Genomic DNA, 144,179 nt, shown 5'->3' with positions numbered 1-144,179 from the left:
ACATGGCAACCAGCAGAGCACAAAGTATTCCAGATTGGTATTATCAACTTCTTACACAGCTGCAACATGATGTCCAAATTCCTGAATGCAATGCTCTGCTCAATGAAAGCCATCTTCTTCACTACACTGTCTACCTATGTTTCCACTTTCAGGAAACTACGTTCTTGTACCCCAAGGATTTTCTGTTCTGCAACATTCCCTGGAGGCCTTTTTATTTCCTGTGTATCTTGCCCGGGTTCAATTTCCTAATAGCTTGCCCAAGTTAAATTCTCATAAGAATACCTCACTGGTTGTTAAACACCTTGCGACATTTAGAAAGGAACACAAGAGGTGCTACAGAAATTCAAGCCCTTTTTGTAATACGCCAGTACAACCAACTCCTCACCGACTCTCACCCAGGTCCAGCAGAATTGGTTGCAGTACTCAAAGTTGCTGTGCCAATCAATTTACCATAATCCAGGGTGTTGGGCTAAGTTTATTTGGTCCACACCACACCCTCTCCCCCCCCCCCCCCACCCCCACTCCCCAGTACATTTCAATTTGCAGAACAAGCTGAGGAAGGTGCACATTATTTTAAAGTAGATGAACAATGTAGGCTATATGATATACAGGCCTTCATTAGTTGAGGGATAGAGTTCAAGACCTGTGAGGTAATGTTGCAGTCCTGCAAAACTCTGGTTAGATCACACTGAGATTATTGTGTTCAGTTCTGGTCACCTCATTATAGGAAGGATGTAGAAGCTTTAGAGAGAGTTCAGAGGAGATTTACCAGGATGTTGCCTGGTTGGAGAGCTTGGCTTATAAGAAATGTTGAGTGACCTAGGGCTTTCTCTTTGGAGTGACTTAATAGAGCTGTATAAGATTTTGAGAGGTGGTAAACACCATAGCAGAGGACATCCATTCAAGGTGAGTGGAGGAAGGTAAAGAGAAGAATGGTGGGTGCCTGGAATGCATTGGTAGACGTGGAGGCTGCTACAAAAGAGACATTTAAAAGACTTTTAGATAGGCACATGGATGTAAGAAAAATGAAAGGTTCTGGGCTGTGAGTAGATTTATATAGATTGGTATCAGATCATGGGCTGAAGGCTCTATGCTGTACTGTGTAGTTCTGTGTACAGGTGGTTTAATAATGCATCAGCACATATGGGAACATTAACATGCAGCTGATCCTGATTCTCCGCAGGTTACAGGGTAAAGGTTTTAGCTAGATACCCAGACAACAGTGACATCAAGTGGATCATACAGGTAAGACTGGGAGAGGGAGGTTAAAGCTGCCTGCAGTAAGTAACCCTTCTTCAAGGCCCCCAGAGCCCTAGTCATTTTAATAAAAGACCACATAATCCAGATCAAATCACGAGCAGGTGAGTGAACCATTATACTTCTTCTGTGTGACAAGATCTATAAGGATGGTGGAAAGTTAGTTGTCTAGCTCAATTCTCTTGAGCAAAGAGAATGTGTCTCTGAATGGTCATCGTAAAAATATTATTATGCGGTACACAGTTTGAACAGCTTTGTTCCAAACATATTTCATGTAAGAACAAGAAACAGAATTGGGAACTTTGTGACTGCTCAAACATCCAATGATATCATTCTTGATTTGTTTTTAAACTTGGAGCCATTTTCCTCCACTAATCTCAATTCCTTAATTCCTATGTTTCACATCGAAGATCAAAACTTTATCATTCAAGTAGCATGCCATCAAAATAGAAACTTAGTGTGGCTGGTGATCTCATTCTACCTATTCCTTCAAGATACCATGTAGCTCTGTCTTATAACGGTTTGTGTGCATGTTAGCAAAGGTTTGAAGGAGACCAAAGGTTGATCTATGATGTTTATTAAAACTACATTTGGAGAGAGAGAGCAAATTTTTTTAAAAAGCTCAAATGCAGGAAATCTGTTATAAAAACAGAAAAAGTTGGCAAAACTCGTGAGGTTGGGCTGCATCTGTAAAGAGGGAAAGAGTGTAATAATTTCAAATCCAATAACATGAACAAGGAAGGACCTGAATAGTTCATTTGGTTTCTCTCTCTACAGATGCTGCCTGATGTGTTGAGTGCTTCCCTTAATCTTTTTAATGAATGGGGAGGTCCTCATTGACTTTCATTTAGAGAACTTCTGTTAAATTCTATTTGGCAAGTATTAGAAAGGACAATATTGACAAAGCCCCCATAACTTCTGAATCAGAATGAGGTTATGGGGCTTCTCAATAATGGAGAATTTAACTGCACACCCATGCTGTTAGTGCAAGCACCATCTGTACAATCAATGGCAGTCCAAAAGCACTCCCAAATCCATGATATCTGCTACCAAGAAATAAAAATCTGCAGTGACTGCAGATTCCCTTGTTCTTTAACCACCACTGGGTCTAATTCTCCCTAAGGATACCATGGGAGCTCCTTCACCTGAAGGACTGCATCAGTACAAAAAGGCAGCTCACTCTCGCCTTCTCAAAGGCAGATGGACAATAAACCTTGGCCTTTCTACCAGTGTCTGGATCCTGATAGAATGGTTCATTTCTCTGAGGCACTGAGAAGATCAATGATATGGCAAAGGGAAATATTTAAGGCAGTGCTAGACAAATATTTGAAAGATCGAGGAATTAAGTGTTATGGGAAAATGGCATAGAAGAGGAGTTAAGGATACCAATTATGATATTGAATGGTGGGATATTTTTGAGGGGCCATGTGACCTACTCCCATTCTCATTCAGACCAGAAAGCAAGTTTATTTCCATCTGACTACATGTACAACCAGATGAAACAACGTTTCTCCGAACCACCATGCACACACATTCATGCACAATGTACAGCATATAATAATCACATTTGATATGCGATTATTATGAATGATATAAAGATATAATTTAAAGTAAATACAAATAAATATTTTGGAATGATTTGCTCAGTTACAGGATACTGTTCATCAATCTCACAGCCTGCAGGAAGAAGCTATTTTCCCAGCCTGGCAGCCCTGATTTTGATGCTCCAGTACCTCATTGCTGGTAGTGGGTCATTTCTCATCATGCAGACACCATGACACTTCCACTTAGGATTAATAAGTTCTGCAACATTTTCACTGCAAATTCTGTACTCTTTTAGGCAACAAGGAGCAAAAGGTAACTCTGAGGAACAATTCACACAATTGGAAAATCAAAAGTACAGATTTGCTGCCATCTAGTGGATTAATTGAAACCTTCCATTGGGAGCTCAGATAGTGTTTTGGCTGAAAAGTCATAGAAGGTATAGCATTAAATTGAATTGTTCATTGCCATATTCACAGAGATACCCTAAAAAGCTTAATTCTGCACGTTTTCCATGCAGCTTGTTAAGTCACCACGTTCTAGTGCCACTTTGGATCCACAAAAAGTGTTCACAACAATAAGTGACATGATTATGTACAGTTTGAGAAGAACAGGATGATGCCAAAGAAGGCTCCATGTACCCCTGATGAACGGTCCCTTGCATAGCCACAACTGAGGTGAGGAGAACCCTATCCAAGGTAAACCCACATAAGGCGACGGAACCAGGTAATATACCTGGTCGGGTACTGAAGGACCATGCAGATCAATTAACTGAGGTCTTCACAGACATCTTCAACATCTCCCTGCAGTAGTCCATTGTTCCCACAGGGTTTAAAACAGCCACCATCATACCAGAACCCAAGAAGGTAACAATAACAGGCCTCAATGACTACTTCCCTGTAGCACTGACTTAACCATTATGAAATGATTTGAGTGTCTGGTGATGGAACGCATCAAAGCTCAATTCCAAGAAACAGGGATCCACTTTAATTTGCCTATAGAAGAAACCGTTCCAGAGACAATGCTATAACCTTGTCGCTTCACTTTGTCCTGGCCCACCAGGAGAGCGACGCCTCATATGCCAGGCTGCTGTTCATTGACAGCAGCTCAGTGTTTAATACAATTATTCCCCAGAGGCTGGTGGAGAAGCTGCCCTCGCTGGGACTCAACACCCCTCTCTGTAACTGGATCCTGGACTTCCTAACAAAAAGACCACAATCTCTCTGGATCAGTAGCAGAATATTAAGCACCATCTCACTGAGCACTGGCTCATCTCAGGGCTGTGTGCTCAGCCCACTCCTGTTCACATTACTGACCCACGACTGCATCACCAGATCCAGCTCCAACAGTGTCATTAAGTTTGCAGATGACACAACAGTAGTTGGCCTCGTCATCAACAACAATGAGTCGCACTACAAAGAAGAGGAGGAAAATCTCATGAAATGGTGCAAGAATAACAATCTGAGTCTCAGTGGGGACAAGACGAAGAAGATGATCATGTACTTCAGGAGAACCAGCATTGACCACCCTCCACTACTGCACATCAAAAACTCTATAATAGAGAGAGTGAAGAGCATCAAGTTCCTTGGAGTTCATTTAAATAGTGACTTATCATGGTCACTCAACATCTCCTCACTTGTTAGGGAGACGCAACTACACTTCATGAGAAGAGTGAAGTGGGTAAGGCTACCAACCACCATTATGTCAACCTTCCTATAGAAGCCCTATTGGGAGCATCCTGTCCAGCTGCATCACAGTGTTACTGCAGAGAAATAGATTGGAGGTCAATCCACAGGACCGTAAGAGTGGCAGAGAGGGTCACTGGAGTCTCCCTCCCGACAATCAATGTGATCTACTGGGATTGTTGCCTAAAGAGGGTGTGCAAAATCAATGAGGACCCCTCCACTTTGCACACAGCATCTTTCAGCTGCTCCTGTCGGGGAAGAGATACAAGAACATCAGAGCCAGCACCACCAGGATGAGGAACAGCTTCTTCCCATGGGCAGTGAGAATGATGGACAACCAAAGGAACTGCTCACACTAACCATCCGAGACTCTCAGTTGTATAAAACAATATTTATTGTTTTTATAGATAAAATACTTGTCCTGCATATGTATTATTTGTCTGTATGTATGTTATGTTTGGTTGTGTGTCTGCATCTCTTGCTCAGAGGACTGTTTCATTGGGTTGTACTTGTACAATCAGGTGACAATAAACTTGACTTGATTAATGATGACATTAGTAGCATTTAATTTAAAAAGGCAACTCAAACAAAATTTAACTCAAAATAGCAGCAGCTCCCCCATGGGAATCCAACATGACTGTTACTCCAGTCACAGTCCCAGATCGGTCCCGGCTCCATTCTGGTCTCCTCTCTGTCTGTCATCAGGGTCTCCCTGTTCTCAGAGGTCTCTGCTGTCAAAACCCCTCTTGTCACCTCCTCCCCTGCGGAACTCTCAGCGTGGTTCCCCAGGATAGACCTGTTTCCCCCACGCCACCCCCCCCCCCCCCACTCTTGTTGTGATCTCACTGAAAGATTCAACAGGAGGAAGAATACTGAGCGTTGACACAACCCTGATCCTGATACTGATCCAGCTACTGACCATGCCTTGCTCAGGACTCATCTCGACACCAATCCTAGAAACCGATCTGAACTTGTCCCATGCACTGGCTGAACAGGCTCCAGATCACTGCTTTTACTTCTTATGCCATTGACCTTCAAAACTGGCCAATTGTCCCAACTGGTCAGTGTGCTTTATCCAATCATCCTTCCTCTCATACCCTATTACTCCGCATATCTTGTTTCTCCTTGAACCCAAATGTACAATTTGCCTGTACTAAACTTTAAATTTTAATGAAACAGTAAGAGGCCCTTCCAGCCCATGAAACCCGTGCTGCCAATTAATAATCAAACCTACCACTTCCCATCGCAATGAATTCCACAATGGAATTTTTTTTAAATACCCTCTTTCCTTTCTTGGTGATTATTTACTTTTCACATCTTCTACTTTTGTTCTTGTAAGTGGAAACTGTGTGAATACTATCAAAACCTTCCCTAATATAGATATCTATTGGAATACAAATCCATCTCTGTCCAAGAGAAGAGGCCTAACTTTTCCATACTTTCCTGATGGATATGACCTCAAATTTCTGATATAATTCTTGGAAATTTAATTGGCACCATCTTCTCCAAGTTTTGTCTGTCCAAAGGTTAGTACATCGAACCATTGAACACTACAGCACAGGAAAGGCCCTTTGGCCCATTTAGTCCATGCCAAACTATTCCACCTAGTCCCATTGATCTGCACTTGGAGGATAGCCCTCCATAAACTTCCCATCAATGTACTGTTACAAGCCCGGAGGACTCCAAAACCCAGCAGCAACAGAAATTCACCAAGACAATGGTTACTTAAACAAAAGTTGCTTTTAATTTTCTTCAAACATCATTATAAGATTAATCTTTAACTTACTACTATTAACTTAACCCCTTCTAATTCTAACAGCACAAGTATGTAATGTGTATGTTTTTAGACAAGTTCTTTGTTTCATTGTCCAATAATTCACTTTTCACTTCTCCAAATTCACTGGTGTGAGGCAATTTTCCATACTATGCACAGAATTTAACATTTATGATCTTCACCAGGCTTTGGTGCTTTAATTTAAATTGTTACCTCAAAGGAAGGTCTTTGTTGGTTCCAGAGAGAGAGAGATTCATTGTTTGTTGGACACATACACCAACTGATCTTCAATCAGCCACTTTAGTGTCTTGCCGAAGAAACTTTCCCCCTCGTGGATTTTTCAAAAGATCATCTTTTTTTTTCCAGGTTACCACGGAGAGTTCTTCTTTTTCACCTATTCCAGGAGAAACACATTAACCAGCCACACCCTCTTGTAATTGACTACAAGGGTTGAGAATGGTTGAACTCAGAACTCAAAACCTGTCTTCAAATGGGGTCTTATAACAGGAGTGCAAAGCTTGCAGCCTCCAACACCTGACTGTAAACCTGACTGTTTCTAACCTCTTTTAAACTGCAGTACCTGCATAGCCCTCCTGGGATCCAGATGTGATTAATGGGGCAAAGGTGCTGGAAGCACCTTTCAAATTGCAGGACGATCTACCCATTAAATTGCCAACCCAATGATTTAAGGGGATCCCGCAATGATGCGTCACATACTCGCCGCAAGTACTGCCGGATTTTCAGATGCTGGCTGCCCAGTGACACACGCATGCAAGTGCTGAAGTCACCAGAATAAGTGGGTCAGCCATTTTCATTTTCAAATCACCTGTGAATGCAACCTAGTTAAGTTTAACTGGGTTCCCTGACTACCTCTGAGGTGGGTCAAGGACCCTGTTGGATTCTGATAGGATTGACCAGGTCAGACCCTTTCCAACTGCTGTGTAACCGGGGCACAGTTAACTCCATTATACACAGCAGTTTGAAAGTGCTCTCTGTCTCTCTCTCTCTTCCTCCCCCCCTCCCAAGTATCATATTTTTTTCTCTGTTTGCAAAACCACATGACCCCTCTTAGAATAGCAGCCTTCAACCAATAATTTTAACTTCCGGCACCAGTCTTAATAAACACAAGATTTTAAATTCTTGAGCCTAGACCCTAGGTAAACATGGTGATCCATTAACACCCACTTGTAAAACTGGCACAAGTATTGTCCATTGTCTCTGCAAAGTCACTGTAGACGTAGGCTCCACCTTAGGCATAGCTCTTGCATTTTAAATGAGATGTCTTTTGTGAAATGTTAATGTCTGTCTGTGAAATGTAACTAAACTAAACCCCCTACAATCTATACCTTTTTAAGTTATTTTTTATCATTATTTTATTAACCCAATCTGTAACAGTACCTATCCAATCTTCTCTTAAATGTCAAAATCGGATCCTCCACCTCCATTGGCAGCTCATTCCAACCCTCTGAGTGAAGAGGTTTCCCCCTAATGTTCCCCTTAAACAAATCACCTTTACACCCTTACCCTATGTCCTCACTCAAATACATAATTAACATAATTTTAACATAATTTATCATAATTATGATAAATTTAACTTAATTTAACATAATTCTTCTGGAGATAAGCCTCAGTGTTTGGGTTTTTAATGACTTTGTAAACCTGTGTCAAATCTTTCACCATTGGTTTGCACCATTTGTTCTCCACCTCCAGGCAGATTCTTGCACCAACATTTATCAACATTAAAATACATTTTTACCTTCATCTTAGAATTTGTTTCAGTTTTCCTCACCCCCAGGGGTGTGTCATCTAAGAACAGACTTTTGAATAAAGATAAATAATTTCTGAATTATTAGTCTAAACTGTAACCCTAGCATTGATTCTGTGTTGGATCTCAATTTCCATCTCTTGCACTTTGAAAAGCTCACTTCAAGTCGTCACCTTTATTTGTAGTTCATAACATAATTACTAATGCAATGCACAGAAAAGACAAGATACCATTTCTCCAGGACCATGGAGCAGATTTATATAAATAAGAGTTAAATATTAAGTCATAAAACAATTTTTTTTTAAAGTCCATGATATACTAGCACATGTGTTCTAGGAATTGTGGAGCTTGATGGCTTGGGGTGAAAAAAAAACTTGCGCAATCTGGATGTGTGAACCCAAATGCAATGACAAAAGGGAGAAAGGTTTACAACAAGGTGAGAAGTCCTTCACATCATTTGCCTTCTGTCTGCATCGTATGCTGTAGATGTCCTTCATGGAAGGAAGAGAGCCTCCAATAATCTTCTCTGCTTGTATCCCCACTCAACTTTTGCATTTTGATCTTCATTGTGAGATTTGTCTCCTGGTTCCACAAACATGCTCCATGACATTAGTCTGTTTTATGGAAACTTTCCTAGTTTCATGACATCTCCTACTAATTCCTGGGTTTGCTGCCTTTGTTTGTTCAATTATGTTGAACAAGTGAGATCTTTATTGTTGATTATTCATTATTTTTGATTTTTAGGCTAATTTATATTTTCTACTTTAACAGAGATTTTATCCAGCTGATAATTTTAGTTTGCTGGGGTAATAGTCCATCTTACCACTTAAAAACAGATGTAATGTCAGCTACTATGGGACCACATGCATTAAACCTTTACACATGGGCCCTCTGCTCTCTGGCCTCTATTATTTTATAATTAGTGGAGGAAATCCATCTGGACTGGGTCTCAGCCTTCTCTGTCTTGATAAGTTAATACTTATCCTCTTCTTATTTTAAATGTGAATATGTTATTTGTAATCTAGTCATGTTCACCTAATATGAATTTAAGCTCAGTGACATAACAACCTGTGATTAATCCTGTCGATCTTTAGCCCCTTTCACACTTGCATCCCTCTAAATTGGCCGCTCAGTGTCCTTGGATAGGAATGGGGGTTTGGCTTTTCACACTTAACAGGGATGCTTTCACACTTGCAAGGAACCATCCCTGGGGTTAGAACTGTTCAAGCAATGGTGGACCTGCCCTTAATTCTGATCAATGTATTATGATCTAGTATTTGAACAAAATTAATCATGCCTAATTATAACATAATTAAGCTTTATTTAAAGCACACTATGAGCCCTTCAGCCCCTGATGTTGTTGTTATGTAAACCTTCATAAGGGACTGTGGGAAAGTGCTAATAATAAATAACAATAACGGACAATTTTTAAACAGGGTAAGAAAGTTTGTAGCACTATAGCACTCAATTTATATAGCGTGGGAAAATTGGTAGCACTATCACGTACAATTTATAAATACCATGAGGGGAAAAGCAATGGTGGACCTGCCCTCCAGAATTCCATGTGACAGAGAAAGGGCTGTATGCCCAGCTGAATATATGGAGCATTTTCTACTTTAACAGAGATTTTATGCAGCTGATCATTTTAGTTTGCAGGGATATCTTACCACTTAAAAACAGATGTAATGTCAGCTACTATGGGACCACATGTATTAAACCTTTACACATGGGCCCTCTGCTCTCTGGCCTCAATATTATTTTATAATTAGTGGAGGAAATCCATCTGGACTGGGACTCAGCCTTCTCTGTCTTGATAAGTTAATACTTATCCTCTTCTTATTTTAAGTGTGAATATGTTATTTGTAATCTAGTCATGTTCACCTAATATGAATTTAAGCTCAGTGACATAACAACCTGTGATTAATCCTGTCGATCTTTAGCCCCTTTCACATAGTTTCTCTGTCACAAGGCATTCTGAGAAGTGAGGTCCACCATTGTTTTTTCCCTCATCTTTATAAATTGTGCACGACACCTCTACCAACTTTCCCATGCTTTTTAAAAAATTGTCCGCTATTGCTATTTATTTCCTCTCTCTCTCTCTCTCTCTCTCTCTCTCACTGTGACTTTCCCATGGCAAAGTTTATACCTTCACTTTAATCTCTTCTTCCTTCATGTTCCTGGACTCATGCAAAAGCTTGGGTTATTTCAATCCCACAATGCAATTACCCATTTCACACTTGTCTGATTGCAACGCTGGTGTCTGCAGGCTCCAGGGGTCGAGGCTGTCAATCCCCGGCATGAGATGATGTCATCTGATGCTGGTGTTGAGCAGATTTTGCTTTCACACTAGACACTTTAAAGGCCAATTGGTGTTTGATTTCTGGCAAGTGTGAAAGGGGCTTTAGTCAAGTCCTGTCCCTACCCTGACATTTTTTCCTCTAGGTGCCTGTACATTGTTTCACAATTTCATTTTCTGATCTTTAATAACTTGGTTTCATTTCTCCTCCATGCATTCTTCTTCCTTTTTTAACTTGTCTACTAATTTCTTTCCATTATTCTGTACACACTCCTGTATGCATAGGGTTTAAACAACAAAATATGCGGATGATGGGGTCAAGGGCAGTACCCAAATGGGTTGGAGAATTTGCTGAATATTCAAGAGAAGTTTATTGTCATCTCGACAACTCGTCGAAACAGAGTTCTCCAGTCCTCGGTGCAAAGCATGCAGACACACAAGTAGACATAATACACATACAGACAAATAATACCTATGTAGAGCAAGTATTTCAACTCTACAAACAAATAAATAAATTTTCTCTGTACAAAAGGGACGGACTCCACTTGAACTGGAGGGGGACCAATGTGCTAGCAAGCAGATTTGCTAGAGCTGTGGGGGAAGGTTTAAACTAGTTTGGTAGGGGGGTGGGGAACAGAGTGTGAGAGCAGTGTCAAGGGAGCATGGCCACCTAGATAAGAATAAAAACGATAACAAAGATAGCATGGAAATTAGGGTAGAAGGTAGAAAAGAGAATGTATGTGAGGGTCATTCTCTGAAATGCATATATTTTAATACAAGAAGCATAGTGAACAAGGAGCTTAGAGCATGGGGTCACGATATTGTGGCAATTAGTGAGATCTGGCTACAAGAGGGGCAGGACTGGCAACTTAACGTTCCAGGATACATTTGTTTTAGATGTGATAGATCAGGGGGTAAAAAAAAGGGGGAGGAGTTGCTCTGCTTGTTAAAGAGGACATACTGCTGTGAGGTGGCAAGATGGTCTGGAGGGATCATCCAGTGAGGCTGTTTGGGTGGAATTGAGGGGTGAAGGAGACATGAGGGTGCTAATAGGGGTGTATTACAGACCACCAAATGGGTCAAGAAAACTAGAGGAACAAATGTGTAGAGAGATAACGTATATGTGTGAGAATCATAAGGTAGTGATCATGGGAGATTTTAACTTCCCTCACATTGATTGGGATACCCATACAGTTAGAGGGCTGGATGGGCTAGAGTTCGATAAATGTGTTCAAGATTGTTTTCTGAATCAATTAGTAGATGAACCATCTCGGGACAGTGTAATACTAGATCTCCTGTTAGGGAACGAGCTAGGTCAGGTATCAGACATTAATGTTGGAGATCCAATTGGGTCTAGTGATCATAATTCTGTTAATTTTAAGGTAGTTTTAGGGAAGAGCAAGGAGGGGCCTAAAGTTGAGGTTCTGGATTGGAGAAGAGCAAATTTCAAAGGAATAAGAAGGGATTTGGGGAGTATTGAGTGGGACAGGATATTTTCAGGTGAGGGTGTAAATGAAAAATGGAGGATATTCAAAAAAGAAATTTTGAGGGTACAGAGTAGTTATGTCCCAGTGAGGATCAAAGGAAAGGCTGGAAGTCATAGGGAGGCTTGGTTTTTGAGGAATATTGAAAATTTGGTTAGGAGAAAAAGGGAGGTGTACAAGAGGTATAAAGAACAGGGAGCTGACAATTTGAAGGAGGACTACAAGGAGTGTAGAAGGAATCTTAAGAAAGAAATTAGAAAGGCCAAAAGAAGGCACAAAGAGGCTTTGGCAGACAGAGTAAAAATAAATCCAAAGGGTTTCTATAAGTACATTAAAAGTAAAAGATTAGTGAGGGATAAAATTGGACCCCTTGTAGATAGTGAAGGTAGGCTGAGTGAGAAGTCAGAGGAAATGGGGGAAATTTTGAATGATTTCTTTGCCTCGGTATTCACTAGGGAAAAAATATTGAACCAGTTGAGGTAAAGAAAAATAGTGGGGAGGTAATGATAACCGAGGAGGTAGTAATGGCTGTGTTGAAAAAGATAAAGGTGGATAAATCTCCGGGACCGGACAAAATATTCCCAAGGACACTCAGGGAGGCTAGTGGACAGATAGTAGGGCCATTAACAGAGATATTTAGGATGTCACTGGCCACGGGGGTAGTGCCAAAGGATTGGAGGGTAGCGCATGTGGTTCCGCTGCTTAAGAAAGGGTCTAAATGAAAACCTAGGAATTATAGGCCCATGAGTCTGACGTCTGTGGTGGGCAAGTTGATGGAAAGTGTACTGAGGGATGGTATTTACAAATATTTGTAGGTACAGGGATTGCTAGGGAGTAATCAGCATGGTTTTGTCAGGGGTAGATCATGCTTGACAAACCTGATTGAGTTTTTCGAGGGGGTTACAAAAAAGGTTGATGAAGGGAAAGCTGTGGGGTTGTCTATTTAGACTTTAGAAAAGCTTTTGACAAAGTTCCCCACAGGAGGTTAGGAAAAAAGGTGGAGGCATTAGGTATAAATGAGGAGGTAGTGAAATGGATTCAGCAATGGTTGGATGGGAGGTGTCAGAGTGTAGTGGTAGAAAATTGTTTGTCCAATTGGAGGCCGGTGACTAGTGGAGTTCCTCAGGGATCGGTCCTCGGTCCACTATTGTTTGTTATATATATTAACAATCTGGAAGTAGGGGTGGAGAATTGGATAAGCAAGTTTGCAGATGATACAAAGATTGGTGGTGTTGTGGACAGTGAGGAAGATTACTGTAGATTAAAAGGTGATTTAGGAAGGCTGGAGGTGTGGGCTGATAAATGGCTGATGGAATTTAATACAGATAAGTGTGAGGTGTTACATTTTGGAAAGGCAAATCTAAATAGGTCATATGCATTAAATGGTAGGCTATTGAGATGAGCAGAGCAACAAAGGGATTTAGGAGTTGTGGTAAATAGTACCCTCAAGGCTGATACTCAGGTAGATGGTGTGGTGAAGAAGGCATTTGGAATGTTGGCCTTCATAAATCGGAGTATTGAATTCAAGAGTAGGGAAGTTATGATGAAATTGTGCAAGGCATTGGTGAGGCCAAATTTGGAGTACTGTGTACAGTTTTGGTCACCAAATTATAGGAAAGGTATAAACAAAATAGAGAGAGTGCAGAGAAGGTTCACGAGGATGTTGACAGGATTTCAAGGTTTGAGTTACAGGGAAAGGTTGTGCAGACTGGGGCTTTTTTCTCTGGAGCGTAGAAGATTGAGAGGGGACTTGATAGAGGTGTTTAAGATTTTAAAAGGGACAGGCAGAGTAAACATGGATAGGCTTTTTCAATTAAGAGTGGGGGGGATTCAAACTAGAGGGCATGGTTTAAGATTGAAAGGGGAAAATTATAAGGGGAACATGAGGGGAAATTTCTTTACGCAAAGGATGGTAGGGATGTGAAATGAGCTTCCGACTCACGTGGTCGAGGCGAGGTCATTGGTTACATTTAAGGAAAGACTGGATAGTTACATGGAGAGGAGAGGACTGGAGGGGTATGGACCGGGTGCTGGTCAGTGGGACTAGGAGGGTGGGGATTTGTTACGGCATGGACTAATAGGGCCGAACTGGCCCGTTCTGTGCTATATGAGAGTCTCGGATGGTTAATGTGAGCAGTTCCTTTGGTTCAGCATTCTCACTGCCCATGGGAATACACAGGAGATGTGAGCAAGATTATGCCAGTTTCTTCCCACATTTATTCCTTCAAGTTTTGTTTACTGTTTATTAATTGGTATTTAATTTGTTCTTGGCTTAAAGAGCAATATTTTTCCTGCCTTGTGCTGAATGTTTCTCAATCACTTTATGTCAAAATTTCTTGAAATAGGTGTAGATTAATTTTGCCACTCACACAGCTTGAGTATATTGTCTTGAATGTTTTCATGCTTCTATTCTTCACAATTATTACTTCAGACTAGATTATGCTGTGGTCACTATTGTTTAGATCAGTGGTTTACAAACTTTTTCTTTCCACTCACATACCACCTTAAGTAATCCCTGTGATTAGTAAAGGATTACTTAAGGTGGCACGTGTGGAAAGAAAAAGTTTGAAAACCGCTGATCTAAACAATAGTGACCACAACATAATCCAGTTGTGAAGGATAGAAGCATGAAAATCACTGTTTTAATCATCCCTAATTGACTCGTTATGTGCACGGTTTCAAGCTCCAAAGGAAATGGACCAAGGACAATTTTTCTCAAGGAAAATATTTCAGTAACAATTGGGCCTAGAGCAGTAGTTCTCAACTTTTTTAATCCCACTCACGTACCACTTGAAGTAATCCCTTACTAATCACAGAAAACTTTCTAATGACTCTCCTTATTGGTTGCTGATATTAGCAAAGTAATTTTTCCTGTCATCTGTCCAAAATTAGTCTTTCACCACACTGTTCCTTTTCACCCATAACACCAGGAAACATTGTGCTAAGCTCATCTAAATTTAGGCATACAGCACTGAAACAGGCCATTCCGAGCCATGAGTCCATTCCACCCAATTTACACCACGTTAACCTCCACCCCAGTAGTTTTGAACAGTGGCAGGAAACGAGAGGCCCCAGAGAAAATCCACACAGGCACAGGGGGAAGGTACCAACTCCTTACAGAGAACGTGGGATTCAAACCCCAGTCCAGTCCCGATTACTGGCGCTGTAAAGGCATTGTGCTGGCTGCTATGCCAACCTTGCCATCTGATTTATGGGTTGCAGTTACCTTGGGAATTGCAAATCAAACAACTCTAAGTTCTACTATCTTGTACAACATTCATAGACACCTCTTCATTGCAGCCTAGTCCAAGAAGTGAACCTTCCAGTTTTATTCACACTCAGTAATATGGCCTAATATATTTAAATAGTTTATCTCATTTTTTCTGTTTACTTGTACAGGTGGAGGTTTTTTCTTCCTGCACTTTTTCAATTATCTTTTTAGACATCATATACTGAAATTAACATTAATTTTTTTTAATTGTTTTTTAAAAAGAATTCAAGGGTCTAATTTTTCTTCTTTAAAAAAATACAGTAAACTAATTATGAGAATAAATGTTTACATAAGTACAATCCGAGTGCATCAGATTCCCAATATAAAGCATTCTAAACTAAACAAGACAAAGCAAACAGCCCTCTCCCTGCTAATACTATAAAACAAATATTAAGACTTTCATAGTAATAATATTAAATCATCAGCTTTAATCATCCAGTTAAAGAAAAATGTCACACAGGGTGAGATGTAGAAGAGCCACATCGACTGAGCCCAACCATTTCTTTTGCCCGTTAGAAAGAGTAAAATGTAGACGAGCAGGATATAGCAGAGAAGGATAAAGCCCAAGGGTATATAACTCCCACATCACTTCTTTATACACAACACACTGACTCAATTTCTGGACAATAATCTTCAACGATCCTAATCTGCTGACCATGATAGTCAGGTTTTCCTCTCTGTTGAGCTTCATGAATTAAAAGCTCCTTTGTTTGATACCAATGCAACCAAATAACAATTGAACATGGTTTATGCCCAGGTGTAGGCTTTGGCACAACAGATGTTGTGCTCTGTCGATCACCGGAGGAAATGACAACCCTTCCTTTCCGAATACAGCAACAATCAGATCTGAGAAAAATTTTGTAAGTCGCCCTTTCTCTGTAGACTCAGCTAAGCCCAAAATGCACAAGTTCTGATGCCTACTCTTGCTTTCCCAAATCAACGACTTTCGTCGTTAGCTTCAAGTTATTTTTGTTAATGTTGAGCAAGTGTCTTCCAAATACTGAACTTGGCCACTTAGATCATTTACAGTAAGTTCTAAAGAAGATAGATGCTCACCTTATTATTTAACCTAGAGGCAATCTTAATCAGGTTTATTCTCAATTAGACAGCTGAGTATGTTGAAATTTTTATTTCCTCTGCTGACCAAGGCTATCTCCAAGGTTGCATTGGCCAACATTTCTTCCTTCCAGTCTTGCTGCTTTTTGTAGCCATTTCAGAATAATATTTATGCAAGAAGGCAGGAATATGAAATCTGACACACTTGGGCTGTGTAAAAAAAAAGAGAATGAAGGAGTGAAAGAATGCAAGGGCCAAGGCTCTAGGTTTGTAAGCATTGAAAGTTATCTTCAGCCAGTGACAGGACTGCTTGGGACGTGACTGCTTACGACGGCAACTGACTGCCCAGGACATTGACTGACCAGAATGGTGACTGGGGTAGGACGGGACCACTTGAAATGGTGAAGTGTAGGCGATATAGTGTGAAAACTGTGAAGACAATGTAGTTCCAGGTGAGATGTAAATTTGCCCTTTCATATTGCTAATTGGTTTACTATTTTATTTGTGAAATACATACATAAGCTTGTACATATAGATTAGTTGTTGCTTTAAATTTGCAGTAGACCTAATATCAAGAAAGAGGTGTCTCTGTGTGTCTGATGGCGGGGGGGGGGGGTTGTTATGAATGTAGCCTTGGTGCCAAGGAGGCAACATCCCGAAAAGTTTGGGAACCACTGGAATAAGCCATTCAGCCCTTCAACCCTGTTCCATCATTAGAACATTATAGCACAGTAGTCCCTTCAGCCCTCAGTGTTGAGCCCTCCTATATATTCCTACCAAAAAAAGTACTAAACCCTCCCTACCCCATAACCCTCTATTTTTCTTTCATCCATGTACCTGTTTAAGAGTCTCTTAAATGTGCCTAATGATTCAGCCTCCGTCACCATCCCCAGCAAGATATTTCAGACACCCACTACTCTTTGTGTGTATTTATTTTTAAAAATCCTACCCCTGATGTTTCCCCTAAACCTACCTCTGTTTCCTCCCTGGTGTTTGTTATTCCCAATCTGCAAAAAAGGTGCTGACTGTCCACCTAATCTATACCTCCCAGAATCCTGTAGACTTCTTTTTAAGTCTTCTCTCATATTCCTTTGCTCCAAATAAAAAAAGTCCCAGCACTAATCTTGCCTCACAAGACTTATTTTCCAATCCAGGCAACATCCTAGTAAATCTCTGTGCCCTCTCCATCGATTCCTCATCTTTCCGATAATGAGGTGACCAGAACTGAACACAATACTCTATTTGTGGTCTCAGAGATTTTTAGCATTGTATCATGATCTCTCTACTCTTGAACACAATCCGCCTATTAAAGAACCCCAGCATCCCATAGGCCTTCTTAATTATCCTATCAATCTGCATGGCAACATTAAGAAATGTATGGATTTGGACCCCAAGTTCCCTCTGTTCCTCCACACTGTTAAGTATCTGACCATTAACCCTGTACTCAGCCTTCTGGGTTGACCTTCAAAAATGCATCACCTCACACTTATCCAGATTGAATTCCATCTGCTACTTTTCTGCCCAACTCTGCATCCTGAATATATCCTCTTGTAACCTACGACAACCTTCTGCACTAACCACAACTCCTCCAACTTTCATATCATCCACAAGCTTACTGACCTTGCTTCCATTTCTTCATCCAGGTCCTTTATAAAAATCTCAAAGAGCAGGGGCCCCAGAACAGATCCCTGCTGAACTCCATTAATCACTGTCTTCTAGGCAAAATGCTTTCTGTCCACAACTACTCTCTGCTTTCTACATGCAAGCCAACAGCCAAAGTTCAGTGGATCTCACGACATTCTGAATGAGTTTCTCATGGGGGACCTTGTCAAATCCCTTACTAAAATCCATATGGACCACATCTATCGCCCAACCCTCATTACCTCCTCAAAAAACTCAATTAGGTTCATGATGCATGGCCTTCCCTTCACAAAGCTATGCTGACTATCCTTGGGTAGACTGTACTTCTCTAAATGCTCATAGATCCTATCCTCAAGAATCCTCTCTAGTATGATAGTTTGCACAGCACTGATGTAGGATTCGCATCCCAGGATTCTCCCTATTACTTTTTTTTTTAAACAAGGGGACCATGTTTGCCATTTTCCAATCATCTGGTACCTCCTCTATGGCCAAGGAGGTCTCAAAGATCATAGTCAATGCCCAAGCTATCTCTTCCCTCCCTTCTCACAGCAAACTGAGGTATATAGTGTCCAGCCCCAGGGACTTATCAATCAATGTTTTTAAGAAGATCCAACACTTCCTCTTCCTTAATCTCAACATTATTCAGTACACAAGTCTGTTCTATTCTGACCTCACCCTGATCAATGTACTTTTCTCTTGTGAACACTGATCCCCAACCTCCGCCTGCCTCTAGGCACATGTTGCCTCCTTTATCCTTAAACAGCCCACCTTAATTCACATCATCCTTCTGTTTTTCACATACTCTTAGAAAGCCTTGGGATTCTACTTAGTCCTACTTGCCAAGAATTCGCATCCTTCCCCCCCCCACCCTTCAAGCTCTCTTCTTTCCCAAGTTCCTTCCTGGCTACCATATACTTCTCATGAGCCCTTCCTGTTTTCTGCTTCCTAAATCTACCATATGCTTCCTTCTTCCTCTTGACTAGCTGCCTCAACTGTTTTTTCAACCACTGCTCCCTTTCCCTACCATCTTTTCCTGTCCCAGGACAAACCTATCCTGAACCTAGTGCAAGTGCTCCCTAAACTTCCTCCACATTACTTCTGTGCTTTCTCCTGTAAACATCTGTTTCCAATTTACTCTTGCTAGTTCCTGCCTTATCCTATTGTAATTATCCCTTCCCCATTTAAACACTTTCCCATTTTGTCTGCTTTTTTCCTTGTTCATAGCTCTGCTAAAACTCAGGGAGTTGTAGTCACTCTCACCGAAATGCTCCCCCACCGAGAGGTCTGTCACCTGACCAGGTTCATTACCCAGAACTAGATCTAGTATGGCCTCTCCTCTCGTCAGGCAGTCCACAGACTGTGTCAGGAATCCTTCCTGAACATACCTGACAAATTCAGCCCCATCTATCCCTCTTGCAGTCAGGAGGTGCCAGTCAATATTAGGGAAGTTGGATTCTCCCATAACAACAACCATGTATTTCCTGCACCATTCCAAAATCTGCCTGCTCATCTGCTCCACTGTGTCCTGAGGCTATCTGGGGGCCTATAGACTAATCCTATAGTGATTGCTCCCTTCCTATTTCTGACTTCCACCCACACTGACTTAATAGACACTCCGTCTGCAATGTCCTCCCTTTCTGTAGCTGTGATATTATATCTTACCGCCCTTCCTATTCTTTTTAAAACACCTAAACCCCAGTATCTGGATCAGCCAATCCTGCCCTTCCACCAGCCAAGTCTGTAACGGCCACAACGTCATACTGATCCGTGTTCATCTCCTTTATTCCTTATACTCATTGTGTTCAAATAGACACATTTCAACCCCTCTAACTAGCTACATTTATGTTTTCCCCTCTGCCTGTCCATCCTCACAAAATCAGAACACATAGCATCATGCCTTTGACCTTCTGGCCTAGACTCTGCACTCACACTCTGGATCCCATCCCTCTGCCAAACTAGTTTAAACTCTCCCCAACAGCTCAAGGAAACTTCAGTACGTTGATCCCTCTCCAGTTCAGGTACAGCTCATTTTTTTGTCTAGGTCAGATCTTCCCAAGAAGAGATACCAATGATCCACAAATCTGAATCCCTGAGCCCTGCTACAACTCTTCAGCCACACATTCATCTGCCACAACTTCCCATTTCAACCCTCACTGGCACGTGGCACAGGCAGCAATCCTGAGATTATCACCCTTGAAGTCCTGCTTTTCAACTTCTTTCTTAACTCCCTATATTCCCTTTTCAAGACCTCATTTCTACTCCTATCTATATTATTGGCCCCCTCATGGACGACGACATCTGGCTGCTCATCCTCCCACCTGAGAATGCTGTGCACTTGATCAGACCCTGGCATATAAGAGGCAACATACCATGTGGGAGCCTCGATCTTGTTCACAGAACCTTCTATCTGTTCACCTAACAAACGATTCCCCAATCACTATAGCTCTTCTCTTCTCCCCCATTCCCTTCTGAGCTGAAGGGCCAGATTCTGTGCCAGAGACATGACCACCACAACTTGTCCATGATAGATCATTCCCCCAGCACTATCCAAAATGGTATACTTATTGCTGAGGGGAACTATTGATCTAGATCATGACAAATCTACCTCAGCTTCATTTTCCTGCACTATCCCAATATTGTTATTAATGTCCAGAAAATTATTCATCTTTGTTTTGTATGAACTCAACAACTAAGGCTCTACAATTCTCAGGGATAGAATCCAAAGATTCATCTCACTCAGAATGAGACATTTCTTATCATCTCAATCATAAATGGAAATCCCTTTATTCTGAGGCTGTGACCCCTGGCTCTCGATTGATCAACTGAGGGATAATTTTTCTTGAATCCATCCTCTCAAACCATATCTGATTTTTGTTGGTTAAATTATGATCTCTATTCTTGTAAACTCTAGAGCACACATGTCAAACTCTGGCCCGTGGACCAAATTTGGCCCACGATATAATTATATTTGGCCCGCAAGATCATTTCAAAAATGTATTAGAGGTGGCCCGCTGGCCGCCGCGCCAGTATACCGCATGCACAGCTAATACTATAAATCCCAGAATGCATTGGCGTCAGCCCGCTAATCGACCCCACCTCCTCTGTTTACGTTGCAGGGTCTCACCGTGGACTCTGGTTTTGGGGCCTGGCCGGTGTCAGGGGAAGCCAAGGCCGCTTCCCAGCGCCCGGAACCGGCGGCCTTGGGCCTGACCTCACCAGAACCGTTGCCCACTCCCTCTCCCTGCCGCAGGCCGACCCGCGACTCACGGTGACGGGGCCGCTGATCCGCCGAGATGCCACCCTGCAGTGAGAGCCGATGCCCCCGCACTGTCGTTGTCCAACCCGATCGCCCGCAAACCCCCGCCCTCCCGCACACAGGCCTGAGTAAGGATTATGAACTTTAATCTCAGGATAAAACGATCTTCCAATAGTTTCATGTCACAGTGATAAATATATTCCTGGTTAAAAATGGTCCTGCACCTGGATACAAGCTCATTAGGCATAAAACTTGAAAAGTGTGTCAATTAAAGGATATCTGTACCAATGGAAAAAGGGCATGGCAAATAACCCTGCTAGAGTTCATGCCCACAATCAGTCACCCATTTGATTGTTTCAGGAATCATGTTATTCTCCCACATTCTCAATAGCCCTCAGATTTTACTATTTGACAGCACACTAGCAACATTTGACAAATCCTCTATAGAGAAATATTATTTATTGAATATTTTATTTCTCATTTGCTAATGCTTCTGGAAAGAGTTTATCCAAAACTATTATTAAACATTTATTTTAATAAGAAAAAGTTTAACATTACATATGTTGAAAGAAGAGAAAACATGCAGATGTTGTTGAAGATTTTCAATAAATATTTAGTTCGGCCCTCGACTTAGTCCAAGTTTTTAATTTTGGCCCTCCGTGAATTTGAGTTTGACACCCCTGCTCTAGAGTAAGCAAGCCTAGTTTTAAATCTAATTTAGGATTCCAGCTTTCAACAGTTCATTTTACTGAGGATTCTTCACGGTTGGTTGCAGACTATTACTGTTGCTTTACATGTAACAACTGTGTAGAGAAGAAATTCCTAAATCACTGAGGTGACGAAACTCAAGTGACTGCTGAAGCTGGAACAAACTGCTGGAGGAACTCAGCAGGTCAAGCAGCATCCATGAAGGAGGGAGGGCAGTGGGGGCAAATAATTGCTGGCATTTCAGGACAAAACACTATCAGTAACACCAAATGCCTATAGAGTCAGTGAACTACATTTGGCATAGTAAACAGCACATCTTTACCATTCACCACATTTGGACCATTTATTGTGTATAGTATAGGACATTAAAAATAACATTTTAAATACAAAATCATTTTTATATAGCAAATTTCCATTTTTGTCATTTAAATATGCTTCATTAGGCACTGAAGAGAGCCAGAAATTTTCTGTAAATGAAATTTCAAAGATATATTTAACAAGAGCATGTTAAAAATGAAGAAACTGTTTTACATGGAAGTTACTGAGAAAAATCACGCAAGTTGTAAAACCTAGCTGGACAAGGAAGAAATGAAGGTTATGCGGATGGGACTAAAAGTGATAGGAAATTTAGTGTGGTGCTGAGGGAAGGAATGGCCTCTACAGGGATGCAAGCCTCCAAAGAATCCTTCACATTTTGATCACATACAATACTTAACAAGAGCTATCTCTCAGGCGAAGTGGAGATACAGCACGAAAATGGAAACAACAAAGGATATCCGTCAGCTGTGGCAGGGCCTATATGACACAACTTGCTACAAAACCAAATCTGGTGCCGATGATACCGCCCATAGTGGGTCGTATAAAAATGGTCAATGAGTCAGCATACAGAAGGGAGATTGAAAACTTGGTTGAATGGTGCACCAACAGTAACCTCACACTCAATGTCACCAAAACCAAGGAGCTGATTGTGGACTTTAGGAGGGAAAAACTAGAGGTGTACGATCCAGTGATTATTGGGGGATAGCAGAGGTGAAGAGGGCAAGCAAATTTAAATTCCTGGGAATCACTATTTCAGAGGATCTTTCCTGGACTCGAGACACAAATGTCATCATAAATAAAACATGTCAGCACCTTTCCTTTCTCAGGAATTTGTGGAGGATTGATAGGACATTGAAAACCTCGTCAAACTGCTACGTATGTGTAGTAAAAAGTGTACTGGCAGTCTGCGTCATGGGCTAGTAGGGGGACACCAATACCTCTGCACAGATATGCAACAGGAGCACAGGATGCAGTAGATATTCCTTGCAGATTCACAAGTGAAATATTGCTTCACTTGGAAAGACTATTTGGGGCCCTGAATGGTAGTGAGGGAGGGGGTGTGGGCACAAGTGGAGCATCTCTTGCTGTTGCAGGAGCAAGTCCCAAGGGGAGAATTGGTGGGGAGGAAGGAATGGACAAAGGAGTCACAGAGGGAGTGGTTCCTGTGGAAGGCAGAGAGAGGGGATGAGAGAGAAATGTGAATAGTTTTTGGATCACTTAGGTGGCAGAAATGGCAGAGGAGGATCCATTGGATGCGGAGGCTGGTGGGATGGTAGGCGAGGATGAGAGGAATCCTGTCCTTGTTGCACAAGGGAGGCAGAAGGGGACCAGGGCAAATGTACAGGTAATGAAGGATATACAGGGTGGTAGAGGCAAAGTCACATTGTTTGAAGGAGGGCATCTCTGATGATCTGGTATGGAAGTCCTAGTCCTGGGTGGAGATTCAGCAGAAACAGAGGAATTGAGAAAATTGAATGGAATCCTTACAGGGGCAGGGGTGGAAAGAGTTGTAGTCAAGGTAGCTGTGGGAGTTGGTGGTCTGTAGAAGATATTTGCTGATAATTTGTATCTCAAGATGGAGACAGAGAGATTGAGGAAAGGAAGTGTATTGCTAGAGATGGACCAAGTGAATTTGAGGTCAGAGTGGAAGTTGGCCACAAAGTGGATGAAGTAAATGAACTCAATAGTACATGAGGCATCACCAACGTTGCCGTGGATGTAGTGGAGGAAGAGTTGAGGGGTCTTGCCTGTTTAGGCTTGTAACATGGATTGCTCCACATAGCCAACAAATAGGCATGCATAGCAAGAGATCCATGGGGGTACCCATGGCTACCACTTTGACCTGGAGAAAATGGGATGAGTCAAAGATGAGATTATTGAAGGCAATGTCAAGTTCTGACAGCTGAAGGAGGGTGATGGTGGAGGGGGAATGTTGGGTCTATTCTCTAGAAAGAAACATAGGGCTTTGAGGCCTTCAGTTTGGGACAGAGATGTATAGGCATTAGATGTCCATGGTAAACATGAGGCACTGAAGTTCCAGGAACTGTAAGTTGTTGAGTAATGGAGGGCATGTGAAGTGTCCTGGATGTAGGTCAGGAGGGACTGGACTAGAGGACACAAAAGAGTTGAGGAAAGCAAAAACAAATTTGGAGGGCAGGAGCACGCGGACATGAGGGGTTTGCCAGGACAATTGGATTTGCGCATCTCAGGTAGGAAGAAGAAACAGTTGACGTCACAGCAACAGTTGGAAATATAAAGGTCCAAAGCATGCAGAGGACCGGAACGAGGTGTCCAGGAGCAAGTAAGTTTAAAGTAGATGGGATCTGTAGAGGGGGGTGGAGAATCATAGTTGTGGAAGTATGCATGGAGCCAACAGTAAGTGTTCAGAATCATGGCGTGTATGGAACTCACTGAGGTGTAGGTGAAGAGGGTTGGAGGTGAGGCCTCTACTGAGGACAGTGTTAGGTCTCTGAGAGGGGAAGGTCAGAGGGGATGGAGCAGGCAGGGTTTAGGGGGAAGTTCAATGGGGTGAAGGGTGTCAGGCAGGGAGGAGGATAGTGTGGAGGGTAGGAAGGATCCAAGGGAAAGTTGAGGGGGGGGGGAAGAGAATGAGAATCCCTTTTGCTTCTGGAGCCAGGGTGGGAGTTCACAATAGAGACTTGGCTCTGTAGGTAGCAGGGACCAAGGTGGAAACCCACGTCTGAAGCTTGGTCCTATGGGCCAGCAGGTTCAAGGTGAAAGTTCATGTTGGAAGCTCAATCCAATACGTCAATAGGGCCAAGATGGAGACCCACATCAAGTGCTCAGATCTGTAAACACTAGGATCAAAGTGAAGATGCATGTGGGGGGGGGGGGGGGGGGTCACTGAGATGGCAGTCTCCAGGGATGTGAGCTTCCAATCCTTGATGGATGGCAAGTGTGCACAGCATCAGCGATTGAATGTGTGGATCCAGTAGAGGATGAAGTGTAGGAGAGGTCTATGGCAGATCATGGTGAGTGGGGTATAGAGATGATTGCTTGACAGCAATGTACCTGAACCTCAAGCTGAGGGTAGTCTATAGGATACAGTAGGAGAAGCAAAGAGTCAATGTAGCACAGGTACTCGAGATCCCAGTGGAGGCCAAACTGGAAGGCTTGGAGTCAGAGCTGGAATCCACGTGGTACCAGATGGTGGCAGAGGCAAGTAGCCAGGAAAGACACATGGCTGTGGAAGCGAGTCTGGGTGAGAACATGATTGCAGAGCTTGAGAGCAGCAGGGAATGCAATGTGGAGCAGAGAAAGATGCTCTCACAGAACTCCATTTGATAAGAGAACTTTTTCCCTTAAGGAGATTTCGCAGTGGATCAACTGAACTGATTGAAAGTCTGCAGGCGCTATGATTGAAGTAAAAACACATCGAAATGCTGGAGGAACTCAGCTGGTCTTTGAGCATTTTTTTAAAAAAGGAGACAATGATATATTGCCATCATTTCAGGCCTGAGCTCTTCTTCAAAGAAAAAGCAAATCCAGACCAATAAAGGATGTTAATATGAAAAGGGGAGAGGTGAAAATTTATCACATCTCTGCAAAAGGAAATTGGGAAAAAGGGAGAAACAGAGCTGGGGGAAGGTGACAGGGGTTGGAGGGTGCATAGTCACACAAGGTTTTTTTTCCTTCCATTTGTGGGTGGTTACAGTCTGGCAGTGCATGAAACCATGGACAGCCTTGTCAGCAAGGGAATGAGATAGAGAATTAAAATGGGTGGCCACTGGGATATCCACACAACTGCAGAGTGATTTCCCAGTCTGTTCCCAGTCCCTCTGATGTAGAGACCACAACAGGAGCACGGATGCATTTGCAGATTACCAGTGAAATGTAACTTCACTTGTAAGATCTATTTGGGGCTGCAAATGGTGGTGAGGGAAGAGGTGTGAGTGGAAGTGGAGCATCTCCTGCAGTTGCAGGGGTAGGTACCAAGAGGACGATTGATAGAGAAGGAATAGACAAGGGAGTCACAGAGGGAGTGGTCCCTGAGGAAGACAAAGAGGAGATTATGTGTTTAGTGGTGGAATCACTTAGTAGGTGGCAGAAATGGTAGAGGAGGATATGTTTCGATGCAGAGGCTGGTGGGGTGGTAGGTGAGGACAAGAGAAATCCTGCCCTTGTTGTGTGCGGGAGCCAGGACAGATGTATGGGATAATGAAGGGGCCGTTGAGTTGTTGATGGTAGAGGGAAAGATCAAAAGACATCAATCTATCTTTATCATAACAATCTCCCAGTTTTGAAATTCCTTTATTATTTCCATATATTTAAAAAGTCATCTTTTGAGAAAATTAATTAATGGTGTTTTTAAATGAAAGATTATTTCCATCAATTTCTAACTTAACTTTATTTCAAATATTAAGCGAATGTTTTAATATTGGAGCAAATTTATCTGTTATTATAAATTTTGGTTCCTATTTATAAATAAACTCCTCTAGTATAATTTCTCCTATTTTCTTTAATTCAATGTGCACCCAAGATGGTTTAGTTTTTACAAACATGGAGATGAGAAATCTTATTGTGCTGCCTTATGATAATTTTTAAAATTAGGAAATTGTAGTCCCCCTTGTTCATATTTCCATGTTAACTTTTCTAATTAATTTCTTACCATTTTTCCTTTAGAGAAATTTCCAAACTTGTTTATTTAAATCTTGAAAGTTTTTGGGGGTATAGGTAAAGATTTGAAACAGGCATTGAATTCTTGGAAAAAAATATTCATTTTAATACAATTAACGTAATATGCAAATTTACCCATTGTGGCAGCCTGCAATTGCAGAGATCAGGCCAGCACATCACGCGACAGCAGACACTGACAAAGATCACTAAAGCGACTGCCAGGACAACAAACTGGTAGGGGTAGAAGCTGGGGCAGCATCAGACCAACAGCCCTAAAATGGTGTTGGTCAAGCTGCCCAGCTAACTCAGCAGAAACAGGCTGGGGAAGAAGGGCATTCATATGCATGGATGTTCCTGCCCGCTATTATTATTCATATGGCTAACTCAGTCAATCAGCAAATAAAGTGAGTGAGCTGAACATGTCACACTGTGTGTTTCTTTGTAGCGGTCGGCTACACCATCTCTTTAAATCTTAATCTATCTTTTTAAATATCAGAAAATAATTTATAAATGTTTCAAATTGCTATCAATATGTATACCTAAATATTTAATCTTGTCTGTGCATTAAAATTGAACTTGTCGACACTGTGAATGATCTCCTTTTACCAATTCACTTTTAGCGCAATTTATTTTAAACCCTGAAATTTTCCCATATTCCATCAACTGTCTATAAAGTCTTGATAATCATTGTGGTTGAGTTAAGTAAACTAATATATGGTCAGCAAATAAACCAATTTTATGTTCAGTCTGATTTATTTCAAACCCTTTCAACTTGCGATCATCTCGAATTTTTTGTGCAAGTGGCTCTGTTGCTAAAGCAAATAAAGTTGGTGATAAAGGACATTCCTGCCTACTAAATCTAGTTAATTTAAAAGATTGAGATATCTGTCAATTTATTACCTTAGCTTTTGGATTTATATACAGGTACACAATCCTTTATCCAGAACCCTTGGGGGACAGTGTATCCCAAATTTTGGATTATTACGGATTTCAGAAAGCCAGATTTAAACCCATCCGAATTTTGCTGCCGTATCAACCCCCACCCCTTCCAGTCGTGCTGCCATCCCTCCCCCCCCCCCGCCAATCCAACTTGAGCTGCCGGTCTCCCCTCCCCCCACCTCACCCACCCGACTCACGCTGCCAGTCCCCCCACCCGCCCAACTTACGCTGCCAGTCTCCTGCCTGCCCGACTCGAGCTGCTGGTCTCTCCCCCTCACCCGCCTGGCTCGCGCTGCCGGTCTCTCTCCCCACTTGCCAGATTTTGGAGCTTTCCGGATTTTAGTTGTCCGGATAAAAGGTCGTGTACCACCCACACACCCACACCCACACAAAATTTACACCAAAGCCAAATTTACTTAAAACCTTTAAAAAATTCCCATTCTATCCTGTCAAAATCTTTTCCTGCATCTAAAACACTCAAATCTTTCTTCTGTGATAAATGGATTATATTTAATAATCTTATTTTCTGAAGTTTATCTATTTTTAAACAAAACATATCTGATCCATATTTATCAATTCAGGAAGATACTCATTAATGTTATTTGCTAATACTTTTGCCATAATTTTGTAATCAACATTCAATAAAGATATAGATTTATATGAAGCTGGTTTTAATGGATGTGCATTTTTTTTTAGAATTATCGCCATGGGAAAAGTTTCTGGAAGATAATGTTGTTCAAAAGCTTGTTCTATTATTTTCATAAATAATGGAATCAATAAATCTATAAATTCTTTATAAAATTCAACTGGGAGTTGATCTTTTCCTGGAGATTTATTGCTTTGTAAACTACTAAGTGCATCATAAACCTCTTGTTCAGTAAAAGGACTATCTAAATCATCTTTACCTTCTTGAGTTAAATTTGGTAATAACAATTGTGACAAATATTCATCTATAACCTCCTCATCATGTAGTGATTCAGATGTATACATCTTTTCATAAAATTTCTTAAATATATCATTGATTTTTTTTGTGGTTTATTTGTCATTTCATTATTATTCTGTAGTATTGCATTAATTGTTCTAGAAGATTGTTCTGGTTTTAATTGCTAAGACTTTGTGATCATTCCCCTAATTCATATTTCTGCTTAGACCATAATTATAATATTGTAATTTTTTATTTTCTAAACTTCTATATTTATCCTCAGAGAATGATTTTTTTTTATATTTCTTTTTCCAAATTATGTTATTTCCTTTTCCAATTTATATGTAAGCCCGCCCTCTGCTGGACATCATGACACCCTCATCTATCTATCTATCTATAAATAAAACCCCGTGTGTCAGTTGCCAGGTTAGTCTAATAGAAGTAAAGGATGAGAAAGCATCAGGTCTAACTACTAGAGTTAAATCTACTAGACTAAAAATAATCCCTATCTTTGGGATGCATCTTTCTCCATATATTAATTAAGTTGAAGTCTTTCATTAAAGATAACAATATTTTATTTGACTTAATTATAGTTCTTGATGATCTATCCAATATAGGTTTCAAACAAAAATTAAAAACACCACCTACTAAAACATTTTTATGTACATCTACTAAATTTAGAAAAGTATCTTGTATATATTTTTGATCATCTGTATTAGCCACATAAATATTTAATAAAGTTCATTCCTTAAAAAATCTAACAATTTACCATTACATACCTTCTGCTGCATCTGTAATTAATTTGAATTTTAACTGGTACATTTTTCTTAAATAAAATTGCCACTCCTCTAGCTTTAGAATTGAATGTAGAGAAAACTATCTGACCGACCAAATCTCTTTTCAATTTCAAATGTTCATTTTCAGTTAAATGAGTCTCTTGCAAAAAGAGATTGTTAATTTCTTAATACAAGATTAAAAACCTTTTTATGGACCCATTAATATTAAAACTCAAAATCTCAACTGCTTTACTCAGTGATTTTTTTTTTAACATGCATAGATTAAAAACAATCAATCACTCCTATCCAGAAAGAATTCCCACAAATTAATCTGGCCCAAAGTGTCAGCAATCCAAAAACATTGAATTTATTCAAAATAAAAACATAATTAAAAAAATATATTAAAAAATTAAACCTTCCCAAAATGCCAGAAATAGTAGCATTACCACCCTCCATTTTACAGGTCACGGTCAAGCCACATAAACACATGTAGTCATCAGAAATCAACAAACACAACTCCCACCCCCTCGGGGGGAAAAACTTTCGATTAAAACAACATTTCCCCACACAAAGTATTCTTCAAAGAAAAAAGGAGAATACACCCCCTTTTTATACATCAAAAATTCATTTTAGCAAGTCCTCTTGTACAGATGTTTGATCCTTGGGCAAATCCTTAACATATTCTTCGGCCTGGACATAATTGGTGAAAAAGATTGTTGATCTGTTAAGAATATTTTCAACATGGCTAGATATCGAAGAACAAATCTATAACCTTTACTGTATAAAGCATTCTTAACCGGGTTAAACCGGGATAAGTTTTTTTTTTTAAAATCCAGATTTGAGTCAAGCTCTTGAAGAAAATTTATCCCCCTTCATAATTGAAAAGTCCACATTCTTTGGCTCTTTTCATCACTAGACCAAGCATCATCTCTCTATCTTGATCATTTTAAAATCTGATCAAAATGGAACGAGGTCTCTGATTTGGACCCGGTTTTGGTCTAAGAGCCCTCTGAGCTCACTCAATCAAGATCTTATCATCAAAATTATTTTGTCCAAATATTTCCGGTATCCATTCTTGGGAGGGGGGGGTGGGGGAATAAAACAAATTACATCTCGTCCTTACCTTCAAACATCCCGACAATTTTTATATTATTCCTTCTGCTTTATTTTCCAAAATATCAACTTTCTCAAGCAATTTTTCATTCATAGAAACCAAAGCAGTAACTAAATCTTCATTAGCATTTGACCTTTCTGAAATACATTGTACTTCAGTCATCTTGAATTTTTTTCTTCCAATTTAATCAGCCCTTTGCAAAACATTATCAATTTAGTTATATCAATTCTAACTTGCTTTAATTCTAGAGTTAAAAATTTAAAGTTTTTTTCCAATGCAACTGAAAGTTTATCAAATTTGGACTCAATTTTATTTATTTTCTTTTAAAAGTATTTTCCTTGCCTTTAAATCTCTTCTGTACTTGTCTCATCTTTTTCACTTGCTCCACATTGAAAACATCTCCCTCTTGTTTAGTAACTGGGATGCTGGAGTGGCCCTTTAAAGATTGTAGAGATTTTTTCTTCTACAGTGCATGAGCACGATAGTTTTGCTTTTCCCGATGCGAAGAGCCACGGGGATGGCTCCGGAGGAGAGTCCCTCACCAGGGCCGTTTCCAGTGGGACCAGATTCTCTTTCCTTTCTGTCTTCATGTTTTCCTTTTGACATGGTTTTAAAAACTTTTTCTTTCTTCGAAGACATCTTTCTTTCTTACTAATAAGCACTTTAAAGTAACTATAAAAGTTTTTGTAATTTTAACTTTCCTTACGATGTACTTTTTTTTAGTAAATCCCTCGGGAGTCGGCAGGGTGCGTGGTAGTCCTCACGACATCACACGATGCCCTCCCCCCTACCCCCCAATAAGCACAGAGGGAAAACCACATTGAATCTGTTTCCAGGATGAAGGCTTCCAGGCCAGAAGATCAGAGGTCCTCCTTCTTCAATGTGGCTTTCGCTCTACCATCACATGACACTCACCCACATATCTTTCATTACCCATACATCTGCCCTGGACCCCTCCACCCCCAGTTACAAGGACAGGATTCCTCTTTTCTTCACCTCCCACCCCACCAGCCTCCACATCCAACACATCCTCTTCTGCCACTTCCACCACCTACTAAGTGATCCCACCACTAGACACATTCTCCTCTGCCTTCCGCAGGAACCATTCCCTCTGCAAATCTCTTGTCCACTCTTCCCTCCCCACCAATAGTCCTTGCGACAGCAGATGCTCCACATGCGCCCACACATCCTCCCTCACCACCATTCTGCTCCCAAACAGTCCCTCCAAGTAGAGGCTTCATCTACTGCATCTGATGCTCCATTTGCGGTCTCCTCTTTGTTTTTCAATGCTTTTATTAATATTATAGGTAAATAATCATCTTTCTTTTTCATGGCTTGGTTCAGCATCATGCTGAAGAAGATTGAAAAGAAGGTTGGTGCGAGAACACAGCCTTGCTTCACGCCATTGTTAATGGAGAAGGGTTCAGAGAGCTCATTGCTGTATCTGACCCAACCTTGTTGGTTTTCGTGCAGTTGGATAACCATGTTGAGGAACTTTGGGCGGCATCCGATGCGCTCTAGTATTTGCCAAAGCCCTTTCCTGCTCACGCTGCTTACATCCGGTACCGCACGGATGGCAGTCTCTTCAATCTGAGGCGCCTGCAAGCTCACACCAAGACACAAGAGAAACTTGTCCGTGAACTACTCTTTGCAGACGATGCCGCTTTAGTTGCCCATTCAGAGCCAGCTCTTCAGCGCTTGACGTCCTGTTTTGCGGAAACTGCCAAAATGTTTGGCCTGGAAGTCAGCCTGAAGAAAACTGAGGTCCTCCATCAGCCAGCTCCCCACCATGACTACCAGCCCCCCCACATCTCCATCGGGCACACAAAACTCAAAACGGTCAACCAGTTTACCTATCTCGGCTGCACCATTTCATCAGATGCAAGGATCGACAACGAGATAGACAACAGACTCGCCAAGGCAAATAGCGCCTTTGGAAGACTACACAAAAGAGTCTGGAAAAACAACCAACTGAAAAACCTCACAAAGATAAGCGTATACAGAGCCGTTGTCATACCCACTCCTGTTCGGCTCCGAATCATGGGTCCTCTACCGGCATCACCTACGGCTCCTAGAACGCTTCCACCAGCGTTGTCTCCGCTCCATCCTCAACAATCATTGGAGTGCCTTCATCCCTAACGTCGAAGTACTCGAGATGGCAGCGGCTGACAGCATCGAGTCCACACTGCTGAAGATCCAGCTGCGCTGGGTGGGTCACGTCTCCAGAATGGAGGACCATCGCCTTCCCAAGATCGTGTTATATGGCGAGCTCTCCACTGGCCACCGTGACAGAGGTGCACCAAAGAAAAGTTACAAGGACTGCCTAAAGAAATCTCTTGGTGCCTGCCACATTGACCACCGCCAGTGGGCTGATATCGCCTCAAACCGTGCATCTTGGCACCTCACAGTTTGGCGGGCAGCAACCTCCTTTGAAGAAGACCGCAGAGCCCACCTCACTGACAAAAGACAAAGGAGGAAAAACCCAACACCCAACCCCAACCAACCAATTTTCCCCTGCAACCGTGTCTGCCTGTCCCGCATCGGACTTGTCAGCCACAAACGAGCCTGCAGCTGACATGGACATTTACCCCCTCCATAAATCTTCGTCCGCGAAGTCAAGCCAAAGAAGAAAAGGTAAATAATACATGAGGAGAATAGTACATAATCAAAAAGGGGGGGAAAAATCACTATGACATCAAACAATACAACATATCATATTACACCACACTAACAAATAAGTTCTTATTGCCTCAAAATGAAATCTTCCAAAAAATTTATTATATAAAACTCCACCTAATCTTAAGAAAAAGACTGGGGAGCCAATCCTGAGAATTTATTAATAAAATTTAATCATCTGGTCTTCACCAACAAAGAGAAAAATATGGTCCAGAAGGGAAAATAATTATACTAAGTCACGTACAAGTAATTTACAAAAGGTCGCCAAGCCTCTTCAAATTTAACATAAGTATCAAATATACAACTCTTAACTTTCTTGAAACTTGATCATGACATAATTTGAGAGTCTAAGGTGTGGTCTCCTATACATTGCACAGACTGGGAGTTTGCTTTATTGAGCACTTTGACTATGTCCACAGCAATAGCATGGATCACCCATTGGCCAACCATTTCAATTCCCAATTCCATTCCCTTGCTGACATGTCTCCCCATGGTCTCACAGACTGCCAGACTGAGACCACCCACAAATTGGAGGACCAACATTTCATCTTCTTACTGGACACCCTCCAACCAGATGGCATTAATATCAACTTCTCTGGTTTTCATTAAAACCCACTCTCCCCTCACTTCTTCCCATCACCTTCCCCTATTCTGTATCTCCCTATTCCTGGTCTCCTTTCACAAACATGAAAAATTCTCACCTCTCCCATTGTATCCTTTTGTTGGTCTGGATTCCTCCTTCAGCCAGCATTATCTGTATTCTGAGATTTCCTGCTTTTGGCTCCTTCTGCATGTTCCTTGAAGTGGGGCTCAGGCCATCAAAGTCAGCAATATATCTTCATCTACTAAAAAAGGAGGCTGAAAGACCGGTTGAGTTCCTCTAACATTTCAGTATTTTTACTTTATTCTGTATCATCATTTCATTAACTCTGGCACAAGACTACAAGGTCTTATTGCTTTAGTTTCCTAATGTCAGCCTGACCACATGTTCCTTTTCCCTAATTGGAGTCTGACTAGTTCAGAAAAGATCAGCAAAACTTTGGTTTAAAGTTGCTTCATGTCAATAAATGTGCTTGTGAGAACAATTTCATAATATGTTAGCCTCTGCACACAGCAAAGAACAAAAGCATTTCATTTATCTGCTTCTGCTATCCTTGGCTCATTCCAGTTAGTTGTTTTGAATTCCTTTCTGGCTAACATGTTCCTAGCTGAAATGAAAATTTTCTGACCAACTCTGTACTTGCACATTGCACACCAATTTCCTCACCAAAAAAAAAAGTTGAACGAAGCATTTTCCCATCAAATGCTCAATGGCACTGTGGAGGTCTTATAATGGAGTATATTGAACCTATTGCTTGTAGAGGTGAAACTGCTTTGCATAAACAAATTGGAAAAGATTAGGCAAATAAACTTTTTCCAAAATAGGTATCAACAGTTCTGAACAAAATATTGATCAATTCATTATGGATTTATTACACAACTCAAAACAATCAATCCTGCAACATTACATCTTGGATAATCCAAATTATCCATTGTTTTGTTTATACAAAGGACTCAGAAAAAAAGCAAACTACAAACATAAATAAGATGACCATCAATAGAGGCCAAATGAAATTAGAGAAGTTTGCATTGATGCATTTATGGGGAGGTTACATAGACACACAAAAAAGAAAACATATTGCTGACGTTATATGAAGGAGGATTCCAGATTTGTGTGGAACAAACACTGACTTACTAATGAGGCAGAAGACTAATTTTTTTTGAAAACATTCAAGTGAATTGAAATTGGAGCTTACAAAAGTGAATTTAGAAATTCAAGCTTGAAACTGGAAGGGGAACAGTTTAACAGAGCACAGTACAAGATCATCTTGCATTCACCGATTGCTTTCACTTTTATTTCTGCTGCATTTAAACTAGTGGTCATACAGAGTTCACGTGGCAGGACACCAAGACCTTCACTGTGCCACATGATCAAATTTCAACAGTGGATGTCATGTCAAGGTGTCAATAATAAAAAGCCATTTTTTTTCTACAGAGGAATTATTTTTTTCAGATAATTATCCTACAGAATATAGTTTCTTTAAAAACTGAAACAACACATTAAAGAACCAAAAAAAAATCAAATGGGGTTTGCAGTACTTGACATTGAGACACTGGCATACAAACCTCTTACATTTCCAGCACTTTGTAACTTGTGTAACTGAACATTAGAGCAAAATAATTCTGTTGTATGCATAATATGTTAGCTATCTCACTTGCATAAATCTTTATTTTAAATATATTCCCATTGTTAGAAAATTTACAGTACAGAAAAGATCAGTACAATTGATTTTCACCGTACAAACCACAACTTAAGACAGGATAAACAGTTAGTTACAGATAATGCAACCATTTATTGGCCTCACTTCCCAAATAGTTTTACTTAAATATGATCTACAGTTCATCATGCTTAAATGGCTCAGCACTAGGCTTGATGAAGACCCCTTCCATTACTGTCCAGTAGTTGTCAATATTGAGGCTGAATGTGCCATGAACTTCAAGCTGACCTCTGATTGGATGACCATACTGCTCTCCCGTTATTGTTAGAAAAGCCTGGGTTCCTACATGCTTGAAGCGAACATCATCATCTCGCTCCCAACTTGTTCCACTGCACTGTACAGTCCAAACATCCAAGTCGTCTCCTTCTCCGTTCTCTCCAAAAGCACTCACTTCCTATATGGTAAAGTGATGGAAGGTTAGCAGTCGAATGATCACACCAACACTTAAAAGTAAGCTAACAAGTAGAAACCAGCACCATGAATGGTTTAGGTTAGGAACAACTAGTACCAAACACAGGGTCTTGTTTTTGGATGAAACATTAAACTTAGATCAGCAAGTTGCTCCCTCAACAATCCTTGATCCCTGCCACCAATTTTAGAGAATATTACTCACTCGACATCAAAACACACATTCACTTTTGTTTAACTATCCATGAGAGTTTACTATGTGCAATCCCTATTAGACTTAAGACATCAGTGAATGGTTTAAAAAGACATTTCCAATAGTTCCCTTTTTATTAAGAACACCCCCAGGACATCCCAATATTATGAAGTAGCTGAATATAAATACATGGCTTCATTTCTATTTTTATTCAGTCCAATTTCCAGATGGTCAAGATTTGGGTAATTGAAGTCCTCAATTTTCACTCTTTTGGATTTTGCAGATCTCCCCGATTTCCATGTTTTTCCAGAACATACCCTTAGTTACTTTTGTACCTGCCAGAACCATAGACACTACAGTACAGAAACATGTTGTTTGGACAATGCCAAACTATTATTCTGCCAAAGTCCTATTGAACAAAGAAAGAATGAAGAAACAAAAAAAAACCATCAGTGCATGCAGTAACACACATGGAGACAATAGTATTGTAGTGTTCGAATCTTTAGAGACTGGCTAGCAAGTAGCGATCGTAATAGTAATGGCTTTCTTTAACTAATCAAAATGCTTGATAATTCTATCCCTGATTATTGTTTCTACAATAATCAGGGAGGTTCAATCAACAAAAAGTTAGAGCTTGTTGCTTCTCACTTTTTGAATAAGGGTGTAACACATACTTTTTCTGAACACTGTGTGCTGACTGAATTTGCAAAACTGGCCAGTAAACTGAGATACATGCAAGGAGCAAAGTAGAGTGGCCCTGGCCCTTTTTGCAATCAACTTTTCTTGTACCTCTCCTTTATCAATTTTTACCTATTGTCAAAATGGATAAATTTGGAATATTGTGTGCAGTTTTGGTCACCTACCTACAGGAAAGATAATAAAGTTGAAGGATCTTGCCAGGACTTGAGCTAAGTTATAGGGAAAGGTGGAATAGGTTAGGACTTTATTCCCTGGAGCGTCAGATAAGGAGGGGAGATATGATAGAGGTACATAAAATTACAAGGGTTCTAGCTATGCAGGCTTTTTCCACTGAGGGGAGAGGACATGGATAAAAGGTGAAAGTTGAAAGGTGAATAGGGGAAACTTCTTCTCTCAGAGGGTGGAAAGTGTGTAGAACGAGCTGCCAGTGGAAGTGGTGGACGCAGGTTAAATTTGACATTTAAAAGAAGTACATAGATGGGAGGGATATTGTCCAGGGCAGGTAGATATGAATAGGCAGGATAATAGTTTGGCATGAACCAAAGAACCTATTTCTGTACTGTCGTGTTTATGGTTCTAGCAGGTACAAAAACAGCAGAATTCTCTGAAGTAATGGAGAAAGAATATTTATTTTCATTGTGTGATGACATCGTTTAATGGGTTTATTGTAATGTATATGTTGAACGTTTAGTGGGTAGGGAGCGGGGTGGGAAGGAGGGAGGGAAAGGAGAGGGGAAAGGGGAGAAAATGACACTGTATATTCAAGAGGGAAATGTTTGTGTGTATTTTGGTTGATATGGTTCCTAGTGTGAAAAATTTTAAAAAATTTTTTAAAGTAATGGAGAAAGTAAATGGAGGAATGGAATAAACTCCCTATGTTACAAATGACCTGACTTACAAAGATCTGATACGAGACAAATTGGCACATTTTTAAATATTGTTCAAGCTAGTAATGATGTTTCAGGATATTGATTAATGGTTGGATACAGTATATATTCCATTAGTTTAATTGTGGGTAGTATGAAGTGGATTATTAAATGAAAGGAAATTATAGCAAATGTACATAGACCAGTACATGATGAAACAATGAGAAGTTGAAAGAACTCTCATCGGGTCAGGCAGCATACATGGAGAGAAGTGTACAGTCAACATTTCAGATCAGAACACTTTTCTGAATTTGTTAGGACCCTTTGACTCTATTAAGGGTCCCGATCTGCAACAGTGACTGTCCATTTATCTGCAATGGATACCACCTGACTTGCATGCCATTCTGCTCTCCTTGGCTCATTCCAGCTTCGAATTGTTTATTCAAGATGCTTGTGACTGCAATTTTGGTCTCTCTGGAACACAACATAGGTAGCTTTTGATAACTGAAGTTCTGACAGAGAAATAGACTTATTAACTGTTTTCAGGAACAGAATACTTGCATAACCCAAGGAACACTTACCTCAGTCATTTCAGAAGCAGAATGAATCAAGGTTGCAGACATGTAATAAAGAGGGTTAGTTGGATGGACAGCAAACAATTAACCAACAGTAACCAGTAGTAGTGGTATTATTCATGATGTAGCCCCCTGCTCAACTCACTTTACACCTATGACTGTGTGGCTCAATATGACAATTACACCATCTACAAATTGGTCGATGATACTACTGTAGTGGGGTTGTATAAAGAAAGGTGATGAGTCAGCATACAGGAGGGAGAATGCAAACTTACCTGAATGGTGCACCAACAACTTTGTACTCAATGTCACTAAAGAGGATTGTTGACCTCAGGAAAACCAGAGGTATACAATCCAGTGATCACTGGGTGTAAAGAAATCAGAGGTCGAGAGGGTGAGCAAAGTTCTTGGGAGTCACCATCTCGGAGGATCTTTCCTGGACCCAACACACTAAAGGCATCATAAAGAGCGCACATCGGCACCCCTACATCCTCAAGAGTTTGCGGAGGTTTGGTATGATACCAGAAACCCTGCCAAATTTCAACAGATAGTGGTGGAAAGTGTGCTAACCAGTGCATCATGGTCTGGTAGGGCGACACCAATACCCATGTTATGTTGATATTCGTTTAGGGTTCAGAAGGAAACTAGTCCAGACACAGGGAATGGATAACTAAAGGATTTATTAACAGAAACAAACAGGCTGGCTACCCCAGCAACACACTAGCAGATCAGGACCAATTAACAGAACAAAGCAAAGTAATTAGCAATTTACAAGCAGTTGGAACCTAAACCTAGCAGCAGCATACAATCAGAAGCAGTTCCAGGAGAGGAGTGGGAAAACATGACCAGCTTCCAACCCCATAATAAGCCCGTAGGGATAGGGGCTTCTGACTACGGAGGTTACCCTACATGTGGGCTACCTACAGGGGTGTACATGTTCCCATACCCCTGATAATTGGGCTGTGTTTACAGCAATACCCTTGGTTAGCTTATGGGGTTGCTAATACCTTACCTGCAACCACATGGCAAAGAGGAAGTGAAACTCATCTGCTGTTTATAACCTCCCTTGCTCAGCAGGGGCTGTGAGGTATGAGGCTGGACAATGGAAGTGTGAGCTCTGGCTGGTGGGTTCACACCCGGTTGGCAGGCTGGAGAGACTGGGCAGTGCCTTGATGTTGATGGACAGCTGGATGTAGCTTCAGACATAACAAGAAATGGTTACTCTGTAACAACCCATGAATGTAAAGCCCTGCAAAAGGTAATGGACATCACAGGCAAAAACCCTCCCCACTATGGAGAACATCTACAGGGAATGCTGCCATCTGGAAAGATGAATAGGAGCCACAAGACTCGCACCATTAGACTCAACAACAAACAAACTCAATCAGAATTTTGTTTTTAACCTCTGAATTGCACATTTGTTTAAATTTGTTAACTATTTACAGTTCTTTGTTTACAAGTATACACTGTAGTTTTTTTTGCACTACATGATTCAAATTGGCAGCAGACTTGTGGGCCGAAATGGGCCATTACCGTGCTGTTTGTTTGAACTTCTTCACACAGAGAGGGGAGGGTGTGGTGAAGTGGTAATTTTGCCTCACCAACAGAGAGAAGAATCTCAGGGTTGAATGTAATGTCATGTGTGTACTCTGACAATAAATCTAAAAGTGACTATCAAGACTCTGCAAGAGCGACTGATGAAACAGTCATGGTGCTGAAGTGACCGATTTCTAATACTGACAATAATCTTTTGTGCTAGGTATGACTCCAGCTACTCTAGTTTTCTATGAAATACCCTTTGACTTCAGCTTCGCCAGAACTCAAATCACTCACACCAGTTGAGCTCTTCCCAAATGCTTTATGTCAATCATATTGCCCTTTCTGCCCACGCTGACCAATCTATTCCTCCTACACTTTACAGCTATCTCCTAATCAATCATTACCAATTTATGTATCATTTGATATTTCCTTTATCATGACCCCTGCATTTAAGCTAAAATCAGTACATAGTTGAAACAAAAGGTTATACCTGGTTTCCAGAGAGTGGTGACACAAAATGATGACTGTGCAAGTTTCTTCCAGTGTTGACATGCGTTAGTCGTATTGATTGTCCACATTTAATTGGTATTCCTCGCTGACAAACCTGACCTGGCTTTCCTCTCACTGTCCAGTAGCTGTTGCTGTCATCCGAAACACTCACACCAGTCACAGATTGTTGGCCACTTCCTTTTGAGAATTAAGAGCAAATGTCCCAGAAAATAACTCAGCAATTTTTTTTAAATCAAAAATACAAGGAAACAATTAGCATTCAGTTAAATCACAAATGTTTTAGATAGCTTTTCAAGAAATGGTAGTTCTACATTCTTTGCATTCACAACTTCAACTTCATGGCCATTGTGCTTGAGGTTCACTGATACAGGAGGTGGGGACAGGAAACCATTCAGTATTCATACCGCACTAATCCTGGAGGGGGAACAAAATCAGGAAACTAAAGCCTTTCTTTTGGAAAACGCAGCTGATCAAACAATGCTTATTAAGGGAAAGTTTGCAGAGGACATTTGCAAGAATGTTGCTTGGGGTGGAATGCTTCAGCTGTAAGACTACAAGGTGGCTTGAAGGAGGGACTCCAGAATCAGAATTTATTTTCGTGAACATGTCACGAATTTCGTTATTTTGCGGCAGGATCACAGTGCAAATATTTATATAAATTCACCTTACAAAATAAAAATAGTGCAAGAAAAAGACAAAAAGTATGAAAGCGTTCATTGTTCAATCAAGAATCTGATGGCAGAGGGGAAGAAGCTGTCCTTGTGCCGCTGAGTGCTCATCTTCAGACTTCTGTACCTTCTCCCCACACCGATGGAAGTAGAGTGAAAAGGGCAGGGCCTGGGTGATAAAGGTCCTTGATGATAAGAGGCTGTTTTCTTAAGACACTGGCTCTTGTTAATAACCACAATGGAATGAAGACTGGTGCCCATGAGTTAACAATCTTCTGGAGTTTTTCTTCTTGTTGAGCATTGGCACCTCTGTACCAAACAGTGATGCAACCAGCCAAAATGCTCTCCATGGTACATCTGGAGAAGTTTCTGAGAGTCTTCGGTGGCATTCCGAAACTCCCAAAACTCCTTGCAAAGTATAGCATTTGGCCAGCTTTCTTTGTGATTGCATCAACATGGAGGCTCCAGGACAGATCCACAGAGATGTTAGCTACAGGAATTTGAAGTTCTTGACCCTCTTCACTGCTGACCCCTCGATGAGGACTGGTTCATGTTCTGATTTCCTCCCAAAGTTCATAATCATCTCTCCTTAGTTTTGCTGACGTTGAGTGCAAAGTTGTTGTTGTGAAACCACTCAACGAGCTGATCTATCTCCCTCCTGTACACTTCCTCATTGCCGTCTGTGATTCTGCCAACAACTGTGGTGTCACTGGCAAATTTGCAGACAGCATTTGAATTAAGCCTAGCCTCAGTCGTAGAGCGGTAAGCTAAGCACGCTTCCTTGAGGTGTACCTGCAGTGATCGTCAGCAAGGAGACATTGTTTTCAAATAATACAGCTTGTGGTCTTCTAATGAGGAAGTCAAGGATCCAGTTGCAGAGGCCTCAAGTTTGAAGCTTGTTGTTGACCAGCCCTGAGGGAATAGTTGTGTTGAAGGGTAAGTTGTATTCAATGAGGAGTACCTAGATGTAGGAGTTGTTGTCAAGATGTTCCAGAGCTGAGTGGAGAGCCAGTGATAGATAATGCATCTGCTGTGGAGTGATTGTGCCAGTAGGCAAATTGCAGTGGGTCCAGAGTGAGAGAACAGATTTAATGGGTCTCAAAAGCAAGGATTCTGAACATAGTCTGACAGTACTCTATTTACAGAAAACAAACAAGGGAAGATCGCATCAGGGATAAGACACACAAAAAAATAAACTAGCCTACACAGTGCTGTTACATACAATCAAGGAAAAGAAACAATACGATACCCACCACCCATTGACTCAGTGCAGGCACGGCTCTTTGCAACTCTGGACACCATCTAAGACACTCCTAGTGCACGCCTTACCAAGTGATTTCTCCAGTGCCATTCCACAGTACTCAGCCTGGAGTGAAGCAAGGTGGTCCAACAGAGAGTTGCCCCCCCCCACCCCAGGTAATCTACAGGGAGCCAATGGCTCAGTACCAGCAAAGTCCAATTAATTACAAAGGCCAATGGCCCAAGGACAAGTACAAAGTTACTTAAAGCAGCTAATAGTCACAGATGCGTGGGGCCAAACCTTGATTGGCAGGTGGTGCATCTTCCAATCAGGTAATTGATGTGCAGTCACGTGACAACTACAACCCTCCACAATACACTGTCTTTTTCTTGCATTATTTTTATTTATTTTGAAGTGTATATAGACATGTTTGCATTGTGATGCTGTTGCAAAACAATGAATTTTATGATACTGATTCTGATTGAATCAGTAGAGTCCTGAGCAAATCCAATGACACCACTGAAGGACTTGCCTGCAGTATATAAAAAAACAGGTTAATGGGAACCAAATCTTCTTTTACTTGCAACATCAGGTCATATTATCCACACCATTCCAGCTTTGGCACAAATTTAAAATGAAATTCCCAAACTTTGTCAGGAGATAAGGACTCATGCCTGCCTCAAAAGTTATCCCCAATCAATAACACAAGAGACTAGAATGTTAGGAGCATAATCAGCAGATCAAGGATGGTAGCATACGCTCATTTGACTCTCTACCTCCCTTGACTGAAACCATCACAGTCCATCCACAGGAACTAAAACTGGCACCAGCACATCTAGGAAAAGAAACTAGGCAATGACCACAGTGGTCCCAGAAAGTTGAACGTTCCAAGAGCGAATTTCATTAGCTATGGGCTTGTAGGGTGGAAGTGTGATAAGACTGATGTTAATCAACAGTGGCAAAGCCTTTGAGAGGGATGATGATACAGACCAGCATTGACCTCAGAGGATCAGGAGAGCGTTTCTTTTTTATTGTGACCCGGGATTTGAGGGAGGGCTTGCCGTTGACCTCAGTGCCCCAGGAATTGAGAGGGACAATTCTGTCACTGACCTCAGTGCCCCTGGATTTGGAGGAAGGAGGTTTAAAATAGAACCATAGAAAGTACTGAGTACAAAAGTTGGAATATTATGGTAAAGTTGTACATGACATTGGTGAGGCCGAATTTGGAGTTTTGTGTGCAGCTTTGGTCACCTAACTGGGTATAAAGATATCAATAAGATAGAAAGATTTACTAGGATGTTCAGAATCAGAAATAATTGTCATGAACAATTCCGTCACAAAATTCGGTGTTTTTCAGCAGCATTTGCAATACCAACATTCATATTATGAACAATCTTGCAACCATATTTAAAAAATTTAAATCATATTGCACAAAAAGTAAGGCAGTGTGTTTGGTTCGTTGATTATTCAGGAATCTGATGGCAGCGGGGAAGAAGCTGTCCTCGTGCTGCATAGTGCTCAGCTTTAGGCTCTTGTACCTCCTTCCCAATGGTAGCAGAGTGATGAGGTCATTGCCTGGGTGGTGGGGATCTTTTGAGGATAGAGGCTGCTTTTTTTTAAAGACACCGCCTCGAATGGAGTGGTGCCTGTCATATTGGAGGCTGAGTTAACAACCCTCTGGAGTTTTTTCTTGTCCTGAGATTTGACATCTTCCCCCCCCCCCCACCATACCAGCCAGAATCCTCTCCACGGTACACCTGTAGAAATTTTTGAGAGTTTTTGGTGATAGACCCACATCTTCTCAAGCACCTCACAAAGTATAGCCACTGGCGGGCCTTCATCATGATTGCATCAAGATGGAGGCTCCAGGACAGATCCTTAGCGACATTGACCTCCAGGAAGTTCTTGATCCTCTCCATAACTGAGCCCTCAATGAGGATTGGGTCGTGTTCCCCTGACTCCCTCCTGAAGTCCACAATCATCTCCTTGCTTTTCCTAATGTTGAGCGCAAGGTTGTTGATGGGACAGCACTCAAAAAGCTGATCTATCTCCTCCTGTACCTACATTGCCATTTTTGATTCTGCCGACAACTCTGGTGTCATCAGCAAACTTGTAGATTGCACTGGAATTGTGTCTGTCCACACAATTGTGAGTATAATGAATAGAGCAGTGGATGAAGCACATATCCTTGGGGTGCGCGCACCTGTGTTGATAATCAGTGAGGAGTTGCCCGTACTTCAGGAACTGACTTACAAGGAAATATAGATAGGTTTTTTCCACTGATAGATGAGATAGAAACTAGAGGACATGGGTAGAGTGAAAGGGGAAAAGTTTAGGGGGAACAGCACAGTTGGTGTAGTGATTAGTGCAACACCTTTACAGCACCAGTGATCAGGACTAGGGTTAGAATTCCACGCTGCTTGTAAAGAGTTTGCTCGTTCTCCGTGTCTACGCGGGTTTTTCCCCGGAGGCTTCAGTTCCTCTCACCGTTCAAAGTGTGCCGGAGGTGTAGGCGAATTGGGCAGCACAGACTTGTGGGCCGAAATGGGCCATTACCGTGCTGCATGTTTGAACTTCTTCACACAGAGAGGGGAGGGTGTGGTGAATGCAGGCACAATTTTAACATTTAAGAATTTGTACAGGCACATTGGATGGGAGAGGTATGGAGGGCTATGGACTGGGTGCAGGTCAGTGGGACTAGGCAAAATGGTTCTGCACAGTCTAGATGGGCCGGAAGGACCTGTGTTACAGCAAGTACAGTAGGGTTCGGCGAGGGGGGGGTTGGGCAGTGGCAACTGTCTGCCTTATGTAGAGGAAGTTAAAGGATTTCATGCATGTTACATTCCAAATGTAGTATTAGGTGACCATAATGGAGGCTTTACCTTTTCTGTGGTTTTAATATGGGTGGGGGGGAGAGGGAGAGGGGGGGGGGAGAGGGGGGAGGAGGTTGCTGCCATTCACTTCAGTGGCCCAAGATTTGAGGCGAGAGTCCGGCGTTCACCTCAGGACCCCAGGATTTGAGGGGAGGCTGTCCCATTAACCTCAGGGGCCCAGCAGCCCCGGGTGTGACCCGGTACCGGCCCCAGTGTGGGGAAGCAGTGTTCCAGCACCGGCCACTATAACCCAGCCAAGTCTCGGAGGCGGCAAGGACCCGGCCACTTACCAGAGCCATACTTCACGTCGTGCGAGTGCAGGCGGACTTGGTGCCGGTCATTGAGCAGCTTCACCACCGAGCCGCAGGTGACGTACTCCTGCTCGGTGGCGGCAGCGAGGAGCGCGCACAGTGCCAGCCCCAGGGCGGCTCGCCAAACTCGGCCGCTCGCCATCGCATCGGCGGCCGGCTGGTGCTCCGACTCACTCCTCGCGCGCCACAGCCAATTAACGGCTGCCACCACTTACCTGGGAGGTGGAATCTCCTCGCTCCGGCCAGAGAGCACATGCTCCTTACTGATTGGCCGATGCTCCTGGAGTGTTGGCCCTTGCGTGACGATTGGCTGAGCGGTAAATCAATAGGAGCCGGCGCATTCGAGGAGAACGGAAGGCTCCTCGCTGATTGGGCTGTTACTAAAAAAGGCGGGACCTTTGGAGATGTCATTCAAATGACGATGAGACCATGCGTTGGGTCCACGTCGTTCTTCACCATTGGGCGAAGGGATGTTGTAAGCGTCTGATTGGCCAGGGAGGGAACCCTGAGGAAAGCTGCGTCAACCACCTCGGTCATTGGTTGGGAAGCGAAACGAGGCAGGTGCAGAAGCTTCGAGAAATATTATGCAGGTTAGGATGCGCAAAAAATATATATTGCTTTTGCTGGGTGGGCGGGCATGGGAATGGAGGAGGACTTGCAGCCAAGTGGGCTGTGGGTCCTGCGGCCCAATGTGTGGACCAGCCTCTTCCGCAGGTGCGTCTGTGAGGGAGGGTGTGCCTGCTGCCTCAGGCTTGGGTGGGCAGCCAGTTCCTCATTCAATCGAGATGATTGGATCTCCCCCGCAGGCCATGTTAAGCACAGAGGATGCTGGAAAGTGAGAAGCTGGAGGTACTTGGATAGATCAGTCTAGATAGAGGGTCCTGACCTGAAATATTAACTGACTGTTTCTATCCATGACCTGCTAAATCCATCTCGCTTCCATTTGTATATCCTGTACTGTTATTTACTGCACGCTTTGTGGGGTGGGGGGCGAGAGTTTGCTGATGAGCATAAGTCCCTTCTGAGACTTCTTTTGGGATTGTTTTAATGGGGGGAAAATTTTGAAGATTTTCATCTTCTATTTCCTTAATAACCGGTTCCAGCATTTTCCCCAATCAGCTACTGAGTTTCTCCAGCCATTTTATGCACTGCTGTGAGGGATATTGGAATGTTAGGAGTCCAGAGATACTGGAAGCAAGTGTCAATTAAGAATAAAGTATTATGGGTTAACTTAAGGTGAAGGGATACTGGAATGTGAGGAGTCAAGCAAATGCTCATTAGAGATGAAGTATTATGGGTGAAATCAGGGTGAAGGGATGCTGGAACAAGAGGAAGGGTTGTAAAAGTGTAATAAACTAAGGATCTTCAAAACAAGATAACAAGTAGATAGCTTTAGCAAGTCTTGGGGATTGATTAATGAGTGAAGAACAAAGACATGATACTTCCTGGCTAACAAGTTTGCAGGAAGGCACATAAACTGATAAGAAGTTAGAATCCACGTGGGCAGAATTACCTAATGCTAAACCAATCCAGGAGGCAGAAGAATGTTGGGGGGAAGGTATCTCTGTACTGAAATGAAATGTATAAAAGTTGGGTCAGCCCCAGTATCTGTGTGTATTCCCAGGGTAAGGGGAAGCACCCAACTTTGCATTGTTGTACAATAAATGTTCTTTGTTCTCAATTTTTGTCTCGAGCAAATTCTGTGAAGGTACTTCTGTTTCTCACACTGCTTTTCCCAAATTACAGATATTTGACTAACTGGCTTGGACTTCCTACATTCGATTTCCCTCCTTTCTTAAATAGTGATGTGACATTTGCACTTTTCTAATCACTTGGGATCTTTCCAGAACCCAGAAATGTTGGTAGATTACGACAAGCATATAACTAATTCCGTAACACTGGGTTAATAAAATATGTCTTTAAAAAGGTATAAATTATGGGGGTTTAGTTTAGGTACACTTCACAAACAGACATTAACATTTCACAAAAGACACATTTAAAAAGCCAGACCTTTGCCTAAGGTGGACCCTACAAGTCTACAGTGATTTTGCAGAGACAATAGAAGAGTACTTGTGCCAGTTATACCAGTGGGTGTTCATGGATCACCATGTTTACACAGGGCGGAGGCTCAAGAACTTAAAATCTTGTGTTTATTAAGACTGGTGCCAGAAGTTTAAATTGCTGATTGAAGGTTACTGTTCTAAGAGGGGTCATGTAGTTTTGCAAAGGGAGAGGGAAAAAAATGTGAATCTTTGGAGTGAGAGTTTACGGCAGCAGTTGTAGCAAGACCCCATTTGAAGATGAGTTTTGAGTTCAGCCTGTTCTCAACCCTTGTAGTCAATTACAAGAGGATGTGGCTGGTTAATGTGTTTCTCCTGGAATAGGGGAAAAAGAACTCTCTGGGGTAACCTGGAAAAAAGAGGTTATCTTTTGGAAAACATGAGAGACGAGTTTCTTCAGCAAGACACTGAAGTGGCTGTTTGAGGGAGATCAGTTTGTGTGTGTCCAACAGATATCTCTCTCAGAAACCAACAGAGACCTTCCTTTGCAATAACAATTTAAGTTAAAGCACCAAAGCCTGGTGAAAATCATACATTTTAAATTCTGTGCACAGTGTGGAAAATTACCTCATACCAGTGATCTTAGAGAAGTGAAAAGTGAATGATTGGGCAGTGAAACAAAGAACTTACCTGAAAACACATTACATACACATGCGTTGGAATGAGAAGGGGGTTAAGTTAGGTTGTTAATAGTAATAAGTTAAATGTTGATCTTATTATGTATGAAGAAAATTAAAAATATTTTTGATTAAGTAACCATTGTCTTGGTGAATTTCTGTTGCTGCTGGGTTTTTGGAGTTCTCTGTGCAATCATAAGTTTACCATGAGTCACTCCATCCCTTAAGACATTAGTTTTAGGCTCTAATTAATCAGGCTCATATTTGAATTCAACCATTTTGGCATAGAGAGTGGCACTGTGATGTAGATAGTTGAGCTGCTGCCTTTCAGCACCAGAGTCCTGAGTTCAATCCTGATCTCCAGTGCTGTCTGTGCCCCTTCTCTCGGAGATCACTTGGGTTTCCACCTGGCCCTCTAGTTTCCTCCCACATCCCAAAAATGTGCAAGGTAGTTGGTTAATTGCCATTATTAATTGATCCTTGTGCATAAGAGTTGAGAATATGGGGAGAATAACAAAAATGGCATTAATCTCAGATCTATCTAAATGGGTGGTGGCAGATCAGCACAGAGTCAATGAGCCAGAGGGCCTGTTTCTGTGCTGCATCATTTCGCAACTTCATTTGCTTTCCATGTTTGAATTTTCTTTACATCTTGCTGTTTAAAACTTATTTACAAAGGCTGAGTGTACTGCGTCACCTTGACTCATTTACAATCCTCTCACTTCAGAGGCAAGAGTCTATTCCATTGTAGTCTCAAGAACATAATCAAAGCAACTGCTTGAGTGCAGTACTAAGGTAGGTGTAAATATTTTTGTATTTTCACATTTTCTTACAACATAGAAGGAAGATTTTCTTACCCATTGAGTCTATTCCCACTCACAGAGCACTCTCATTACCCCACTATCCTATCACCTCGGGGGCCTCCCCACAACTTGATTCTACCATGTACCTACACATTGGGTATAATTCACAGTGCCCAATTAACCTACCAAACTGCACAATTTTGAGATGTAGTAGGAAACCCACACAGTCATGGCGAGAATGTACAAACTACACTGACAGCACGAGAGGACAGGGTTGATCCCAAATTGTTAGAGGTGTTAATACGTATCAACTCTGCTAACTGCGTGTCATCCAGAGCAGTGAAATCAAAATCCTCTCTCCGACCTGAAGTCTTGTGTGATGTAAAGATATAAAGTGCAATATAAAATTAGGAACATTCTTGCAATTTCAGTCATTTTATTGATTTTCCCAGTTCTGAAGCAATAATGGTCAAAGATAAACAAGATCCTGTGGGATATAAGCATGTTCTGTGAAAATAAAGTTATCTCGAGCATTTACAGAAAGCTTACTAGGTATCCAGTGTAGGCAAGATAATTGTGAAATGTGGAGGTCTAAAAATTAACATGTAAAACAGAGGGTTGCAGAGATGACTGATGTTGCAGTCTTGTCACACCATGTGTAAATGATACTCAAACATAAATGTGTTATGCCTCATGCATATTAGAATCATGAATCCTGCTCCTTGTGCTTGAAATCATGGGGATTGGTGGCCACGTGGTTGCCTGGAACATACATCATTGGAGCTGTGCTGGGGTCATCTCCACAACACTTCAGGAAAACAAAGAACTAAAAGGGAGAGGATCTCAGGACCACCTTTCCTTCAGGGCAGACAGAGAAGTTGCTGCTTCCGTTAAGACTTGAGGAGGGGGTTTGTGCATTTACATCAATGAGAACTGGTATGCAAATGTCTAATGTAAAGTTCTGCTTAGCAGAGATAGAATACCTAATGCAGACCTTTCTACCTGCCCAGCAAATTCACAGCCATGCTGATTACTGCATTTTACCTTTAGCTAATTAGGGTGTTGCAAGGAGCTTTACAGTGCCATCTGCGAAGCCCAGACATCCCATCCTGATGGTCCCATTATTGTAGCTGGTGACTTCAACCACACCAACCTGAAAGCAGTTCAATCACAGTTTCAACACCACGTCAACTTTGCCACCAAAGCAGAGAACATACTAGATCAGGTGTACACCAACAACCCTGATGCATACAAGGCTACCCCTTGCCCCCACCCTGGATACTCAGATTGCACATCAGTCCTGCTAACCCCAGTATACAGACCACTGACAAAATGAATGGAAAACAGGATGGGAAGGGGGGCAGAGAGGCACTACAGCACTGCTTTGAAACCACAAACTGGAGCAGTTTCAGAGAGGCAGCCACCTACAACAGCCATGTAAACATCAAAGAGTACACGAGCTAGCACCGTCTGGTCACCACCTCTGCCATGAGCTTTGAGTGGCCCTGGCAGTACAACTTCCCACCTTTCTACACACTACAACCAAATGTTAACACCCAGCGCAAGCAGCTGGCAGCATAGTGTTCACTGGTGCTATCCTACCTACTTTATCACAAGCTTTACACTATCGATGCGCTGGAGGCACAAGAAAGCCCACTGTTCAACAATAAGAAGATCCAAAGGAAGTTTCCCTTAGAAGCTATCCAGGTTGTATTAGAAGAACTCTGGGGGGAAAAAAGGAAATTTAGAGTGGATTGATAAAAATAAAACTCGCTGTCTCATAATGTGGAGGAGACCTGAAGAGTGGGGTAAACTTGTGTCTCAGTGGGTTTCAAAGAATGGCGTGACTAACTCTGTATTTACATTTTATGAACTCTCCAGTGGAGATGACACTGAGGGTGAAGAGTTCCATGGTTTGGAGGAATGGCTTCTGCTACGGGCACTGCAAGCTCTACAGTCTGAGCGAAAGGCTCACCATTGCTGACAGTAAAGGGGTTAAGTTCTTCTGATGCCACCCATGTTGGTCTGAGCAGCTACTGGCGACTCTGACAATAATTAAAGCATTATAATTAATGAAAATGTACTCAAGACCCTGAAGAAAAGTACTTTGAACTTCAGTTATCCAGACATCACTGTTGCACCACTGACTTGATTGTAATGTACAATCTGGCTGCCTGCAACTGCAGTCTCCTTTTTATTCTTCTAATTTTAAACCCATTATAGCTTCAAGTACTGAATATAACGTTACTGATTGTGGTGTTTTCAGAAGTTTAAAATAAGGCTTAAAAGACAGAATGTTTGCACATAGCCTGCCAGTACACGATCAGAGTTAAGTGAGTGGAAAAGTGTCTACAGTATGTTACAAAGCCACAATGATGTTATTTAGTCCCTTTCTTTCATTATAGTAGGTTGTCTTATAATTCAAATTACTGGTAAACTGATAACATGATGTGCAGAAGACTCTCAAGCTCTTCTTGGTGTAAGTTCAAAAAGCCTGTCAGCATGTTGGAAATAATTTTATCAATATTTCCTTCGGTCCTTGGATCTTTTCTTTTATTTCTATAGGTGTCGTAAGGAATTAGACGGTGGAGAACCCCCTCTGTCAATATTGGAAATTGTATGTGTTTTTGTGAGGTTACTACCCAGCATTGGGATAGAAATCAACATTTTAAGAAAGTGAAATGTCAACAGCTCTGGCAGAAGAACACAACCCTCATGAAAATGCTGCATTTAATCTGAAAATTTTATAAAGCTAGGTATTCTATTTTCCATTCTGGATCCAGTTCCTTCTCAAATTAAATATAGCTAGAATTTTTCTGTTGGTTGGAATAGTAGAAGTACAAAAGCAGAATATGACTACAGGGGTATTGCCTTTAGAAATTAATTTGAATTCTCAGTTATGTTATAACTAATGTATGCAGCACGGTTGCTGTACTGTCTTTTTGACGTAGTAGACTTTTATCTGTGATCCTTTAAGATCAGTACAAAGACAATTAAAGAAATGTATATTTATTTAAAAATGTAGTCAAGATAAATATTGTTCTTTTATTGCAAATAGTTATACCCTGATTAACAAGAACTGCTGTAAATTATCATTAACTGCAAGAATTTCTGTATATTTTGCCTTTATTAACGTTGTTGCATACTTGGAGTCCTGTGGGTCAAATAAAAAATGTTAAAATTAGGATTAAGTTTAAAATTGCTGAATTCAGAGAAAATTTATTCTGTCCCACAGCACAAATTACAAGTTAACTTCATAATTCCTGTTGTGTTCTTGGAGCTTTACTGCAGGTGTCAAATAACCAGAGCTTCCCAGACCAGCACATGGGTTTCCAGGTCAAATGTGGATTGTAGATTAAGCTTCATTCACCTTTAGGGTATTGCATTTGGCTCCAGTCATGTTGGGACCAAAACTTTCCTTGGATGAAGAATTGAGCAAGTGGCAACATCCTAAAGTTTGAGGAGGAAAAGTTAGGAAGCAAATTGGAAAGTACCTGATAGTGATGGTCAGGAACAAGGAATGAACATTGAAAAGTGGATCAAGCATGATCAGATTGAAAGAACACAACTAGTTAAAGGAAGTGATCAGCCTGCACCAGTTGGTCATTTCCTGATCCTGCTGTCAATTCAACTTGGTATGTTGTGCATTTGTTTGTACTCTACAGTTTAATCTCTTGTAGTTGGAGAGACTTTTGTTTATTCATTCATGGAATATAGATATTGCTTAAAAAGGCCAGTATTTATTGCCCATCTCTCATTTCTGTTACATTTATGAAGTTAGTGGTGAGTTCCCTTTTTGAATTGCTGCAGTCCTTGTGAGTACAGCGACTACCACATTGCCTTTAACTAGTACGTTCCAGATTTTGAGACAATGATGAGGAGGAATGGAGATAGATTTTGAAATCAGGTGGTGTGTGACTTCGGGAGAGCTTGGAGGTGGTGATGCACTGTTGCCCTTCTTGGTAGTGGAAGACCCAGGTTTGAGAATTGTTTTCAAATAAACTTTAGCTTTTATTTCATTGATAACTTTGCTATGGTGACAAAGACATGGTGTAATAATTAAAGTTAGATAAAAAATTTATATCAATGTATTACTGTTTACAGAAAAGAAACATCAGTCCTGAATAATGCAAAATTGCATATCTATTGGAATTTTGTTTCAAATTTTGTTTATATTGCATTTCTGGTTTCATTACTTTAAAGTTATTTGAAAATAAAGTATTTGTTCCTTTATATTCAAAAAAAGGAGTACACGGGCTCAGTGACTGGCAACATCTGAAAGTGCATTGAGGGTGTCACCTAGATCAAATGCTTCACAACCAGAGCTAACCTTAAACCATGGTTGATGCAGAGGTCTGGGCACTTCTCAGAGCTTGTGATGCTGCCTTCAGGACAGGAGACAAGATGGCACTAAGATCAGCCAGGGCATAACCCCCCCCCCCTGTGTAATCCAGAAGGCAAAGCATGGATAAGCACAGAAAATCCATAGATAGCTGTGTGACACCAGTGACACAAGGCACATGTGACAAAGGATCAAAACTATAACAGATCACAAAACAACCTTGTGAGTCAAAGACAATGATATCTCCCTTCTGGACAGGCGAACATCTATGCACGGTTCGATGAGAAGGACAGGCTGACACCAAAGAAAGCTCCCTGTTCCTCTGACGGCACGGTTGGCATAGCAGTTAGCGCAACACCTTTATAGCACCAGCCATTAGGACCAGGGTTCAGATCCTGTACTGTCTGTAAGGAGTTTACATATCCTCCCTGTGTCTGTTTGAGTTTTCCCCAGGATCTCCAGTTTCCTCCTACCATTCAAAATATACCGGGGTTGTAGGGTAATTGGGTGTAAATTGGGCGGCACAGACCCATGGGCATCAATGGCCTGTTACTGTGTTTTATGGCTAAATTTATTTTTAAATTGTAAAAATAAAATTGATAAATGGGCCCCCTGCATAGCCATAGCTGCTTAATAGCTGCTTAATTAAATGGGACCAGTCAAAATACTGGTTGGGAATTGAAGGAGCATGCAAACTAACTGACTGAGATCCTTACAGACATTTTCAACACATCACTGCAGCAGTCCATTGTTCCCATGAGTTTCAAGATGGGCACCATCATCCTGGTACCAGAGGGTGACAATAGCAGGCCTCAATGACTACTGTGGCACTGACCACAACGAATATGAAATGCTTTGACCATCTGGTGATGAAACTCATCAAAGCAAAACTGCCAGAGATGTGGGAGCCATTTCAATTCCCCTACAGATGGATGATGCTTTAACCTTGTCCTTCCACATCATCGACCCACTAAATGTACAACCTTCATACATTAAGTTGCAGTCAATTGACTTCAGCTTGGCATTTAATATGATCATTCCCACAGGTTGGTGGAGAAGCTGTCCTCAGTGGGACGCAACACCCCTCTCTGTAATTGGATTTTTGTCTTGCTAACAAAGACCACAGTCTGTCTGGGTCGGTAGCAGAGCATTGAGTGTCTGTTATCTTGAGCACTGGCACACCTCAGGGCTGTCTGATCAGCCCGGTCCTGTTCATGCTACTGTCCCATGACTGTATTGCCAAAGCCAGCTCCAACAGCATCATCAAGTTTGCAGATGTCTTGATAGTAGTCGGCCTCATCAGCAACAACGATGAGTTGCACTACAGAGGAAAGGTGGAAAATCATGTGTTATGGTGTGAGAATAACCTGAGTCTCAATGTGGACAAGACAAAGAAGATGATTGTGGACTTCAGGAGAATTAGGGATGACACCCTCCACTACACATTAATAATGGAAAGAATAAAGAGCACCAAGTTCCTCAAGAGTCCAGTTAAGTAGTGACCTATCATGGACACGCAACATCTCCTCACTTGTCAGGAAGGCTCAACAGTAACTGTACTTCCTGAGAAGATTGTAGCAGGCAATGCATCCGAACAACTTTCTGCAGGAGCTCCATCGAGAGTGTCCTGGCTAGCTGCATCACAGTGTGGTACAAATCAGAGATCAATCCACAAGACCATAAGGGTGGTAGAGAGGATAACTAGGGTCTCCCCACCCCCCTCCCCTCAATTAATGTGATCTACCAGGATCATTGACTGAAGAGGGCTCACAAAATCGTTAAGGATACCTAACAAACTGCAGGCAGCATCTTCCAGCTACTGTTGGGAAAAACATGCAGAAATATCAGAGCCGGTTCCACCAGGCTAAGAAACTGCTTCTTTCCATAGGCAGTGAAACTGCTAAAAGACTGATGAACAGCTCATTCAATCCCTCCAAGATTATGCACATAAATTGCTTGTAAAATATGTGTTGTTATGTCTCGATATGCCAACACTAAGGACTAAAGAACATTGTTTCAACCAGTTCTACTTTCAGATTTATTGTTAGAGTACAAACATGATATCACATACAACCCTGAGATACTTTTTCCTGAGGGCCAGGCAGAATTACCACTTATTGGTAGTGCAAAAAATAACTACACAATGTACACATGTAAACAAATAAATAAATGTAAACAATTGTGCAATACAGATAGAAGAAAATGTGCAAAATAAGTATTTAAATGAGTCCATGATTGAGTTTGTTGTTGAGGAGTCTGATGGTGGAGGAGTAGCAGCTGTTCCTGAACCTGGTGATGTGAGTCTTGTGGCACCTGTACCTCTTTCCTGATGATAGCAGTGAGAACAGAGTATGTGCTGGGTGGTGTGGATCCTTGATGATTGCTGCTGCTCTCTGATGGCAGCGTTCCCCATAGATGTTCTTGACGGTGGGAAGGGGTTTGCCTGTGATGTCCTGGGAAGTGTTCACTACCTTTTGCGGGGCTTTATGCTTGAGGGAATGGTGCCCCCATGCCAGACTATTACGCAGCCAGTCAGCACATATTTGTAGAAATTTGTCAGGGTTTCTGATGGCATACCAAACCTCTGCAAGCTCCTTAGGAAGTATAAGCATTGACGTACTTCCTTCACGATGCCATTAATATGTTGCCTCCAGGAAAGATCCTCCAAGATAGTGACTCCCAAGAACTCACCCTCTCCACCTCTGATCCTCCAATAATCACTGGATCATACACATCTGGTTTTCTCTTCCTGAAGTCAACAATCAGCACCTTGGTTTGGTACTTACACAATTGAATGATAACAATTTTGAACTTGAATTCTTGAGAAGAACGATGCTGCACCTTTGTTCCTGATCCCCTTTGGTTGAAGGCCAAGTAGGAACAGTAGCCTTAATTAATAAAATGGAGTCCTTCCACCTCACATCAGACTTGTTCCATCAATGTCTGCACCATTTAAAATAAATACATGCAGAGTTAAAAAAAAAAACTCTCAGCATTGTCACAAACTGTTCCTTATACATATGAAAGTCTATCCCATAATTTCCTGAAGCATCCATCCTGGGGAAATCAATTGCTCTAGATTTAGATATAGTTCTGTCATGATTCATGTGGAAACATTGCACTAACTACCCAAATTTGTTTTCTTATCCACATAGTGGACTTGCATGGTAGAATTTCAAATGAACAACATATCACTTATTTCAGACAAGTCAATGTCTATCTCAGTGGTGAAACAATAAGTTTCTTTATTAATGTTAGCTCTGAAAAGGAGGAGGAAGTCGAAGAGGTGAAAGAGCTGGGAATTACATCATCACTAGAGGAATAATATAAAGAAGAATTACCAGTACATTATTTTTGTGAGACCGTTTTTTGACAGGATAAAGAGAGATAAGAATGAAATAGCTTATGACTTGTAAGTAAAGTTTGCAATTAAAAATTCTAAAAACAGATTTACATAAGCTATTGGCAGAGGTATATAATAGTGAATCAACAGAAGGAAGTCAACATTCTGAAAGAGGTTACTAACTAAAAGAATCTGTCTTTCAACAGTTTTTGTGCAGCAAATGAAGTATTAATGCAGCATCCCAAGAGTGCAATTTTTGAAGACTTATTTGCAAGGTTCGTCTTTTGATGTCGCATCTTGTGATGTGTGCAACCAGCCCAATAAAATGCAGGAAAAGTAATATGCTGATCATTTTTCTCCCACAAAGTTGTTCTCCTTAAAGTGTACTTTACAGTGCCTGTCCTGTGTCAGCACTATTTTGGTCATAAAGTTAAACAACAACTATCAAAATAAAAAAGAAGATTGTGATATTAACCAAAATCTTTCTTCCCCTCTCCTTGTGTCACCCTCTCCTGCTCCTGTGAACTAAACAAAAGAAAAAGAAAAAAAATCACATTGCACTTAAACTGTCCATTCCCTGTGAAAGGAGTTCAATAATAGATAGTTATCTCTTTAACCAAAATCATAATTTTGGCAGAACAGTGGGTGTAACTGGAGCAGTTAGTGTGGCTTCTCTACAGTGCTTGGTACAGGTGGAAGATTCTTGGCTGATGAGCCCACTGCTCTTGTTTGGGCTCTGGCTAGTCTTGAGTTTGGGCAGAACAGGTTTAGTGGTACTCCTTGTCTGGGCCTCCAGCGCTTCAAACTGCTTTTGGGTACTGCACTCATCAAAACACTGCCGTGGACTGCAAAGTGCAATCCCTATTTTGTCAGCAAGCAAGTCTTGGCTTTTGATTTTCTTCATAAGGAGGCACAAGGTTGCAGAGAATAGTGAATTAGCAATTCTCAAATTCTTCTCCCTCAGGTCCTCTGGACTGAGACGCATGTATCTTTTGCAGGTGGTCTTACAGGTGTTGTCTCTAAAGAATGGTTCTCTTTCTCGTCTTGGAGTCTGTGTACAGAAAGAAGCTTGGTCAGCAGCGGTAATAATTGGAATTAAATTTTAATTTGAAAAATTAATAAATTCCTATAACTCATCCCATTCCCCCTGCCCTGAAATTACTGCATTACATGGCTCAAAATTGCTGGAGCTCTATGATTACTGACTGGGTTTTGCCAACAGTAGTAGCAATATTGTTGGATATAGCCTAGTTTGGAAGGTATGAGTTATGGGAGGAGGTTGGACAAACTGAAAGAGACATGTGCTTCTTGGAAACAGAGCATTAAGGATGAGGAGGTTCTTAGGCTCCACAATAAGTGCATATTGAGGGAAAGTTTTCAGTTGACAAGATGGTCATGGGAGGTCTGGTGGGCACATGCATATAATCAATGGCTTCCTCATTCATGGAAAGTCGACATTGCTCTCAGTGGTAAAGAAATTCAGAATTATCAAAACATGGACCATGGAGAAACCAGTCTCATGTGGAAGGTTTTCCTGCAGAATATCACATCTCTTGCTGCAAATATTTTGTTCTGCATGAAGATCCAGGTAGGAATATGATGCTTCTGAATATTCTCCTACCCTAACATCTTCAGCCCACCTTGAGTGGGCAGCTATAGCCATATTGATATCACTACTTAGACATACATAGAATGATTATCTCATGAATGAAGGAAGCCCTCTGCCGGTTGCAGTGCTCGTTGAGCAATCTGAAGTAACTTCAAAAGCTGTCCAGACAAGTGTGATCTGAGCAGAAAATCTTTTTGAATAGTTAAAAAAAAAGCAACAAAGGTTTTGTGCTCTTTGTTTTAGAGACTATTCAATGACAGCCATAGCTTAGAGCCTCAATTTATGATGATATACACAAAGAAAAATCGGTTTAATAATATATAAATTATGACATCACTGGGTAGATGCCCAACACCAGAATAGATATAGTATCATTGTGAATGAGATGTATGATCTACCACACATTAATACAGAATAGGTTACTCATTTAACAGAAGTTATGATCATCCTTGATCATAATTAAGCCACCTTTGTAATAGGGTGTTCTTGCTCCCTATTTGATATGATCATAGAGGAAAATTACTCAACTGAGAGATGCTAAAATTGTAAATCTGGATATACAATTCTGCTCTGATTGGCTCGCCTTTCAAGATGACCTCTACCAGAGAGGAGTCAATGTCAGGAAAAGATATGAAGAAGTCAACCTCAACATGCTAGGAATTTTAAATGACTTTATTGCATTAAATTAGCAAGAAATTATTAATGTGAAATGCATTTCCTTTACAACTGTCAGCTAGCTACTCAGTGTGGCTGGGACTGTATGGGGACTTGTGATTCAACCTAGTTCCAACATCAGATGAGTCACAGCTGTCAAGGCAAACAGATCCAAAATAAAATCCAAGTATATCTGATAAATAGAATGAGGCACTGATCCTATTCATGCTATAGTGCCAAAATCTTCATGATTCCATTAAACTGTATTCACTGCACATTTCTCTAAGAAGGAACAATCCTGGTCGATTGAATCTGTGAGCACTGGGTTTACACATATTTCAAAATATTAACAAGTTTTAGTACTGACTGAACATTGCTCTTTAAATTCTTAAACGGAGCAGAACAGATTCTACCAAATATACACTTGGTTGCATAGACTCTATTACAGATGAGACTATTCAATGAGTAGGAGGAATAGAAGTTTGATATGCTTTCATTCATCCACATATGTGGTCTCCAGCCAACCAGCACTGCAAATTAATAACAATGTCACAACTAAGCCTAGCAATGTAAGTGAGTTCAATTAATCATTTTGAATCTGAGATTGATAGATTTTAATGAGCAAGTAGATGAAGCCAAGGCAGATAAATGGAGGTAGATGGAAGTCAACAATTATCCAACTGAATTATAGAAAAGACTTGATAAGATGAATGGCCTGCTCCAATTCCCATATTCTTATCTTCTGTCCACACTTATACAAACTTTTTGGCATAATCCATTAAGTAGGATAAGGAATAAGGTTGCTGGATGTTTGTTACTTATCTATGGACCAAAATTGACTCATTGTTAAATTAAAATCTAAATATACTGGAAATCTCTGATCTCTACAACTGGATTCTGGACTTTTTTTTTAAGATAGAATGCTTTATTTTGGTTCGGCTGAGATGGGCAGCTGATTCTTTAGTCAAACAGACCAAAACCCATCATCAGATTCCTCAGGCTCTTCCTTCTTCACCTCTTTTACTTCCTCCTTGGCAGCAACTGGAGCGGCTTCAACAACAGGAGTGGCAAAGGCTGATGGGTCAGCCAGGAAAGCTTTGACCTTATCAGCCAATGGGAAGGAGTAGTCAGTCTCCACAGCGATGGCCAGCACCCTCTTGTAACCATTAATGATGGAATGTGGTATGGAGGCAATGGTTGGATAACCAATTTACAGACACACACTGGCAACATTACGAACTCCCTCTAGGAAACACTTCTGCAAAGTTTCTTCAGTGATGTCCAGGACCTCAGGTTCATATACACTGCCATTATCATAAACCTGTTTGATCACCAAGCCATAGGAAAAGGGAGAGATGCTCAACATGTTCAGCAGAGTGGCTTCACTAGCTCCCACCTTGTCACCCGTCTTGATGAGATGCACGTCGCTTAGAATTTCAATGGTACCTCTGGAGATCTCTGTGGTGATTCCAAATGCCTGGAAGAAAGAGGGCTTCTTAGACCCCAAGCCAGTGTTTTGACATGGCACTGTGACCGCACAAGGAGCGATTGCACCAGCAAGAGTAGCACCCGGGACCTTGTTGGACAGCAGGAGATCACGGACTTCACACAAATCCTCCTTGGTGAACACAAACCCAACATTACTGTTCCTTGCAAAAGCTTCTGCCACATTTTCCAAGGCAGGGTTGTTCTCCAGGTGGCCACGGATAGCCTTGCTCATCATGGTATTCTTGCCCATCAGCACGACAGCCTTGCCATGCAGTGATATATCGGATCTGCTGCATCTGCTTGGATCCAACGTTGTCTGCCCCAACAATGAAACATTTCGCATAGTCATCCAATAGTTGAATAATTTTGATAAAATAATTGGACTTATAATAAAGACGAGATCTTATGCCCTGAGCTCCGGAAAGAAAAGATTCTGGACTTCTTGATGGAACCTCAGTGTGTCCAGGTTGGCAGCAAAACATCAAGCGCCATCATACCAAGCACTGGCACACCTCAGGTCTGTGTGCTCAGGCCGCTACTGTTCACGCTACTGACTCACAACTGCACTGCCAGATTCAGCTTCAACAGAATAATCAAATTTGTGAATGTTACAACAGTAGTTGGCCTCATGAGCAACAATGATGAGTCGCATTACAGAGAGGAGGTTGAAAGTCTCATAAAATAGTGCAAGACTAACAACCTGAGTCTCAACATGGACATTACAAAGGAGATGATTGTGGACTTCAGGAGAACAAAGGTCATCCATTCTCCACTACTTATCAATGGCTCTATTGTGGAAAGAGTGGAGAGCACAAAGTTCCTTGGCATGCATATGATGGATGACCTATCCTGGACTTAATAACGCCTCATTAGTCAGGAAAGCACTGTAGTGCATACACTTCCTAAGGAGACTGAGGAGGGAAAAGCTACTGACCCCTATCTTGAAAACTTTTTACAGGAGCACATTTGAGAGAGTCCTGTCTGGTTGCATCATTGTGTGATATGGTAGCTGCAAAGCATCAGACCAGATGTTTATACAGAGGATCATTAAAACAGCTGATAGGATCACTTGGGTCTCCCATTCATCTACAGATGATATTTACTGGGACCACTGTCCAAAGGGAGCTCAAGGAATTATAGAAGACCTTTCCATCCAATGAACAGCATCTTCAACCCATTTTTCGATCAAAAAGAAGAAAAAGGAGGATCAAAGTCAAATCTGCCAGTCTGGGGAAATAGCTTCTTCTCACAAGCTGTGAGAGTGAGTTTGTAGCTGAGACAATTTTTTTATTATATTTGTAATTCCCACCATTTCCAGTTAACAAATAAATAAAAACAACAAATATAAAAACCAGAGACAGTTGTAAACATAGCAGTTCCTGTTATGGCTGTAGCATATAAAAACACATCTAGTTGCTTCACAGGAGCACGACCAAACAAGTCACAGTGGAAGAAGTTAGGACAATGGTGGAGATTTCAGGAGAGAGGGAATTCAAGAGCTTCGTAGCTTAAGGCATGGCCTCCAAGACAGAGTGATTGCAGATATCCAGATTGTAGCCAGGAATGTTAACTTGCCTGGAGAAGTATAGTAAAATGTTGAAGACTATGATGTTGATCAGAAGCTTTATATGAGAAAACTTGCAGAAGACGAACATTTGGATGAGGCCACTTGGGCTGCAGATTTGAATGTAGAGAGGTAACCAATAGGGCAAGGTGTGGTCTAGGGAAGAGAAAGGATCACTGGGGTGGGAAAAAAAACAGGGAAGAGAGAATAATAGGGCAAGGAGCAGATCAGGGAAATAACTGAGGATGGTTGTTGTGACTGTCAGAGTAGAAAGATATGTTTTTTGGAGATAAATTGGGAAAGGTTTGTTAGATTAGATCACACACAAACACTTTAAAACAGATCTTATTTAAAATACTGGAACTCTGCAAATGCTAGACATATCGGCTCCATGGCTTTTGCAAGAGTGCCCAAGAGACTTTACTAATGGATTGTTGTTTACAAAAAGGCAACAGATGAAAGAGCTTGTTGGAGCCGCTTCTGTCTGGGGCTGTTCTAGGAGGGTCATGCGGTTTTGCAAGCAGAGAGTGTCAAACAGGATTTCTGTCTAAGAGAAAGAGAAAGAGACAGAAATCACTTCTACAGTATTACAGTCAGTAACAGCTGCTGGGACTGGAACAGGACAAGCTGGCAAGCTTGTGGAAAGTCCCATTTAGAAGACTGGTTTCTAAGTGCTTTGTTTAGCTTGGTCAAAGCCCTTGTGGTTCATGCAAGAGGAGGGGATTGGCTGTCTAATGTTTCACTTGGAATAAGAGAAACAAAAAGGCACTCTGTAGTGACCTGAAAGAAAGAGGTTATCATCTGGAGAACCCTGAAGGGGGCAAGTTTCGTCAGCAAGACACTGGAATGGCTGATTAAAAAGGAACCAGTTGTGGATGTCCTGGAACAACAAATCTCTCTCTAAACTGACAAGAACCTTCCTGAGTGGTAACTATTTACCTTTCAAGCACCAAAGCCTGGTGAACTTTATAAATGTTAAATTCTGTGCACAGTATAAGAATTGCCTGCAACCAGTGAACTTGGAGGAATGAGAAGTGAGATTGGACTGTGAACCAAATAACTTTTTTGAACTTACACACACATTACATACACGTGTGTTTAGAATTAGAAGGGGGTTAAGTTAGTTTAAGTAAGTCAATAGTGATAAGTTAAAGTGTGATTCTATTTTCATGTTCAAAGATCATTAAAAGCAACTTTTGATTAAGTAACCATTTGTCTTAGTGAATGCTAGGTTTTGGGGTCCTCTGGGCTTGTAACATGACGTATCAGTAGTTGATGTTGGCAGCATGTGAGCTGTTGGGGACCATTAGAAATGATGGTGGAGTCAGATTATTCACAATCAAGGAAAAGAAAGAAGACATCATCTGGAAGAAAGTGGATCCCCTGGACTTCCCAGCAGCAAGGCAAGGAAAAATCATCTTTTATAAAAATACTCAAGCAGACCTCAACACTCTGGATACTACTTGCTTCAGTTCTGATAGTGACATGAGCAAAGAGGATTACACAACCTTTAATGTTACTAAACATACTCAACGGGCTCTGGGCATTAATCTAATAGGCATTACTGTAAAATATTTGTGGTTAATTAAGCGTTATTTTGTGACATTGTAAAGAATTCTGGAAACTTTTACATTGTATGTGGCCAACTCTTATTGCTAACTATTATGAGATTGTAACTTTCTAATTAAGAGTGAACTTTCTGACACTCAAGCTTTACATTTCCCAGAAGGACTATCAAAATAAATCAGTTGTAATGGTTTTCGTATCAAGAAAGAGCAACATTCTACATCTGTAGGAAACATTAGCTATGACAGTGTTGAATGAGTAATTGAGGCTGAGGTAATTAAAGGTTTTTGGAGACATCCTTGACTAAACAAAGAAATTCTAAGTCCATGAGCAAACATGATAGCTGTTTCCAATTAGAACATGTGAAGTAAATTGATCGAATTTACTATATAAATTTAACCATTTCTGTATTAACTTTGAGAAGGGAATCAAGGCTATCTCCCACTGTTGTTACAATTGAAGTATTAAAACAGTTTGTATTTTAAAACTGGTTCTGTGGTTCTCTGCTGTGTTCTTTACTCACAGATAAATTTTCAGCACGGGTAGACTTAACATTACCAACACACAAGGATTTTTGAAAACTTTTGTCTCAAAGCATACGTAAACTGTTCTGCTACGTGATAGAAGTCCTAGAACAGAGAGTAGGGAGTATAGAGTGATTTGAAAATAATGGCATAAACTTTAAAATCAAATTCCAGAAATTTTCACGTGTTCAATTATGTGCCCGGAGTGTTCATTAATTGTAAATGTATGAACTTTAAAGTGCAGTCGTCTCCCCAAAGAATGATTCAAGATTCCTTCATTGTCATATTGTAGAAAATGTAACATTACTTGAAATTTCCTTCTGCCTGCCGCAAGGTGGATAAAGAGTCATCATTAGTATTATTAGCATTACCCAGCACCCCTTACAGTTAGAAAGAATAGCAAAAGAGAATCCCTTCAGAGACATTGAATGTTCATGGATTTGCCTCCCCAAGCCTCTGCAGCTATATGGTTTCTTGTTCGATTCATTGGCAATGTGAGCTCCAGTTCATGATTAGGAAACCCTTAGGGAGCCCTTCTTGCCCTCAGCACCCTCTCGAATCCCAGTTCCATAAGTCTGTCAACCGCAAGTCTCTGGCTGCCTACAACCTGTGTGAATCGTTCAGCCACTGAGCCCCTCGCTGGTCTGCTGCCATGGTCACCTTCCCTGTAGGGTAATCTCTCAGACGTCTCCTCATTGGGGGAGTGTTCTCCCTATTTCTGGGGCCCTGCGCTGGTCCACACCTCCCCTGGAGTCTGCAACCCCCCATGGCCGCTGCCCAGCACAGGTGTGCTGCCATGCAGGATTCTAATTAAAAACACCATTAGCTCCCTTAACAGTCATACAAAACAACTGGCATTAGAACTGGGTGGTTGGACCCTGTGTCTCCATTACCTGGTCTTCTAGGTCTGCACCAATGGTAGTGCTGCCAACTTCTTGTAGAATGACCGCTTTGAGTGGAAACCCTTTGAAGTGGCAGATCACGCTGCACTTATAACCTTGTGACTTAATATTTTGACCAAGGTCTGGCCTAACAAGGAACCACTAGGATGATGGAAGACAGGGACCGGAATCAAGAGAGAAATTGGAAGCAGAGTTTTGGATGACCTCATGTTTACTGAGAACCGATGACAGAGGCCAGCCAGGAGCGCAGTGCTTTAGTCACGACTAAAGGTAACAAAAAGGCAGCACAATTAATGTGGCAGTTAGCGTATTGCTATTACAGTGCCAGCGATTGGGACCGGGGTTCAAATCCCGTGCTGTCTGTAAGGACTTTGTACATTCTGTGTCTGTTTGGGTTTTCCCCAAGGGCTCCCGTTTCATACCACCATTCAAAACATAACAGGGGTTGTAGGTCAATCGGATGTAATTGGGCGCACAGGCTCGTGGGCCAAAATGACCTGTTACCCTGCTGTGTCTAAATTTTTAAAAATGTATTAAAAGGTATTGTCAAGGTGTAAGAATACATATAAACTTAGAAGTCTGAACAATCAAACAAAGCTTAGCCAGAATTTTAGAATAATTGTGCAATGTCATTTTGGCTTAAAGAACTAATGTCTGTCCATGAACTCACTTTTTTTGCTTTGGAAGACTTGCTTTTGAAGAAGCATACTTCGTCAACCATCTCTTTGTGGTCCTGTGTAGGAATGGATTTGGCGACCCCTTTGTCAGTAATTTCTGAAGTTCCTTTGGCAGTGGGAGCACTACCCCTGTGTCTTGTTGAAATACTTTTAGCACTGGAAGCACTGCTCCTGCTTGATTTAGTCTTTGACTGGGTTGATTTCCCTTGAGTTGACTCAGAAGCCGCCTTTGAATTTCTCTGTTGGCTTGGCTGTGTGATTGAGCTTTCACTCTCCAAATTAATCTGTTCACTTTGTTCACTTTCTGATATTTCTGAGCCTGATTCTTGGGTTTCCAAGCCACTCCTTTGTGCATCAGCCACCTCTTTAATTTTTGTATCAAAGCTTTTTCTGACGTTCACTTTTTTATTTCCCAGCTTGATATGTGAAATTTGATTTTTGGAGTTAGCTGATCCCTTATTTGACAATTTTTCAGTCACTAGTTTTTCAACCAATTCCTTCACCACATCTTCCAGAACTTTCAAGAACTTGCGTTCTTCCAGCACAATCACAAGGTCTTCACATGAGACTTCAGATGATTTAGGGCAAAATTTGGAATCAGTGTGTGGTTTTTCGGATGTTTTATTTTGGGAGCCCTGCACTTTTGAGTCATTCACTGAGGTACTGTCAAAAGATACATAATCTTCATTGAGGTTTTGTGAATCTGTAAGTGCTGAGTTGTCATTGGATTTGTCTTTTGCTTCTGATGTCCTTATTTGGTCAGTTCCAGTGATATTTACAACCTCTAAACTCGAAACCTGAAACATATTCCCAAAAGGATCAACTTCAGCATCCAATTGATCAGAATTAACTATAAGCAAAACCACATATAGGATGAGTGGGACAACACTTGAAAATAATTATGCACCAGATCCTTAGCCAAGAAAGGATATACTTGTGATTGCTCAAAAGAGGAAAAACCCAAGCTCTGCTAACCTTGCCTCATCAAGATATGTTCCTCAATCGAGGAAACATCTTGGTAAATCTCCTCTGCACTCTCCCCATACCTTCCACATCCTACCTGTAATGAGATTGACCAGAACTGAACACAATATTGCAAGTGTGGTCTAACCAGAATTTTATAGAGCTGCAACATTACCTCTCAACCCCTGACTAATGAAGGCCAGCTTATCATAAGCCTTCTTAACTACCCTATCAACCTGCATGGCAACCTTAAGAAATCTACAGATTAGGACCCAAAGGTCCCTCTGTTCTTCCACACTGTTAAGAATCCTGCCTTTAATCCTGTACTCTGCCTTCAAGTTTGACCTTCCAAAATGCATCACTTCACAATTATCCGGATTGAACTTCATTTGCCACTTTTCCACCGAACTCTGCATCCTGTTGTAACCTACGACAACCTTCTACACTATCCACAACACCTCCAAACTTTGTGTCACCTACAAACGTACTGCCCCATCCCCCTACTTCTTCATCTAGGTCATTTATAAAAATCGCAAAGAGCATAGGTCCAGAACAGATCCCTGCAAAACTCCACTACTCACTGACCTTGACCTCCAGGCAAAATACATTACATTTTGTCCTGCATTTTACCTGCTCAAAAAACTTAATTAGGCTTATAAGGCATGGCTTACCCCTCACAAAGCCATGCTGACTATCCATGAGAAGACTGTACTTCTCTAAATGCTTGTAAATCCTGTCCATAAGAATTCTATCCATTGGTTTTTCCATATTTGATGTATGGCTTACTGGTCTATAATTCCCAGGATTCTCCCGATTACCTTTTTTAAAAAAGGAGATCACATTTTACATTCTGTAATCCTCTGGTACCTCCCCTGTAGCCAGAGAGGGCACAAAGATCATTGCCAATGCTTAAGCAATCTCTTCCCTCGCTTTTTGTAGTAGTCTGGGGTATATCTAAACCGGCCCCAGGGACTTACTGATTCAAATGTTTTTACGAAAATCCAGCACTTCCTCTTTAACCTCAACATACGCTTGTTCTATTCTGACCTTGCCTTGACCAAGGGCTCTGTCTCTGGTGAACAATTTAGGACCTTCCCTACCTCATCCATCTCCAGGCACTTTGCCTCCTTTATCCTTGAGCAGCCCGACCTTCATTCTCATCATCCTTCTGTTCTTCATGTATGCAAAGAATGCCTTGGGGTTTTTTCTTGATCCTACTTGTCAAGGCATTCTCATGCCCCCTCCGAGCTCTCCTAAGACCTTTCTTAAGTTCCTTCCCAGCTACCAAATAATTCTCATGAGCCCTTCCTGTCTTTAGCTTCCTAAATCTTATGTATGGTCCTACTTCCTCCTAACTAGCTGCCTACTTGTTTTGTCAACCATGGTTTCCTTATCCTACCATATTTTCAGTGGGACAAACCTTTCCAGAATCCCACACAAGTGTTCCCTAAACACCCTCCATATTTCTTCTGTGCTTTTCCTTGAGAACATCTATTCCCATTTTACTTACCCTAGTTCCTGCCTAATCCCATCATAATTATCCCTTCCTTAATGAAACAATTTACCATTTTGTATGCTTTTATCCTTGTTCATCGCTTTGCTAAAGGTCAGGGAGTTGTGCTCATTTTCACCAAAATGTTCTCCCACTAAGAGATCTGTCACTTGACCAGGTTCATTACCAATACTAGATCCAGTATGGCCTCTCCTCTAGTCAGATGGTCAGCATACTGTTTCAGGAATCCTTCTTGGGCACACTTGGCAAATTTTGCCCCATGTATCTATCTTGCAGTTAAGAGGTACCAGTCAATATTTGGGAAGTTGAAATCATCCTGGTATTTCTACATCGTTCCACAATCTTCCTACTTATGTGCTCCTCGGTGTCCTGAGGGCTATTTGGGAGCCTATGGATGACTAACAATATAGTGATTGCTCTCTTCCTGTTTCTGACTTCTGCCCACACTGACTCAGTAGGCAATCTGTCCACAACATCCTCCCTTTCTGCAGCTGTGGTACTATGCCTGAATAGTAATGTTTCCCCCCCCCCCCCCAACTTTTACCCCATCTTCTCCCTTTTAAAACATCTAGATTCCGGTATCTGTATCAACCAAACCTGTCCTTGCATCAGCCAAGTCTCTGTAACGGCCACCACATCATAATTCCACATACTCATCCATGCTCTTAAGTTCATCTCTCTCATTCCTAATAATTCTTGCATTGAAATAAACACATTTCAAACCCTCCAACCTCTTAACTGTTCCCCTATCGAATCCCCAATCACCATAGCTCTCCTCTTCTTCCCCCTTCCCTTCTGAGCCAAAGGGGCAGACTGTGCCAGAAACCTGACCATTACTACTTGACCATGGTAGATTGTCACTTCCCCCACCCCCACCCCCACCAATAGAATCCAAAATGTTATACTTCTTGTTGAGGGGCACAACCACACTGACTGCATATTCCCCTTCCCTCTCCTAACAGGGTGTGATTTTCTCCTTGTAGCTTCTGTCTTTCACCCCCTTGGCCTCCTAAATGATCAGGACTTCATCTAGCTCCAGCTCTTGTTAAGTTGGAAGAATTCCTTCATCCAAAGAGTAAAGAACCTGTACAGTTCTGTATCCAAGAAAATTCAGAAGTGTCTGTTGCTTAGTATATTCAAGACATGGAAAGATTCTTATGGAATTCAAAGGATATTGGGTTAAATGATGTTGTGGTAAAGATCAGACATAATCCTATTGAACAGTAGGACAGGGTAAATGGTCTACTCCTGGTATTTTTATGGTTTCATATCCTTAGATCACCAGATGAAAGACTATAGTTATTTTTATGGAAAAATAAAATCAATTAGGTTTCGTTTTGTTCATTTACAGGATGTGGGTAAGGCACCACATACTGAGCGTGGGCCTCCTCTCCTTGCCAGGGCAGGCCGACTCCTGCCTGAGAATCTCAGCTTGGCGAAGGAGGAGTTCAAAATGATGGAGGAGTTGTGATTGTGCGGTGCTCTGACCATCTCTGGACCTCTCCCTTCCACCTGGTGCCAAAATCAGCAGGGGGCTAGAGACCAGGCAGAGACTGCCACAGCCTCACCGAGGCCACCATGCTCGACATACCCCATACCCCACATCCAAGACTTTGCTGCCAACTTGCATGGGGCACAGGTATTTTCCAAGGTGGACCTCATCCGGGGGTACCACTAAATCCCATTTATCCGCGGGACGTCCCCAAGACTGCAATCATAACTGCCTTTGGTTTGTTCTAATTCCTCTGCATGCCCTTCGGTCTAAAGAATGCAGCACAAACTTTCCAGCGGCTGATGGACATAGTGGGTGGCGACCTCCCATTTGTGTGCAACATGTGGAGTCAACTTCAGAATTTGGCTCAACATCATTATGTGGTTAGAACCATGAACCCAAAGAACATTACAGCATAGAAACAGGCTTTTTTGGCCCTTCTAGTCTGTACCAAATCATTTTTTTTTTGCCCTGCCCCTCTGAACTGCACCCAATCCACAGCCCTCTATACCTCTCCCATCCATGTACCTGTCAAAATACCTCTTAAATGTTAAAATTGAGCCCGCATTCACCACTTCAGCTGGATGCTTGTTTCACACTCTCACCACTCTCTGTGTGAAGAAGTTCCCCCTCATGTTCCTCCTAAACTTTTCCCCTTTCTCTCTTAACCCATGTCTTCTGGTTTGTATCTCACCCACCCTCAGTGGAAAAGCTTATGTCTATCCCCCTCATAATTTTAAACACCTCAATCAAATCTTCTCTCATTCTTCTACACTTCGGAGAATAAAGTCCTAACCTGTTTCACCTTTCCTGTAACTCATTTCCTGAAATCCAGGCTGTGATGATAGTGATCGTGTTTGCATGGCCACTAGCAAGGCCTTGATTATAGTTACTATTTGATTAGACTTGGCTGCCAGCAGGGGGCTGACACACAGAGCAAGAGACATTATGTTATCTGTAATGGAGGCTTGCAGCCTCATGGCATGCCTCATGTGCTGTTCATATCAACTTTAAAGAACCTTTTCCTTCATCCATGTGTTGCCTAAGAACTCACATATACAAGATAAAACATGATGTCAGAAGTGGGATGAAAGAAATACTTGATAAGGTAAAATCTAAAGTCAGCAACTGATCAGAGAAGAGAAGCTAACACAGAGAAAAATGGAAAGATTACATCCACTGGTGAAACTTCAACTGACAGGTAATGTGGCTGAAAATTGGAACAGATTTAAACAGCATTTTGGATTGTATTTAGTGACAAGAAAAGTGATAAAGTGAAAGTGTCAGTTTTCTTGCATGTTGTGGGTGATGAAGCCCTGGAGGTGTATAATAACTTCACATTTATTGCTGAATGAGACAAAAAGAAATTGGAAAAAATAATGGAACAGTTTGAGGCATACTGCATACCTAAACGTAACGTGACATTTGAGAGGCACAGATTTTTCACGTGTACAGAAAACGGAAGGAAGTATTGATCAGTAAGTGACTAAATTGAGAAACAGAAGCAAAACGTGTGAATTTGGTGGACTGACTGACTCGCTGATAAAAGGCAGACTTGTGTGTGGTATTCCATATAATAGTCTAGGCCTAGGGAAAGACTGCTGAGAGAGCAAATCTAGACCTGGAAAAAGCTGAAGGGCTACAGAAACTGTAAAATTGCAGGCCAAAGAGCTGTTCAGTGAAACTAGCTGCAACATGGATGCAATGAGAAAAAATAGACATAAACTGTTTAATAAAAAGTGTGCCAAAGTGGAAAGAGAGGTGTGGCCAGTGAACAAAAATGAAAGGGACAATCACAACACCTACCAAAAAAGTGTCCAGTATATGGTAAAACATGTTATACATGCAACAAAAACAACCATTATGCCTGTTGCTGTAGGAACCAAGTGCAACAAGGCAAGATTCATGCAGTAGATGAAAGGGAGATAAAGGAATTCTATGTAGATGTTGTGACAGAAAACAAAGACTGGATGTTGAGATTAAAAATGAATGCCATATACATTTCAGTTAAATTGGATACTGGAACACAAATTAATGGAATATCAGAGACTGATTTTAAGAAGATTAGACCCAGACCAAAGATGTATGGAACAAAAATGAAGGTGACAGGATATTCAGGTACCGATATACCAGTGCAAGGAGAATACCTGGTCAAAGTGAAACACAAGGACAAAGAGCACATGCTAGCATTCATCGTGGTACCAAAGGATGTACAAGCCTACTAGGTTTAACAGCCTGTGAAAAACTGAACATGGTATAAAGAGTCTTTGTTGTGGAAAGCAAAGTAGCGACAGTCTATGATGAACTCATGAAGGAGTACAATGACCTATTTCAGGTCTAGGCTGGTTTCCAGGAGAACACACGATCAGAGTGGATAAATGTGTGCCACCGATAATACATCCATTCAGAAAAGTTCCATTTGCACTCCAAAAACAACTAAAAGCAGAGTTGGACAGGATGGAAAGTCTAAATGTGATACAGAAGATAGATGAGCCAACGGAGTGGGCGAGTTCACTCGTCGTTGTGGACAAAATGAATGGAAAGCGTAGAATTTGCCTGGATCCAAGAGATCAAAACAGAGCAGTAAAGAGAGAACACTTTAAGCTTCCATTGCGTGAAAAAATCATGTCACAGTTTGCAAATGCAAAGTTTCTCAGCAAGTTAGATGCATCAGCAGGATTTTGGCAGTTAAAATTGGATGAAGCAAGTTCAAGACTGCACATTCAATATTCCATTTAGCAGATACAAATTCCTAAGGTTACTATTCAGAATTACCTCAGTTGCTGAAATGTATCATAAAACTATCCATATGGTCTATGAGCCCCTGGACGGAGTTGATACCTCAATGGATGACATCATAGTCTGGGGAACCATGAGAATAGAGCATGATGAGAGTCTAAGGAAAGTGCTGGAAGCAACAAGGAAAGCAAATCTGAACCTGAATAGAGAGAAATGACAGCTTGGGATAACAGAACTAACATTTGTAGGAGATATTATTGGCAGTGAGGGCATCAGACCAGATCCCAGAAAGGTGTCTGCCATTGGGAACATGCCATGGCCACAATACAAAAAGGATGTACAGAGGTTTAATGGAATGGTCAACTAGATGGGTAAATTCATATCCATCCTTTCAGAAAAGACGGCTCCATTGAGAAGACTAACAGAAAAGAACATTGAATGGGAGTGGAGTCATGACCATGAAAAGTTGTGGAGGGAACTAAAGAAACTGCTCACAGAGGAACCAGTTCTGAGGTTTTATGACCCAACGAGACCCATCAAGATATCATCAGACACATCACATAGTGGACTCGGTGCAGTTCTTCTGCAAAAATATGAACTGGTAACCCACTGCATATGCATCACGCTCAATTACAGACACGGAGAAGCAATACACTCAAATTGAAAAGAAGCTGCTCAGCATCACATACGCCTGTGAAAGATTTCATCAGTTTGTGTCTGGACAAGCAATCAGTGTAGAGATTGACCATAAGCTCTTGATTGCATTGTTCCAAAAGCCATTAATGTCCACTTAGAATACAAAGAATGATGATTAGACCACAATACTATACACCGAATGTGGCGTACACTTTGGGTAAGCTAATGTACACAGCAGACAAATTGTTTAGAGCGTTGACATGAGAGAGCCCACAAACACCAAAATGGATGAAGACATGAACCCCTTCGTGGACATGATCACAAGTGCACTGCCCATAACAGATGCAAAAATGGAGTTCGTGAAGTCAGAGACAAACAGGATGAAACACTGAGAAAAAAAACCATCTTGGATGGATGGCCCAACATGAAGCAGGACTGCTCAACTGATGTTTCAAACTACTGGAACTGCAGGGCGGAACTATCAGTGGTCAAAGACATAATCTACAAAGGAAATAAAATCCTTATCCCAAAGAGTCTGAGAAAGGGGATGCTAAAAAGGATCAATGGAGGACATCTTGGAATTGAAAAGTTTAAGAAAAGAGCATGAGGGGTGATGTACTGGCCAGGAATCAACAATGATATAAAAAATGAAGTGTCAAACTATACAATATGCTGGAAATATCAACCAAGCAATCCTGCAGAACCACTAAAGCCACACCCAGCACCATACAGACCTTACTAGAAGATAGGCGCTGACCTATTCGAATGTCAAGGGAAGGATTATCTTGTAGTCGCAGACTATTATTCCCTATAAACTGAACACCACCCCTGCAGATGCTGTAATAACAGGTATGAAAGCCATATTCTTCAGACATGAAGTGGCAAGCAAGGTCTTCACAGTCAATGGATCCCAGTTTTGCAATTTAAAATTCCGACAGTTTGCCAAAGAGTGGGACTTTGTGCACACCACGACAAGTCTGCATTTTATGCTAGTATACCGCACATGCCACTCAAGTGTGGTATGTCACCAGCACAACTCCTTATGGGACATAGGCTAAGATCAAACCTACCCATTCAGGAGAACCTCCTAAAAACAAAAAATGGGGAGAAAGTTCAAAGAACAACAGAAAAGCAAAAGTATTAATTTGACAGAGGAACAAAAAACCTCCTGGAACTCTACACTGGTGACCAAGTAAGGCTAAAAGACAAAACGAACTTGTGGATTCAGAAGGGAATTGTCCTTAGTGAAGTCCAGCCAAGATCATACACCATTCAGACAGATGAAGATGCTGTTCTGTGAAGAAATTGTCAAGATCTTCAAATGGGACCAGCCACAGTAGATGCAAAGACAGATACTGTTGAACAAACTGAATGCACATCTGAGAAGACATCTTCTGAGGCAACAACTCAGATTCAAGGACAATCAATCAGGAGATCATCAAAACATGTGAATCCTCCTAAGAGACTCATTGAACAAATTTAAAGACTCCTGTTATGGAATCTTATTCGCGCTTCAAGTTTTAGTGTAAATGTGAACACACAAAACAAGTTTAAAAAATGTTAACAATGTTGATAATAATTAAAATGTAAGTTCCTGGTGTTAAAGTTAAAATTACAGAGTTATATAAAGAAAACATGTTAGTTAAAAGTGAGCTATTTTTGTTTTAAGAAAGGGAGATGTAATGATAGTGATCATGTTTGCATGGCCACAAGCAAGGGCTTGATTATAGTTCCTGTTTAATTAGATTTGGCTGCCAGCAGGGGGCTGACACACTGAGCAAGAGACAGTATGTTATCTGTAATGGAGGCTTGCAGCCTCATGTGCTGTTCATATCAACTTTAAAGAAAACAACCTTTTCCTTCATCCATGTATTGCCTAAGAGTTCACACATACGAATACAAGATGAAACACAATCAACATCCCAGTAAATCTTCTCTGCATTGATATCTTTCCTGTAATTAGGTGACCAAAACTGCACACAATACTCCAAATTTGACCTCATTAATGTCTTATACACTGGACGAGACTAGAATTAGATAAAATAGGGGAAAAGATACCTGAACACATATTATATAAATGGGACGAAAAATTGGTACAACATAGAACTTCTCCAGTATTACACCATCTCCTCAATATATGGAAGAAGATTCATGTAGAAAGAAATAAAACAAATTATCAAATACCAAAACTAATATTGACGCAAAATAAGCTACTCCCTTTTACAATAGACAACCTTTCCTTTAGAAAATGGGAAAAAAAAGGGATTAAAAGAATAGAAAATTGTTTTTCAGGAAGTAGATTCTTATCCTTTGAACAAATGAGAGATAAGTACAATATAACTGGAGATACAGCGCTGGCATATTACCAACTGAGATCCTACTTGAAAGATAAATTAGGAAGCAATTTGAGTTTACCAGAGGGAAGTAACCTTGAATATGTGATTACAGATACAATGTTAATCAAAAGATTTATAACAAATATGTATATTAAACTGCAAGAAAAGGAGAATGAGGAAACAAATGGTAAAACTAAACAAAAATGGGAACAAGATTTAAATATAAAGATAAAAAAGGAAACATGGGAGAAATTATGTTCTGGAACGATGAGAAATACAATAAATACGAGGCTGCGTATGATACAATATAATTGGTTACACAGACTATACATTACACCGCAAAAGTTAAATAAATGAGACCCAACAGTATCTGATAGAAGTTTTCGATGTAAAAAAGAAAGGGGAACAACAATTCATGCAATCTGGACATGTGAGAGAGTAGAAAAATTTTGGGATGATCTCAATCAGATATTAAATAAAATAACAGAAAACAATATACCAAAGAATCCAGAGATCTTTCTCCTAAGTAACATAAAAAATAAAGAAGTTGGAATTGACTTGGAAGATGCACAAAAAAGATTTGTTAAGATAGCCCTAGCCGTAGCAAAAAAATGTATTATGTCAACCTGGAAATTGGAAGATAATTTGAAAATACAACAATGGTATATAGAAATGAATAAATGTATTCCATTAGAAAAAATAACATATAGTTTAAGAAATAATATTGAAATATTCGAACAAGTATGGGAGCCTTACATTAAATACAATAGCGAAAACCTACCGGGAACAAACATTACCTAAGTTGATGGAAGGAGAAGAAAAGAAAAGAATGGACTCAGTAGAATTTCTGGTGTATTTTTGTTGAATGACAACATTGTCTGACTGAATTAATGCAACCTAGATTGTATACCTAAAATGGATGAGGGGGGTGGGTGGGGGGGTGGCTTGGGAGGAGGTGGGGGGGAGAAAAAGTCACTGTAAATGTGTGAAAAAGAAAAAGTGTATATCATGGCTATTGTGATTTATGGTGTGAAAAATAAAAAATTTTTAAAAAAAAATTAATGTCTTATACAACTTTATCATAACATCCCAGCTCCAATACCCAATACTTTGATTTATGAAGGCCAATATGCCACAAGCTTTCTTTATAACCCTATCCATATGTGATGCCACTTTAAGGGAACTATGTATCTGTATTCCCAGATCCCTCTTTTCTATCGCACTCCTTGGTGCTCTACTATTTACCATACATGTCCTTTATGGGTTTGACCTTCCAAAACCTCACACTTGTCTACATTAAATTTCATCTGCCATTTTTCAGCTCATTTTTCCTCCTGGTCAAGCTTTGAAAGTCTTCTTCAATGTCCACAACAGCTCCAATCTTAGTGTCATCTGCAAACTTGCTGATCCAATTTACCACATCATCATCCAGATCATTGATAGAGATGACAAGCAACAATGGTCCCAGCACTGATCCCTGAGACACATCACTAGTCACAGGCCTCCAATTGGAGAAGCATTCTCTGGCTTCTCCCATCCAGCCATTGTCAAATCCAATTGACTACTTCAGCAAGAATAAAGGTAAAGGTTCAATTATGGTCACATGATACTACATTTAGAATATAACACACATGAAGTTCTTTAACTTTTGTCTACCGTAAGGTAGACAGAGGGTCACCACTTTGTCCAGCACCCTCACAGAAACCTACAGCACCTGGTGTTCCTAGGTGGTCTCCCCTCAAGTACTGATTAATCCTGTGCCCGCTTAGCTGCCGAGTTCAGACAATCTCAAGTTTATTCAGGCTATTAGGTGCTGAACCTCCCATGTGGGACCTTGTCAAAGCCCTTATTAAAGTCCTTGTAGACAACATCCACAGTCTTCATCAACTTTTCTGGTAACGGTAGGGTGGTGATCTCGGGATTACTACCTGTTCCAAATGCAAGTGATGAAAAGAATGTAAGGTTAAGGAAAATGAACGTGTGGCTGAGGGGCTCGTGTACAGGACAAGGATTTGGCTTCTTGGATCATTGGGATCTCTTTTGGGGAAGGCATGATCTTTTCGGGTTGCACCTAAATCAAAAAGGTGTCGACATTTTGGCAAGTATGTTTGGTACAGCAGTGGGGCAAGGTTTAAACTAATTTGGCAGGGGTATGGGAACCTGAGTGATAGGGAAAAGGGTAGGGAAGATAAAGAAATGGCCAGGAAAAGTAAAATAGGAAAAGTAATGTTGGGAGGAGAAAGTAAAAAATCAGATGGTGCAGTGAGTTTTCAGATCAATGATAGTGTTAAGAAAATTACAAAGAAAAATAGTGGGCAGAAAAATCAAAAGAAAAGGTTATAGAAGTCACTAGATATTAAAAGGACAAAGAGCATAAGGGCATTTTATCTGAATGCCCGCAGTATTAGAAATAAGGTTAGTGAACTTGAGGCGCAAATCGGTACCCATGCCTATGATTTGGTAGCCATCACGGAAACATGGCTACAAGGTGACCCTAAATGAGAATTAAACTTTCAAGAGTGTCAGGTGGTGCAAAGAGATAGACAGGATGGTAAGGGAGGTGGAGTTGCACTCTTAATCAAAGATGAGCTCCAGGCAGTAGTGAGGGATGATATAAGATCTAAAGAGCATAATGTTGAGTCCATTTGGGTAGAGATAAAGAATAACAAAGGGAAAAAATTATTGGTGGGTGTTATCTATCGCCCACCAAATAACAATAGTTTAGTGGCACAAGAAATAAATAGAAAGATAAGTGAGGCATGTAATAATGATACGGCAGTAGTCATGGGGGACTTTAACTTCCACATAGATTGGGAAAATCAAGTTGGTCATGGGAGTCTGGAAGAGGACTTCATAGAATGCATCCGCGATAGCTTTCTTGAGCAGCATGTTAAGGAACCCACAAGAGAAAATGCTCTCCTGGATCTAGTCTTGTGCAATGAGATAGGTAGAGTAAATGATGTAATGGTGTAAATACGGGTGACTACCATAGGATGAGGGAGGAATTGGGCAGAGTGGACTGGAAGCGCAGGCTAATTGATGAAACAGTTGAGGAACAGTAGAAGATTTTCAAAGAAATATTTTGTAATGCTCAACAAAAATATATTCCGGTCAGGAAAAAGGGCAGCAAGAAAAGGAAAAATCAACCGTGGTTAACAAAGGAAATAAAGGAGAGTATAAAATTGAAGGCGCAGGTGTACAAAGCTGCAAAGAGCAGTGGGAAACTGGAAGATTGGGATAACTTTAAGAGACAACAAGGGGTTACAAAGCGGTTAATAAGAAATGGGAAAAAGGATTATGAAAGTAAATTGGCACAAAATATAAAAACAAAACGCAAAAAATTTTATAAATATATAAAAAGGAAGAGGGTGTCCAGAGTTAACATAGGACCCTTGGAGGATGAGAAAGGAAAACTGGTAGCAAAAAATGAGGAAATGGCCGAGACATTCAACAAATATTTTGTGTCAGTCTTCTCAGTGGAAGATACGTCCAGCATGCCCAAGTGCGGAGTTAAGGATGCGAATGTTGGGGAGGGCCTTGATAAAATAGTTGTTACAAAGGAAGTGGTGATGGAGAAACTAATGGGACTAAAGCCAGACAAATCACCTGGTCCTGATGATATGCATCCAAGGGTTCTGAAGGAAATGGCAGAAGTTATAGTTGATGCATTGGTGGTCATATACCAAAATTCCTTGGATTCTGGGCAGGTCCCGGCAGACTGGAAGACAGCAAATGTCACACCACTTTTTAAGAAGGGATGTAGGCAGAAGACTGGAAATTATCAGCCAATTAGCTTGACGTCTGTAGTTGGAAAAATGCTTGAAGCCGTCATTAAAGATGAAATAGTGAAACTTTTGGAACGTAAGGGTTCAATCAGGCAGACGCAGCATGGTTTTAGAAAGGGAAGATCTTGTTTGACAAACTTGTTAGGATTCTTTGAGGATATAATGGGTGTGGTGGATAGAGGGGAACAGGTTGATGTATATTTGGATTTCCAGAAAGCGTTTGATAAGGTGCCGCACAAGAGACTTATCAGTAAATTACAGGAAAGTGGAGTCCGGGGAAGTCTATTGGCATGGATCGAAAATTGGTTGTCTGACAGGAGGCAGAGAGTCGGGATAAGTGGGAGTTTTTCAGGTTGGCAGAGAGTGGTAAGTGGGGTGCCACAGGGGTTGGTGCTAGGCCCACAACTGTTCATCATTTACATTGATGACTTGGAGGAGGGGACAAAGTGTGGTGTAGCTAAGTTTGCGGATGACACCAAATTGAGTGGAAGAGCAAATTGTAATGAGGATGTGGAGAGTTTGCAGAGGGATTATAGTTAAGCTGGATGAGTGGGCAAAGGTCTGGCAGATGGAGTACAATGTTAGTAAGTGTTAGGTTATCCACTTTGGCAAGAAAAATAAAAGAGCTGAATATTATTTAAATGGTGAAAAACTACAGCATGCTGTTGTGCAGTGGGACTTGGGGGTGCTTGTGCATGAATCGAAAAAAGTTAGGTTGCAGCAGGTTATTAAGAAGGCAAATGGAATGTTGGCCCTCATCGCTAGAGGAATTGAATTCAGGAGTAGGGAGGTAATGTTGCAACTGTATAAGGTACTGGTGAGACCGCACCTGGAGTACTGTGTCCAGTTCTGGTCTCCATATTTGAGAAAGGATATACTGGCTTTGGAGACAGTCCAGAGGAGGTTTACTAGGTTGATCCCTGGGATGAAGGGGTTGACTTATGATGAAAGATTAAATCGTCTAGGATTGTATTCGCTCGAGTTCAGAAGAATGAGAGGAGATCTTATAGAAACATATAGGATTATGAAGGGTATGGATAGGATAGATGTAGGAAGGTTTTTTAACATAGAAACATAGAAGATAGGAGCAGGAGTAGGTCATTCGACCCTTCGAGCCTGCTCCGCCATTCAACGAGATCATGGCTGATCTTAAAGTTCAGTACCTCGTCCCCGCCTTCTCTCCGTAACCTTTAATACCCTTAGACTTAAGAAATAGATCTAATTCCATCTTAAATATATTTAATGAACCTGCCTCTACTGCCCTCTGTGGCAATGAATTCCACAGATTCACCACCCTCTGGGTAAAGAAATTCCTCCTCATCTCGGTCCTAAATGGTTTGCCTATTATCCTCAAACCATGGCCCCGGGTTCTGGATTTTCCCATCATTGGAAACATCCTATCTGCATCCATTCTGTCCAGTCCTGCCAGAATGTTATATGTCTCTATGAGATCCCCTCTCAATCTTCTAAACTCCAGCGAGTACAATCCCAATTTGCGCAATCTTTCCTCATAAGTCATTCCTGCCATTCCAGGTATCAGCCTGGTGAATCGCCTCTGCACTCCCTCCATTGCAAGAACATCCTTCCTTAGATAAGGTGACCAAAACTGCACACAATACTCCAGGTGTGGTCTCACCAAGGCCCTGTACAGCTGCAGTAAGGTATCCTTGTTCCTATACTCAAACCCTCTTGATATGAAGGCCAACATACCATTTGCCTTTTTAACCGCCTGCTGTACTTGCATGCTTGCCTTCAGAGACTGATGTACAAGTACCCCTAGGTCTCTCTGCACTTCCCCATCTCTTAATCTATTGCCATTCAAATAGTAATCTGCCCTCCGGTTTGTATTACCAAAGTGGATAACCTCACATTTATCCACATTGTAGTGCATTTGCCATGTATCTGCCCAGTCCCTCAATTTATCCAAATCACACTGGAGCTTCCTGACCCCCTCTTCCATGCACACAACCCCTCCTTAGCTTAGTGTCATCTGCAAATTTGGAGATATTACATCCAATCCCCTCATCCAGATTAATGTAAATTGTGAACAGCTGGGGTCCCAGTACAGATCCCTGTGGCACCCCACTGGTCACCGCCTGCCACTCAGAAAATGAGCCATTTATCCCAACTCTCTGTCTTCTACCTGCCAGCCAGTTCTCAATCCACATCAATACTTTGCCCCCAATCCCATGAGCCTTGATTTTGGAAGCCAGTCATTTATGCGGGACCTTATCGAAGGCCTTTTGGAAGTCCAGGTACACCACTTCCAATGGCTCTCCCCCATCTATTTTACCTGTCACCATCTCAAAGAATTCCAATAGATTTGTCAAGCACGATATACATTTTGTAAATCCATGTTGACTCTGTCCGATCCCTTCTCTGCTAGTCATATGCTCCGCTATTACATCCTTAATAATGGATTCCATCATTTTGCCCACTACTGATGTAAGGCTCACCGGCCTGTAATTCCCCACTTTTTCTCTACCCCCCCCTTTTTAAATAGTGGGGTAACATTAGCTACCCTCCAATCCATGGGTACTGATCCTGAGTCTATCGAGTTCTGGAAAATAATTCTTAAAGCATCTGCTATCTGAATGGCCACTTCCTTAAGTACCCTAGGATGTAGATTATCAGGCCCTTGGGATTTATCTGCCTTCAATCCCATCAATTTCCCCAAGACCATGTCCTTAGAGATACTGATTTCTTTCAGTTCCTTGCATTAGTCTCTATGTTTCCCAACATCCTTGGGAGGTTATTTGTATCCTCTCTTGTAAAAACAGAACTAAAGTAAGAATTTAATTGGTCTGCCATTTCCTTATTCCCCATTATATATTCCCCTGATTCCGACTGCAAAGGACCTACTCTGGATTTCACAGATCTTTTTGAGCTGGCCAGGGAAACTAAAACCAGAGGACACAGTCTCAAGATTCGGGGGAGTAGATTTAGGACAGAGATGAGGAAACATCGTTTTTCCCAGAGAGTAGTGAATGTTTGGAATTCTCTATCCAGGGAAGTGGTTGAGGCTGCTTCATTAAACATATTTAAAATTCGGTTCGATAAATTTTTACATGATAGAGGAATTAGGGGATATGGGGAGAAGGCAGGTAGGTGGAGTTAGGTCATAAATTAGATCAGCCATGATCTTATTGAATAGCGGAGCAGGCTCGATGGGCCATTTTTGGCCTACTGTTCCTACTTCCTATGTTCCTAACCACCTCGAAAAACTCTTAAGATTGGTTAAACATGACTTACCATGCACAAAGCAATGTTGACTATCCCTAATCAGTCTTAGAACATTTTTCAATAATTTACCCACTAGTGATGTCAAGCTCACCTGTATATAATTTCCAGGGTTACTTTTGGAGCCTTTCTTAAACAACAGAACAATGTGAGCTACCCTCCAATCCTCTGTCACACCTATGGCTAAGGACATTTTAAATATTTCTGCCAGTGCCCCTGCAAATTCTACACTAGCTTACCTTAAGGTCTGAGGGAGGCCCTGGGGATTTATCCACCATATTTGCTTTAAGACAGCAAGCCAGCACCAGTGCCAGAACAAATGTTAGAGGAGGTCATTAGCATGTTAGGGCACAGTGCAAAGTTCATAAACTCGTTCAGCAGTTGGGGAGGAGGGGTGCTGTTACCATCATCTGCCCGTCTGATCCAGGTGCCGAGAGCACTGCTTTTATGGGGTCAAGATTCATTCGCCACTAGTGGCTGTTGATGCAAGCTAGTGACACAGCCTGGGGTAGGTGGAGAGTCGCTAGACGCTATTGACGACAGTGGTAGCAGGGGACAGGTCTGGCGAGCGATGGTCGTGACCATATGGGGGGGCTCAGAAACTCGCTTGCGAGGGAAATCCCCACAGATTCCCCCCCCCCCCCGGCGTCAACTCTGCAGCAAGCTCTTCCTCCTCTTTATAAACCCTGCTGCTTGTTTTCCTTACCTCTCATAATTCTGTATCCTTTTCCTGAGTGAATACTGATGAAAAAAAAATTTAAGACCTCTCCCATCTCTTTTGATTCCATACAAAGTCTACCACTCTGATCTTCAAAGGGAAATTTTGTCCCTTACTATCCTTTTGCTCTTAATATACCTGTAGAAACCCTTGATTTTCCTTCACATTGTCTGCCAAACCAACTTCGTCTTCTTTTAGCCTTCCTGATTTCTTTCTTGACGTTCTTCTTGCATTTTTTATACTCCTCAAGTACCTCATTTTTTCCACGTTGCCTATACCTGTTATACACCTCTCTCTTCTTCTGAACCAGATCCCCAAAATCTTTTGAAAACCAAGGTTCCCTATGCCTTCTAGCCTTGCCTTTGATCCTGACAGGGACATACAAATTCTGTACTCTCAAAATGTCACATTTGAAGGTCCTCCACTTACCTCTCACATCCTTGCCCAAAAACAACTTATTCCAGTCCACACATTCTAGTTCCTTTCTCTTTTCCTCAAAATTGGCCTTTCTCCAATTTAGAATCTCAGTTTAAAGCCCAGACGTGTCCTTCTCTGTAATTAATTTGAAACTAATGGCATTAGAATCACGGGACCCAAAATGTTCCCCTACGCACAATTCTGTCACCTGTCCTGTTTAATTCCCTAATAGGAGATCCAGTATTGCATTCTCTCTAATTGGTGCCTCTATATATTGATTTAGAAAACTTTCCTGTACACATTTGACAAACCCCAAGCCCTCCAGCCCTTTTACAGTTTGAGAATCTCAGTCAATATGTGGAAAGTTAAAATCTCCTACTATCACAACCTTATGTTTCCTGCAGCTGTCTGCTATCTCTCTACTGATTTGCTCCTCCAATTCTCCCTGACTGTTGGGTGGTCTATAATACAACCCCATGAATGTGGTCATACCTTTCCTGGTCCTCAGCTCCACCAATACAGCCTCAGGTGACAAGGCCTCTGGCCTGTCCTGCCTGAGCACTTGCTGTGATATATTCCCTGATGAGCAATGCCACATCTCCCCCTTTATCCCCCATTCTATCGCATCTAAAGCAACAGAAGCCTGGAACATTGAACAGCTAGTCCTGCCCCTCCTGCAACCAAGTTTCACTAATGGTCACAATGTCATAATTCCACTTGCCAATCAATGCTCTAAGCTCACCTGCCTTTCCTACAATAGTCCTTCCGTTGAAATAGATGCACCTGAGAACATTTCCATTACATACAACCTATTGACTTCCAACCGTGGAAGCAATATTCACATTGCCTTTTTCATCCTCCACTCCTCTATCTGCTCTGGCACTCTAGTCCCCACCCCCCTACAAATTTAGCTTAAACCCACCGGATACAACTGTCCCGTCAGAACAGGTCCCACCTTCCCGGAAGAGAGCCCAATGATCCAGAAACCTGAAGCCCTCCCTCCTGCACTATGTCTTTATAGCAATTCTGAGTTCACTACCCTGTCCTCCAACCTAGCGCACCTAACTCCCTCCCTCCTTACCTTTCTACCCACATCATTGGTCCCTACATGGACTATAATATCTGGCAGCTCACCCTAAGAATGCTATGAATTCGATTTGAAATTTATTGGACCCTGGCACCAGGGAGACAGTATACTGTCTGGGATACACTACTTCTTCCACTGATCCTCTTATCGGACCCCTTAACTATTGAATCCCCTATTACTACAGCTCACCTCTTCTCTTCACTTCTTAGCCACAGGACCAGACTCCATGCCAGAGACCTGATTTCTGTGGCTTGTTCATGGTAGGTCATTTCCCCCCCCACAACAGTATCTAAAAAGGTATACTTGTCAGTGCCCTGCACTGCTTGCCTGTTCTCTTTCCCTATCCTGACTGTCACCCATCTACCCTCCTCCTGCCTCCTAGGTGTGATAGTGTCCCTGTAACTCCTGTCTCTCATCCCCTCTGCCACCCAAATGATCCGGAGTTCATCCAACTCAGTTCCAATTCCTTAATTTGGCTTGTCAGGAGCTGCAGCTGGATGTACTTCTTCCAAATGAAGTCGTCGGGGATACTGCTGGCTTCCCTGACGGCCCACATTTTGACTAGAGGAACAAAATATGTTATATAAAATCCTGCCCTTACCTGTGCCTACCTGCTGAATCCTTTTTTATTCCTTGAATAGGGTGGCCCTTTGTGACTTCAACTCCTACTATTCCTCACCTCTTACCTGTTCTCGCCGAAGCCTGTTGAGCCAAAGCCTGTTGAGCCAAAGCCTGTTGAGCCAAAGCCTGTTGAGCCAAAGCCTGTTGAGCCAAAGCCTATGTGATGCAGCAAATCTGAAATTATCTTTGTGTTCAGCTTGAAGTTGTTTATCATAATCTCTAATTTTTTTTTTCAGGAAGCAAACCTTTTGAAAAAAATGGTTGTCCACTGTAATGGAATTTTAAATACAGATTATTCAGCTGCAATGTTGGGATTTATGCTTAAGTTTATATCATTTCTGAATTGCTGGTCCAATAATATAAGACAACTTCCAGTTACTATATACATAATTTATCAAATTCCTATTTGATGACGTCCTCTCGGCATGACTACATTCCGGAGTGAGAGCACATAATACTCAAACTTTTTGGGGTGGATTTTAATTGTTAAGATATTAAACACGAAGCCTGCTGACTGGCTATGGCACAGTGGTAATCAGAGAAATGTTCCTGTGAGATGGGTTTTGCTGCCTTTATTACTCAGGGACCTGTAAGCTTCAAGCTGTTTGCTGACACAGAGAGTGACAAATATCTATTGATTATTTGTTGCTAATCAAGTGAGTTACTCCATCCAGGATAACACCAAGCTCTATTGCACTCAGAAGAGTGTCGCGCATCAGTGGAAAAGAAATACTTCAGGCTGGCTGAAGACTCCTCTTCCTTCTGTATTCTGAAAAGCAATTAAGGCTTAATATTCTATTCCTGTAACTTCTAAGTTATCTTGGAACCATTTATACAAAGTGTGTAGTCAGGGTATTGGGCAGATAAATAACAAATGGGAAGAGAGTGGGGCAGTAAGATTACTGATTTCTTGGGGTTAGCTGGCCACCTCACTTGGGGTAATCCACCCCCATCAGTGAACCGGTGCGGACTCGAAAGGCCAACATGGCCTGTTTCTGCTCCATAAATGGTTATATGGTTATCTGTCCATATCCTTACTTTATCTTCTGACGAGTCCTCATCATCTGCAAAGTAGGGGACAAATCCTGACATCTTTTTCCCTGATGAACTGTTAGCAGTTTACCTGGAGCATGAAAAAGAACAGTATCAGACTTTTAATCAGAGTTCTCTGAAGCCCCCTCATTGGGACCATCATTTGTTTGTTTGTCACTGGCACATGGATGTCACTGGCAAGGGTCAGTTTTTGCTGCAGACCTCCTGATGTTGGTATTATCTTTGTGTTCAGCTTGAAGTTGTTTATCATAATCTCTATTTTTTTCCAGGAAGCAAACCTTTAGAAAAAAATGGACGTTTGCTCAAACTAAAATTACTCAACTGGATCAATGACAGATTTGCACAGGAGTCAAGGGCAAAATCTTTATAGAAACACAAGAACTGCAATTGCTGAAAAGGACTCAGCAGGTCAGGCAGTATCCCTGGAGAGAAATGGAGAGTCAACGTTTTAGATTTGAGAAATCTTTTTTTTCTAATATTCTGTAGTTTCTTTGAAAGCTGCATTTTGAAATGTCTGGCAACAAGAAATGCAGAGAGAAATACAGGAGGTGTGGCTGGAAATTGTTGAACATGTTGCATGAGAATGTAACAGGTGCAGCTGATGGGATTTTATGACCTTCAAAAGACATTTGGACAGGCGCATGGCTAGGAAAGGTTTAGAGACGGATATGGGCCAAAAACAAGCAAATGGAATTAGCTCAGATAGGGAGTTTGGATGAATTTGGCCAAAGGGCCTGGTTCAACACAATATAGTTCCATTCCAAACAAACTGGTTGCTCCCTCCTCCAGAATATTTCTGCCACACTGTTCCCTCGAAGTTGTCCGCGTGTGCACACACACATTTGGCAGCCAGCACACAAAGGAAATTAATGTGAGCACAAAAGGTTAGTTACCTAAAATAATGTAGGAATTCATTATTACACTTTTAATGAAAATAATCTCTTAGCTGTTTCTGTTAACTAGTTAGTCGGTTTTTCAAATACCACATTTGCACCTCACTAATTCACATCACCTCACGGCTGCAGCTCTATTTGGCAGACAGTGTTCATATCGTAAAGTTAGAGAGAGGCTGTGCCAAAATAATGTTGAAACAATTTCAAGTTTACATTTGTACAAGCAGTCAGTGTGCACATACTTTTGTCACAGGGAAAAAAAATTAGAGGGAACAATGATTTTAAATTAACAAAAATGTAGAGGGAGGAGAATAGTGTAGAAAAAGGATAAAGATCGAATTATTGCTGAAGAAGAAAAAGGCTGGGTTGATATCCTGGAACTCTCACAAGGGGCTGCAGTGTCCAAGAAGACCATTCACCACTATCTTCTCAATGGTGATTGTAAATTTGCTATCCTAGCAAACCCCAGATCCAAAAAGCTAAATATTTTAAAGTGAAACATTGATAAATATTAAGATTTAAAACTTTGCTATTTAAAGAAAAATGAGAATTCTTGGCTCGAAGTTCAGTTGTAAGATGAATTAAATTAAGAAGCATAGTTTTATTAACACTAATGGAACTGAAAGAGAAAACACAGTGTGTAATCGTTATAGAGAAAGGTACCCATTCACATTACCTTGAAAATATCAGTGAGATTGGAGGCAGTGAAACCAGCAACAGTATCATGCAGAGAGGCCTCTATAGGACACTGAATAGGACCAGTTGGTTCAGCTTGTTCTTTCTTTAAAAGTAATGCAGTAAAAACACAGGAATATGGATAATCAATAGTTAAAGGACAGATTGTATGGATTTCAATCTTTGGGACTTTGATGCTTATTTGAAGTATATGAAAGCCACTTTTTAATCAATGTTTAATGATTGATACAGTATGTATGGAGTTTGTTGGCAGTGGCAAGAACACCTGGTGTTTTCAGTAAAGTGAAAAGCAAATAAAAATGCATTTGTTGGGATCTAAAACACAAAGTGAAATGCTGGAACAATTCAGCCAGTCAAGCAGCAACTATGTTCTGAGCAGGGGAAAGGTTAGTTCTAAGGAAGGGTTCCTGAACTGAAAATTTAACTGGTTTCCCATCAGAGTTGAATTTAATTTTTTAAAATTTGTACATAGAGCATAGTAACAGGCCATTTCAGCCCACGAGTCCATGCTGCCCAATGTACACCCAATTAACCTACACCGCCCCCCCACCCCGCCCGCCTGGAACATTTTGAATGGTGGGAAGAAACTGGAGACCCCAGGGAAAACCCATGAAGACATGGGGAGAACTTACAAACTCCTTACAGATAGCGTGGGATTCAAACCTGGTTTTCAAATGTAAATTAATCCTGGCCCTCACAATTTTTCCCAGTATGTTCACTACCACTGACATTAGCCTCATTGAACTATATTACCCAGCTCATCCCTGATGCCCTTCTTGAAAAAAAGTACCACATTTCCTGTTATCCAATCATCTGGCACCTCATGGGCTGCAGATTTAAATCTCTCCATCAGGACCCAGCAATATTTGTCTTTGACTCAATAATAGCCTGGGACATATCTCATCAGGCCTGGATATTTATCCACCTTAATGCCCAAGAACACATCACATGCCTCCCAATCTTTAATCTTAATATGCTCTCAAATTGCACCATCCAACTACAGTGATTTTTTTCCTTTGTGATTATAGCTGAAAAATATTGTTAAGACCTCTCTCATGTCCTCAGGTTCCATGCAGATTTGTTCCCTAATGGGCCCCACTCTTTAATTAGAGCATAGAACAATACAGCACAGGATCAGGCCTTTTGGCCCACGAGTCCATGTCAAGCATATTGCCAATTAAAGCTCTGCTGCTTTCATTTGACCCATGAACCTCCACTCCCTGCATGAATGTGTGTCTATCTAAATCCTCTTTAAGTACTACAATCATATTTGCTTCCACCACTAACTTCTTGGATACACATTCTATTTAATTAGTATTTGTTGTTATGTTTTTATTTACAGAAGGTGTTAACTGTTTTCAAGATAGAGCTCTGCTGTCAATCCAAGGGGTCCAGTGGAAGCCTTTGTTCCAGCCAGCCAACTTAGAGCACAAAACATAAAATATTACAGCACAGTACAGGCCCTTTGGCCCACGTTGTTCTACTCAATAATCTAGACCTTCCCTACTTTGCACCCATAACCTTCTACTTTCTTGCCTCCATGTGCCTGTCTAAGAATCCTTTAAATATCCTATTGTACCAGCACTATCACCCCTGGCAATTCATTCCAGGCATCTACAGCTCTCCATGTAAAAAAAAACTTACCCCTGATATCTGTCCTGGAACTTCATCCCCTCACCATATACCTGTCCTCTGGTGTTTGCTATTGTCGCCACAGAGAAAGGGTGCTAGCTGTCCACCCAATCTATGTCTCTCATAATCTTGAAGATCTCTTTTAAGTCACCTCTCATTCTTCTTCACTCCAAAGTGAAAAGCTCTAGCTCTGCTAACCTTGCCTCATTAGGCATGATCTCGAATGCAGGCAGCATCCTGGTAAATGACACAAAGATTGGAGAAGACTTTCAACACATGCACAGGGATCTGGTCCATATAGAAAAATGGGCTGCAAAATGGCAGATGGAATTTAATTTAGACAAATGTGAGGTGCTGCACTTTGGAAGAATAAACCAAGGTAGGACACTGAGGAATGTGGTAGAACAGATGGATCTGGGAACGCAGGTACATAATTCCCTGAAAGTGGTGACACAGGTAGTAAGAAGTTTTGGAACATTGGCCTTCATAAGTCAAAGCATTATGGGTATTGAGATGTTTTGGTGAAATTGTGCAAGACATTGGTGAGGCCCAATTTGGAGTATTGTGTAAAGTCTTGTTCATCTAACTACAGGAAGGATATCAACAAGATTGAAATAGTGCAGAGGGGATTTACATGAAAATGTTGCTAAGACTTGAAGAGTTGAGTTACAGGGAAAGGTAAAACAGGTTAGGGTTTATTCCCTGGAGTGCAGAAGAGAGAGAGGCGATTTGATAAAGGTATACAATATAAGGATGGGTACAGATAGAGTAAATGGAAGCAGGCTTTTTCCACTGAGGTTCGGTGAGATAAAAACTAGAGTTCGTGGGTTAAGGGTAAACAAATGGCTGTGCTGCTGGAGCTACTGTAACAGCAGCGGTGCCACTGGTGGGGACCCTGGAGAGTGGGGAGTGGAGACATATCACTGCTCTGCAGGGTCCCATTTGCCCAGGCTCCATGCAGGTTTCAAATGGCTTGTTAAAGGAGCGGTTGGTGATTTTGTTAAATCCTGCAAACACGAAGGTCTGAGCCCAAGATGGCAGTGCCTGTCCTGGGCCACAAGGGGTTGCAAACTCTGAGGGAGCAGTGGATTGGTGCAGGGCCCCAGAAATGGGAAGAACACCTGTTGAAAAGGAGAAGCATGGGCGACAACCCGACAGGAGGTTGTCCACAATAACAGACCAATGAGGGTCTTAGTCTCAGAAGGACCCACATAGGTTGGCGACCTGCGGTCAAAGGACTCACACAGACTGCGGGCTGCTGGAGGCTGGCTTGTGGGAACCAGTTATCGGAAATAGGAGTCGAGAGGGTGCTGAGGGCAAGAAGGTGTTGAAGGCTTCCTGATCATATCGGAGGCTTGGATCTGGAGCTCGGGCAGCCAACAGTTTGAACAGGAGTCTGTGCAACTGCAGAGGTTGTGGGAGTGCTGGAAAGGAATCCACGGACACTCAGAGACTCTGAAAGGACTCTCTCTGGTTCTCTTTCTCCTGTTATTAGGAATGCTGGAAAATGCTCATGCTAACCCTTTGCAGGTTCAATTTTGACACAAGAAAAATTTGGGAAGGTACATTAATGGGAGGGGTATGGAGAGATATGGTCCGGGTGCAGGTCAGTGGGATTAGGCAGAAAAATAGTTCTGCACATACTAGAAGGGCCTGTTTTCTGTGCTGTTAGTGTTCTATAGTTCTAAATCACCTCTGCACCCTCTCCATGGCTTCCACATCCTTCCTGTAATGAAGTGACCAGAACTGAACACAATATTCCAAGTGTGGTCTTATCAGACTTTTATAGAGCTGCAACATTACCTCACGCCTCTTGAACTCAATCCCCCGACTAATGAAGGTCAGCACACCATAGCCTTCTTAACTACTCTATCAACCTGCACTGCACTTGGCACATTTACATCACATGATACCACTTAGCCCTATGGGATGGCTTTCCCAGGCAAAGTACGAATGTGATATCTAGGAGGTTCAGTGGCATTTTCAGGCATCAAGTCAGATTCAGCAAAGTACCATGAGGGGTTGCAGACTCTGGGACAGCAGTAGACTGGTGCAGGGCCCGAGAAACAGGAAGAATACCTGTTGAAAAGGAGAAGCATGGGAGACAATCCTACAGGAAAGTACTAGCCATAATTAGATTGGAGCTGAGTTGAGTTGCCAAACTTTCACAGGGCACAGACTGGTCATCAGGACAACCAAGCAGCTGGTCTGGAGAGAGTCCAGCCACCTCCAAGTCAGAAGCCCATTCAGAATCTTAAGCATTTAACCTAGGGTGAAGGCTTAGTGCTGCACAAGAAGTGTGCTGTTTGTTGGAGATGATTTATTTCAGTATTAGACATTAAACTGAAATTCCATCTCCCCATCCAGATGGGCAAAGAATCCCAGATCACTTCTTGATAAAGATCAGGAGAATTCTTCTGGTATAGTACCGAACATTATGTTTCATCTCATAATGCACAAAATAATGGGCTCATCTCATTTTGTGTTTGTGGGACCTTGCAATGCATAGTTTGGCTGCCCTGACTTCCCTGTATGACAACAGGCATTAATTCTGGTTGTGAAATAGTTTGGAACATGGAACATTCTATATGATTGGAAATTCTTACCTTCCTCCCTTCTTATGATGTCATAGACTACCAACAACAAGACAAAAAGAATTAGGTGATGGGTGTAAACCAGATACAAATCATTGGTTTCAAATTGCTGATTCTTAATCAAACAACATGGGCAGATAATTGCCCAATCAGAATCCAAACTCAACATCAGCTGATGTCATAGTATTATGACACAATTTGTAAAACTGCCAGCTGTAAAATGGCATCACAATTAGAACTCAAATCAACAAAGATACTGCTTTTGTGCCTCCTTCAACATTTTGCCTCAATTAACCATTTCAAAGTATGCATCCTCTTGGTTTTCAAGTCTTCCCTGTAAATCTATTCATGCCTCCCTCTTCTGTTACTGTCATTTTGACCCAATTTTGTGGGTGTTACCACTGACATAAAGCTGAGCCACACCAAAAATGATGACAACATCCAAATGCTGATCTTGACTAAGCTGGTGGTAGACATACAAGATCAGGCCTCACTACCTGAAGCCCAGAAGAGAGAAGTTGGTGTTTACTACTACTGATTACGACTCAAGTCTCCAGCTGGGATGTATGAGTGATGATAAATCACTGGTAAATAAAGCAAATTCTAAACAATGAAGAAATATACATAGTCACAGAAAGAGATGCAGGATGAAAACGAGCTATTTGGTCCATCAACCACTTGTTTACACCAATCTGATAATACAACTTTGTGTCATTCTCTACATATTCTCATCCACTCTCCACAGATTCTTCCAGCATGTACATTTCCAGTGTATATTTTGTACGTACATTACAGCAGAATAACAGAACAGAAACCTTCCCCAGGTCTGAACGAGCTTTTCCTTTAAGTTGTTTCCCTTATCAGGCGAACAACTGAGAGCCAGAACGAAACAGAATCAGAAATTTATAGCACAGAACTATACCAAGGTCAGCATCTCATGCTTCCTGTCTGCCCGAAAGTAATACCATTTTTTTTTTTGCCACATTAAGGGTTAATTTAGGCTGTAGATTAAACTTGCCTATTTCTGTGTCAAGTTGAATTCTAGTTCCTGCCAGAGACAATAAAATACCACACCTTGATAAATTCAACCTCCTCTCACAATGGAAAGCAAGATAACTCACTGTTTAGAAAAATAAGTTAAACAACCCTGGCGGTTTAAACGGCATCTAAACCCAGCAATAAGCGAACAGGCAACAGTCAACATGGTTGCTCTCAAGCTGCCAACCCTAACCCTAACGTGTGGATATATTTATCAAGGCATCAAAAAATTTCAACCTGAACATCACGTGGCGGTGAGCGGGAGGTTTGAGCTAGTGGAGTTGTTCTAGTGAACCGGTGCGGACTTGAAAGGCCGACATGGCCTGTTTCCGCTCGGTAAATGGTTATATGGTTAACACTTGAAATTATTACCAAATTTAACATCATAGTTATCTGAAAGATCTTGTGTCAGAAAGACACAGGTGAGACTTCTCTTGGAGTGTTGTGAGTAGTTTTGGTCTCCTCATTTAAGAAAGTATGTTCTGTCATTGGAGAGAGTTCAGAGGAGGTTCAGAAAGATGATTCCAGGAATGAAAGGGTTATCACATGAGAAGCATTTGACTGCTCTTGGCCTGTGCTCGGAATTTAGGAGAATAGTTCAAATGTAGAAAGGCATTGACAGAGTAGATGTAGAAAGGCTATTTCCCCTGGTTGGAAAGTCTAGGACAGGAGGGCACAAACTCAGGAGTGAAGGGCATCCGATTAGATTAGCCAGAGTGTGATAAATCTGGAATTTTTTGCCACAGGTAGTTTTGAGGCCAGGTCATTGGGTATATTTAAGGCAAAGATTAATAGGTTCTTGATTAGCCAGGGAGTCAAACGTTATGGGGAGAAGGCCAGGCAATGGGGCTGAGTGGGAAAATGGATCAGCTCATGATTAAAACTATTTTAGATATTGCAGGTTTGAGCCACATGACTCCTTGAACTGCTTCATCTGTACCATGGCTAATCCTATGTCTCATCTACTTTCCTGATTCCCATACCCTGATTGTTGGAGCTGCTAGTGTGTGGGAGTGGTGAATTAGAAGCTTTGGCTTAGGAGAGTTTGGTTAGTAGAGGCAATGCTGCAGGAGTTGAGGCAAGGTAAGGACAACCCTGTCAAGGAAGGAAAGAATTCAGCAAGTAGGCACAAGTAAGGATAGGTTTTCCCAAGTTTTTCTTTCTCTAATACATAGACAGTGGAATGGCAGACAGGGCAAGGACATACTCATCTTGAAGAATGTGGATAGTCAAGGAAGCCAACAGTATCCTTGAAAACCTTATCTGTGAGAAGTGCATCTAACTGCAGCTCCTTACAAACCATGTTAAGGAATTGGAGCGGGAGTTGGATGAATTCCAGATCAATCAGGAGGCTGAAGGTGTAATAGACAGGAGTTACAGGGGTGCAATTACAGGGGCCAAAGGAAAATAGCTGAGTGACAGTCAGTAGAGGGAATGGAAACAGGCAGTCAGAGCAGGGGACACCTGTGGCTGTTCCCCTCAATAACAAATATACCATTTTCAATACCTTTGAGGGAGATAACCTACCAGGGACAAACAACAGATGTCAGGTCTCTAGCAGAGTTTGGCTCTGTGGCTAAGAAAGGAAAGGAGGAGAAGAGGTGAGCTGTAGTGACAGGAGATTCAGTAGTAAGGGAAACAGATAAGAGGTTCTGTGGGAGAGATTGTGAATCCCAGATGGTATGTTGCCTCCCAGGTTCCAGGACATCTCAGACTGAGTTCGCAGTATTCTCAAGAGGAAGGATGAGCAGCTAGATGTTGTGATGAGGTCCTGCAAAGTGGGTTCAGGGAGTTAGGTGTCAATGTAAAGGACAGGACCTCCAGGGTTTTGATCTCAGGATTGCTACATGTGCCATGTGCTAGTGAGGTTGGAAATAGGAATCTTAATGTAGTTTAACATATGGCTAAAGAGATGGTGCAGGAGAGAGGGCTTCAGAGTTCCGGATCATTGGGCTCTCTTCCAGGTAAGGTGAGACCAGTGCCAGTGGGACAGTTTGCATCTGAAATGGAGGGGGACTAATATCCTTCTAGGAAGGTTTGCAAGACCTGCTCTGGCGATTTAAATTAGATTTGCAAGGGGATAGGAACATGAGTGCCAGAGCAGATAGTGGAATAGACCTGGAAATATATGTTAAGACTGCGTATAAAGACAGAAATCAAATGGTTGTGCGCATTGAAAACAATGGTTTAATGTGCATCTATTTCAATGCAAGGAGTATTGTAGGAAAGGTAGATGAGCTTAGAGTGTGGAGGGGCACATGGAATTATGACATTGTGACCATTAGTGAAACTCGGTTGCAGGAGGGGCAGGGCTGCGAGCTCAATGACCTGGGGTTCCATTGTTTCAGACACAATAGAGCAGGAAGAATGCAAGGGGGAGGAGTGGCATTGCTCATCAGGTAACATATCGCAGCTGTTCTCAGGCAGGACAGAGCAGACACTTATCTTCTGAGGCTACATGGGTGGTATAACTATATTAACGGGATTGTATTATAGGATATCCAATAGAGAAAAAAGAGCAAATCAAAAGGGAGATAGCAGACACCTTCTAGAAACAGAAAGTTTTGATTGTAGGAGATTTTAACTTTCCACATATTGACTGAGACTCCCATACTGTAAAATGGCTGGATAGTTTGGAGTTTATCAAATATGTTCAGGAAATTTTTCTAAATCAATATATAGAAGTACCAACTAGAGAGAGTACAATACAGGATCTCCTATCAGGGAATGATCTCCTATCAGGTGATAGAATCATGTGTAGGGGAATTATGTGTAGGGGAACATTTTTGGGTCCAGTGACCATAATGCCATTAGTTTCAAGTTAATTATGGAGAAGGATAGGTCTGGGCCTTAGTTTGAGATTCTAAATCAGAGAAAGGCCAATCTTGATGTGAGAGATGAGAACAACTGATATAAAAATATGAAGATGAGGAAACTAAAATAGATACATGGGTAAATGAATAAAGCCAGTATGAACAGGATAAGACATGGATATTAGAATGCAGGAAGCAGAATCAGTCTGAGTAAGATAAAAATCTCCTAGCCAGACAGAATCAGCAAGTTCACTGTATGAATGAGATAAGGATAGAAAATAGATAATAGATAGGAAGTAGTAAGTCTGAATAAGATAAGGGTCTTCTAGCCCCAATAGAATTAGCAGGTTTCTACATATAAAGAGGTCACAGCCCTGAGGGTCGGGAAGGTGTAAATTAGAACAAAGACAGGTTTGTGAAAGGACAATGAGGCCTAATGCCAAACCTCTCCAGGAGGCAGAAGAATGTAAGGGGGAGGGTATTCCTATACTGAAATGAACTGTATAAAAGTTTGGTGAGCCCCAGTGTATGTGTGTATTCCCAGGGTAAGGGGAAGCACCCAACTTTGCATTGTTGTATAATAAATGTTCTTTGTTCTCAATTTTTGTCTCGAGCAATTTCTGTGAAGGTACTTCTGTTTCTAACATTGATAAAATGAGAAAGGATCTAGAAAGCATAAATTAGGCTCGGTTGTGTTCTGGCAAGGATGTGCTAGGTAAGTGGTTGACCCTCAAATGTGAAATTTTAAGATTAAAATTTATATGTTCCCGTCAGAATTAAAGGCAAAGTTAACAGGCATAAGGAACCTTTGTTTATGAGGGATATTGGTGGTCTGATTAAGAAGAGAGAGATGTATGGCAGGCATAGGCAACAAGGAGCAAAAAAGATACATGAAGTGCATAAAAATACAAGAAAAAATTAAATCAAGAAGCCTAAAAGAAGGCACGAGATTGCTTTGGCAGAAAAGGTGAAGGAATACCCAATGGGCTTCAACAGATAAATTAAGATCAAAAGGATAGTAAGAGACAAAATTGGTCCTCTTGTAGATCAGAGGGTTTGTCTATGTATGGAGCCAGAAGAGATGGCGGAGACCTTAAATTAGTTTTTTTTTGCAACTCTGGAAACTGGCACAGAGTCTAAGGAAGTAAGACAAACAAGTCGTGAGGTCATGGAACCTGTCCATATTAAAGAGGAGGTACTTGCTGTCTTAAAGCGAATTCCCATGGTATTCCCTTGGACCTTGAGGGAGGCTAGTTCATAAATTCCAGGGGCCCTGGCAGATATATTAAAAATGTCCTCAACTAGAGGTGAGGTGCTGCAAGTTTGGAGGGTAACTCATATTTTCTGTTGTTTAAAAAAGGTTCCAAAAATAACCCAGGAAATTATCAACCGTTGAGCCGGACATCAATAGTAGGTAAATTACTGGAAGGTGCTCTAAGAGATCAGATGTACAAATATTTGGATTATCAGGGACTAATTAGGGATAGTCGACATGGCTTTGTGTGTAGTAGGGTGTGTTTAACCAATCTTATAGTTTTATGAGGTTATCAGGAAAGTTGATGAAGAGAAGGCTGTGCATATTGTCTACATGGACTTTAGTAAGGCCTTTGACAAGGTCCCACATGAAAGATTAGTCAGAAAGGTTCAGTCACTCAGTATTCATGGTGAGATAGTAAACTGGATTCAACATTGGCTTTATGGGAGAAGCCAGAGAAAGGTAGTGGATGATTGCCTTTCTGTCTGGAGGCCTGTGACTAGTGGTGTGCCTCAAGGATCAGTGCTGGTCCATTGTTGTTTGTCATCTAAATCAATGATCTAGATCAGGGGTGTCAAACTCAAATTCACAGAGGGCCAAAATTAAAAACTTGGACTAAGTCGTGGGCTAAACGAAATATTTATTGAAAATTTTCAACAACATCTGCATGTTTTCTCTTCTTTCAACATATGTAATGTTAAACTTTTTCTTATTAAAATAAATGTTTAATAATAGTTTTGGTTAAACTCTTTCCAGAAGAAGCATTAACAAATGAGAAATAAAATATTCAATAAATAATATTTTTCTATAGCCTTTAAGCTCCTTTTAAATGTATTTTTTTTCACAAGCCAACAAGTAAAAAACAATAACAACTTGCTTCAATGAAAATCCAATCTTTCAACGATGAACAATCCAAAGTTAACCAAAGAAAATATGAATCCAAGCTTAGCTTACTACACTGTGATTTACTCTGATGTACCTGGGTCTAAACCAGATACTTGGCATCTCTTCTTAGATGCAAGTTCATCGAACTCTGGGATCAGAGTTTGCCTCCCACCTGTCTTGAAAGGTCCTGTTTTCTGTCTTTTGTTTGGCCATTTATCGTAAGGGATTTATTACATGTGAGTTGGGCGACAGGTCGCAGATGCTAATGAAAGTAAAGAGAGGAGGTGGGGGCGATTAGCGGGCTGACGGGCCGGCGCCAATGCATTTGCAAAGCATTCTGGGATTTGTGGTATTAGCTGTGCATGCGCTATACTGGCGCGGCGGCCAGCGGGCCAGCTCTAATACATATTTGATATGATCTTGCGGGCCAAATATAATTATATCACGGGCCAAATTTGGCCCGCGGGCCTGAGTTTGACATGATCTAGATGATAAAGTGCCCATGTGATCAGCAAGTTTTCAGATGAGACAAAGTTTGGAGGCATTGTGAACAGTGAGAAGGCTTTCAAAGTTGCAGAGGGATCTGGACCAGCTGAAAAAATAAGCTGCAAATTGGCAGATGGAACTTAATTCAGAAAAGTGTGAGGTGTTGCATATAGGAAGGACAAACCAAACAAGGACATAAATGGTAGGGCATTGAGGAGTGCAGTAGAACAGAGGGATCTGGGAATTCAGATACATAATTCCTTGAGAGCTTTTGGCATATTGGCCTTCTTAACTCAAAGTACTGAGTATAGGAATTTGGAAGTTGTACAAGACATTGTTGAGGCCAACTTTGAAGTATTGTGTGCAGTTTTGGTTACCTAACGACAGGAAGGATATCAATAGTATTGAAGGAACGCAGAGAAGATTAACTAGGATGTTGCCGCGACTTGAGGAACTGAGTTACAGGGAAAGGTTCAACAGGTCGGGACTTTATTCCTGGAGTGTAGAAGAATGAAGGGAGATTTGATAGAGGTATTTAAAATTATGCTGGGTATATATAGAGTAGTTACAAGTAGGCTTTTTCCACTGAGGGTAAGTGAATTTCAAACCAGAGGACATGGTTTAAGCATAAAAAGGGAGAAATATAGGGGTAACATGAGGGGGAAATTTCTTCAAACAGAGTGGTGGGGGGGGGGGGGGGAGCAGATCGAACTGCCAGCTGAAGTGGTGAATGCGGGCTCAATTTGAACCTTTAAGAAAAATTTGGACAGTTACATGGCGACTGGGTGCAGGTCAGTGAGACTGGGCAGAATAATAGTTCAACACAGACTAGAAGGGCCAAAGGCCAGTTTTCTGTGCTATAATGTTCTTTGGTTCCAAACCTGCTGATGTCAGAGAACATACAACCCTGAGATTCTTTTTTCCTGGGGGCCAGGCAGAATTACCACTTATGGGTAAAGCAAAATAGAAAATGTACACAACGTACAAATGCAAACAAATTAAGAAATGCAACAAAGAGCAAGAGAGAGAATTTTTAAAAAATCAATAAGTCAGAATCTTTAAGTGAGTCTCTGATTAAGTTTGTCGTTGAGGAGTCCGATGGTGGAGGGATAGTAGCTGAACCTGGTGGTGTGAGTCTTGTGGCACCCAGACCTCTTTCCTGATGGCAGTAGGGAGGACAGACCGTGTGATGTGGATCCTTGATGATTGCTGCTGCTCTCGGACGCCGGCGTTCCCTGTAAATGTCCTCGACGGTGGGGAGGGTTTTGCCTGTGATGTGCTGTGTCCACTACCTTTCCGCTGAGGGGTACTGTTGCCCCCACTACCTTTCCGCTGAGGGGTACTGTTGCCCCCACTACCTTTCCGCTGAGGGGTACTGTTGCCCCCACTACCTTTCCGCTGAGGGGTACTGTTGCCCCCATACCAGCCCGTGAGGCAGCCGGTCAGCACGCACTGTGCTGTTTCCCTTCATCTCGAGATCGACTTTCAAGATGTCAGCAGAAACCTTTCAGGCTGAAGACTGATTTCAACCCAATGGATGGAATTTATAACAGATAATGAGGTCCTAGAGGAGAAACTCTATTCCACCTGCTTTTTGAGCAAAGGTCGGGTGGAGAACATTCATGCTTTCCCCTGAGCTGCTTTCGTTCCGACTACCTCAGCCGCTTGGAGGCAGCCGTCGTGACGAACGTGGCTCACCTGGCTCAGGGCTCATCCGCGCCCCGCTGACACGGCGCCCTTTGCCATTCTGCAGACGGCGCAAGGTTTCCGGGGGCCTCTCCTCCAAATAAACGCCCACCATTGGTCAGCTCGGAGAAGGCGTGCAAGAAGCGGGGGCGAGCGTCACAGGGGCTCGTCTTGGCGAGGTGGGATGTGCGGAAGTCCCGATTCAGCTGTGAGCTGGAAGCTGCCCCGTCACCCGACGCTGGATAACTATCATGCATTTGCTGGCGTTTCTCGAAACTCACGTTCAGGGACGTAACATCCTCCTGAGCGGCGATCCTTGAACTTGTTTGAAGGAGTGAGAAGCTGTCCGCAACTGAAGGCGGTTCAGGGAGAGGGGACCGAAGCACTAGGGCGAGCAGGTACGTGCCCGTCCCTGATTGCCAGTGGCAGTCTCGCCGGCTCAGACCAGGCGAAGCCACGGAGCCGAGGAAGCTGAGCATCCCCCTCCCCCCCCCTTCTTGGTACACAAGAGTTCTGTGTCTTCACGTTTTAAGAAAAAAATGGATAGAGTTTTGAGGTTTCAGAATTTGTGGAAAGTGAGATTCGCAAGAAGGCCACGAGGCTGTTTTAAAGTTGTACTTTGTGGTTTTCCTTCCATTCTGTGTTTTCTGAGAGGGAGCTGCAAGAACTTCTGCCAACTCCAGATTTAATGGGATAACTTATTCCATCCCCTCGGGGCCTTGCTCTCGTCCTGACTTCATTTCCACCCCCTTGCCTCGTCCATTGCCCCCACTCCACACCTCTTCCCCTCGCTTGGAAGGCGGAGGATGACGTAATTTAACTTGAAAGAATGCTCAAAGAAGATGCCAGAATTTCACTGAGGACGTTCTCTAAAGCCCTCTTCACACTTGTGACCCACTAAATTGGCCATCCCAGTGTCCTGGGGATAAGAATGGGGGTTTTGCTTTTCACCCTTGACCACTGGGACACACTTGCAAGGAGCCATCCCTGGGGTTAGGACTGTTCTACCTTCTACTGGTGATGTCATGACACATTGAATGATGGTGGACCTGCCTAAATCCTGGAACAATGTATTATGATCTTCTATTTGAACAAAATTAATCCTGCCTAATTATAACATAATCAAGCTTTATGTACAGCACATGAGCCCTTCAGCCTCTGTGGTTGTGCTGACCTTTTTTTTCCCAATTTTTTCCCCAATCTAATTTAAAGCTTGTGGGGGAGGGGGGAGACAGCGTCAATGGATATTAGTGCATTTTTGTCCAGCCATCACTTGCAGAGCTACAGAGAAAAAGAAAACAAGAACTGATGTTCATTGCTAGAGAATTAAAGCTGGCAGAAGTCAAGGGTTTTATGAAATACAGAGGATTATAGTGAAATATTATACAAACGAGGGAAAATTTGAAGAGAAAGACAGACAATTTTTCAGAGGATAAATCTGTTGAAATGCAATTGAAAAAATTGGAGCTGGAATAAACGAGAAAAAAATGTAACATGAGGCAGAGGAAGCTGAAAAATAGGGGAAATTTGGGTTGGAGGAAGCCGAACAGAAGGGGAAATGTGGGGTGGAGGAAGCCGAACAGAAGGGGAAATGTGGGGTGGAGGAAGCCGAACAGAAGGGGAAATGTGGGTTGGCGGAAGCCGAACAGAAGGGGAAATGTGGGTTGGAGGAAGCCGAACAGAAGGGGAAATGTGGGGTGGAGGAAGCCGAACAGAAGGGGAAATGTGGGTTGGAGGAAGCCGAACAGAAGGGGAAATGTAGGTTGGAGGAAGCCGAACAGAAGGGGAAATGTGGGGTGGAGGAAGCCGAACAGAAGGGGAAATGTGGGGTGGAGGAAGCCGAACAGAAGGGGAAATGTGGGGTGGAGGAAGCCGAACAGAAGGGGAAATGTGGGTTGGAGGAAGCCGAACAGAAGGGGAAATGTGGGGTGGAGGAAGCCGAACAGAAGGGGAAATGTGGGTTGGAGGAAGCCGAACAGAAGGGGAAATGTGGGTTGGAGGAAGCCGAACAGAAGGGGAAATGTGGGTTGGAGGAAGCCGAACAGAAGCAGAAATGTGGGTTGGAGGAAGCCGAACAGAAGGGGAAATGTGGGTTGGAGGAAGCCGAACAGAAGGGGAAATGTGGGTTGGAGGAAGCCGAACAGAAGGGGAAATGTGGGTTGGAGGAAGCCGAACAGAAGGGGAAATGTGGGTTGGAGGAAGCCGAACAGAAGGGGAAATGTGGGTTGGAGGAAGCTGAAAGGCAGAGGTTTTTTTTAACCAGAAAAGTTAAGACTTGAGATAGAGAGAGATTGCAGAAATGAAGCTCTAACTCCTGGAGAGAATTTTATGGTTTGTTGAGAGGTTAATCTAGTTCCTCCTTTGATGAAAGAGATATAGATACATATTTTCAGCTTTTAAAAAGGTTGCTCAGAGCTCACATTGACCTAAAAAAAAAATGGCCTCTTATGTGTTAAAAAGGGAAAAGCGCAACTGGCATACTCTAGTTTGACTGCAGAGTAAGTTGCAAATTATGAGATTGTTAAACAAGCAGTATTAAAATCTTATGAGTTGGTTCCAGAAGCATATAGACAAAAATTAAGGAATTTGGGGAAAGCATGGAACCAATCTTGTATGGATTTTGCACTTAAAATCTCTGCTTTGAGCACTGGTACACCTCAAAAGGAATAAATAACTATTTCAACAAATTAAGAACATTGATATTAATTGAGGAAATTTAAATTAATTAGATCAAATTATACCTGGATGGGGACATGGCAACAAACTGCTAGTTCAGCAGATGAATATGCTCTGACCCACAAAAAACATATTTCAGCCCTGTAAGGATTTTCAGAAGGTTAATGTGGAGTAGACCAGTATTAAGTCTGGGGAGAATATTAAAAGAAAAGATGAGGGAATAGCTGGAAAGAACAGAATTTCAGGATTTATCTGTCATTACTGTAAGAAACCTGTCATGTTCTTGCAAATTATTTAGTGTTGAATAAGGAATCTGTTGGAAAAGTTAGATCACAAGAACAAAAGCAGTTGCTTTTGAAATGCCAAAAATGACATGAGTGATTTGTCATGATGTGGATGTGGGAGAAGCGAGTTCCATTAAACAACACCCTTATCGAATAAATATTCAGAAGAGTAAAATAATGGATCCGGAGGTGGAATATATGTTGGAAAAAGATAACATTAGACCTTCAAACTCAAATTGGAATTCTCTTGTGTTCTGGTACCTAAAGCAGATGGAAATGTTGGAATTGATGATTGTATCGATAAAATTAGGAAAGCTATATTTCTTACTAAGTGGATCTGTTGAAGGGTTACTGGTGAGTGCCACTAACAGAGAGAGGAAGGGATATTTCTGCATTTGTAACATCATCAGGCTTGTACAAATATAATGTGCTACTACCCATTGACAATGTTCCAAAGGATGATAAGTTCTGTAATCCAAGGTTTAAAATGTACAGATGCATATATTGATGCCTTGTTCACAAAAAGTGAAACATGGGAAGAACATCTGATGGAATTGGAAAAATTGTTTGCGAGATTATCTGAAGTAAACTTAACAGTTTATTTAGCTAAATGTGAATTTGGACCTGCTACTGTGACATACTTAGGTAGTTGGTCAGGGCAAAGTTGCACCTATTCAAGCTAAAGTGCATGCGACTTCTGAATTTCCTATCCCCAATGGCAAGAAAGCAGTAAGAAGGTTTTTAGGAATGGCAGGATATTATAAGAATTTTTGCAAGAATTTTGCAGAAATTGCTCTTTAACCAATTTTTTTGAAGTGGGAGAAATTTGTGTGAATGAAATCTTGTCAGAGAGCTTTAAAGGAGATGCTATGCCATTAACCTGTTTTAAAACCTCCTGATTTTGGAGGTTTTTAGCTCTGGATACCAGTGAGGGGTCAGCTAGTGCAGTTCTGTTACAAAAACATGATGATGAAATTGGCCATCTTGTTGCCTACTTTTCTAAAAAATTCAATGTTCATCAAAGGAAATATTCCACTATTGAGGAGGAACCATTGCCTCTATACTCTGCAGAATTTTGATGTAAATCTGGATACTACCCATGAATCAGTAATGATATTTACTGACCACAATCCTCTAGTGTTTTTGAATAAAATGAAGAATAAAAATAAAAGATTGTTAAACTGGAGTTTGATCTTGCAAGAATATAATCTGAAAATTCTTCATATTAAAGGTACAAATAATGTGATAGCAGATTGTCTAGATGTTAAAATGATCATGTAAAAGAAAACTCTCATGATTGGAATCTGTTGTTGTTACATGTTATATTTTGTGCATTGTTAACACTGTAGTGATTGTAAAGTTAGCAATTGAGTTATACAAGAATTTTAACTTGCGAGCTAAAATCCCTTTGTAGGGAAGAATGTTACAGAATGGGTTAATAAAATTATGGTAAAATATATATATCTTTATATCAAGTGCCATGCAGGTACAGACTTCATGTCTCCAATTGGCTTTGCTAAGACAATAGGACAGTAGGGTCATGTGATTTTGCAAATAGAGAGAAAATATTCATTCTTAGAGATTCAGCAACAGTTGGTGGTAAGGACTGCAAGTTTGTAGACCTGCTGAAAGACCCCATTTCATGATGGGTTTTGAGTTCCTAGTTCAGCCTATTCAAAATCCTTGTCGTCAATTGCAGACGCTGTGGCTGGTTAATGTGTTTCTTTTGAAATAAGGGAAATAGGAGAACTCTCTGTGGTAACCTGGAAGAAGAGGTTATATTTTGGAAAAACCCAAGAGGAGGAAAATTTCTTCAGTAAGACACTTCAGTGGCTGAAGGAGATCAGTTTGTGTTTGTCCAACAAACAATGAATATACCTCTGATACTAACAAAGACCTTCCTGAGTGGTAATAAGTTAAAGCACCAGAGCCTGGTGAAGATGATAAATGTTTAATTCTGTGCATAAAGTGAATGATTGGATAGTGAAAATGATCTTTCTTGTACACATAAACATTACGTACATGTGCTCTTAGAATTAGAAGGGGGTTAAGTTAAGTTGATAGTAATAAGTTAAATATTGATCCTTTTATTATGTCCCGCATCGGACTTGTCAGCCACAAACGAGCCTGCAGCTGACGTGGACTTTTTACCCCCTCCATAAATCTTCGTCCGCGAAGCCAAGCCAAAGAAGAAGAAAATAAAACCATTTTTGTTTAAGTATCCATTGTCTTGGTGAATTTCTGTTGCTGCTAGTTTTAGAGTCCTTTGGGCTCGTAATGATAGATGTAAGGAGAAAGATTTAAAAGACTGGGGTGGGGGGTCTTTCACTTGGAATAAGATAAACAGAAATGAACTCTGTGGTGACCTGAAAGAAAGAGGTTATCATCTCGAAAACCCTGACGGGGCAAGTTTCTTCCACAAGACAATGAAGTGGCTGATTAAAAAGGAAGAACAAATCTCTCTCTGAATACTGAATCTCCCAGAGTGGTAACCATTTACCTTTCAAGCACCAAAGCTGGTGAACTTTATAAATGTTAAATTCTGTGCACAGTATAAGAATTGCCTGCAACCAGTGAACTTGGTATTTGGAATAGTTGCTAGTGGAAGCGGTAGAGGCAGTTACAATTACAACGTTCAAAAGTCATTTAGACAGGAACACGGATAGGAAATGTTTATGGGCTAAATGCAGGCAAATAGGAGTGGTTCAGGTAGACAACATGGTGGCCATCAACAAGTTGAATCAAAGGGTTTGTTTCCATGCTCTAAAACTCGACTTGATTTCCAGCACTTTGTAGTTGTTCATGTTACCAGTTGAAGCTGTAATTCTATCAGTTTGTTCATGACTTTGGCATTCAAGCTGTTCTCTTTTCAAGTGTTTGTATGTCCCATTTATATTCACAGCTGTGTTGCAATTTGCCAACCACCATTGATTCTGAACATTAAACAAATTGAAGGAGGAACTCAGTGGGTCAAGCAGCATCCATGGAACCAAAAGTCTGGTCAACATTTTGGCTTGAGTCCCTGTTTGTAATTTGCATTTCCATTGTACTCTAGTTGAATATAACTTTTCCCCTGAAGCAACATTTGTAATGATATTGCCAGCTATAAATATGTAGTGTTTAATTTGGTGAGGTGAGAAAGGAATTGTGCCTTTCAACATAAATAAGAACCTCATCAGTGAAGTACGTGTGTTTGATTGGGAAAAGAGACAGTGGTGAATATCTATTGGCTCTATGCCCTAGGGTTTGTTACAAATATTGAAGGATAATATTCCTAGGAGCAAATTGCCCTCTATTGGATGAACAGCAGAAATAGGCTATTTGGCCTGTCGAATCCAGTACTGTCTGTAATGTTACGGGCCCAGAGAAACCCAAAACCCAGCAGCAATAGAAATTCACCAAGACAAATGGTTACTTAAACAAAAGTTGCTTTTAATTTTCTTTAAACATAAAAACAGGATCAAACTCTAACTTATTACTTTTAACTTAAGTTAACCTAACTTGACCCCCTTCTAATTCTAAGTGCAAGTGTATATAATATGTGTATAAGTTCAGAAAAGTTATTTAATTTACAGTCCAATCTCACTTCTCACTCCAAGTTCACTGGTATCAGGCAATTCTTGTATACTGTGCACCGAATTTAACATTTATAAAGTTCACCAGGCTTAGTGGTGCTTGAGAGGTAAATGGTGACCGCTCAGGAAGGTTCTTGTCAGTTTTCAGAGAGAGAGATTTGTTGCTCGTTTGACACAAACTGATTCCTTCCAATCAGCCACTTCAGTGTCTTGCTGAAGAAACTTTCCCCATCGGGGTTTTCCAGGTGATAATTTATTTCTTTCAGGTCATCACAGAGTTCCTTTTTGTTTCCCTTATTTCATATGAAACATTATACAGCCAGCCATCTCCTCTTGTATGGACCACAAGGGCTTTGACCAGGCTGAATTAAGAACTCACAATGTCTTCAAAATGAGGTTTTTTTACAAGCGTGTCATGTTCCAGACCTAGCTGCTGGTGAACTATGGAATCTCTCTCTCTCTCTCTCTCTCTCTCTCTCTCTCTCTCTGTGAGAAAACCACGACCCTCTTAGAACAGACTGCAGCACCTGACTCAATCTTTCAAGTCATTTCATCTGTTGCTTTCCAAAATAATAATCCATTGCTCCACAGCATATCCAATTAACACCTACTTGTGAACTCTCTATAGGCATTCTTCAAAGTTTTTGGAAAGGCACCCTGAGCATGGACTGTCTGGCATGAACAGAGCTCTGGCATTTTAAATTATATCAGTATTGTAAAGTGTTTGTGACCGATACTAAACAAAAATCTGCCACAATTTATCTCTTTTAAAACATATCTATGTACAATATAAAATATAACAACCTGTCACAGTAAGGAGTTTGTACATTCTCACCATGTCTGTGGGGGTTTCCTCTGGGTGCCCTGTTTTCTTCCCACCCTCCAAAACCCTATGGGGTTTGTAGGTTAATTGGTATATTTGGGCAGCACTGGCTTATGGCTGGAAGGATCTGTATCTCTAAATTTAAACAAAAATTAAATCTATCATTGATTTGAATCTGCACAATGCTTTGGAGAAGAATATTCCAAATATTCAACATCATCCCAAAAGGGATGTTAAAATGGCTATGGAAACACAGACTTGTTTCTTTCCATATGGTTATACAGGTTGAAAGTTAAATGTGTACTATGTGAAAATGGGAAAATTCTGTACTTACAAATGGGCATAGGAATTATATGTTTGTAAATAAGCTATTAATTTGGGAAATGATAAACCAGTTAACAGGAAGAATGAGAGAGTACAAATTGAAGATCACATCAGTACTTAAGCTTGAAAGTTCAGAGTTATAAAGAGGCAAAATCAACGGTCTTGGATCCAGTGGGGGTTTTTAAAAAAATTTCAATTAAATTGCTTTTCCCTTCAGTGTGGTTATTTCACACAAGTGAGAGAGTCAATGCAACACTGACAACACAAATAGACATGGATTAGGATTGATCTGACAACCATTGGGTAGGCAATGGTTGCAAGATGTCATCGATTTTTCACCTGGAAATTGTGGGTAGAACGTTAGGAAAAAGTAGAGAAGTGTAGAACATTACAGCACATGTTGTGCTGACCGATGTATATCTACTCCACACCAATTTAATTTTTCCCTACCTCTCACCCGTAATCCTCTATTTTTCTTTCACGCATGAGTCTGCCTAAGAGTCTGGAAGGTCCCCATTGTAACTGCCTCCACTACCATCTCCAACAATGCATTCCAGGAACTCAACACTCTCGGTGTGTGGGGGAAAAAAAACTTCCCTCTGACATCTCCCCAAAACTTTCCACCACCTGTATAGATATCCTCTTGTTATTTGCTTTGGTCTCCCCAGGAAAAAAAGGTGGTGGCTGTCCACCTCTCTAAGCCCCTATTAAATCACCTCTCATCCTTAGTCACGCCAAAAGGAAAAGCCCAGGCTCTATCAACCTTGCTTCATAAGACATGAAGATTAATAATGGGTTAAAGGCTAAAAAGGATGTTCAAAAAAGCAGGATGTAGAAGCAGTGGTATGGAGCTAAAGGAAGGATGTCATTTGAGGGAGTGAACATTCCTGAAATAGTTAGTTTTCAGAAAGTGATTATTATTCTGAGCAAATTAGTTTATATTACGTCTTTTGGTCTTAATGGGATTCACTCCAGGTTTTAGAACAAAGACACTGGTAAGGTGGTTAATGTGAAACACAGCCGCAGATGTTGGACTCTTGAGCAAACAAAGAGCAGCTGGAGGCACTCAGTGAGTCAGGCACTGAGGCGAAATGGTCAGTCAACATTTCAGATTGGACCCTTTATTGTAACTAAGGTAGGAAGGGGTGATATCAAGGTAGGAGAGAATCTGGGGAGGGGATAAGATGTGATAGGGTATAGGAAAGGTGGAGAGAGTGGGGGGGGGGTGGGTTAGAGAGAAAAATAAGAAAGGAGTAGGTAAAGAAGAGATGGAAACAATGGAACCAGGTAGGGGTTACCTAAAATTGGGATCATCTTTGTGTAGCCCTCCCCCTCTATCTGTTTCCATCTCTCTCTACCTTGTGTCTGATACTCTGTCGCTATTCCTTCCCCAGCTCCACCCGCCCCCCTCCCCTCCATTAATGTACTTTATTTCATCTCTTGCTACTTTAATCTCAATAGAAAGTCTTAAGTCAGAATATTGACCATTTCTCCTCATGGATGCTGCCTGAATTTCTCCAGGTTCTCACTGTTTGTTCAAAACAATTGATGTGTTTGTTTTGGTTTTTGAAAATTCCCTCGATTTGGGGAATATTCCATTTCATTAGAAAATAGAAAACACGTCCTTTTTTAAAAAGGGAACAAGTCCAAAAGCAGGAAATTCTGCTTTCTGTTTGACATCTGCTTAACACCTGTTGTGGAGAAAATGTTAGAGGCTATAATTTTTTTTACAACAGGACACCAGAACAATTCAAGGTAGGGCAATAAATGTGATTATGTGAGAAGCAAATCATGTTTGACTAACTTATTCTTAAAGAGACTGTGACAGAGTATATAGATATATATGGATGTGTTTTGGGGAGATGAATTGGGAAGGGTTTGTAGAGTAGGTTACATACAAGCAATTTAAAACAGATCTTATTTAAAATACTGGAGCTCTGCCCCATGGTAGACGTATTGGCTCCAGAGCTTTGCAAGAGCTTTTGAAGAGTGCTCAAGAGACTTCACTAATGGATTGTTGAAAGAGCATGTCGGAGGCACTGATGTCGGAAGAGAACTTGCTGTTCTGAGAGGGTCAGGTGGTTTTGTGAGCAGAGAGTCAAACCGGCTGTGTGTGTGTGTGTGTGTGTGTGTGTGTGTGTGTGTGTGTGTGTGTGTGTGTGTGTGTGTGTGTGTGTGTGTGTGTGTGTGTGTGTGTGTGTGTGTGTGAAAGAGAGAGACAGAGATCACTTGTACAGTGTAACAGCCAGCATAAATATCTGGGACTGGAACAGAACAAGCTGCCAAGCCCACTTGGAAGATGGCCTGGTCAAAGCCCTTGTGATTCATGCAAGAGGAGATGGCTGGCTGTATAATGTTTCATATGAAATAAGGGAAACATAAAGGAACTCTGTGATGACCTGAAAGAAATAAATTATCACCTGGAAAACCCCGATGGGGAAAGTTTTTTCAGGAAGACACTGAAGTGGCTGATTGGAAGGAATCAGTTTGTGTCCAACGAGCAACTAATCTCTCTCTCTCTCTGTAAACTGACAAGAACCTTCCTGAGCGGTCACCATTTACCTTTCAACCACCAAAGCCTGGTGAACTTTATAAATGTTGAATTCTGTGCACAGCATAAGAATTGCCTGCAACTAGCGAACTTAAAGGAATGAGAAGTGAGATTGGACTGTGAACCAAAGAACTTTTCTGAACTTACACATACATTACATACATATGTGCTTAGAATTAGAAGGGGGGTTAAGTTAGGCTAAGTAAGTTAATAGTGATAAGTTAAAGTGTGATCCTGTTTTCATGTTTAAAGATAATTAAAAGCAACTTTTGTTTAAGTAACCATTTGTCTTGGTGAATTTCTATTGCTGCTGGGTTTTGGGGTCCTCTGGGCTCGTAACAAGACATTGTGTGGCATACATCAAGACAGGCAGCAGAAGTAATGCATATAGATTTCTAAAATACATTTAATAAGATGCACCTCAAAAGTAATTGTGAAAATAAAAGTTCACAGAATCTTTCTTCTTTGGCTTGGCTTCGCGGACGAAGATTTATGGAGGGGGTAAAAAGTCCACGTCAGCTGCAGGCTCGTTTGTGGCTGACCAGTCCGATGCGGGACAGGCAGACACGATTGCAGCGGTTGCAAGGGAAAATTGGTTGGTTGGGGTTGGGTGTTGGGTTTTTCCTCCTTTGCCTTTTGTCAGTGAGGTGGGCTCTGCGGTCTTCTTCAAAGGAGGCTGCTGCCCGCCAAACTGTGAGGCGCCAAGATGCACGGTTTGAGGCGTTATCAGCCCACTGGCGGTGGTCAATGTGGCAGGCACCAAGAGATTTCTTTAGGCAGTCCTTGTACCTTTTCTTTGGTGCACCTCTGTCACGGTGGCCAGTGGAGAGCTCGCCATATAATACGATCTTGGGAAGGCGATGGTCCTCCATTCTGGAGACGTGACCCATCCAGCGCAGCTGGATCTTCAGCAGCGTGGACTCGATGCTGTCGACCTCTGCCATCTCGAGTACCTCGACGTTAGGGGTGTGAGCGCTCCAATGGATGTTGAGGATGGAGCGGAGACAACGCTGGTGGAAGCGTTCTAGGAGCCGTAGGTGGTGCCGGTAGAGGACCCATGATTCGGAGCCGAACAGGAGTGTGGGTATGACAACGGCTCTGTATACGCTTATCTTTGTGAGGTTTTTCAGTTGGTTGTTTTTCCAGACTCTTTTGTGTAGTCTTCCAAAGGCGCTATTTGCCTTGGCGAGTCTGTTGTCTATCTCATTGTCGATCCTTGCATCTGATGAAATGGTGCAGCCGAGATAGGTAAACTGGTTGACCGTTTTGAGTTTTGTGTGCCCGATGGAGATGTGGGGGGGCTGGTAGTCATGGTGGGGAGCTGGCTGATGGAGGACCTCAGTTTTCTTCAGGCTGACTTCCAGGCCAAACATTTTGGCAGTTTCCGCAAAGCAGGACGTCAAGCGCTGAAGAGCTGGCTCTGAATGGGCAACTAAAGCGGCATCATCTGCAAAGAGTAGTTCACGGACAAGTTTCTCTTGTGTCTTGGTGTGAGCTTGCAGGCGCCTCAGATTGAAGAGACTGCCATCCGTGCGGTACCGGATGTAAACAGCGTCACAGAATAGAGGATAATATATTGGATGGGCAAAGATTGGCCCAAGATTAGGAAATTGAGTAAACATGATTTGGTGTTTTCTGACTAGAAAGATGTAATGAGTGATCTACCCGAACCATCGATTATGGTGTTTCAGTTTTTTGCCATTTATCTGAGTGATGTGGGTGAAGGCTTCAAAAATATGGTTGCAGAATCACAAACTGAGTTATGAAGAGGAAAAGGATCTGATAAAATTAAACAATAAAATCTGCAGATGCTAGGGTCTAGTGCAGAACACAGAAATGCTGGAGAATCTCAGGAAGTCGGGCAGCATCCAGAGGAAGCAAAAGGCAGTCGACGTTTCAGGCCTGAGCCCTTTGTTGGGAATGTGACATTCGTGAAGAAGGGCTCGGATCCTGAACAGTACCCTCCATAATGTTTGTGACAAAGACACTTTTTTTTCTCCTTAATTTTCCCCTGTGCTCCATAGTTTTAAATTTGCAATCAAACAATTCAGATGTGATTAAACAGCACATTCCACATTTTATTCCTGCTTATTTGTATACATTTTGGTTTGTCCAAATACTAATCCCCTCATTTCAGGCCACCATAATGTTTGGGACATAGCAATGATATAAAGTAGCCATGTTTTGTACTTTGTTGCATATCCCTTGCATTCTTGAAGACTGCTTGAAGTCTGTGATTCATAGATATGACCAGGTGCTGAGGATCTTCTCTGATGATGCTCTGCCAGGCCTTGACTGCAGCCATCTTCATTTCCTACTTGTTTCAGGGGCTTGTCCCCTTCAGTTTTCTCTTCAGCATATGGAAGCCATGCTCATTTGGATTTAAATCGGGCAGCTGACTTGGCCATCCAAGAATTTTCCAGTTTTTAAGCTTTGGAAAAACTCCTTTGTTGCTTTAGCAGTGTGTTTGAGATTATTGTCCTGCTGCAGGATGAAGCTCTATCCAATAATTTTGGAGGCATTTGCTCAAACGTGAGCAGATAAGATGTTTCTACATAACTTAGAATTCATTTTGTAACTAATCAGCAATTGCATCATCCATGAAGATCCATTGCCCTCCATAATACTGGGGACAAAGACACTTTTTTCCCCTTACTTGCCCCTCTGCTCCACAGTTTTAAATGTATAATCAAATAATTTGCATGTAATTAAAGTGCACATTCCCAATTTTATTCAGGGTCATTTATACATATTTTGTTTTGACCATGTAGAAATTACAGCACTTTTTATACATCCCTCTTTTCAGGACACCATAATGTTTGGGAAATTTGGCTTCACAGGTGTTTGTGTGTACTCAGGTATATTTTCTTGCTTCATTGGTACAGGTATAAGAGAACTAGGCTTGCTTCTAAGCTTTTGATCACTTTTGGAGTCTGTAGTTGCCATTTTTCAGCATGAGAATCAGAGTTGTGCCAATGAAAGTCAAAGAAGTCACTATGAGGCTAATAAACAAGAATAAACCAGGAAGAGACATCGCCCAAACCTCAGGATGACCAAAATCAACAGTTTGCAACATCATTAAGAAGAAAGATCTCCACAGCTGATGACAAGAATTCTCATCATATTGAAGAACCATCCCCAAACATATGTCCAACAGTTGGGAAGCATTCTTCAGCAGGGTATGTGTGGATGTATCAATGACTACTGTCCTCAGAAGACTTCATGGGCAGAAATACAGAGTTTGCCCTGCAAGATGCAAACCACTAGTTAGCCACAGAAAGGCTGGCCAGATTACAGTTTGCCACGAAGGATTTAAAAGAGCCTGCAGAATTCTGGAAAAAGGACATGTGGACAGGTGAGACCAAGATTAACCTGAATTAGATTGATGGCAAGAGCAAAGTGTGGAGGCCCAAAATCCAAAGCAAACCACCTTTGCCATGGTTTGCAACTTGCAGTGTAACTTTCACATTTCTGTTCATTATGCCTTCTGCGGACAGAAGTCATTGACACATCCACACCTGCCTCCTGAAGAACATTTCTGATCTGTTGGACATACGATTGGGGATTTTTCTTCATTATGATGAGAATTCTTCTGTCATCAGCTGTGGAGGTCGTCCTAGGTCTACCAGTCCCTTTGTGATCACTGAGCTCACCAGTACACTCTTTCTTCTTAATGATGTTCCAAACTATTGATTTTGGTCATCCTAAGGTTTGGGTGATGTCCCTTACTGTTTTGTTAATGTATTTTCATCTTCATAGTGGCTTCTTTGACTTTCATGGGCACGACTCTGGGCCTCGTGCTGAAAAATGGCAACTATAGACTCTGAAAGTGATAAAAAGCTTAGAAGCAAGCCTAGCTCTCTTATACCTGCACCAATAAAGCAATTAAACATACTGGAGTACTCAGAAACACCCGTGAAGCCAAATGTCCCAAACATTATGGTGCCCTGAAGTGAGGGGTCTATGTATAAAAAGTGCAGTCATTTCTACGTGGTCAAACCGAAATGTATAGAAATAACCTTGAATAAAATCTGGAATGTGCACTTTAATTACATGAAAATTGTTTGATTACAAATTAAAAACTATGGAGCACAGGAACAAATAAAGGAAACCAATATCTTTGTCCATGGAGGGCTGTTTCTGCTTCATGACCTGCTGAATTTCTCCAGCACTTCTGTATATTGCGGGATCTCATCAACTAAATGTAGTGTGAGAAAAATGTGAAATTATCCTTTTTGGTAGGAAATTATCATAAGAGAAGGATGAGATGCAGAGGAACCTGGGTGTTGTGGTGTAGAATTCTTGAGTACAGTAAATAATTAGGAAAGAGTTTTATTGTTTATTTCTTGGGAATTTGAATAAGAAAGTTGAGAATTTCTGCTTTGGTTACATTAGGAAAGCACATCCGGAGTAATGGGTACATAACTGGTCTTGATATTTGATGAATGGTGAAGTACTAGGCTTGTATCTGCTGGAATGAGAGGAAAGTGGTTTGAAGCAAGACCATAATGGGTTGAAAAAGAGCGTGGGGATGATGTTTCCTCTTTTCTGGGAATCTAGAACCAAAAACCTCTACTTTTTTTTCCAAAAAAAAATCAACTATGTTAGATGAGGTGGAATTTTTTTTTAGGGTTTTTCTTAGTTATTGGAATTCTCTTAAAGGACTGAGGAAGCAGAATTTAAACATATATTTTATGAGTCTGCTTTGTTCTTCAATGTTAGAGCAGACTTGAGGGTCCAAAATCCCTGCTCCACCTCCCAAATGGTACATCAGCTGCTTTATTGAAAGTTAATTTTATTCTTTGACCTAAATATTGAGGTGTTCGCTTCAGTCTCCTGGCCAGGGAGGGTGCTCAGGAATATAGAGTTGACTGCTTCCAGAGGGTATATTAAACATACTTTAAAGGTGCTGATTGAGAACCCATAGTTATGTTTGTACCTGAACCCTCCACATTCTTCTAGTCCAGGTAATATTTAACCGTCTCTCAGCATCAGTATTATCGAGATCAGATCACGGAAACCTGATTGTGCAACATTCCCAACATCATAAAAGTAACTGCATTGGCTGTAACTTCTCTGGACTATGCTAAAAATTCTGTCTGGCCCGCTGGAAAAAGAATCTCGGGGTTGTTTGTAATGTCATGTATGTACTCTTGACAATAAATTTGAACTTCAGAGTGAAGTGTCAGTTAAAGAAGTAGACAAAGGCGACATAGTCAATCAATAATCATGGCTTTTATTAGCAGAAACTAATGGTACAATAATGAGACAATGGGTGCATACACAGTTATACCCAAGGGGAATCTCTTTAAAGGTAGAGATAATACACGGCCAATGTCAGTAAAGCAGGGCTAGGCAAGTGGAAGACTGACAGCTCAGCATAGATTTACCACACGGAGGGACAAGAAAGGGGGGAATGGAAATAGTGATCAGCATTTGGAAGATACCAGACTAGTATCTGGATCTAGCAATTCCTGTATCTTGTTTACTGTGACTATCCCGAAATACACAAATAAGCAATGAGAATAAATTAAAATGCCACATGAAAGGGGGAAATAAAAGAGGCAATAGATTTAAACAGGATAGATAAATATCAGTTTCACTGTTGAAGTATTGGGTTGAGGCCCTGCATCAGAACTGAGTGTAAGAGGTAGGTGTTAATATAAACAGGGGAGGGGTGAGGCAGGAATTGGCAAACTATAGATAGATCCGGGTGGAGAGAGAGGTTGATGGGCAGGTGGAACCAGGTGTGAGGGAAGGAAGGTCAAGGTAATGACAAAGGCTGGGAGGTGACATGGAGAGAGTAAAGGATTGCAGATTATGGCTTCTGATAGGAAAGTAAACTCTTGACTAGATTATCACTACAATATTTGAGAAGTCTGTCATGTAAATAGTATAAATGACTTGCCAAGATTTCAGAAACCTAATTGACATTGTTTTACTTAACCATTGGATGTGTACCTTTGGGGGGGGGGGGGGGGGGAAACATAATGACTAGAAAAATATTGTTCCTTGCACGAAAGATGATAACAAAGGTTTGCAATAAACACCAGTCAGGAAGCTATTCATCAGCAAACCTTTACAGAGATGAGTTGCATCACAGCCTGATTTGGTGACTTGAGTGCTCAGGAATGCAGAAGGTAGCAAACATCATGTGCTCTGACCTTCCAACCATTGAAGGCATCTATTTGAAGCGCTGCTTCAAAAATACAGTCAACGTCACTCAGGTCAAAACCTCTCTTGCTGCTACTTTCAGGGAGAAGTTGAAGACGAGCACTTCTAGATTCAAAAATTCTAGATCCTTTCCAACAGCTATCAGGCCTTCCCTTATTATTCTAATGGTGGACTGCTCCGACACCACAAAAGGATAATCTACCTACACTATAGTTTTTTTTTTTGCACAGAACAACTGTTGATATTTATATTCTCTATTTTTTGTATTGAATGTCTCTTTTTAATTCAATTATGTAGACTATTGTAGTTTTTACACTTTTGAAGCCTTACTACTTGTTTTCCAAGTATTGGAAATTGCTTGGTAAATTTAAGGAACCCTTGCATAAAAGTGATTGATACACCTAACCAGACCAAAATCTGTGAAGATTGGCAAGAACATCTCCTCTACAGTCTCCACCAGTACTGAAGTACCACAGGGCTGTAATCCTCATCCCCTGCTCTACTCGCTATACACCTATGACTGTGGCTCCATTATGACAACACCACCATCTACAAATTCGCTGACGATACCACAGTAGAGGGTTGTATAAAAAGGGGCAATGAATCAGCATACAGGAGGGAGACTGAAAACTTGGCTGAATGGTGCAACAACAACAACCTCACTCAATGTCACAAGAACCAAGGAGCTGATTGTTGACTTCCAGAAAGTGTGACGGATTACGTTTTTTTATTGTATATGGACATGTTTTAAAAGAAGATAAACCATGGCAGGTTTTTTTTTAATGTAGGTCACAAACAAACACTTCAAAACAGATCTCATTTAAAATGCCAGAGTTCAGCTCAAGCCAGATAGTCCACGCTCCGAGTACCTTTACAAAAACTTTGCAGAATGCCTATAGAGATTTCACAAGTAGGTGTTAATTGGACATGCTGTGGAGTTATGCATTATTGCTTTGGAAAGCAACAGATGAATGAACTCAGAAGATTAAGTCCAGCGCAATAGTCTGAGTGCAGTTTGCTGTTCTAAGAAGATCATGTGGGTTTTCTCTGTACAGTTCTACAGTTCAGTAGCAACAGCTGGAACTGGAACATGACAAGCTGGCAAGCTTGTGGAAAACCCCATTTCATATAACCATATAGCAATTACAGCATGGAAACAGGCCAATTTGACCCTTCTGTCCACACTGATCCAAGTACCCTCCTCTAATCCCACTTACCAGCACTCTGCTCGTATCCCTCCAACCCCCCCCCCCCCCAATCCATCCATATACTTATCCAACTCTTTCTTAAATGACAAAATTGACCCTGCCTCCACCACCTTTCCCGGAAGCCCATTCCACACAATAACCACTCTCTGAGTAAAGAAGTTCCCCCTTATGTTACTCCTAAACCTTTGCCCGTCAACTCTCAACCTATGACCTCTTGTATCCATCTCTCCTACTCTCAATGGGAAAAGCCTTTCCACATCAACTCTATCTATCCCTCTCATTATCTTAAACATCTCTATCAAATACCCTCTCAGCCTTCTACGTTCCAAGGAATAAAGACTTAATTTGCTCAATCTTTCCTTGTATTCCAGATGCTGAAACGAAAGCAACATTTTTGTAAATCTTCTCTGCACTTTCTCTATCTTGTTAATATCCTTCCTATAAATCAGTAACCAGAACTGTACACAGTACTCTAAATTTGGCCTCACCATGCTTTGTACAGTTTCATCATTACTTCCCAACTCCTATATTCTATGCACTGATTTATATAGGCAAGCATACTAAAGGCCTTCTTCATCACCCTATCCACATGCACTCCTATCTTCAGGAAACAAAGCACCGTTATTCCTAGATCTTTCTGCTCCACTGCATTCTTCAATGTCCTCCCATTTACCACATATGTCTTGCTTTGATTATTCTTTCCAAAATGAAGCACCTCACACTTATCAGCATTAACTCCATCTGCCATCTTTCTGCCCACTCCTCTAAGCAGTTTAAATCCCTCTGCAATATTTGAAAACCCTCTTCATCATCCACAATTTTCCCCAATTTAGTATCATCTGCTTATTTACTAATCCAATTTACCACCCCATCCTCCAGATCATTAATATATATTTTGAAGACGGGTTGTGAGTTCTTAGTTCAGCCTCGTCTAAGCCCTTGTGGTCTATAGAACAGGAGTTGGCTGGCTGCATAATGTTTCACTTGAAATAAGGGAAACAAAAAGGAACTCTGTGGTGGACCTGAAAGAAAGAGGTTATCACTGGAAAACCCTGATGGAGCAAGTTTCTTCAGCAAGACACTCAAGTGTGTGTCCAATGAGCAACCAGTCTCTCTCTCTGAAAACCGTCAAGAACCTTCCTGAGCGGTAACCATTTACCTTTCAAGCACCAAAGCCTGGTGAAATTCATTAATGTTGAATTCTGTGCACAGTCTAAGAATTGCCTGATACCAGTGGACTTGGAGGAGTGAGAAGTGAGATTGGACTGTAAATCAAAGAACTTTTCTGAACTTGTATACACATTACATACATATGTGCTTAGAATTAGAAAGGGGTTAAGTTAGGTTAAGTAAGTTAAAGTGTGATCCTGTTTTCATGTTTAAAGACAATTAAAACAACTTTTGCATAAGTCACCATTTGTCTTGGTGAATTTCTATTGCTGCTGGGTTTGGGGGTCCTCTGGACCCATAACATTTGGGGGGGGTTGTCTTTTTGGATTGAAAATTGGAATTTTGCATCTTAAACTTTTGGAGTTTTTGTGATTTATAGTTGATTGTTTTTTTCCAAGCTAATTTAAAGTTTATGTGTGTGGAAAACAGCAGCAATGTATGTTGGTACATTTTTGTCACGCCCATCACCTGCGGAGCTGTAGAGCAAGCGAAAAGAGGAACTGATGGTTCAGGAACTAAGGCATTAAAGCTTACTGAAGTCCAGCATTGAATGAGGAAAACACAAATACAGAGGATTATAGTGAAATATATAGGTGAGGGAAAATTTGTTGAGGAAGACTTAGAGAAAATTTTCTGGAGGATAGATCTTTTGAATTGCAATTGGAGTTGGGGAAACTGAGGGTGGAAGATGAAAGAGAAAAATGGAAGGTGTTGGAAGAAAGAAACGGAACTTTGAGATGCAGAGCCAACAATACGAGGCAGAGGAAGCTGAAAAATAAAGAAGCTGAAAAACAGAGTGGAGTAAATGGGCAGAGGAAATACAAGTTAGTGGAAGATGAAAAATGGAGGATGATGAAAGACAAAGAAAATCTGACTTGGAACAGATTGAAAGGGACAGATGGTTTCAATTAGAGAAGTTAAAAATTGAGATGGAGGGAGGTAAGAGAATTGAGGCTGTAACTCCTGGAGAGAGGTTTTTGGCTAGTAGAAAGGTAAATCTAGTTCCTTCTTTTGAGGAAGGAGATATAGATACATATTTTCAGCTTTTTGAAAAGGTTTCTGAGAGCTCAAGATGGCCAAAAGAACAATGACCTCTTATGCTCCTTAGTGTAATAAAGGGAAAAGCACAAATTGCATACTCTAGTTTGAGTACAGAGCATTTGGCAAATTATGATACTGTTAAACAAGCAGTATTGAAAGCTTATGAGTTGATTCCGCAAGCATATAGGCAAAAATTTAGGAGTTTGGTGAAAACATGGAACCAATCTTGTATGGATTTTGCTCTGGGAAAATCTATACGTTTTGACAGTTGATGCACTTCAAAAGGAATAAATAATGATTGTGACAGATTGAGAGAATTGATATTAATTGAGAAAATTAAAAGGTGTGTTCCAAATGAGATTAAATTATACCTGGATATGAGAGATGTGGGGATGTGGCAGCAAACACCAAGGTTAGAGGATGAATATGCCCTGATTCACAAAAATAGATTTCAGAATAGTGAGCCTTTTTAGAGGGCTAATGTGGAACAGATTTGTAAGCCTGAAATTAAGTCTGGGGAGAATGTTAAGAGAAAAGATGAAGGTAAGGTGGGAAAGGACAGAACTTCTGGATTTGAATGTCATTTTTGTAAGAAACCTGATCATGTTATTGTGAATTGTTTAGTGTTGAAAAAGAGATGAGAAAAGGAGGTTTTACCAGAAGCATGTATTCAGACAGTTGAAGTTAAGGAGGCCAGATGTTGTAAATCTGGTAAGAGTGTGTGTCAGAGGGCTTGGTTTCAGTAAAGGAGGGAGAATCACCAGTTCCAGTTAAAATTCTTAGAGATACTGGAGCTGCTCAGTCACTGTTGGAAAATGTTTTAACTCTTGATCAAAAGACTGACACAGGGGAGACGATTTTGATTAAAGGTGTTGGAAGTGAGGTAGAACTGATATCTCTTCACAACATAGTGTTGAATTCAGAAATAAAGGGCCTGTTGTAGTTACCCATGCAGGGAGTCTCATTTTCATAAGGGAATGATTTAGCAGAAGATAAAGTTGGGTGAGTTTTGAGATTAACAAATCAGCCTAGTAAGGATGATCTTAAGGAGGATTGTGAGATAGATCCTGGATGTGCTGTAACAAGGTCTTTGACTAAGAAAATTATGAGAGCTTGAGGAAGATCCAGTTGATAGAGACTTGCCCAGTGCTTCTGAAATAGTCTTGAAAGAGCAGGTTAATTGTGAGAATAAGGATTTCTCTTGTCAAGGAAAGAGTTAGTTCAGCAACAGGACAGATACAGATCTTATTGACTTGAGGGACAAAGCAGTAAGTGAACAGGCGATTAAAGAAATGGTTTGAGGATATAGGGGTATTGTTCATGAATCCTTTTTTAGAAGAAAAAGGTAGTGGAGAACCCCCTGTATCAGAGGTGTCAGTTGTTGACAGGATTGAGGAAGTTATGGATCATAAGATTAAGGAAACAGAATCTTGTGAGGTAACCTTAAAGAAACCATGGTTCCTGTGCACCCGTCTAACTCATCAATTTTGGGAAAAATCTGGAGGAAAATTTGAGCCAGATGCAGTAGAACAGATGCAGTTGAAAGAATTAATTTTGAAATATACAAATTTGTTTCCTAATGTGCCAAAAAGGACATCAGTGATTTATCATGATGTAGGAGAAGCAAGTCCCATAAAACACCACCTGTATAGAATAAACATTCAGAGAAGTAAAATCCTGGATCAGGAGGTGGAATACATGTTGAAAAATGATATTTTAGACCTTCAAACTCAGATTGGAGTTCTCCTTGTGTTTTAGTACCAAAACCAGATGGAACTGTTAGGTTCTGTACAGATTACAGGATGGTTAATTCAGTAACTAAAACAGATGCTTATCCTACTCTGAGAATAGATGACTGTGTTGATAAAATTGGGAAAGTTAAATTTCTTACTAAGGTGGATTTGTTGAAGGGTTACTGTTGTGTGCCTCTAACTGAGAGAGGAAAGAATGTTTCGGCTTTTGTAACACATGAGAAGAACATTTGAAGGAACTGGACAAATTGTTTGCAAGATTATGCAAAGCAAACTTAACTGTTAATTTAGCAAAAAGTGAATTTGGATATGCTGCTGTGACTTACTTGGGTCAGGTAGTTGCTCATGGTAAAGTTGCACCTATTCAAGTTAAGGTGAATACAATTTCTGAATTTCCTATTCCCAATGTCAAGAAAGCAGTGAGAAGATTTTTAGGAATGGCAGGATATTATAGGAAATTTTGCTGAAGTTGCTCTTCCTTTAACCCATCTTTTGAAGAAAGGGAAGAAATTTGTGCGGACTAAGGTTTGTCAGACAGCTTTAGAAATTTTAAAGGAGATGCTATGCCATTGCCCTGTGTTTAAAATATCCTGATTTTGACAAACCATTTTCTTTACCAGTGGATGCCAGTGAGGGAGCAGCAGGTGCAGTTTTATTACAAAAACATAATGAAATTGACCATCCAGTTCCCTACTTTTCAGAAAAAATTAAATGTTCATCAAAGGAACTATTCCACTGTTGAGAAGGAACTATTGTCGATAATAGTTGCTCTGCAGAATTTTGATGTATATCTCGGTACCTCTCATGATCCTCTGGTGCTTTTGAATAAAATGAAGAATAAAAACAAAAGATTGTTAAATTGGAGTTTAATATTGCAAGAATATAATCTGCAAATTAATCATATCAGAGGTACAAATAATGTGATAGCAGATTGTTTGTCAAGTTGTTAAAATTGATCATTGCATAAATATATACATTCAACATTGGGTTACGTTGTTATAACATGTTTGTTTACATATTATATATTAAAGTCAGTTTAATTAAGTGAATTTTAATGAATTAAGTGTGATGGATTATGTTATATTTTATATAGTATTTAGCTATGTTTTAAAGGAGATTAATTGTTAAATTATGGCAGGCTTTTTAGTGTAGGTCACAAACAAACACTTCAAAACAGATCTCATTTAAATACCCTGCACCAGAGCTTTCCTCAAGCCAGACAGTGCAGGCCCCGAGTGGCTTTGCAAAAACTTTGAAGAATTCCTATAAGGACATGCTGTGGAGTACTGAATTATTGTTTTATGACAAGCTGGCAAACTTGTGGAAAACCTCCATTTTGAAGACCGGTTGTGAGTTCGTAGTTCAGCCTGGTCAAAGCCCTTGTGGTCCATAGAACAGGAGATAGCTGGCTGCATAATGTTTCACTTGAAATAAGGGAAACAAAAAGGAACTCTGTGGTGACATGAAAGAAAGAGGTTATTATCTGGAAAACCCTGATAGGACAAGTTTCTTGGGCAAAACACTGTTCAGAAGGAATCAGTTGTGTGGGTGTCCAATGAGCAAAGAGTCTCTCTCTGAAAACCGTCAAGAACCTTCCTGAGCAGTAACCATTTACCTTTCAAGCACCAAAGCCTGGTGAAATTCATTAATGTTGAATTCTGTGCACAGTCTAAGAATTGACTGATACCAGTGGACTTGGAGGAGTGAGAAGTGAGATTGGACTGTGAATCAAAGAACTTTCCTGAACTTATACACATATTACACGTGTTTAGAATTAGAAGGGGGTTAAAATTTGATCCTGTTTTCATGTTTAAAAACAATTAAAAGCAACTTTTGTTTAAGTAACCATTTGTCTTGGAGAATTTCTATTGCTGATGGGTTTAGGGATCCTCTGAGCCCATAATGAAAGGAAAACCAGACATGTACAATCCAGTGATCATTGGGGAAATCAAAAGTGTGGAGGATGATAAGTTGTTGGGAGTCACTATCTTGGAGGATCTTTCCTAGACCCAGCACACTAATGGCATCATGAAGAAAGCACGCCAACGCCTCCACTTCCTTAGGAGTTTGTAGAGGTTTGGTATGACATTGGAAACCCTGGCAATTTTCCACAGATGTTGGTATGTGCTTTGTAGAGAAACACGTGGCCTCCCTGCCTGTCTGGAATATTGTGGATTTATGGGTAGTCACATGCCCTCCCTGTCTGAAACTTAATTGGAAGTCATATTACCTGACAATCAAGGTTGAACTCCGGCCACCCATTAGTGCATACCTTGCCCTTGGCTCCTTAAAAATTACCTAGGGTCATTATTGGCTAGGCTTTCAGGTCAGAATCATATATAACATCAGTGCATGGCATATTCTTGCTCTCTGCGTCGTGGTCCAAGCCACGGACATCGCTTCACGCCAGGTCGCTACTGTGGACATCACTGGAAGTGTCACTTGTATGCTGTCCACTACACTTTAAGTTGAGCCATCGTACTGCAATAGATCAGTGTTTTCAGAGAGCCACCCCCTCCCATTGGTACAGGGAACTGAGAGTGAGTGTTTAAGTTCCTATCTTGTTAGTGTGTTGGTAATTGTATATTACTGACCCATGCCCTGAGGTACAGGTATCGGGAGTGTCTGTTGAAATCCCTGTCTGTGAGTGTGTAGAAGATAGGCAGCCAACCTGGGTCCAATGTAGTAATATAGAAATTGTTTAGTAATATAGATATTGAGTATCGTTTAACATTTTTCCCTGTTTGTCTTCTGTGTGTTAATTAAAATTACCTGTGATTGTAACACTTGTGTCCAGACTCCTCTCTGTGAACCCACCAAACCTGAATCTTCCAAACACCACAGAGATGTGGTGGAAAGTGTGCATCACAATCTGGTATGGGGACAGCAATACACCTGAGCATAAAGCCCTGCAAAAGGTGGTGGCCACAGCCCAGGACGTCACAGGCAAAACTTTCCCCCGTCATCGAGAACATCTACGGGGAACTCTGCCATCGGAGAGCGGCAGCAATCATTGAGGATCCATACCCCCCAGCACATGCTTTGTTCTCCCTGTCACCATCGGGAAAGAGGTACAAAGTGTCACAAAAGTTGCACCACCGGGTTCAGGAACAGCTGCTACCCCTCCACCATCAGACACCTCAACAACAAACTCAATCAGGGCCTCCTTTAAGGACTCTGACTCGTGCACTTTATTGCTCTATTTTGTCTCTGTTTTGCACAGTTTGTTTACTTTTTTTTTATTAACTTATGTACATTGAAGACAGTTTTTTGGTTTTTGTTTGCACTACCAATCAGTGATAATTCTGCCTCGCCCACAGAAAAAGAATCTCAGGGTTGTATGTGATATCATGTATGGAGTCTGACAATAAATCCGAACTAAATATTAGCCAAGGCTTTATTTTCACTCTTGCAGGCCAAGGCTTTATTTTCACTCTTGAAGGATGCTTCCTAATTAGGTAGAGGGTACATTCTCATGCTCAACAAACTGCTATTTTACAGCTAGCCAAGTTTTATGAGCCCACAAGTTGTAATTACTATTGATCTGACATGTAACTAATAAGAATACATGGTTGTGACAGGTTGTATTTGGTACAGGCTTAAAGTGTGATCATCTGGTGACTTTGCTCTGTCTTTTCTGCCTTTAGTCCTGATGTTTCAGAATGCCACAGCCTAGAGTGAGGTTAATAGTGACTGGTGATGACTTTGGTTACTGTCGAAGGAGGAATCGCGGTATAATGGAATGCTTCAGAGCGAAAGCCATTTCCAATGCATCCTTGCTGGTGAACGGTACTGCTGCTAAAGAAGCTGCTGCAATGGCTACCAGGTGTGTTTCATCTCTCAACAGCACTGGAATGTATTTCCATTAACATTCATTGCTGCAAATCGGCTTTGCAATTCAGCCTTGGAAAAAGAGTAAAAAAAAGACATTAAAACCAGCTCAATTAAGTTATTATTGTATAAAGAGAACAGTGAGAGAGAGAGTGGGAAAGGCAGTGAATCATCATCCATCTCGACCCTGTGAATGTGTTTCTGCATTTGTGCTTCGAAAAAAATCATTTAAAAAAAAAAAACCCATGTTACCTGCTTAGCCTTTGAATTGTGCATGAGGAACATTATGCACCATTTTCATTAGTGTAGCATATTGTTTTAAAGATTTTCTTTTTCTCTCTCAAACAGAAAGAAAGTTCCCCTTGGCCTTCATGCAAATCTCTCTGAGGGTTTACCTGTCAGTGAACAACTCCGAATTGGCTCTTCCCTGGTCAATAAGGATGGCTTTTTTCATGGAAAAATGGGAATTAGGGAAGTGCTGAAGAGTGGCTTTATCAACTTATCTGAGGTACTTGTCGATAGGAGAAATTCGGAGACAGAGTGTTTAAACAAAAGGACAGAAATGGTCTTCTGGTCTTCTACCTTCACACTGACCTTTTTTATCCATCCATGTTAATCCCATTTGGCTGCATTAGAACTACCTCTTTCTAGATAAAAGTTCTGCTGAATGGATGTTTCTACTCATTTGCTTTCCTTTCAAAACATTTTTTTCTATTTTACTAGTTTGATTCTGAAAATGAGGGCGGTAGCTGAGGGGAAGAAATTGAGTAGCCTGGGACTATACTCAGAAGATTGTTTGTAGGTACAGCTGGTTATCGAGAAGACAAATGGAATGTTGGTTTCCTTGCTCCAGGAGTCCACTGTTAGGTGAGAATAAAACTAGGGGATATCACCTTCAGAATCGTGGGAGTAGATTTAAGGCTGAGATGAGGGGGAACTGCTTCTCCCAGAGAGTAGTGAATCTGTGGAATTCTCTGCCCAAGGAAACAGTGGAGTATTTAAGACCTAATAAATATTTGCAAAGTAGAGGAATTCAAGGTTATGGGGAACAGATGGGTAGGTGGAGATGAGTCCATGGCCAGATCAGCCATGATATTGATTGGCAGAACAGCCTTGACAGGCCGGAATAGAATCATAGAACCTTATAGCAGAGGAAAAAAGGCCTTTTGGCCCTTCTGTTCAGTGCTGAACTATTATTCTGCCTCATCCCACTGACCTGCACCCAGTCCCTAGCCCTTCATACCCCTCTCATCCCTATACTTGCACAAATGTTCTTAAATGTTAAAGTTGAGCCTGCATTCACCACTGGCTCAATTTTAACACCTTAATGTTAACAAATGGCCAACTCCTGCTCTTGTTTCTTATGCTCTAACTCTTTGAAGCTAGATTATGTAATATACAGTATCAGCAATAAGCTTCCCATAATTCAGTCAAGTTTTGCGCCACCCATCAGCAAACTTTGGTTTCCTCTCTGACGGGTCATCCATGGCACACTGCACCAAGAAGCTGTGATTAGATTTCCAATTAAAATTAGAAAGCAATAAAATCAAATTGTCCCCATAATTCCAGAGGTTTAATCCTTAAAAATGCCACCTGAACCTGCCACTCCTTCTCTCTGCTGTGTCCTTGAATCAGACGTTATCTTTCACTTTCGTTGTACCCAAGTGGGACACATTTCTTCAAGAAAGAGTACAATTGGTATAACAGTTAAATATGTATATCATGCTTGCATTTGTCCAGGCTGATGCACTTCATCTCATCCTTGCACTATGTAGACACAAGGGGAAGAAAAATGTACAAAATGTAGCTCATTAAACAAAAAAATAAAAGTGAAAGCTCAACAGATGCTAGGGCCCATTCTACTACTCAGTAAGATCATTGCGATCCAACCTTGGCCCCAACAACAATTTCCCACTGCCTCTCCACACCCCTTGTCTCCTTTGCAGTTCACTCCTTGGTTCTGCTTTGAGTGGGTTCCTCATTATTCTGAAACTGTGCCCCCTGGTTATGGATGCCCTTGCACATGGGAAAATCTGCTCGGGATCTATCCTTTCAAATTCCCTTGGGAAAATGGAGGATCACCTTTAATTTATCTAAACTTGAATTAGTATTGGCCCACCTTGCTCAATCTTTCATAGATCAACTCTTTGTCCCAAGAATCAACCCAGTGAACATTCTCTGCACTATGATTAGTGCAAACACAGAGTTGCTTACAGAAACCATGAGTTTAAAATTCCAGTGTTATCTTTTGTGCTTAAATTACCCTATCACATTGCTTATTCCTGCCTTCTCCAGGGTCCCACCAGCCCCAGAACCCCACCTCCAACTCCCTGCCCACACCTTCCTTTGCTTATTCTGTTACCTCTCATTCTATGGGCTTGCACAATGGTTCCCAATCTTTCATCAGGCACAGACCAACTTAATTGTCCCTTTATTTCCTGCGGACCACCAGCGAGGGATGGGAAGGCAGGAAGCTTGAGCCCTTTGCCAGGCCAGCACAGGGCTTTTTGTTTTGACAGGAAACATTTTTTGGAATTACTGTTTTTGCCTTCAAATTTACAACCTTGATTTGCATGTTATGTGTATAATACCAATAATATTTGTCTTCATCAAACCCATCAGTGGTGAGAAATAATGGGCAAACATATTCCTTACATCCTTGTGTAATAGGTCACTAGCGTTGCCAGATTTAAGTTAGTTATTAGTGTATAAAATACATCATTATGATCATTGATGGTTCTTGTATCTGATGAAAGCCCCAGGCCTGAAACATGGGTTACCCGTTAATTCCTATGGATGCTGCTTGACCTGCAGAGTTTCTCCAGCACATTTGTGTATTGAAGTGAATACTTTATTATTTGATTAATTTTATAATAGTAAATGAATGCTGACCAACTGTCAGCTTGCAACAATCTCACCTAATGTATTTTCCAGTTCATGGTGCCACAGGATGCTTTGACATCATTGGAACAAGTTGAAGTGACTTGATCCGTGTTCCCCAATCTTGCACCTGGCCTTTCTTCATGAAGCTATTTCTACTTTTTTGTTACCGCATTGTTGGGCTTCTGTACAGTAACCACAAACTCCCCATTGACAGCACCTTGCAGACCTGCAAAGTTCATTGCTTGCAAGTTGAAGGTCAGTAAATGTGTACAAAGGATCCCCAACCTAATGTGGAAATGTACTGTCATTCCTTCATCTTCACTATATCCACACCCTGAAATGTCCAACCCCACCTTGACCAGAAAAACTTCAATGGTATAAGAAGGTGAATCTCCATTCCAGATCATTAAAAATTGGCCTTTCCCAGGAATTTTTTAAAAAACTACTTTTCTATTGTTTGTGACAATGTTAAAATGATGTGTGCATACAGGAAGTTTCTGATTTGAAAGCCAACTGTTTAGACCACTGTTCTATTTTCCTCATGGGAAATGTGCCCAACTGTGTTCCCAGTCATCCAAATTGAAATGTAAAATTGCAGCTATTATCTTGCATGAGTTGGCTGTTTTGCACCCTCTCCTTCATTTTCTGGTGGTGGGACTGATAAGGTACCCCTTCACTGTGCTCAGGATTGTAAGCACTCTGGGCCTTTCTTTTCAAGACATCATTGATCAGACACACAAAACTAGATAATGTCTCTCTCCCAAAGCCATGAAGTGCTGTAGCATCCAAAGGATGACAGAACCAACCTCAGCACAAACTGCTCAATAAACCTACTCTGAAGACCAAAGTACTGTATTGCTGTATAAGCCTGATCTATTAGTGGGGCCGAGGAATGGGAGCTTTGTGTCTGTTCAAGCTGTGGAGTTGTACAGCATGGAAGCTCAATTTGTCCTGACCACAGTGCTTTGCTGAGTTAATCCCATATGTCTGCATTTGATCCATATCCCTCTAAACATTTCCTAGCCATGATTCTACCCAAATGTCCTTTAATTGTACCCAACTCTTCTATTATGTCTGGCAGCTTATTTCATATGCCCATCATCGTCTGTTTGGGTGGGGGGGGGGGGTGAACTTGCCCCTTGCTTCCTTTTGGAAGCTTTCTTGTGTCACCTTAAACCAGTGCCCTCCAGTGTTAGACTCCTTTCTTCTGAGAGATAGTCTGTGACCATTTCCCTTATCTATGTCCCTCATGATTTTATAAACATCTATATGGTCACTCTTTACCCCACAGAAAATGGTCCCAGCCTATCCCGTATCTCCTCGTAACTCAAGCCCACAGGTCCAAACATCCTTGTGAAACTCCCTCCATTATTTCTTGCTCTATCACATCTTTCCTATGGTTTGACAATCTGAACTCCCCACTATATTCTGCACACAGTCTTGGAAACGACCTCTACAGCTACAATCTGACATCCTAACTCCTGTACTCTTAAAAGTGTTACTGTTGGTTCAGTTTGGAGGCCACCACCTGCACCATTGGAGCTAACCCAACATTAACATTTGACAGCAAGGAAGTAAACCTCCTTTTTGCTATGAGCAAGCCTGAAAGGAAACCTCTGCACACAATATACTTGTTGCAGAAAATTGTCTGTAATACCAATTACAGTATGTTTCCCCACATCCAAAAAGCTTGTGACAAGATGTTTTTCAGTTAATGGTTCTTTTTGGATAATGGAAAAATGACTTTAAACAGCTCAGTAGTATCAGCGGAATACTTGCATCAGTGGTTAAACAACAACAAACAGCAGGCTTTTCAAGCATGAATTAATTCTTACCAAAGAGATCTCTTTTCACTGATATCGACAGTGACTATGTGCAGATCTTTTTGCCATTGTACAGTACACGAGAGCACTGTTGTTTTCAAAATGGGACCAACAGAGCATCAGAGCCCCACATGGGCAAGTCGGGTGAATTTATTTTCCAACTTGTGATGTCATGTCGCCGCCAAAAAACAGTTTGGATAACAGAACTTTTCGGTGAACCGAATTTCGGATATGGGGAAATGTACTGTATATAAAACACTTGGAAAATGAGTACCCTGTAGCATTTATTGATATGTACTTGTGAATTTCATAGAAAAAGGCTTGTTCTTTGTGCAGAAATTCCAGAAAGGTGATGCTTTCAGTGATAACATCAAATGTGGGTCAGGAAAGAACACTGTTAAATTTACACATTACATGATTGATTCTGGGAACTGCTGCATTGAAGGGTATTTCTATTCTCAGATAGTTTACCATTCGAATTGATTAGCAAATGCTGCCTTCTGTGGGCTGTGCCCATCATTTCTCACTTCTTCCACCTGGTCTGACAAATGTGTGATATTTAATCCAGATGTGAAGCAGAATGCGCTCCATCCCAATGTACTTTCCTGATGCCGTAAAGATGAGGTGTTGTCAATTATATTTAATTTCATTATATTATACAAATGGAAAGTGTGGCAGAAAGTTAATGTAATTAAATTGTCATGTCACAGATAAAGATATAATAAACATAAATATTTTGATTTGCAATTAGTGCAAAATAAAGTGATATTTCAATAATGCAGGCAGATGTGTGGTGGTCCTGGAGTAGTTCCTGGTAGTGTGGGAAAAATCCCAATCCTGGAGTAGTTCCTGGTAGTGTGGGAAAATTCCAGGTCCTGGAGTAGTTCCTGGAAGTTTGGGGAAATTCCAGGTCCTGGAGTAGTTCCTGGAAGTTTGGGGAAATTCCCGATTCTGGTGGAGTAGTTCCTGGTAGTGTGGGGAAATTCCAGGTCCTGGAGTAGTTCCCGGAAGTTTGGGGAAATTCCAGGTCCTGGAGTAGTTCCTGGAAGTTTGGGGAAATTCCGGGTCCTGGAGTAGTTCCTGGAAGTTTGGGGAAATTCCGGGTCATGGAGTAGTTCCTGGAAGTTTGGGGAAATTCCGGGTCCTGGAGTAGTTCCTGGAAGTTTGGGGAAATTCCGGGTCCTGGAGTAGTTCCTGGAAGTTTGGGGAAATTCCGGGTCCTGGAGTAGTTCCTGGAAGTTTGGGGAAATTCCGGGTCCTGGAGTAGTTCCTGGAAGTTTGGGGAAATTCCGGGTCCTGGAGTAGTTCCTGGAAGTTTGGGGAAATTCCGGGTCCTGGAGTAGTTCCTGGAAGTTTGGGGAAATTCCGGGTCCTGGAGTAGTTCCTGGAAGTTTGGGGAAATTCCGGGTCCTGGAGTAGTTCCTGGAAGTTTGGGGAAATTCCGGGTCCTGGAGTAGTTCCTGGAAGTTTGGGGAAATTCCGGGTCCTGGAGTAGTTCCTGGAAGTTTGGGGAAATTCCGGGTCCTGGAGTAGTTCCTGGAAGTTTGGGGAAATTCCGGGTCCTGAAAGTGGGGCAAGAAATTGTTCTTGAACCTAGAGATGCTGGCTTTCAGGTTTCTGCCCAAAGGAAGCAGTGAGAAGAGATTGTGACCAGGGTTATAAGGGTCCTTTATGATGATGGCAGCACCTCACATAGATGTCTGCAATGTCTCCTTACTTTAGAACAAAAGTTGATTTGTCTGTTTACATCTAGGGACAATGAAAATAGATGCTGTTTTATCAGATTTCTATTTCACTTAGCAAAAGATAAACAAATCAATAGGAAGTGAATTATTATTAAATATTACTGAGGTAGCCATGTGGAAGAAATGTCCTGTTTTCAAATATCAATAGTAATCGTGTCTCAAACAGTGCTTTCAAAATTCGGAGTGAAATACAACTCACTACCATGTCTATATTTTGAGTTTGTATGCAGAGCTCAGGGGAGATTTAGCAAGTGTTGAAAATCATGCAGTGTTTTGCAAGAGTAAATGAAGAACTCTGCTCTGCTTCTGCTCAATAATATGAAAACAATTCAACAGGTATCGAATAATTATTTAATATTAATCTATCAATGTGTCTTTGGACACATGCAGGGAGCAATATGACATTGTCTGTGCAATGTTCATGTTTCCAAATTTCATTTTTAAAAGAGATGAAAGCAGATTCAGCAGCAATTTTATGAATACTTGTGTGGGGAAATTTGTAGGGCTATTTGGGAGTGGGAATAAATGTCTTTCCAAATATCCTCTGCTGTGATACAGTTTTAGAAATTGTACAGGTACATGAATAATGCAGATACCATTTAACTTTAATTGCTATTTACTCCATGTTTTTGAGCTGTAGCATTTTCCCCTTTAAACAGTAAGTCTTTCTTGTCTTTGGCTTGGCTTCGCGGACGAAGATTTATGGAAACAGTAAGTAATGAAAAGGTAAATATTCCAATTCTGAGGTAAATGTGCACATTTAGAACAACATGCCCTTCACAGCTGAGTAATTATTCTTGCATTGTTAATTTTACTGCTTCCACTTAGCCAATGGATAGGGAAATATGCAGTTGGAGGTGTTTAAATTCCTTGAGATTAATAGAGTTCCTCCATCAGCCAGCTCCCCACCATGACTACCAGCCCCCCCACATCTCCATCGGGCACACAAAACTCAAAACGGTCAACCAGTTTACCTATCTCGGCTGCACCATTTCATCAGATGCAAGGATCGACAACGAGATAGACAACAGACTCTCCAAGGCAAATAGCGCCTTTGGAAGACTACACAAAAGAGTCTGGAAAAACAACCACTGAAAAACCTCACAAAGATTAGCGTATACAGAGCCGTTGTCATACCCAGACTCCTGTTCGGCTCCGAATCATGGGTCCTCTACCGGCATCACCTACGGCTCCTAGAACGCTTCCACCAGCGTTGTCTCCGCTCCATCCTCAAAATTCATTGGAGCGACTTCATCCCTAACATCGAAGTACTCAAGATGGCAGAGGCCGACAGCATCGAGTCCACGCTGCTGAAGATCCAGCTGCACTGGGTGGGTCACATCTCCAGAATGGAGGACCATCGCCTTCCCAAGATCGTGTTATATGACGAGCTCTCCACTGGCCACCGTGACAGAGGTGCACCAAAGAAGAGGTACAAGGATTGCCTAAAGAAATCTCTTGGTGCCTGCCACATTGACCACCGCCAGTGGGCTGATATCGCCTCAAACCGTGCATCTTGGCGCCTCACAGTTCGGCGGGCAGCAACCTCCTTTGAAGAAGACCGCAGAGCCCACCTCACTGACAAAAGACAAAGGAGGAAAAACCCAACACCCAACCCCAACCAAGCAATTTTCCCCTGCAACCGCTGCAACCGTGTCTGCCTGTCCCGCATCGGACTTGTCAGCCACAATCGAGCCTGCAGCTGACGTGGACTTTTACCCCCTCCATAAATCTTCGTCCGCGAAGCCAAGCCAAAGAGAGAAGAGAGATATATTCATATATTCTTACTGCAGCTGAGCAGGATTTGCCATCAATGGTAAACCTTCAGACTGTCCACAAGTACAATCCACTGATTGCCCCTTGTTTGATTTAAGAGTCAGCTCTGAGAACTTCAGTGGATAAACTTGATTTTCCTTTCACCCGAGCAGTGCTGTTTATTCTTTTTCAATTGTGGTAAAAGGTCTTCAAACTTTTTTTTGCACAGAGGGTGGTGGGTGTGTGGAGTAAGCTGCTGGAGGAGGTGGCTGAAGCTACAACTATTAGCAACGCTTAAGAAACATTTGGGCAAATACATAGATAGGATAGTCACAGGCAGGTGAGTGTAGGTGGGGCTTTTTAGTTGGTATGGACAAGTTGAGCTAAAACACCTGCTTCCATACTGTGTGACTAAAAGATTAACTGTTTCTCTTCCCACTGATGCAAACTAATCTGCTGAATATATCCAACATTTTCCGTTTTTAATTCTTTCCAGGGTGGTGTGTTATTACATCCTCTCTTCTATGCTGTATTCTGATGGTGTGACTTTTGCATTTTCCTCACCACTGACTTTAAATTTAGACATACAGAATGGTAACTTGCCCTTCCAGCCCATGAACCTGTGCCCTCCAAATGCCTCAAATCCCGGGCAGTGATCCACCTTCATTCTCACCAATGTTATACCGCTTTTTATTGCTAATTTCCTTTGGCTCCTATTCTTTGCCAGACCCATTTCTGACACATTTTTTTTGCATCTTCCTTTGTAATAGTACGCATTTAAGTTTTTTTTAAATTCCTTTGCTGTTCCCACACTTTCCATGATTAAAATCTCCTGTTACTGTAGTGAGGCACACACATTTTCCCTTGCTAATCACTTCCATTCTGCATACTGACAGAAGCTCCTTTGCTTTGATAGAACAGTATAGAGCAGGCCCCGCAGCCCAGTGATGTGCTGACACATCTAAACCTAATCGACAATCTCGCTCTTCCCCCCACCCCCCAGTCCACAGCCCCCTATTTTTCTTACATCCACAAAACTATCTTTTAAGTGTCCATGTTGTATCAAGCCACAGCCACTATCCATGGCAATGCATTCCAGGTTCTCACCATGCTGTATGATTCTTTTTAAAACTCTCTGATACTTGCTCCTAAACTTTCCATGCTTGTTTCTCAGTTTACTCTTAAATTCTATCTTCCCTTTCTTTGTTATATTCTCAGTCTTTATAGTTTTAAAAGCTTCATCTCAAGACTCGACTTGAGCAATTTTGTTATTGTGAGGCAATACTAATCACTTGAACCATCTCTCATTTTAATAGCTTTTTCTTTCATGTATTTTTTTTAATCAAAGTATCCCAACTGATTTCTAGGATTCAATCTTGTGTGCCTCTATTTTCAATACCCACAAGGAACCTGTTAAAATAGAATGGAAATTCCAGGGATGGAAACTACAATTTTTCTGTCAGCATTGTGCACACGCGTGTTCATACAAGCCCTCTGTCTTGAACGTTTTCCAGCTTCTACGTCAGTCGTCCAACTTGATCCCCTGATCCTCGTGGACAGCCCCTCAATCAAAGTGGCGCTAGTTTCATCGAGTCTGTCGCTTATTTTCCTTTGCCAGGTAGATAGAGAGCTCCGGGGACAAGTGGATCTATTCTGTGAACTGACTGGCCATTTACCTTATCACATGGATGGACATCAGCATGTCCATGTGTTACCAGGTAAGAACCAATGGAAATTAGAGGGCCTTATTTTCTTCTAAATACATATCAACACAAAGTAAGGGTTAATTATCTTTTCCTGAGGCATAACACTGCCATCTCCCTTTGAGATTTTCTGGATTATCAAGGAGAAACTATCAAGAATCACCAAGTTCTATATTAGTTTCATATGCAATGTGGGGCAAGGAGAGGGCAAAGGAATAAATGCCCTTAACTACTGAGGCATTTATGAGTGCTGGAGGTGAATCCATGCATACCCAGTGACACTGAAGGGACTCTCTTTTGCTTCTATTGTTGGGGGCACCAGAAAATGCTCATGGCAACCCGTTGTTTGCCTAACAACAGACAAAATTTGGAATATATCATGTATTTTACACTTTTTATGTATTATTAGTGAAAATAAAAATAACCTTGAAATTAAAATGATAGAACAACACTGAACTATTGGATTGTCCAGTTGGCCTATATGTGACTACAGCCGCCTGACCAATATAGTAAACCCTTCACAACCACCTCCATTCTGGGCCAGTAGGAGGGTCTAAAACTAGAAGTGAGGGGGAAAGAGTTAAAGGAAATTGGAAGGACAACTCTTTCATACACAAGGCTGGTGGGTGTGTGGAAAGAGCTGTCAGAAGTGATAAGAGTGGGTACACTTATAACATTTAAAATGTGTTTGGACAGGTAAATAGGATATAGGATAAACACAGGGAAATGAGACTTGCTTGGGGAGATGATTTGGTTGACGTGGGCAGTCTGGCTGAAGGATCTGTTTTCAATGCTGCATGACTCTCTGACTTTGGGGGCCTGTTTTGAAAGTTCAGTAGAATTTGAAAACAGAATTGGTGCACCAAGATGAGATGTTGCAGTAAACATTAACATGCCACCATCGTACTTCTGCACTACAGATATTCGAGATGTATTTGCCCAAGTGCTTTCTGATTATGGCATCCTATACACCCGCATTCCTGTAGAGCCAGGCCTCCATTGCTGTGATCGGATAACCCAGGAGCTCATGGACTTTTACCTGCAGATTGAAAAAGATGCCTTCAATTCAATGGATGTATTTCAAAGGCATGGAATTAGGTAAGTGACGAGTGTCTAATTGTTCAGATCCCTGTCACACTCTGGAGACAGGTACATCCATGGGATGAATGAGGTTCTGGTCATCAGTGACTGATCTGCTCTCTTGTTGCAACCAGAATTATCCATGCGTATTTTCCTGGAGATTTGTGAAATGGATCCAGTGTCCAATGTTAATTGTGTATGTGTTGGGGGGGGAGGAAATATTGCATTTTATCTGACAATAGTGGGGATTCACAATGGGTCAGACAGCATGTATGGTGAGTGAGTTAATTTTCCAGGTCAGTAAAAGATCATTAACCTGAAACATTAACTGTTTCTCTCCACAGATGCTGACTGTCTTCATTTTGTCTTTTTAATTCCAGCATCTACAGTTGTTTTCCTTTCTAAATCACTTTGTCATCCAACCCCGATGAAAGCTTCCTTTTAAAAGATTTCCCCCAAACTCTTTCCCTCTTGTTGACTGTTTTCTGCCTCGCAGCTCATCAATTTTAAACTTATAGTGGATCCTGCCCCTTTACTGAGGAAGAACAAGGAGAGGAGAAAGCACAATGGAAGCAAGCAAGCAAGAAATCTGCTGATGCTGGGTCAAGTACTGCCCACAAAACTGCTGGAGAAACTGGGTGACACAACCAGCAGTCAACGATTTGGTCCGGAGCCTTTCTACAGGACCACTCCTGAAGAAGGACTTCAGGCCTGAAACGTCAACTGCTTTTTACTTTCTATGGATGTGGTGTCACTTGTTGAACTCCTCCAGTACTTCTCTGTACTGAGCAGACAGCTCAGCCCATTCAAATATGCCCTGCCATTCACTCATTCCGGGCTGATCAGTATCTTGGTTCCTATATCCAGTACACCATTAGTCTAATTTTCCAGTGGATCCAGGTCACTTATTGGTATGACTCTCTGAAAAAGCTATCTAGAAAATTAGCACTATCTTTAGTTTTGATCTGTTTTTTAATTTCTTTCCCTTTAGATGTGACATTTATTGTCAGAGTACATACATGACATCACATACAACCCGGAGATTCCTTTTTTCTGTGAGCAAGGCAGAATTACCACTAATTGGTACTGAAAAAACACAATGTAGACATATAAACAAATAAAGAACTGTAGACAGATAATGAATGTAAACAAACTGACATGGCAATACAGAGAAGAATAATTAATAGTGTACAAGTAAGAGTACTAATTGAGTCCCTTGTTGAGTTTATTGTGGAGGAGTCTGATGGTGGAGGGGTAGCAGCTGTTCCTGAACCTGGTGGTGTGGAGGAGTCTGATGGTGGAGGGGTAGCAGCTGTTCCTGAACCTGGTGGTGTGGAGGAGTCTGATGGTGGAGGGGTAGCAGCTGTTCCTGAACCTGGTGGTGTGAGTCTTGAGGCACCTAGACCTCTTTCCTGATGGCAGCGACAGTAAGAACAGAGCGTGTGCTGTGTGGTGTGGATACTTGATGATGGCTGCTGCTGCTCAGACAGCAGTGATAGTGGGAAGGGGTTTGCCTGTGATGTTCTGGGCTGTGTCCACTACCTTTTTCAGAGCTTTGCACTCAGGGGTATTGGTGTCCTCATACCAGACCATGATGCAACCTGTCAGCACACTTTCCACCACTCATCTGTAGAAATTTGCCAGGGTTTCAGGTGTCATTACCAAACCTCTGCAAACTCCAGAGGAAATAGTGGCGCAGATGAGCTTTCTTCATGATGCCATTAGTGTTGGGTCCAGGAAAGATCCACCGAGTTGGTGACTTCTGAGAACTTAAATTTGCTCACCCTCTCCATCTCTGATCCCCCAATGATCACTGGATCATACACTTCTGGCTTTCCTGAAGTCAACAATCAGCTCCTTAGTTTTGGTGACATTGAGTACAAGGTTGTTGGTGGTACACCTTCAGCCAAGTTTTCAATCTCCCTCCCATATGCTGACTCACCCCCTTTCTTTATACAACTACAGTGGCATCATTGGCAAATTTGTAGATGGTGTTATTGTCGTACCGAGCCACTCAGTCATAGGTGTAGAGTGAGTAGAGCAGGGGGGTAAGAACACAGCCCTGTGGTGCTCCAGTACTGATGGAGATTGTGGAGGAGATATTCTCACCAATGCTCACTGATTATGGTCTGGAGCAGAGGAAATCCATGATCCAGTCACACAATGGGATGTTGAGTCTCAGGTCTTGGGAGTTTGCAGATCAGTTTTGAGGGGAATGATGGGTTTAGATGCTGAACTATAGTCTAGGCATCCTGATGTATGCATCTTTACTGTCCAGACATTCCAGGGCTTTCTGTAGAGCCAATGAGATGGCATCTTCTGTAGATGCGATGCTACGATAGGCAAACTGGAACTTACCTTTGTTCCACGGACACTCAGTGACTTTGAATGGACTCCCTTTTGCTTCTCTGTTTCCTATTGTTAAGAGTGCCAGGAAATGCTTATGGCAACTCTTTGTTTAAACTCTTATTTTATTCAAAACTTCAAAGCGTTGCTGAGATGTCACTTCCACTTGGGCAACTGTGGAATTGAAATGTCTGTCACAATGACTAAGTTACTGGCAATGGAAGGCAAGAGGTTTGGACATTTGATCCAGAGGCACAAGTACATAACTTCACCAAGTGAACGGATTAAATGAATGTGGAGTTGCAGACTCTGAGGGAGCAGCAGAGGGAACCAGAAATGGGAGAACAAGAAGCATGGAAGACAGATGGTGACCACAACAGCGGAGGATCAAAGGGCACAGTGGCCGAAAGACCCTACAGGGAAGGTGACTACAGCAGCAGACCCTTGAGGGGCCCAGCAGCTGAAAGACTCACACAGGCTTTGTCAGATACTATTTCCCACCTTTACATTGCAGGCTGTTGAAGACTGGCTTCACCTGAAACGGATATTGGAGATGGGATTTGAGATGGTGCTGAAAACAAATAGGATTCCCGAAGGGCCTCGAGCACTAAAAGCTTCCTGATAGTGTTGGAGGTTTGGATCTGGAGCTCGTGTTGCATGGTCATGGTCATGAATCAAACAGGAGTCTGTGTAGCTGCAGGAGAATCCACAGACAGTGACTCTGAAGGCTTTCTCTTTTTCTTCTGTCTCCTATTGTTAGGGGTGCCAGGAAATGCTCATGGCAATTCCGCTTGCCTAACAGCAGACAGAAGTTGAAATATATTATGTATGTTACATTTTTAATGTATTATTACAGTGACAATAAAAGGAACCTTGAAATTAAAACAGCAGTGAACTATTGACCAGTTGGCTATTATGTGACTACAGCCTGACCAATATAGTAAACCCTTCTCAACCACTTCCATTCTGGGCCAGTTAAGAATGGCCTTGCCATTAGTAACCATGTCCAGTGTCCAAATAATGGATCTTGGCATGTATTATCAACAACACCCCTTTGAGGAAGCTTCAACTAAGTTCAAGATACATGGATGGGTAGTTGAGACTAAACTAACTGGCCTTCTGACAAGTCGCAACACTTTTTTAAAAATTTAGACGTATCGCACAGTAACTGGCCATTTCAGTCCATGAATCTGTGCTGCCCAATTAACATCCCGTTAACCTACACGTCCAATACGTTTTGAATGGTGGGAGGAAATTGGAGCCATGGAGACATGGGGAAAGCGATTTGAACCCTGGTCCCAATCACTGGCGCTGTAAAGGCATTGTGCTAACTGCTACACCAAATGTGCTGCCCTATAGAAACATCTACAGTAGTATGCGATACCATTGCCATCAAAATTCATTGCACAGCAACTGCAGTTATTCTGATCAGGATGGAATTACTGACCAGTGCTCAGAACTACAAAACCAGCTTGCCACCTGTGAACTGGGCAATGAGTGTCCCTCCTCATTAATGTTTGTCTGAAATAATGGTGTTCAAAGGAGGGAAATAGTGTCTAACAAATCCTTTGTAACTGCTTAAAAATGTCAAATCTTCCATGATAAAGATTAGGCATGAGTTTCACATCACAAAAATGAGCCATTTGGCCCAACTTATCTACCTGAGCTAGTCCCATTTGCCAATGTTTGGTCTCATTTACCTTTCCTACCCATGTGCCTATTTAAATGTCATAATTGTAGCCACCTTCTCTGGTAGTTAATACCTATTGTCCTTTGGGATGGGGAGTGAGTGAATAATCTTTGGGTCACTTTTAAACCTTTCCCCTTAAATCCATTCCCTCTAGTTTTAGATACTCCCACCCAGGGAAAGACTACTTGCCTTATCTGTTTCATTCAATCCAATTCAAGAGTCCCTGTCTGCACCTCTAAAGAATCCTCAGTAATTAGGCCGTACCTTAATAACTTGGTGATCTATTTATATTTAGTAACATCATGTAGATGTGTTCTCTTCAGGTTTAGAAAAAGCCTGGAGTCTCAAAGTACAAATGAAGCCCTTTTGTTATTTCTTTTGGGGAGATAAATAGGAGAACCATTTTCTATGTGCTTCAGATTAGAACTATTCTTGCAATAAAAATAGAGTTTTGGAAGTTGGCGTGATGGAATTTGTCATATCCTGAGCTGATTCAAACAAGACAAAGCAGTACATCTTCCTTTCATTCGTCGTATTATTTCCAAGGAAACAACCCTAATGCTTACTGTTAATAATTCTTCTGAAGCTAAGTCATGACCAAAGTAAGAACATGATTAAATGCTTAGTTTTTCATAGCTATTGACAATCTGTCCATTTTTTAAAAAAATCTACGATTGTGTAGATGTTACTAAGCATTTATCACATTATTTTAATGATTTATTGTGTAAAGAAAGCGTGCTTTCTGTAGCATCTTTGCCAAACTTTAAGACAATCTCAAGTGCATTAAAGCCAGTTACTTGTGATGCAATGTAATCAGTTGTATTGCAGGAAGTATAGCAACCAATCGTCCTTTGCAAGTCCCACAAATGTGCAGTGCGATCAACTGGACTGTATCGTGAAATAGGAACAGAAAATGATGAGAGAACAAGCATCCATTCATGTCTCCCATTTGATGAATTCCCTTTCTCTTTCCACAGATGCTGCCAGACTTGGCAGAGGTTTCCAATATTTTTATTTATTTAATTTGGGTTCTCATTCAGTTTAGTGACAAACTAGAGGGACACTTCTTTTAAATATGGAAGGATCAGTACCCCAAGAGTGAGGCTGGAGATGAAAAGACTGGATAGGATTGAAATGAAGAAAAGAATTCAACTTGCAGAGATTAAAACAACCAGTCAAAAATGAAAAATGAATCCAATACCAGTCCACGTTATCACTGATATTTGGAATGGGATCCCATTGCTGAGCTTGAAAGATAGATGGCAGTTTATAGCACAGTTGTTGTATCTGCAAGTTCTACCTATTAAGTAATCAATGAAATATGCAATGGACTCATCAACTATGCATTCATTTTATGTAAATGATGACTTTTTATTCTTCCCAACAGATGGCCTGATATATATATTGGCCTGACAACAATGGGGAAAAATATGTCTGTGTCAAATCTCCAGACAACCATAGAGAATGCCATAGCAACAAGGAAAGCAAAGCAGCACCATTTATTGGACATTTTTCCTGCAGGAATCCAAAGGCAGGATGACACAATATTGACAATGGAGTTAATGGTGCACCCTGGATATGCCAGCTTTCCTGAGGAAGGTGGGTGTGGTGAAGGGCCAGATGAGTTTTCACTGAGTGCGGACCGCTTTCATGAACTGGAAATCCTCAAGGCACCAAAACTACTAAAATATTATGAACAAAGAAATATACACTTGTGTGCTTTTAAAGACTTGTAACTAAAACAGAACTTTTGTCTCCCAACTCCTGAGGCTACTGGAGGGAGGAGGGAGAAAACCAATTTCTCAAGGGGGTACTACAAGGTGCCATGATTGTCAAAGATCCCTGCAATTCAATTCCCAGGTGCTGAAGAAAAACACAAGATCATGAAATACACTGAAAATAATCCAGTTTCTCAGGAAAGGCAACAAAGCACATGATTTGAAGAGTTTAACTGTACTTTCTTGTTGCCACTGAAGCACATTACCAGATTTACTGACTTGAAACCATTGCTAATGGAATTATTTACATCCTCGGAAGCAGAAATTAAATTCACAATTCCTCATGGTATATAAGCATTCCATCTGCTGAATCAAACATTGAAAAGCAACCAACTCACAGGAAAAAGAAAATTTAAACTGATTATTGCACTATTGTCGTACAACAGAATTAAAAATTAAAACTTCAGATTGATTATGAAAGATTATTTTTAAAAATCCACACAAGAGCGAGGTTATGAATTAAAATACTTAAATGAGTGTTCACACTTGTGTGAGCTGCAGTATCTCAGGTTTCAGGCGAAGTATGCAGTACAATCGTGAAAGTCCTTGGCAAGATTAATGGGAGCAAATTTCCTATCCACTGCATTACATTCTTAGGGCTTGAATTTGAAGCATTGCCATGGTCTAGGTTGTAGCCATTTGGTTTGTTGTGCCAGCTCTCCAATTAGGCCCACTCTATCTTCACACTCCCACCCGTTAAAAGTTACTGATTGAATCTGCCCTCACTGTCTTTTCAGGAAGAGCATCTGGATTACAATATACTGTTCACATCCTGCTTCTGGATTTTTCTGAATGAATGTGCATCTTCGAGTTACCCACCCTTGCACCATCAGAGTTTCTCTCTTAGTTTGGTTGAAATGTTTCATGATTTTTGAACACCACTTTTGCTTCCCCTCATCTTTCCCCATAAACATCCAAGATAGATGGTGGCAGAAATTTGTCCTTGTACCATGCTACAGCTTGATAAGACAACTTTACAGCCGCTTAAAAGTTCTTCTGAGGTATATTCTCATTGCAGTAAGCAAATTGCCCACAACAACCTCCCACAAACAGCAGTGAGATGACCACCAAGAAAGTGTTTTATGATGTTGAGGAACCAATATTGGCCAGGACTGAAGATTGCCCCCTTGCCCTGAATTGCTGTGGTTCTGCAACTGACCCAAGAGCAGGGCAGTACCTCAACTCAATGTCAGAGTCTCTGCGAGGGCAAAATCCCTCAATATTATCTAGCAAAGGCAAGCAAAAAATCCACAAGCTTCTAACAAGTTACTAGCTGACACCTTAAATAAGTGGAACACTACACTTCTGCTGAATGCATTCAGTTCAGAACTCTTGTACCTTGGGTCACCAGGCTGCTTATTTTATTTTGTGTAATATGTAGAAATATTTAAATATTAATTTACATTATATTTAGCAAAAAACAATGGAAGGTTAAATGTTATGAAAAATACAAATATTTAAATAAAATGAGCAAATAGAATGCAATTACTTTTTCCATTTTATTCTTAAATCTAGTTCAAATTGTGTTAACCAGGAAATAGAGGGGGGAGGAAATGGCCTTGTACCAACCACATTTTATTTTCATGCTTGCAATTGCAGCATTTGCTATTGAACCTTTATTACACTGGAGCTTGTGATGGCAGCATTTCTAGAGCTGGTAGGGACACAGTGCTCCACTGTGGGGTCCTACTGGTGATGGCTTCATATAGGTTTAAAATGGCCTGTTAAAGGAGCCAGTGATGTTTTAAAATGCAAGATGGCGGCAGCTGTGTTCAGCAGCAGCCTTAAGGAACACCAGTAACAGGAAGAACACCCCATGTTGAGAAGCAGAAACAACCCCCAAGGACAGTGATCACAGTGGCAGATCAGTGAGGGCTCTGCAGCTGAAGAACACACACCTGATGAGCAGTTGGTGACTTGCAG

At 41.3% G+C, this 144,179-nt stretch overlaps 3 protein-coding genes, 1 long non-coding RNA gene and 2 pseudogenes across 12 annotated transcripts; 3 read left to right on the top strand and 3 right to left on the bottom strand.

Moving 5' to 3' along the window:
* Nucleotides 1–34,567: 34,567 nt before the first annotated feature.
* Nucleotides 34,568–45,602, bottom strand: sdf2l1 (stromal cell-derived factor 2-like 1). 2 transcript variants are annotated; one of them, XM_069932663.1, is made up of 3 exons: nt 45,534–45,602; nt 40,207–40,403; nt 34,568–35,830 (listed from the first exon to the last, which is right to left on the bottom strand). In XM_069932663.1, exons 1-3 carry the CDS (start codon nt 45,571–45,573, stop codon nt 35,552–35,554), a joined length of 516 nt encoding a protein of 171 aa, XP_069788764.1. In that variant the 5' UTR covers nt 45,574–45,602; the 3' UTR covers nt 34,568–35,551. The 2 variants fall into 2 exon arrangements, with proteins under 2 accessions (XP_069788764.1, XP_069788763.1); XM_069932662.1 differs by lacking the exon at nt 45,534–45,602 and adding an exon at nt 45,298–45,527.
* Nucleotides 45,603–45,799: 197 nt separating this feature from the next.
* LOC138761075 (uncharacterized) lies at nt 45,800–52,913 on the top strand. Its single transcript, XR_011356100.1, has 3 exons — nt 45,800–45,908; nt 48,723–48,790; nt 51,364–52,913. It is a non-coding gene; the product is annotated as an uncharacterized lncRNA (long non-coding RNA).
* Nucleotides 50,287–51,372, top strand: LOC138761074 (vacuolar protein-sorting-associated protein 25 pseudogene; annotated as a pseudogene).
* On the bottom strand, nt 51,822–92,055 carry LOC138761072 (uncharacterized G-patch domain protein DDB_G0278987-like). Of its 8 annotated transcripts, XM_069932655.1 has the most exons (6): nt 91,895–92,048; nt 89,301–89,525; nt 86,053–86,137; nt 85,080–85,282; nt 65,461–66,264; nt 56,358–57,534 (listed from the first exon to the last, which is right to left on the bottom strand). In XM_069932655.1, coding segments are annotated over exons 3-6 (1,437 nt in total). In that variant the 5' UTR covers nt 86,054–86,137; nt 89,301–89,525; nt 91,895–92,048; the 3' UTR covers nt 56,358–57,105. The 8 variants fall into 8 exon arrangements, with proteins under 8 accessions (XP_069788762.1, XP_069788756.1, XP_069788755.1 ...); XM_069932661.1 differs by lacking the exons at nt 56,358–57,534; nt 89,301–89,525 and adding an exon at nt 51,822–51,952 and having other exon boundaries at nt 91,895–92,050; XM_069932654.1 differs by lacking the exon at nt 89,301–89,525.
* On the bottom strand, nt 59,696–60,745 carry LOC138759944 (large ribosomal subunit protein uL10 pseudogene; annotated as a pseudogene).
* A 7,997-nt stretch (nt 92,056–100,052) lies between the features above and the next one.
* On the top strand, nt 100,053–143,741 carry ydjc (YdjC chitooligosaccharide deacetylase homolog). Its single transcript, XM_069932653.1, has 6 exons — nt 100,053–100,443; nt 125,270–125,448; nt 125,802–125,961; nt 135,278–135,377; nt 136,283–136,460; nt 141,866–143,741. Exons 2-6 carry the CDS (start codon nt 125,285–125,287, stop codon nt 142,212–142,214), a joined length of 951 nt encoding a protein of 316 aa, XP_069788754.1. The 5' UTR covers nt 100,053–100,443; nt 125,270–125,284; the 3' UTR covers nt 142,215–143,741.
* Nucleotides 143,742–144,179: the final 438 nt, after the last annotated feature.

Source organism: Narcine bancroftii, chromosome 4 (assembly GCF_036971445.1).
Source record: "Narcine bancroftii isolate sNarBan1 chromosome 4, sNarBan1.hap1, whole genome shotgun sequence".
In the NCBI taxonomy this organism is placed as follows: domain Eukaryota; kingdom Metazoa; phylum Chordata; class Chondrichthyes; order Torpediniformes; family Narcinidae; genus Narcine; species Narcine bancroftii.
This window is presented reverse-complemented; position numbering and strand designations above follow the sequence as displayed.

Coding starts and splice junctions, on each gene's coding strand:
- sdf2l1 (XM_069932662.1), bottom strand. CDS start 45,460: ATGGCGAGCGGCCGAGTTTGGCGAGCCGCCCTGGGGCTGGCACTGTGC. Junction 40,404..45,297: donor CGACGTGAAGTATGGCTCTG/GTAAGTGGCCGG, acceptor AATTCTCAAAAG/GAAGTGGCCAACAATCTGTG. Junction 35,831..40,206: donor CACCACTCTCTGGAAACCAG/GTATAACCTTTT, acceptor TTTACCATATAG/GAAGTGAGTGCTTTTGGAGA.
- LOC138761072 (XM_069932655.1), bottom strand. Junction 66,265..85,079: donor ACAGGCTTCGGCGAGAACAG/GTAAGAGGTGAG, acceptor AATATGTTTCAG/GTTTCGAGTTTAGAGGTTGT. Junction 57,535..65,460: donor AGTCTTCCAAAGCAAAAAAA/GTGAGTTCATGG, acceptor TTCTGTACACAG/ACTCCAAGACGAGAAAGAGA.
- ydjc (XM_069932653.1), top strand. CDS start 125,285: ATGCCACAGCCTAGAGTGAGGTTAATAGTGACTGGTGATGACTTTGGT. Junction 135,378..136,282: donor GCATGTCCATGTGTTACCAG/GTAAGAACCAAT, acceptor TCTGCACTACAG/ATATTCGAGATGTATTTGCC. Junction 136,461..141,865: donor TTTCAAAGGCATGGAATTAG/GTAAGTGACGAG, acceptor TCTTCCCAACAG/ATGGCCTGATATATATATTG.